Source organism: Dromaius novaehollandiae, chromosome 3 (assembly GCF_036370855.1).
Source record: "Dromaius novaehollandiae isolate bDroNov1 chromosome 3, bDroNov1.hap1, whole genome shotgun sequence".
In the NCBI taxonomy this organism is placed as follows: domain Eukaryota; kingdom Metazoa; phylum Chordata; class Aves; order Casuariiformes; family Dromaiidae; genus Dromaius; species Dromaius novaehollandiae.
In genome coordinates, this window is record NC_088100.1 from 103,538,715 (window position 1) to 103,682,893 (window position 144,179).

Sequence of the window (144,179 nt, forward strand, 5' to 3'; positions counted from 1 at the left end):
TAAGTTAGGAGATATTCTTCAAGCTAGGTCTCTCCAAGTCAACTATAAGCCAAATATTTTGAGTTATTTCCGTTTTTGAAACTCCTTAGTGCAGGGAGACTACTGACTCACTGGAGGATGTTGTGATTGATTATATTGAACATAAGAACAGCCACGGTGGTTCAGATCAATGGTCCGCCGAGCTCTGCTTTCTACTTTCAAAAAGTGGTTGGCAGTAGACGCCCCGAACCTCACCCGAACACTCTCCCTGTCTCTAGCTATTTTCAACTCAGTAGATTTCCTGAGCCTGGTGTGTTTATCCCTTTAGTAATTCCAGATGTCTCCCCCAAGTACTTGAACTCATGAACTTTTTGCATCAGCAACATCCTTTGACAAGAGTCCTGCAGGTCTAGCAATCATTATGTGAAGAACTATTTTATTTATTTTTTTATACCTGATTCCTACCAGCTTCATTGGGCTCTGGTTCTTGTGTTAAGAGACACTGAACAGTCCATCCCCATCTATCCTCTCTAGGCCATTTGTGATTTCATGGATCTCTATCATATCCCCTCATCCCCCTTCTTCCAGGCTGAACAGTCTCAGGCTACTCAGTTATTGCATGTAAAGACTCTATTTCATATGGAATACGTGACTGTTTTAGTATCACCCAACTCAGCTGAGAGATTCTGGTCTGGTTTTTAACAAAAGGGTATCCTCTATATAGAAACCGCCATCCTTCTAGAAATCCTAGAAAGACCATAGGCCAAACAAGCACAGAGGTGGGGCTCCTCAAACACAGGTTGATATAAACTAGCAGGGGAAACTCCTGGGAACAATGTCACTATATCCTGGAATAAATAATGATATTAATAGTATCAGAAGGAAAGTAAAGAAACAATGCTGTGGAAGGAAAAACACAGATTTGTTGCATGGTTAATTCTGGTAGGCTAACGCTGTGGGTAGCTTATAAAGGAGAAATACAATGCACAAGCCAAGGCTACATTGTACCTTATAACTGGGATAACTCATGACTACTTCTTAGCTGAACTTTTGACTTCTCTCACGTTCAGGATCCTTCCTTTGAAGAACACACATAGTTTCTCATGGAAGCTCCCATTTCGGTTGTCCTGGCAATGTCAGCCCTATGCCCAGAACTCCCAGCCTGCCACTGTTCTGCAGGTACGAATTTCCCCCAGACTCACTCCTTTTCACAAATGATTTTTCACAAATGAACACCAGTAAACACTTGAGATTGGGGTGTATTATTAGAATAATTAAAAAGCAAATTATTTATATCTTTTTCAAAAAGTATGAAACTTCTATTTACAAGTGGAGTAACTGAAGATACTGCTTATTCTCCCATCCTCCTCCCACCAAATAACTAAAGTTAGGCAGCATTTAAAGATGGATTTTTTTTCTGAGAAGATGCTTGAGTCGCTATTTAAATTTAAATGAGCTCTATTATATCATCCATCAGGAATTAATCAATAATGGCTTCAATCCCACTGATTTCTGTTTATACCACTAAAACCTCAAAATGATAACATCTTAAGAGATGTAATAAACAAGTACTGCTTCCTAAGCAAATTTATACCAGCTGTGGAAGTAAAAGACAATCAAAAACTAACTCCACTTTTACTAACCACTATCCTAAGGTAAGAACAAAGGAAGAATCCCTGAACTTTGTATGAACTCACCAGCTCCTGCCTGGCATCCTAGGAATTCAAACTGGATAGAACTGGATAGAAGTTGCAGACTTTTCCAGTGGAAAATTCCATTTTCATTGTTCTTTACCTTGGATGTACAGCCAATCAAGAGAGCGTTAGATAGTAACTATACCAACCAAAGAAATGCATATAAGTTGCTCACTTATGCTATTTGGGGAAGCCTCTGCCTGATCTGTGTATCGGACATGCTTCCCCTGCAGCTGCTGGTGCATGTGTGTGTGGGAATAAAGGCTCTCTATAAACTAAATTACGACAAGTAGAGTTTTTCTACGACAGTTCTGGTGCCATGACTCGGATCCTCCAGGAGCTGGTATCATGTGGAAGGACTGCAGGTCGCCCGCACTCAAATCCCAGGCGCCATAAAAGAAGGTAAGAGACCTTTTAAATCTCTATATTGGGAATTTGAGTGAGGATTGCCTGTAGGCTTCCAGACGATCACCAGACAAGCAAGGATTCGTTTTTTTTTAAAGGAGAGCCATCACGTGCGGTGGAGTGGGCAGCGGGTGCAGCATGAAGCTGGGCAGCGGCGGGGCGGCTATGCCCCAGTTCCTCAGCAAGATCTGGGCGCTGGTGGAGGATCACCAAACCAATGAGTTCATCTGCTGGAGCACAGATGGGCAGGGTTTCAGCGTGCTGGATGAAGAGAGTTTTGCTAAGAAGATTCTCCCCAAGCACTTCAAGCACAACAACATGGAGAGCTTCGTGAGACAGCTCAACTCCTATGGCTTTCATAAAGTTATGCAATATAAATCAGGTTCAGCTAAGCAAGAACGATATGGTTCTGGTAAATATCAACATCCCTTTTTCAGAAAAGGCCAGGAAGAGTTGTCAAAGATAAAGAGGAAGGTGCCTTTACCTTGTATAGAAAATGGTAAGATTGATCCAGAGGAGACCCACAAGATGTTAGCAATTATTCATCAGGTGCAAGGAGAACAGGATGTAATAGATTCCACACTTGAATCATTAAAATGGGAAAACGAAGCCCTTTGGAAGAAAGTTCTTGATCTTAAATGGAAGCAAATCCAGCATCAACAACTCTGTGAGGCAAATGTTGCATCATAGTGTTACAACCACCTGCCACAAAAACAGCCTCTTATGATAGATAGCACAGGAGACTACAATCAACAGTCTGCTCAAGAGCTAGTTAACCAGAGCCAGACTATGGAAAATCGGTGTGATAGGACAGGAAGTACAAACAAGCCTGAAGTTAGAGCCAAAGACCTTGAAGGAGATAACTAAGAGTTCAAGCAGATACATCTCAGATGTGGATAAGCATGGCTGAAGACTGCCCAAAACACTTCCGTATCACTGGCACAAGCCTAGACTCCATCAAGAAAGATGCAGGCAGAACTGATGCTGCTTCTAACTTCATCTGGATCAGCGAGGCAGACATTAAGTCAGAACCCTTTGACTCTTCAGTGAGTTTTGTATCTAGGCTTGGATCCTCTTTGGCAGAATGCTCAGGAAAAATATATCCATCCAATACAGACTGGATACTCAAACATTGCAGTAGAAGTTGTGAAAATCGAGGATATTTAGAATCTGAACAAGCAACAGACAACAGTGGATTAGACACAGAAGCAGAAGATTACAGTTCTACCTGCTCAGATTCAAGGCATGTTGAGAAGAGAAGAAAAATTAATCACTTTGCCATCCAAAAAACTGAGCAGCACTTGAATCAGATGCACGATGACAGCATAAAACTAACTGAAAGAGTATTGGCTTTGGAAGAAAAGTCTCTTCGGAAGCTCCCCGAAATTTCATCTACCTTGTCTACTCCAGCCAGTTTCATCATAAACACAGAGAAATCGCAAAGGCAGTCCCAAGTTCAAGGAGGATTAACTGAAAGCTAGGCCTCTTAGGGCCACTTTTAATATAAGGAGATCCTAATATGTGCAGAGTTTGGACTCCTAGGAACAGTCTTTCAGATATTTAAATGGAATAATGCCTTTTTTTTCTTTTTTTTCCTTTTTTCCTTTTTTTTTAAGGTGGCAGGTATGCTTCAAACTTGACTGAAGTGCTGTGCATAGCATCTGATGCTATAAACATTCCATGATGGCGTACCTGTGGTCTTCTGTGCTTGTTCCAGAGGCAGTATACGTGCAAGCTCTGTGTCTCCTTTGTCTTTTGCCTTCATAGTGATCGATATAGACTAATCAATAAAGATAGCTGGATTTGAAATGAAAAGAAAAAAAGAGAGAAGAGAAAAATAAAAGAAACAGAAAGGAAAAAAAAGGAAAAGAAATAAAGTTTAAAAAGTAAAAAAAAAAAAAAAGGTACCCAACAATCTAAATCACTTTCTAGTCCATCAAAAGATATGCTGGCTTAGTATATGTATACTAATTATTTGCCTAACACTTGCGCCTTTTTAGATAAATGAAATTTTTACAGAAGATGACCCTTCTAAACAACTCCATGAGAGGTTCTTTGACATGAAAACTGTGTATTTAAGGGGGGCACTGGAAAAAAATTAGGAACTAGAGTGCCCCAGAAGCAGTGAGGTGCTTTCTTTGATTGGTATGAAAAAGCTACAAAGTTACAAATAGGGTATGAAGATGCAATGAACAGACTGGCTTCAGGACAATTCTGAAACCATGCACAGCCACCCCAAGCTGCTCATGAGCCACACTGCCAATGACTAGTGTAACTTGAATGCAAGGGTGTATGGTGGAGGTTTTGTCCTCCACTCCTTAACTGCTAGTTATTCCCTTTCCTCTCCTGTGTCTGGTTCCAGCAGGAGCCTCCTTGTGTTCCATCATTAAAGACCCCAACCTCCACCAACATGGTGGGCTTGGGCTAGGCATCATGACCAGGAAGATCACTTGTGTGTCTTGTCTCTTCTCCCTTAATTCCCTGGCTTTACTGTTGGGCTGGATACTTACCTCAGTGGTAGAGACCGTGGGCTGATATCCAGGAGGCACAGGTCCCTTCTGACTTTCTTTCTCTCTCTGAATGAGTGGGAATGGGAACAAGATAGTTGAAGGAAATTCCAATACCTCAAAGAGACTCCAGCATAGGATATATGTACTCCAAAACCCTGTGGGTATTTCAATAAATGAAATTTCTGGGCCAGCCCCATGGACCTGCAATCTTATTGAACTATTCCAGTCCCATGCTTGGTCCTGTACAGGGGCAACTTGTTCCACCTTTAAATGTTCTGACTTTCCTGCTTTACCACCTTCTGAGGAAGTAATAAATGCCATTGGCATAAGCGGGCTGCCTGTTTTACATTCTATTTCCAAGCCAACTACTACCTCAATTGGTTCAATTTCTGCACAGCATCCCTTTTACTAAGTCCCTCTACTCCTGTTAATCTTTTCGGTAAAGATCTTTCGTGCAGGCTTGGCTGTATTATCTATTGTTCCCTGGATGGTGTATTCCTGGAGGTTCCTGTATACCAGAAGGGGCAATTCCTTGCCCTATTATGTGATTATGATGATTCAATGGAAATATCACCTTCCTCTGAATGTGAGGATTCAACAAATGATCTATTAAATCGACTTCTGTCTCAGTTATGGTCCACTTGCTCAAACAAGGTGTGACATCAGCACAAGTGGCTGAACTTACTGCTTTAACTCGTGCCTGCATTCTTGCTAACGGACTCTGTACTATAATCTACATGGACTCCAGATATGCCTTTGGAGTTGCTCATGACTTTGGACAACTCTGGAAACAATGAGGAATTTTTTTTGATCTCAACAGGAACTTTTATTCACAACAGACAATATGTAGAGACTCTCTTAGATGCCTTACAGCTCCATCTAGCACCTGCTATTGTAAAATGCCAAACTCGCACCTCTTCCCACAATGATGTTGCTATTGGAAATGCTCTTGCAGATAGCTCTGCAAGAAATGCAGCCCTTTCCAGTCCTCTGGCTGCAAGTTCTATATTTATTTCTTTGTCAAAAGATCAAACCTCCTTCTCATTCTTGCAAGACCTTGCGCAATTACAGGACAATACCCCTCAAATCGAGAAGGACGTTTGGTTGCAACATCACTGTTTTTTACAGGCTGACACTCTTTGGTGCTCCCCGGACAGCCGCCTGATTGTGCCTCGGAGTCTCTTGCCTTACCTTGCTCGCCTGGCCCATTTGGTGACCCACACGAGCAAAGGGGGAATGATAGCTACAATAGAAAGAGATTGGTTTGCACCAAATTTTTCCTCAATTGCACAACAATATTGTAGTACTTGTCCTATTGCCTATGCCTATGTTCTAGGCATTTATACAAATGCCTAAATGCTGTAATCTGGAATATGTTTTAGTAATAATTGACATGTTCTCTTGTTGGGTAGAAGCATATCCCTCTAAGTGAGCTAATGCTACCACGGTAGCAAAAAAGTTGCTGAAAGAGTTTATTCCTTGGTGTGGGCTACCTTTGATAACTGTCAGTGACGGAGGCACACATTTACAGGACTGATTTTTTGTGATGTATGCAAAGCTTTGAACATTGAACAGCAGCTGCAGTGTGCATATCATCCCCAAATGAGTGGAACTGTGGAAAGAAAGAATGTGGACTTAAAAACCTGCATTTCAAAAACTAGTGCAGAGACTAACCTTAAGTGGCCAGAGGCCCTCCACATTGCATTAATGCATATCTGAAACATGGCAAACCGAAAGCACAGACTATCACCATACAAAATTATTATGGCAAGGCCTATGCAGTTGCTACCTACACCTCCAACTGGGCCAAGAGACTTTATATTAGAGGATGACTGAATGCTAGATTATTGCAGAGAACTAATTAAAAGTTTTCGGTTTATATACTCACAGGTATGTGATGCTCTTCCTGAACCTGCAGCTGAGCCGTGTCACCAGCCAGCAAACTGGGTATATGTGAAAGTAGACCAGAGAAAGAACTCTCTTCAGCCCCATTGGAAGGGACCTCACCAGATCCTATTAACTACCAACACTGCCGTACGCTGTGAAGGACTGACCACTTGAGTACACATGTCCCACTGCAAGACTGTGACAGCACCTGTAGAGCCCAGCCCAGCTAACTCCTCTCCCAAGCAAGAATAATCGAATCAAGAACTTTTTTGTTCCAGATGTGACTTTTACCTCCTTAGACTCTCAAACCCCTCAATATAATCTTAGATCTTGAAATAACCCTCGAGTTCTATTCACATTGTTGCAGGCAAGAGTGAGCCACAGAACAGCACACCTATTAACAGAACAAGTGTCTTAAAAGGTGTCTACAGTCCCTGGTATCACACTGTGCAAAATTTAAATGGTGTCCATCATGAAAGGGTGGATACTTTTGGTAAGCGTTACCACCTTCCTGAGCTCTACATCAGCACACTTCGGGTGGTATGACAATATTGCAGTTCAGTGGATGCAAGGGGTGGCCAATTCCATAAACCAATCCCAATGTTGGTTTTGTGCCCATGTACCTTTTGGCACCCCGGGGGAAGTTCCAATTCTCGCATTTCCCGACAATAAAAGTTGGACACAGAGGTTTAATGACACACCTAGGTTATGTAATTGCCAGACAGTCATGGTCCCTAGGGACATGTTCTATCATCATCTAATCCAATGCTCTGTGACAATGCCATTTGGTGTCTAAACCAGAGTTAGTCTGAGAATGCTAATTTCTTTGTAGGGACAATGAATGCATCTGGTTGCCAGTTTTTGTGGCGTATGTCAGATAATGTGTCAATTACTGTGTTATACCCCAATAGTTCCAAAGTAAAGAACAACTCAGTACAGGGAAGCATGACAGTTCTCTAACCCATGTATAAATTCACCGTAGGTAATGGGACCTGGTGGTTAACAGAAGATGGCCGAGTAACTGATCAACCTAAAGCCAGGTGCACACAGAAAACAACAGCTGCCAAATTAGTTCAGCTGGCACTGAAAGCATACAAGTATGATGCTAACAAATATAATTGGACTGTAATGTCTACTGGAGCGCCGGGATTGTTTTGGTCACTGACCAAAGGGCTTTTAAAGCCCTCTCTATTACTTGGTATGGCACTTGTACACTAGGGTACATTGTGCCCAGTGTTCAGGGATTTAAAAGCTTAAATGCCCAGAAAATACATAATCATTATCCCCTACATCAGAAGCGAACCATTAATAACACTTTAACTGAAAGAGCAACTGGATTCCATCAAATTGCTTGATGGTTCATACCCTGGCTAGGTGTGGAACAACTTGAAAAGGCCAGAATTAATATTTCAGCTACAATAGAACAGATAGATAATTAAATCATCTCAGACGTTTTGCAGGCACTACATCAGGAAATTAAGTCTTTAACTGGAGTGGTGAGGCAGAAGTGCATTATCCTTGACTTTCTCTTAGCTTCCCAAGGAGTAGTTTGTGCCCTGTTAAATGAAAACTCTTGCTTTTATGTGAACCAGGATCAGAGAATTGAAACTGCCTTTGCAAAGATCCACACAGGCCTACAAGTACTGCATGTGGTGACAGCAGAACAGCCATTTGACTGGTGGGGATGGCTGCCTAACTTAAGAGGGTGGATAGGTGCATGGTCAAGAGGACTAAGATTATAGGAGTTTTAATCATTATAATTTTGTATGTTTTTATAATGCTCATTTGTGGATGTGCATCATTATGTATCAAGTGCTGTAAAGATACTGCACTCCCCACTGATCAATCCCAACATGAAATGAGGAAAATCTGTAAGCAGATGCTGTAAATGCTGCAAAAGGAACAAGAAGATATCAGTCACCTTACGAATATAAAATATTGAGCAGAGTGAGGCTGTAAAAGCCTCAACGGGGGAAATGTGGAAGTAAAAGACAATCAATAGTAGGAAAACTAACTCCATTTCTTACTAACCACTATCTTAAGGTAAGAACAAAGGAAGAATCCCTGAACTTTGTATGAACTCACCAACTTCTGCCTGGCATCCCAGGAATTCGAACTGGATAGAACTGGATAGAAGTTGCAGAGTTTTCCAGTGCCTTGGATGTACAGCCAACCAAGAAAGCGTTAGATAGTAACTATACCAGCCAAAGAAATGTGTATGTCACGCACTTATGCTATTTGGGGAAGCCTCTGCCTGATCTGTGTATCGGACATGCTTCCCCTGCAGCTGTCAGTGTGTGTGTGAGTGTGTGTGTGTGTGAGAGAATAAAGGTTCTCTATAAACTAAATTACGACAAGTAGAGTTTTTCTGTGACACAGCAATGGTTGTCTAATCATTTTATTACACTGAAGGGTTATGAGAGCTGCATGATGTAACTAAGTGGTCAAGTAACAGTCAATGAATAAGTAAATGATCAAGCAATTGGTCCACCATGCTAGAAAATGTTGTTTCCTTCACTGAAGACCCAGTGTATTCTCAGTCAGCTCTTCATATTTTGGATGGAGCCAACACAAATGCAACTTGACTAGCTGCAAGTTTCCTATAGCTAAGATCAGGGAAGATAACAGTAACAAAGTATCCTTTGAGGTCATTCTGTCCAACTCCTTCATTTCAGATTTAAGCAAAACCCAGATTATTTTTCCTCACTTGTACACTATAATTACTTCGTACAAAAGATCTGTTCCTGAAAAGTCTCTTTCAAGGAAACATTAGCTCCACTATTATTGGTGTAAGAAAACAGTCACTATCTATTGGAGTTTGATATGTCTTTTAGCCTTGGGGCTGGAAAATTTGCTTTGGAGAAATGATGATAATCAAGATCATATTATTTCTTGAGGCGCTCCTTTTGACAATTACTTGCATAAAGTTAGATGTACCAATATCTCGTCACAAGATGTAAAAGACAGGCTCTTCCACTCTCTCAGAAGATTAGTGAGTGGCAGACCACGTTCTAAGAGTGAATGTCTTCTCTCTTCCTTAAGAAAATGTTCGCTGTGCAAATCAGACTAGACCAATCAAACAATTCCGAGAGACAAAAAGGATAAAGAATCTTTCCAGTAATTTGATAGCTGGGAACGTCAAAGTAATCCAAAGAAAACTGAGAGAGAGGCTGTTATACAACTCACATTTGGACCATTTCTGCCCTTTGAAATGTTAGGAAGAGTCATTGTATTCTCCCCCAGAAAATGACCTTTCTCTGGGATAATAGTGTTCAAGGAAGAAGCTGTACGTTCAGGACAGTAAAATACTTCCATTCAGACACACTTCAGGCTCCTGTGACCTAACTTTGCTAGGCTTTTCTGGGATTCATAAAGAAAAGTATTGTCTAATCAACTGTTTTCTGTCAGACCAGTCGTGGAAGGGGAACAGCTGGTCCCCTCATGCCTCTTTCTCTGCCTCTGTATGTCTGCAGGAGCTACTTGTCTCCAGCACACAGGATGGAGTTCCCATTAGAATGAGGTAAGAAGTGAGTGAGGGGAACATCCAAATCAAGAGTAACAGTAATCTTGTAGTCACTAGGAAGAGGACAGAGGTGAAACTCTGGCAGTACCTCCGAACAGTGAAACAGCAAAACTGCTTAGGCGGACTTAAAGGTCGGAATGATGCTTCTGGATCTGCAGAAGTGAATCTGATCTGGAACTCAGAAAACTAATGTAATAATTGATGAACAGCTTTCATTTTCACAGCAGTAATTGGGAGGGTTGTAAAGATTCACGACGCAGTTCAGTCTTCCTCGGAGGAGACACCTGCTTACTGCGAGCTTCAGAGCAAAAGTCTCTTTTCATTTACAAAGTCTAATTAACTATTTTTCTTCATGTCAGAGATCTGTGTGAGATCAGAGATGTTAACAACCTGGTGATAAGAAGCTGATTTTTTAATATCTGCTACTAAAGGAATGAAAATGTAATGATCAGAAGAATTTTAACTGTTCATATAGTATCAGGAGGATCTCCAGTTGTATAGATACCATCACAAACAAGTAACTGAAGGCACCTCATGAACCCGCGACATGAGAGTATCTTGCAGCACAAAGCTGCGTCACTTCGGCGGAGGAAGGCCTGACACCCGAAAGAGCTTCGTCCCACCACAGCGTTTTGCAGACCTGTAGGCAGGCAAGAGCTCATCTACAAAGAGAAATCCAAGTCTGGCTGACACAATCTGGAGAAGGGATGAGACATAAAGCGAGTCAGTAATGATCAGATTTGGCCTTCTGTTAACTTTCCTCTTTAAAAATCTGTGTGGGTTTTTTTTCTGTATTTCAGATCTCCAGATTTAGGACAGCAGATGTTAAAATAGCCGAGGGACGATAACAAACACAGGAACACCCGAGAGGGCGCCGCGGCGGCCGACCGCTGCCGCTGCCACCACCGCCCGCCGCGCCGCCATCTCCGCCCGCCCAACCGCCCCGGCGGCGCCCCGCCCCCCCCCGCCGCGGCCCCGCCCCGCCCCTGCCCCTGCGCCGCGGCGGCGGCTGGGCGGTCCCGGGCGGGGCGGGGGTGTTTCTCGGCGGCGCTTCCGCCTCTGGCCGCGGCCTGACCCGGAGCGGCTCGGCGGCGGCAGCATGCTGAGCCCGCGGGAGCGCGGCGGCGGCTTGGCCCGCTTCTACACGGTGACGGAGCCGCGGCGGCACCCCCGCGGCCACACCGTCTACAAGGTCACGGCGCGGGTGAGTGAGTGAGTTAGCGAGAGGCCGCGTCGCCTCGGCCTCGCCGCGCGGCCCGGGCCGCCGCCGCCGCCGCGGCTGAAGGGCGCGCTGGGCTTCGGCGCGGCGCCGCTGCCTCCCGAGCGGTTGCGGCGCGCAGAGCGGGGCTTCCCCGCCGCGGTGCCGGTGAGGGTCGTCGCGCGTCAGGGCCGAGGAGGTTCCGCCGCCGGGGAAAGGCGGGTGGGAAAACTGTGGAACGGTAGGAAAATGCGAAGGTTTGGTTAAGTGGCTCCTGGGGGTATCCGCTGTCCTGGTACGTGGTGCTGTCACTCCCTGGGATGCACTCTGGAATGGGTTTCCTTGCTCCTTTCCTGTTTCCTGCAGGGCGCAGAAGAATAATTTAAAAATCAAGCAGCCCTTTTGCTGAGTGCTTCCTCCTGTCCTTCTCTCCCAGGTCTCTTCAGGTGGATTGCAGGGAAATAGGTCTGCCTTCCTCCCCGTCCCACGGTGCAGGCAGCTCTAGAGCAAAAATCAGCGAGCAAGATGTGCGTCCCCAGCACGCCCAGGCTGGATGCACAGAGCTGTTTCAGTTCAAGGATATTTAGGAAGCCCCTCTCTTAAGGGCTGCGTGTTGCTCATGTCCTACTGCACTTGGGTAGGAGAGGTCAGGGTGAGCGAGAGTGCTGGGCCTAGCGCGGGAGGAGGGATGGCGAAGCCAATAGCTGGATTTGGGGAGCGAGCTGGCTTGGCACTACTTTTGCTGAAGGCTGCTTCTGTTCCCCCAGGGAAAATTACTGCTTTCTTTGTTCCTCCATTTTCTTATTTAAGCAGGAAAGGAAAGGGGAGTAAGTTGCAGCTTCGTGGAGGTCGGCGCAAGGGGACTGGAATTTTGGTTCACATGTGCGGTCGGGTATATTGAGAACGTCAGGAAGTGTCGCAGCAGGACAGACTTTATTTAAACGGTCTGTGCGTGATCTTACAGCTACTGTAGCTGCAGATGTTCTGCCTGTGGGAGCAACAGATGTTTATGTGCGCCCCTTCCCTCAACTCAAAGAATCCAGCATTCTCCGTGTACGTATATCATGTGTACATGCACACGTGTTGTAGCTCTCAGGTTATTTGAATGTGATCAGTTTGCATGACTTGTGAAAATACAGATCAATTCCCTTTTTATTCTTCTTTGTCAAATGCATGTGTACTAGTCCACCAAACACAAGCATGGGAAAAAAATTTTTTTAAAGTCAAACAAAATGTGGTTTTTGTTGAGAAGAGAAAATATTGCTTTTCCCTCTGACTCTAAATTTAAAAAGCCTTTCTTGGGATAGAGTGAGGGAAAATAGTGCCTCCAGGTTTTTCCTCAGTAGGTCATGATGGGCTAAGTCCATGAAAAGTCAATGTCAGTGTATCAGTGTAATAGGGAGTAATGCTCTTGTATTTAGGAATGAGCCAAGACTTCTGTTTATTTTACTCTACGCTCATGGCGTTGTTCTTATTGGCTTAAGTTAGTTAAAAATGCTCTGTGATATTCTGGTACGTGCAGAATTGTTCAAGAACAAAATGTGTTTAACTTGTGAGGAACGTCACTGTTTCTCCATGTCCGATAAGTTGTAGATCAGTAGTGCTTTTCCAGGTGACATAGTCTAGAACTGGGTAGCGTGCTGACTCTGAGTGATTTACTACAGAACAGGGAGCTGATCAGTCTGGGAGCTAACCAAACTAAACTAAGCTAAACACAGGTCCATTAGTTCCTCAGTGTGTGTTATGTCTAGAGTCTCTAAAGTGCAAAAAAAGCCCCCCCCCCACCCCCCCAGTGTGCCAAAAGATGCTTTGGATCCACAAATGTGCATGTATAAATAACTTTTGTCTTTAGGTCTCTATCCGATGGACTGTTACGTACTAGTTGAAGTCAGGATGACACTGGGAGAGTTAGACACTGCACAAAAGCATTTAAAAATAATTTCACATACATTCCTGTTACCCTCATTTTTTTCCCCCCTCCTATTCCTCCCTCCCGTTGCTGCAGTGATCTGGCACCATGGCTGATTTGACAGCACTACTTGCTGAACTGATGATCAGCAGCTCTGGGGGACTGCCTGGAAAACAGTAAGAGGGAACTTCCCAGTGTATTGGCAAGACCTAGGGTACTCAGTACATGCTAGTGGAGATTTCTGGTTCTTTCCAGTGACATATGAGTGAATCCCTCGTGAAACTAAGTTAACTTAAAAGAACTTTTTATTTCACTATTATGGTAAGTTAATAATCATGACTGAGAAGAACACTTGTTTAGAGTGTCCTAAACATCTGACCCAAAGGCACGGCTACCCATGCAATCTCTTCTGAATGCTAAGATGGGCTGTCATTATTGCAGACTTTTTTTTTCTAAAAGTTTTTGTTTGTGAGACTACTTTAAAAAATCAGTCCCTTTTGTGTTTTTTCAAGTCATGTATTCTCTACTAAATTGCATTCTCCAGTGCGTTCAGTTTCTACAAAATACATTATTTACTTGCAAAATATGAAGTAATTTAAATGCAGAAAAAAATGAATGAATGTTGTCTTATATCCATTTCCAAGGGTTAAAGAACAGAAAGAGGTATCAGCAAGTGATAATGTTAAGAGTATTGTTGAATGAGATCTACAAATACAGGCTACTAGTAAAAGTTTTGATAATTCGGAAGATTACGATTATTAATGATAAAATTTTAATGAATTATGTTGGCTATCTGGAGGGCAGACAAGGAATAGGATAGTCTTGAGTACTTTGTTCAGTGTAAGGCACTAGATCCTTGTAGGATCTCTGTTTTCAGAGTATAACATAGTAGTTATGCATTGCTCAGCTCATATTAGTGGATAGCCAACTGATATATTTTTAAATGGATGAAAGTTGCTTGCATTACAGATTTGCAGAAGAAGCTGATTGCATTGATCCCTATGGGAGGATTTAAAAAGTGCACTGAAGATCTGAGGGATAGTAACACATTTGCCAAGTCTGTGAATTATCATAGTTTGGGTTGAAGGGGAAGACCTCTTTTGAGGCTGACCTTCAGAAAAAGGATATGAAGAACAAAGTAGGTAACACACAAATTATTACATACTGACTTAAAGTTGGCATGGTTGGTAGATATAGAAGGTGATGTAACATTAGAATAAGTGACTGTGAAACAAGGCCTCTGGGTTTTATTCCAGATTCTTACTAACTGGCTGGGTAATTACTCATCTCTCTGGGTCTCCTTCTGCCCATCTGGTAACTTACCTACCTGCCAAAACTGTTGTAAGGCTTTAATTAAAGGTGAACTGCAAAACAGGTAGTGTGTGCCCTTTGGTGTTCTTCTGTGATGTGTAGTCATGCCTGTGATATTTTCTCCCTGCACCCCAGCTCTACGGGTTCCTTATATCAAGTACTTCTAAATCTTAGAAGAGAAGGGTAGAGATACTTTAACAAATTCTGCACGTGAGCTCCCTGCTAGTGAATGAAAGCATGACAACCAAGGTTAAAAATTTGTAAAGTTTCAAGATGTTAGACTGCCTAGAGTGAAGGAAAGTTGAGGAATGTTTTGTCAATGTTGGAAAAAGAGGACTTTAATGTGCAAGGTAAGAGAAATAACTTGGAACTGAGAGGGAAAATGTTTCAGGTTTTTGACAAGCATGACAGAAAAAATAAACCTTCCCTTTTGTGTCGTGTCTCCTTCAAAACGCGTAAAGGACTAGTGACTCGTCTGTGTAGTAAGCTGATATTGGGAAATCTGGGAGGCTCCGGCAAGGATTCTTGGAAAACCAAAGGGAAGAAGAGAGCTAGTTTATCTGGGGAGTGTGGAGAGCACTTAGCAAGAGGAAAGTGTGGGTCCAGTGACTTCCATCTTAGAGCAACAGCTGAGTGATGCTGGCAGTACTGCTGGATGCTAATTTAGTCTGAAGGGCAGAAGTAGTATGGACTCCTTGGACTTGCCTATGTACATCATTTATTCATATTTTGGGGTGTCTCAGTGTGTGAATAGTCTTAGCTTGGATTGAGAATGCCCTGTGTTGGTTTAGCTCACAATAGGCTAATTACTTTTTTTTGGAACAGCTCTGGCTGAGTTATAGTGGAAGATGCACTGCCTTGCACAAGATAATTGCAGTTCTGAATTAAAGATGCCTTAATTTGATTTGCATGTTTGTGTCCATGTGCTCTTACTGCTCTTTGTAAGCCCAATACAGAACTTGATTGCAAAAGCCTTAGAAAACCAATATTTATTTAAAGAAAGAAAGAAAGCCTGACAAAATACAGGTTTCTTTGTGGTGTGTAGCCAAGCCTATTTTTGATAGCAGTTTTCCTCAGGATAATTTAATTCATAATTAATCAGGTAAAGAGTGTTTAAGGAGAAACAAAAAACACAAGGACCGAGTCAGCTGGTGTGAGCTGTGCTGTGATGGCTCTAAGTCAAGTGGAAGTATTGTCTTAGTAAATGCAAAGCCTAATGTTTGCAGCAAGGTTGTGCACAGCTTGTATCAAGCCAAGTAGCCATCGTTAGCTCTGTTTGCTGGGACTAATGTGACCCTAATACGAATTTATAGGAAAAGACTGGAAAGATTGTTGGGGATGTATTCTGTGTAGCTTTGTTTTTTGGGATGCCTTCTGTGCCTTTTTGCCTAGGATTTACGTCTTCACATCCATCACAACTATGTCCACTGCTATAATACCTTGCTATGTTATACTTGGATATTGAACTTCTCTGAAACTGAAAAAAATGTTTGAGTGTAGGTTGAAGAGGAACATACCTTTTTTTTCACCCCAGATTCTTCTTTTCAGTAACAGATCACCATATGCTACTCTCTTAAATTCCAGAATGAAAATCCAAGCACTGATACATTCTTTCTTTTTTGTTTTGCTTTTCAGATTGTTTCAAGAAAAAATCCAGAGGATGTTCAGGAGGTAACAGTTTAAATTTGTGCAAATATATTTGTGTACCCCATTATGGCTTTTGAAGCATCTTTGACGTAATTTAGCAATTTCTGTGTGTGTTTAGTCATTGTAACTGAGCAAACAGTTTTTTGTATGCTTCCATCTGTCTTTTGCTTTCAGTTCAAAAACAGAATAGCTAGGATAACATATTGCAATTCTGCCATCAGTGATGAATCGTGACTTGAAACAAAGTCTTAGGGAGTAAAGTGTCTTTTGATGACAAAACTGCTTTGATAACTTTGCAAGCTTTTTTCTCAAGGCTGGAATTGGCAAATTGATGGTTACTCAACTCCTACTGATAAAATTACAGATCAGTCCACAATCCAAGTCTTAGGTCTCAGCTGTAGGTATTCTTTCCCTCTTTAACCAATACTTCACTGAAAAGCCTACATCATTACCGTCTATTAGTGAACAAGTAAAATGGAGGGGAGTGGGAGTAGTTGAGAGAGATTAGACTATAATTCATATATTATGTCTCTCTCTTTCTGAGGCTCCTTAAGTATCTTCCTGTGACATACTTTGATAAAACTTAATTGCTTGCTTTTTGCCTCTTCTGAGGAAGCTGTGAATGAGGATCGAGTGTACTTCTATGGCTCTTTAATATCTCGAAAGAACATCAAGAGCCATTTTTATTGAGACAAAAAATTACATCACACTTCTTTTGGTTTGCTTCAGAATAAAAAAACCCATATTTTTTGGTTTCTTCTTGACCAATGACTTGACATGTTGATGCTATTATGCTATATACATGCAAAATCTTCCTTCAAAAGCACAACCTTGTGGCTTTTCAGACATTGAGTACTGTATGGATATGTTGAATTTCTAGTGCAGTTTCTTATCACAATTGAGGAGAACCTGGATAGCTGATGAAGGAAGAGCCCATAAATGAATTCAGTGCACCTCTGTGCTGTCTGATGTGGGTTACTGATTAGTGGCTTTGCAGAGGTGAGAATTGGCTAATATTCCTTTGTTGCATCCTTTTTTGAAATCTTGAGAATCAAACAAACATGAGCATTCATGTTCTTTGGTTCTTTTTTAATTTCCAGAAAATTAAAATAGCCTATCACAGTTGGAAAGATGATCGAGGATCTGTTTTTAGAACTGCATTATTGTAGTTTGTAGCTTGATGTTCACCTTTTCCAGGAAGACTCCTGAATTGAACCTATCCATGAACACACTCTGCCATTACCTTAATCTTCATTTGTGGGGGAAAAAAAACACTTTGTAACACCTGTTGATGAGCCATTCATCAGAAAAATATATTGTAAGTGTCTTTCAGCTAGAATATTGCATGAATATATGTTAAATAGTTTTGAAAAAAAATAAGACCCCCTTATCTTTTAGTCATTGCTGTGATCATGACTTTGATCTGTGGATATAGGTTAACCATGCAGGATTTCACATATTCCAGTCAGCAAGGAGACATAAATGTGTCATAAACTTCATGATTGACCGTTTCTCACCCTCCACTGTAGCAAATGAAGTATTTTGCATGTGATAGCATGTTGGGTGTGATGTGCTTCTGTTATGAGCAAACACCTAAAAGTTCACAGTTAAAAGAAGTATATTATAGATGGTAGTTGCTGTAGGAGTGAATTGTAGTCACAAAACCACATATATCAGGAGCTTTTCTGTACAGCTGTACCTAAGGCCGTGTGCTGTGACCTCAACTCTACCTGCCAGTTTTCTGTCACCTCTATTAACTGCCCTTTAGAATATAGTCCTTTAACATGGTATCTCTATCCCTCCTACTGCAGCCGATTGCAATTCAACATACCCTAAAGTGTTACTGTGAGACAGGGAGCAAGATCACCTTGTAAGGGCTTTCTTCTCAAAAGGGTGAAAGTGACTTAATATCAAGTAGTGAATGGAAAAGTTTTAGATACAGAATGGCTAGTGGCTTTCATTTTAATTTCCTTGCTTTTGGGGTGGATGATGACAACATGGTTTGTGAAGCAACTGTACCTCTTCTGCAATAGAGGTTGTCTTGTAAGTAGTTTTTTCTGTACTCATCCATGGAAGAGAAAGGCTTGTTCATTGTGGAACAGAGGAGTCAATGTGTTAATAGAGATCTACTAGTTCTAGCCATGGCAAGCAACCTATTGCATTACAAGTCTAATGTATGTTTTATGATACACTTGCAGCGCTTCCTTGGGCTTCAAAGTACAGTGTGTCCTCCTTCCTCCAAATCTGATTTCTAATGAGTATATTAGAGTGGGAATTTGGCTAACTTTGCTGAGCCATCTGCATGCAAAGGCATGATTTCTGTGAGCTTGTGAGGTTATATGATGACTTTGACTCGTTTGCTTTGCAAGCTCTTTATGGGTATTCTCCTCTTGGCTGTTGGGAAATCACTTGCAGCAGCAGAAATAATACTTATTTAGTGAAACAGTATATCATGCTCCTATTTTTTGACAGCTTTTCACACTATCTTCCAGTACTGACAATACAGTAAGTTGATGGTTTGAAACTTTGCCATCTTAAGCAATTTTATGTTTTGCATGCATATTGCTCAAGAAATGCTATTCATCCACCTTTTGCAAATTGGATTAGGTGGAAGTGCAGCACTGAAAAATCATCAAGTGTTTCTGATGGCAAAATCACTAGTGACCTTTTTGAGACATTCCTGTTTTTGTTTCCTTATCTGTTGAACTCTATCAAGTACTAGTTGCAGCTAAGTCCTTGGATGTGTAAGCACAATAGATGGAGCTGAATCAGGACAGCTAGTTTCAGTTGGCTACATTTATAAAATGGATAGAGTTTTGACAGATTAAAGCTCTGGACATTTTCTGTTAACAGTCTGGTTATCTTATAACTGTGTAGTTCAGTAAACAGGACTTGTATCTACTGGAACTTAGAAGGCCTCTGGCCTTAGTAAAAAGAGAAGGTACCTTAAGGCCAATATATATATATTTTTTTAAAGAAAGCTGAAAACAAAGCTATTAGCAGTGAAGTGCAAATTTGGTTGCTCAGTTCTCTCCCTGGCTTGATTTTTTTCCTGATGAGTTCTCCTTTCTCCTGGAGTGCAAGAATACAAAGAATGGTATGGAAGAGGGATAAGACTGATACCTGGATGGGAGATGACTACTTCTTTCTGAACAGGACAGATGAGGAAAATTTTTATGCCTCAAGTGGTGTAATGAACTAATGATCTCCTTCCGTTCCTCAAGTTGAAGATTTTTGTCTAGATTGCAGAATAAATTTACTCAGTTTTTGGTCAAGGTTATTAGTCCTCAACCATTTTAAACTGGGCTCGCATCTACACATGATTAGCATTTTTCATAAACACATAAATCATAGGCTAAATTGTTGTTCTGTTTTTTTTAATGCACTGTCCATAAGCATCCTTTAATTGTGTTGATTTCTCTTCCATCATTTTCTACTTTGCTGTTTTCTCCCCCTTCCCTCCATACCTGCAGCTGTGCTGAGCACAGCATGTATTTGAGTGTTGGATGGTGAAACGCTTTTATCCTGCTTTTTCTTCCCCTCTCGTTCTGGTTCCCCGTATAGCTCTGGATTGCAGTGTGGCTGATCTCTGAAACAATGCTGCTTTTGCCTTCTGTGTTTCTTTCAGCTTTTATGTGATGTTTTCTATACATTGTAGTCATGTTAGTCAAAATGGGGTTTGTGGACATATTATGAACCTATATTACTGTCTATGGCTGTTACACTTGACAGTTCAGATTATATATTTAAGTGTTAAAAAATATGTGCTGAAGGTAGTCTGATTTGCTTAGAAAAATGTATTTGTGGAGTCTCTTACTGCAGTTTTATTTTAATATGAGCAATGAACCTCATTAATACTTTTTTTTTCTTCACCCTTCTCTGCTTCAGATAGTCGTTTGGAAGAGATACAGTGACTTTAAGAAACTGCACAAAGATCTCTGGCAAATTCATAAAAATCTATGCAGACATACAGAACTATTCCCACCTTTTGCCAAAGCAATAGTATTTGGTAAGCATAGTTTCTTCCTGAATTGCTGATATTCTTTGATAACTCAATACCTATAAGTAAAGTACATCTTGTTTTGCAGCGTGTGGAACTTTTCTGTGTGCTTTTAGTACTCAACCTTTCAGTTTATCATGAATGTCTTACTAGTAGGTGTGCTGGTGTCATAGCTTGATGAAATTATTTATTTTTTTAACAGGACTGGTTATGTTCTTTTGCTGCTTTCATGTTAGAGTTATTAGCACAAGATATTTATTGATGTATATATGTTCTCTATCATCTGTACAGTGCTGCAGTCACAAAAGTAGTTGTACACTAAGGTTTCACCTTGCCCTTGTGGTTGAATAACCCCCCCCCCCCCGCTTTCCTTTTTAATTAAGGATTGTTAAAATAAAAATTCATGCCCTTTGGCTTAGTTGTTCTACTCTTAATCTGCTGACAATCCGTAGTGTGGTATCCCTGGCAATCGAATAGCTATGGAGTAGGTGTTTAGTCAATGGTGGTTCAAGCTGTATCTGCTCTGTGTGCTTCCACATGCTTCAGAACACTCTCCGGTACCTCCTAATAAACTAGAGGCCTAATAGCAAAAGATTGGTAATAATAAAAGTCTGGTTGCCCCAACCATAACATCTGACAGAAGGAAAACACCAGAGATCAATATTATTTTTTTTTTCTACAGTAACAAGGAATTTATTAAGACCATCTGGGAATTTTACCTAGAAAGTGGAGGCATACAGTGCAGTGGAAATATCCATACCATTCCTCTGCCACTTCTTCTGTGTTTTTTATTTCCTTTCTTTGTTTTTCTTTTGGGGAGGGGGAAGGGAGGGGTTTCTTCCCTCCTTCCTTCCCCTCCTAGTCACCTTGCGTGTTCAACTATTAGAAGCCACATAATCCTGAGCTTAAAGTGTAGCAACGCTTTTTGGATCTCATTCCTACTGGCAAAGTTGGATACAGATGCGAGCTGTGATGAATAGGGAGTCATATGCACTGGTAAGAGACATGTACCTCATGGGAAGCTGTTGTTTCTTTTCCTAGCACAGCTGTGCTGAGAGGTGTTGCTAAGTGATGCATAAGGTATTGACCATAATATACATCCCCAGGGTATTTTTGGTAGTCTCTCTGCAGAGTTTGGGCATGAATCTAACCCAGGTCTTGCCTAAAAGCTTTGCTTCATGGAGGACTGTGCACATGCAAGAGGACTGCAAATTTGAACGATCTTCCTTAAAAGTTTGCCTGCAGAAATATAGTGCTCATTGACTTTTGTTTTTTGCGTTGTTGCTTTACTCTCTCCTCTGCTTACTGGTGTATATGACTGTAACAAGTGGACATTACAAAGTCAGGCCTGTTGGTATGGAAAGTGCCAAAATTGAGGTTGTTTAGCCACCCTTTGTCTAGCTGCTTTGTGTGACTGCATTATGATACTGCCTTGGAGTAAGGTACTTCTAAGTGGTATTTCCAGGCAGCCCTTCTTTGCCTTTGGTGACTCCTCCAGAGAAGCTGACTACATGAAACTCCCTGGCAGGCAAGATCTCACCCTGGAAAAAACAAGCTTTTCCCCTTGTTGAAGTTTCATGACCAGATACTGCCTGTTTTTTGCTACTTAATGGTATTATGTTTATTCTTGATGGCTACAGCACTTAGGCACCAGCACCAGATGTTTTAAGGCATATACTAACACAAACAGCATTGAAGTTAGTTTGTAACCCAACTCCAAACTGCCTCGGTCAGCTTTGGGGGGTTTCTGACTTAATCCATTCTTATGTGAAACAACTAAGTGAAAGGCAAAGAAGCTGAGCTGTGGGGTAGATTTCATGGCTCTCGTGGAAAACTGTCTTTCACGTTAGGCCAAATGGTATCCAACTTTTATGTCATTTTATTTTTACTTATTTAGAAAGTTGAAAGTGGAGCAAGTTTCAGTGCTGTATCTGAACTTGTGCACTAATGGTTAAATAGGGAATGTATTATTAGTGTGATCTTGAGATGGTTTTAAATCTGATTTACAGAGTAGTGTGTTCAGTGGACAAGTTATTTGCAAAGCTAACATTTGCAGACCATAATTTAAATTCAGGTGGGAGATACAGTAGGTGTTCATAGGGGAGGGAGGAAATAAAAGAGAAAAACAGGATGGAGGAGTGCCTGACTTCTAATTTTTTAAAAATAATTTTAAATTGACAGAAATGCAAGTCTCCTGCTAGCTGTTTTTACACAAACTCTGTAAGCAAGGGAAGGATTGTGAGTGAAATCCATTCTGAAAGACATGCTTCTTCTATTGTATGGGGTGAACAAAAGTGACTGCAATGTACACTGTAACAGAAGGAAATCTACAGAATTATTCAATGTAGCTATTTACAAAAAGCTCTTTGAAATGAAAACTAAAAACCAAAACAAAGTCCACTGCATTTGAATGAAGAGAAGAGCCACAGAAGAATACAGGAGAGAAGAGGTAATGTAGAAACAAGCTTAAAATGATTAGTGTGTAGATGAAAGGAACAGAAATGTCTGACTCTTTCCTTGAATTTAAAAATTATCTTTCTATTTAAAGCATAAAATTTTACTATTTAGCCTTCCATCTCATTTCTACACTTAACAGCTGCCATATGTTTTATTGCTATTTAAAGCATTTATCTTCAGAAGATATGTCTTAATTTTTGTACTAGAAGACAAAATGTAATCTTAATAGATTATAAAATATTTTGACTTTCTGACATTTATTTTCAGTCTCAGTTAATGCTGAACTTCAAGATCAGTCTCTATTAAAATCTTTTGCTTTCAAGCTGCTTTAATAGAGCATTTCTGCAGTGTCTCTGGTGTGGTGATGTCTGGCTTGTAGCAGTTTTTAACTTAGCTACTTACTAGCATTGCCAGTAGCTGCTGGTAGTTGGTTGATTTTATTTTTAATGTGTTTGCTTTAACGTATACATATCATCTTGTGGTGAGTATACTTTACAAGTGAGCATTGTTGATTGTGACAGTCAGACTTATTATGTGTTTGTACTGAAAGTATTAAACCTGAGCAGAATCTCAAGTGCAGCATTCAGAGTTTTTGGAGGCGGCGTGGAGAACTGGGAAGTGTTTGAAAATGAATGAGTCATGCTACGCTTCTGTATTTGGCACAACCAGACATTTGTCGCATCTGCAGAACTGGACTATTTGTATTGCATGTTTTGCAGTGCAGCTTTTGAAAACGATGATGTGCAAGTTCATGTATTTTTATTCTGTTAATATAGAGCTGCTCACATCAAAGGGTGAAACTTGTTGACGAGGGGGGCAGGGAAGCAATCATTTTGCTTTTCTTGCACTTTGCCTGGCCCTTTTCCTCCCATCTTACAGCGGGGAAAAAAAATAATGCGTGGGAATCAAAAATGGTGATAGCAGATCCAGCTGTTAAAACTTCTCTGATTTGTTATGCAGCTGTAATCTATTTCTGGGGAGTGATTACTCTCATTCCCTAATATGCATCAAAATCACATTTTAATATTTTCAAAGTACTTTTTTATTGGACTATTTAAGTGTTCCATATGTTGGCTATACACTGTATTTTACCAAAATCTCTTTCAGCATTTCTTATGATTCTAACAACTGTACCAATGTACTCTATTATACAAAATAGTCCTCCCCTTTTTGGGTTTGTTTAAATAAACCCCTACAAATATTGATATTTAAGTAATAACTTTTGCTTGCAGTGAGTTAGAAAGATCGTTCAGATTATAAAACTCAGATAAGGATACTGTTTGGACTTGAAAATACCAAATAAAGTAACATTCTTTGAGAATTAACTGTCCTGTATTGTTGGAAGCGTTCTGAAAAATGAACACAAACCTTGCTAGGTGTTTAGTTTTTTAAATCTGCTCCAGAAACGGAACTGTGGATTCCCTTTGCAGGAACTTACGTTTGGTTTCAACGTATGTAAGAAACTATCAGCGGATCATTGCTGGAGGAATAGCTTAATCTTGCTAGTGCATTTCTTGTGTGCTAAGATCATGCTTGACACTTCCCAAAACCCCAGAAAAACACTATTTCAGTAATGACATTTTCATTTGGTCAAGAGATGTAAAGCAGAGCAGAAATAACATTGATTTAGATCTAGAAAGACTTTATGGTAGAAACGTTTGAAGTGTCAGCTGGGGATTTAAACACTTGATTAGCCTTTCCCTTCTCAATCAGATTTTCGAAGTGTTGAGTAGTCCAAGCTTGCCTGAAAATATATACATGGGGGGGGGGGGGGGGAAGCAGGGAGGGGGAGCATGGAAGAAGGTAGGGATGGTTGGATCTAAAACTGCCTGTGAGATATCAGGTAGTCTGTGAACAAACTGGTGTCATACTGTATTTCTCTTTCTCGCCCCTGAGTCCTGTGACTGGTTATCCTAATAGTGTACGATGAGGCTAATGAGCTGGAAAATGTGACAGTGACTAATATTTTAATGGCTCTGTTCAAATTTACATTTTTTTTTTCTTTAAAGCTCAGCTTCCTGAGAAAATTAGGCTTATGTAATGGTGCTGTCAGATTTTCATACCCGTTGGCTAATTTCAGGAAAATTTAAGAGAGGAACGGTGCCTGCAAATGTGATTATGTTCCCGCAGAGTATGCCAAACGGCAGCTGAGTGTGGGGAGAGCCCTGGCTGCGGTGCTGCGACGGGGCAGGCAGGACCCGGCTCTGCCCTGGGCTGTTTGCCGCTGCCTGGCCCGTCGTTGGTGCGGGTGCGCTGGTCAGCCTGCCTGCACTGCTGCCACCCACGCGTGGCAGGTACTGCCGTGGGCCTGGGGGGAGTACTGGGAAGGTGTGGAAGAGGAGGTTTGTGTGTGTGTGTGTGTTTGTTTATATTAAGAGAGTAGAATAGGGAGAGCAAGCTATCTCCGGGAAACCAGGAAAAATACTTGCAGAATTACTTTTTTGCAAAAGCTGTAGGTTTCTGACCCTGTTCAGAGCTTGCCTTTTTGCAACAGATGTATATCAGTGTTTGTGTTATTTTGTAGATTCCTATAACTGGTCTATGTTGCTGTACTTTACTGAGTGAATTTTGTGGGTTTTTTGTTTTTGTTTGTTTTGTTTGTTGGTTTGTTTTTGCTATCTTGTTTTGCTTGGAATGAAACAAAAGTCGTAACACACTCAGTGTTGCTCTGAAGATGTAGGTAGTTTGAACAGTTTAACATGGCCCGATTCCAGTGCTGCCGCTGGCCAGGGTAGTGCTGCCTTAGCCTTTCTCCTGCTGGCTTGTTGTGGCTTTATTTTTGTACCTCTGCTAGCGTTTGTGCAGCTGAATGAGCGTAGTGGACACATCACGGAACTGATCCAGCCGGAAATTAATCCAGCAAACCTCTCTTTTTCCCTTCATGGAAGAAATAACCCCCCAAAGCTTTAGCTTTTGATCTTCCATGTGGGTATGTACGTGCCTTTCTAGCTTATTTTCTTTTTGTTGTAGCAGGTAGGAAGGACGTATTTACTTAAAGAATTTCTGGAAAGAATCCTGCTTTGATGCTTTCTTCTGGGATTATTTTTTTTGTTTGCTCTGAGTGTAAATGAATTTTGCTTCTGTATTCAGTGTATCTTTTGTCTTCTTCAAAGTTAATGTCACAGAGCTGTCACAGGTGGTTCTTATTTTTTCCATCATGCTGCTATAGCAATACTGTTTCTTGAACTTGTCTTCTCAGTTCTTTTTTTCTCTGTATAGCTGTTTCAACTCTCTCTTCTATTCTCTTCCAATTATTACTGTTAACCTCTGCCCTTGTCTTTTGGTAAACTTGTAACTATTTCAACAACAAAGTGATGCTGATATGAAAAGCTAAAAAGTTGTGTGCAATTGTGAAGAATGTAATTTTAAGGTAATAGTCCAAGGGCTCTTTCTCCCGAGGAGTGAATCTCCGAGGTGAACTATGGGATTGTTCTTTAAATACCTTTTTCTAATGGGAACAGCTTGGGTGGTGGGTAGGGAAAAGAAAATGATCATACGTTTTGGTAACTGAACTGCCTCCCAGCTCTAATTACCTCTTGAATCCAGGAGGAGATGAGACCCTGTTTGCATGGAGCTGTTTTGGAGGAGAGCTTCAGTGCCTGCTAGCAGGACTTCAGTGAGGACCTGCTTCCGTTCCCCAGCTCCCCTACAGTTTGTCTCCATAGATGGGACCTTGGAGCAGATTATCCATTTGGGGGCTTTTCGCAGCACTTCCTTTGCTGCCTGCTCATATCGTGCATTGTTCTTGAGAGTATGTGAAGAATGCTCAGCTCCTTACAGGATTTGGGCCGTAATCAAGGCTGACACTGACTGTCATATTGTCAAATTGTGCACGTATCATTTACCGTTAGATAACACTGGACATCCGTTAGTGTCTCTTGGCTAATCAAGAGTGGTGCCTCACATATTCTTACGATGAGAGTGCTAAGGATTCTTGTCGAAGCTGCCAGCTTTCATCATCTGAGTGGACTGCAGAAGACAGGACTCTAGGGACAATTGAGAATAGGAAGTACGAAGATTTGCTGTGTTCTCCTGAAGCGTTGGAGTGACTCTCATAGATTCAGGGCATTGTGTCCAGAAGATGGCTTTTGTTTTGGTTTCTGTTATTGCTATTGCAGAATTAATGTGTAGCTATTTCTAAAATTGTCAATCCATGTGTCTGTTCCAGGGCGATTTGATGAAACTGTGATTGAAGAAAGAAGGCAATGTGCTGAAGATCTCTTGCAGTTTTCTGCTAACATCCCTGCTCTCTATAATAGCAAACAACTCGAAGAGTTTTTTAAGGTTTGTTAGTATTTGCAGAAAAGTATGTACTTCTTACTGATGTGATTAAAGTGTAGTACTGATTCTGCTTTAGTTTATAAACTGTGGAATGCCTGTGGGCTGGTCAGGTGCCACACCTCCATGAGCTGAAAAGTTTTATAGGAAGTTCAGGTGCAGGGATTTAAAAGTTTTGCTTATTGAATGATGAGGAAAACCAGTGATGTTAAATCCAAGTGTTCTGTTGGGAAGTAAGAAAAATACTGTAACTATTTCTGTATTTTATGCAGGTGTTTATCTCTCTCTGAACCAAAGTTAGGAATATTAGTTAGACCATCTTCTTCTGGCCTGTTATTATGGATTCAGATCCATAATAGCAAATTTTGTGTATAACTAGTCAAACATGTGCTGCTTGAACAGTGACATGAGAACCATTCTCCGGAATATAGCTTAGATCAGGAATTTTACTGTACTGCATTTGAGGCAGTTTGTTTTCGATAGTTCTTTCAAGCGTCTTTATTTTCTGTACTCAGTTTATTTAGTCCAACATTTCTGTGAACATGTAAGCATATTTTTATTTGTAAACACCATAGTAACACCCTGAAATCAAATGAATTCTCATCTAGCAGATATTTAGGACATAAGTGTATTTAGGTGCTAAGTATCTTCAAATCGTATATATGCAAAAGCAAAATTACAGTGAAGTATAAAAATCCTCACTCATTTTCATGTTGCATTAATGCAGAGTCCTTTATAATACTCAGGAAAACTTTCCTTCAGATATGGTAGCAACAATAAATAGAAGACTGAGTTAAAATATTTTACATTGCAGTTTAATTGCATTTGTACTTTTAAAATTCTTTGGAAATATTTCTGTGTTTTTGGGGAAAGACCTTTAAACAAACATCCTGCTTTGTTTAACAAAAATATAAATTTTAGCCTTCTTAGTTGACTTTTTGTACTTGTAATGAATAAACTAGAAAGGCTTTTTTTTTTTCTTCTAAATAGGAGTTAAGTGTATCTGCAATGGGAATTAGGCAAATGTCAAATCTTAAGCCCCTTTGTCACCTTGTGTTGTTTCACATTCTTCTGTGGGAAAGCCTTAGGTTTTGGTCACTCAGTTTGCACCAGCTCAGCTAGTTTCGTTCAGCTCTGCTTACTGGTGGCTCTGTTCTTTTACAGATTTTTAGTACAAGTAGCCAGGGGAAGGTAAACTTGGACAGTTAAGTCTTAGAAATAACTGAAGGGTGTGCTATGTGTATCTGTGTATTTATTGACCCAAGAAAGATGGTCTGACTAATGTGAAAACATGCTGGGCTAGTTCAGGACAGATTAGAAATGCCTGTTTGTAACACTGCCTTGGATATGGTGTGGTTTCTAATCGATTTGCATGGAAAGTTGGCACCTCAGATGTCAAGCAAAAATTTTTAAAAACCGTTTTAGGTGGTTTCTCATGCAGTTGTTCCTGTTACTTCACTCTCTCTTGGTTTCCACCAGGCTTGGGAGAGAATAACATTCTTTTATGCTGGCCCTGTACTTACTATCTTCCCTATGTGTCCAGTCTTGGCAGCAACTGACCTCATGATGCTGGGCTGGGTGGGCCGTTTGTCTCCTCTACAAAGGCTTCTCATGAGGGACCTGCTGACCAAGGGAACTCTCCCCACAAAGCTCTAGCAGGCAAGAGCTGCTGCAGCATGTATGGCTCAGTGCTCTTGTTCCTCACCACAAACTGAAAATAGGCTGTTTAGTACCTCCGCAAGTGATGCAACAAAAAATTTGTGGTAACAAAGATGGCCTTCAACAAAGCCCTTTTTTTGCTTTGGTTCTTTAGAGGGAGTGCATAGTGAATTGTATGGCTTAAAATATATGTAGTTAAGTTAGAGGGATTCAGTCAGGTTTTGTTTCACCTCTAGAAATTTGTGAGAAACTATACAAGCAGGTTGCCTACTTGTCAAATAGGTTAGAGTAGCACTAAGATTAAACCCCAGGCTAATTTTGCAGGTTTATACAGTTTAATTAAATGCATTAATTCTAAAACAATGGAGCACTTACTAGTTAGGAAAATTAATTTTGAATATCACTGCTATATAATAAGATTTTGGTAGTGCACAGCAGCTAAATATAAATATAATTTTATTTCATTTCCCTCTTTCTTTTCAGGGTGGGGAGGTGCATGATGGTTCTGAACTGATTGGTCCTGTTGAGCCTCTGTCTGATTCTCTGACTGACAACTTGTCTGACTGCAGCTCTGAAGGTTTGTTTTCTTTTTTATGTAACTTTATAGCTTGATTTGTTGTAAAGCAGCACATAAATGGCTAGTGCCATATTTGTAGGAATGTTAGCATATGGTTTCTCTTTGCTGTGTAGGTGACAGAAATGCCAGAACTAGGATTAGAAAAGAGAAGTCGGGCTCAGCAGAGTTCTGGCTGCCCCACTGGAAGCTTACCTCTAGCAGTAAACTTTCTGGGAGTTTGTCTGGTCCACTTTAGAAATCCTAGTGCTCCATCACTCAAAATGAACTCCTCTTGGTGCCAGTAGGAATTGAACCCTTCAGTTTAAATATACATAATCCTGCCCGCTTCTGAAGGGTTGGGCAAACAGTCTGGTTGGGTTCACTACTGCTCATGCCCTAAATCTCTAACTGTAAATTTTTGCAAATAATTTTAAAACTGTATTAAAGATTGATCAGTGCAAAGATGACTGTCTGAATATGCCTACAGCATGAAAAATAGGTCTAAGATTTGAACTGCCCCATTCATTTTGGAAGGTTCTAATTCAGCTGTAGATACTCTAAGTATTACTGTGGCTTCACTGCTCGGTAAAATCCAGGAGAGGTAATATCGTATTTAAAAAAAAAAATAAATAAATAAAAAAGTCTCCTGTGTTGTGCATATGTTATTGGGTGAGGCTAAAGCCTACTGCAGGGCAGGGCTTAGGGAGATATGTAATTTGATTAATCCTTTTACTATAAGTGCTAGTGTTTTTATTTTCCTGAAAAGAATTCCATGTTCTTGAAAGTCTGAAACAGTCTGTGTTAGAGCCAGCATGGACTATGTTCAATTGAAAAACTGGAAATAGCTCCCTTAGCTTGCTCACACTTTCTGGTTGTGCAAGGACAACCATGGATGCTTCCTTCTTCCTGAGATGGCACTTACCTAACACACTGTAGAGATGTACATGCTGGCTTGGATACCAGAGGTAGCATGATTTTAGTGGCACTTTCCTTGCACTAAGTAGTGGAGCTGAAAGGTAGGGTGTGTCAGCACTGTGCTAGGGCTTCTCAGCTGCCTTTGGTAGCTGAGCTGGCGTGAGTGTCTCTGCATGTCACTGTCTAGCAAGCACCATGCAACCTTTCTGAGAAATTCTTTTTCCAATCCTTAAAAATTTTCCCATGGAGCTGTTTTATGCTGATATATAAATATATGGTATTACACAAATGCTTATAAAGCTTATTTGGGAGGTGTTTAACTATTAAATTTTCTGTGGTCTGTTTCTGGCATAGAACTTGGTTTGGTAAAATTCTGCTCAAATTAATGAGAGTTGCTTATTTTTGCTAATAATGGTGCTTCCACCCCCACCCCCCTTCTCTCCCTGAAGGTTGCAAGTTGGGTGACTTGCCATTGGATTCTCTTAATGTCTGTCTCTTTGCCCTTAGTTATATAATATTTTCTACATGTGCAACCAGTTTTGCATTTTATTTTGCAATAACTTCTGTGATGTTCACAAATTAATGTACCTGCAGTCTTTTGTCCTTCTGTGAAGGAACTAATACAGAGGGTTAATTGCAGAGGGTAGTTATCATAAATAGAGCCTAAAGGAGCACTATTTATATGAAATTTAACGATTCTGGATTTTGATAAAGCACCCATTTTACACTTTGCCTTTATATAAAAATGGTTTCTAAAAATGCTTAACGTAAGTGTTTCTTTTCTTCAGTCACAAGGGCCTCGTTTTTAGAAGGAGAAAACCATTTGCTTTATGTGAGATAACCTTTTGTCTCTTCAACATTCTATAAAGCGGGAAAATTCTTTGATACGCTTTCTCTGAAATGGCTAGAGTGATTTTAGGGGATATTCACAACAACTATGCACTCAGGATTTCCAGATGCTGAATGTGACTCTTGTGGCATTATCCTTTCTAAAACCAATGTTGTTTCCACATGTTCAAAACCACATCTGGGGGGGAACTAGGGAGAGAAAGAAGCAGCTATGTCAAGTCCTCTAGATGGCAGTGGCAGTACTCAGTTCTAAGTTCTTTCCCCTCCTCCTCCCCAGGGAATCCTGCCTGCGTTTAATTTTTCCAAGTCTGATTATTATAGTTAATCGTCACCTAGTTCACAGTGTTAGTTTTTGTGGGCATTCAAGGGCCTCCACATGGGCACTGTTCCTCCAAACTCTCTTGAGAAGTATCAAGACCATTGCTTATCTGATGCTGGAATCTGCTTATAAGGGTCTGTAGCATTTTCTCACTTTTACCTGTTCTTCCCAGAGATTAGCAACAGTTCACTCTGCAGAAGGTATGTGTATCAATGGTAGGTGGTGACCCTACGACACTGTGTAAGGCATTGTGCAACTATTGCTAGATCAGTGAACTGGCTTCAGTCTGCTTTTTTTTTTAAAATGCATTATGTTGTAGGAAGAAATATCACCTTTTCCTCCTAGAAATAAACATACACAGTTAAGACTTTTCCTAACCTTCAGGCTGGTTGGAAGCCCTATGACTATGGTTGTGTGGTGCTAGACCTGGGCTTTAAACGCTGTCCCTTGGCAAAGTTTAATACCTCAGGCTCTGTGCCATGCTAGCTGTGTTCATGCAGCTTCTGGTCAAGTTCGCTGCAGGAACAGAGCAAACATGAGTTTGGACCATAGGGAAGGGAACCTGAGTCTGTCTGAAATCTATTGCAGATGTTTACCTAGTATGGGTGGCCAGCACGCCCTTCCCACAAAACCCCGGCTTTTCCATTTAATTGATCTATCTACATGCTCAATCAGTTCTACTTCAACCTGTATATTCCCTAAGTAGCAATTTTTCTTCCCTGAACAAAATCATCAGGTTCCTCTAAATGTTAGTTCATAAGTTCTGAGTCTTCAGCATCCAAATTCAATGTTCATGCCCCTAAATTGGGGAGATGCACAACAATCTTTAATACACTAATTAGGAGGAGAACAGAAGACTCATTAACTTTCTGTTACAAGGTAGCCTTCCTTCTTACAGGGCTCAGGGCTACACAGGCAGTTATCTTCTCAGTAATTCTTCTCAGCATGGGCATTCTACCTTAAAATCCTCCCCCCAGAACATCAGGAGCATTGTCTTCTGTGCATCTTCTCCCCTTCTCTCAAGTAGGCTTGTGTCACTGAGTATCACTGTCCCTTTCTTTTCATAGAAAGTCAGCAGCTGGTCATCTGTTCTCCTTCTTGTCTCTCTTTCCTCTCGCTCACCTTAAAGAAGCTGTTAGCTTTAGAGAAGTGATGTTTCTATTACACTTGGTGAGAAGATGCGTGCCTTCTTTCTCCTCTTCCATGAGTTGTAGAACTCATCTACCTCTAGAGTTGCAAAATCAAAAAGAAAGTTTGAGTTATGTGCCTTAAGTCAGCTCCTTGCTACTGCCACATACAATTTGAAGATAAGTCAGAATGCTTTACCTGATAACATGGATAACCTCTTGACTCTATTGGTAATACAGAAGAAAACAGGCACCAGGTTTTAGCTCAGAATTTCCTTTCTCTGTATGCAAACAGCTACATGTCTTGACCTTGTTGCCTGTTTGTTTATTGCTTCAGTGGGTACACGTGCCAAGGTGATAAAACGAACTGCTACGTGATATCCAGGTGGCACTGCCAAATTCATGGCTCATTCCATATGTCTCATGCAGGATACTACTCTAGAATGACATATTTGAGACTGAAAGCTGGCATTTTTTCCTTGGTATGTGGGTGTTGGTCCCAGCTTTCCAAGTTCTCCAGTTTTAATTCTCCTTAGTCGTAAACCCTCAGAACAGTGAGAGAGAGGTTTTAAAATGTTACTGCTGTTGAATTTAGGTGATTTGATAGGGTGCTGAGGTTTGAATTAGCCCTCCTAAGCAAGTGTCTGTGTTTTGTTTTTAACCTCTAAAGCAAGAAGAAATGGCAAGTCTAATACCACTGTCACAATTGCAATGGCTTGATATCAAAATTAAGATCTCTGATAGCAAGGCTGAGAGCAGTTTAATGTTATGTATTTTTACCTGTAGTAGGGTCGTGTCCTTTTATTTTGATGGTAAGTGAATAGCTATTCTGTTGTTATGTAAAAGGATGGCAGAAACATTTTTGTCATTCTTGTTCTTTTCAGTTCGGAAGGATTTAAGTGGGCTTGATGATGTGACACTCACCAGCCAATCTGAATGTGGAGGTGAGATCTAAGCATTGTTTCCATTACATTGGTAGCATTTAGATTATTATAAAGTCATAATTATGTGTGAACACTTTTCATGGATGCTAATCCTTACTGAATGAAATGGTGTAGATGTGAAATGTCTTTTCTGCCACTTATGCGCAAATATCCCTGCTAAGTTGCTGTGGCTTAAGGACATACTGAAGGCCAGCTTGCAGTAAGTGTATGTGCTCTCAGTTTATGGAAGATGCAAAATGAAACATGTTAGCTTGTGTCTTTCACTGAAATTTGAGCTAATTCATTTTGCCATGTGTTAGCAATGAAGTAAGACTATACACAGTAGCTGTGAGTCGTGTGAATGTGATGCGTTACCTGTAGTAACTGCTGTGTGAATTCTAGCTCCTAATTTAATATTTTTGTGATGCTATGTCTTACCAACTAGTAAACCAACTGTAACACAGTATGTTGGGATTTCTTCTGACAGTAATTTGACTCCTACTGATTAACTTTTCTAAGTGTACCCACACAGGGAGGATTGGTTTCATAATTTCCTGGAACCCATTAGTGAGTGGACCTTGAAGGTTTAATTTGATAGTTGTTTGTCCTTTCATTTCCAATGTTAGAATGAAGGCCAGGTCTGGGGATTTTGTGGTGAACTTTGAAAACAGTACGTCTTCAGGTTCTCAAAAACCATAGGTTTCTAAGACAGACTTGCATGCAGGGAAATTCAGTGCGAAGTCTCAGGAAGCTGCAAAAAGAAAGTTAAAATCTTTGGACTTAAAGTTCAAATTGGAGCTGGAACATCAGGTGTTGTGATAAAGAATTTTGGAGGCTGCTATGGTGTGTGAGAAATCTAGAGTAATAGATGTTCTTCTGACTTACACTTTCAGGACTCTCCAGTGACAGTGACCTGATCTCTCTGACAGTTGACGTAGACTCTCTTGCTGAATTAGATGATGGAATGGCATCCAACCAAAATTCCCCCACCAGGGCTGTTGGCGTTGGCCTTTCCTCTGAGTCCCCAGCACAAAGCATGGTGGCATCTGAGCAGGAGTGGAGCAAAACTGAAGGCGAGAGAGAGAGCCATGGTTTGTTTAGTGGAAGCTTAAAACCCAAGCCTGGCAAACAAGATTACTTGGAGAAAGCAGGGGAATTGATAAAACTGGCCTTGAAGAAGGAGGAGGAAGAAGACTATGAGACTGCCTTCAGCTTTTATAGAAAGGGGGTTGATCTGCTTCTGGAAGGTGTTCAAGGTATGGATCTTCTCACTGTGTTTGCCTTAGCTTTGGTTATGAGTGTTTGGTTATGGTAGTTCCTTAGTTAATATCTGCTTACTGTGTTGCACAGAAGTTACGATGTGCAGAATGATGTGTGCTTGGCTTTCATGTACGTGATTGCTGCTGTGCATATGTGAGGGAGAGAGAAATCTTTCTCTGTAAAACTGAATGATAATTTAGGGTGTCATCCTCTGAGTGCCAGATATCTCCTCGCTTAAAATTGCAGCATGACCTCAGACATGCAGGTAAGTAGCAGAGCACTCTTTTTTTTTTTTTTCTTTATTTTTTTTCCCTCCCCTCCCCTCTCCCCTTCCCTTTTTATTATCTAGGCATTAATTAATATGTGGCACTTGCAGCACTGTTGAAACATTATTTAATTTACATGGTTAAGTGAGGATTAATTATCCCCATTTTACGCATGGGGAGAGGCAGACTCAGGTTAACTTTCCAATCACAACAGGATTAGAACTATTTTTGGCTCCCAGCCTTTTGCATCTTCCACTGACCTGTTCTCCTTTTTCTAGCTGAAAGACACATACAAACTTACAGCTCCACACTGCTGGAGGAGAGCAGGATTTTAAAAAAACCCAACCAAACAAAAATCCCAACTCTTTAGCATGTCAATGTATGTCTGCAAAGGCTGCTCTTAACTCACCAGATGCAACTCTGTGCAAACTTCTGTGGACTCTCCTTAGTCTTGTCAGAGAACAATTTTTTTCTTCCTCTTTCACCTTCTAGTTCATGAGAACCTAGAGTGATAGATGCATTTATTTGTATTTTGTCCAAGAAGGTCTTAGAAGTATAAAGCATAGGAAAAGGCTTGTTCTTTCCTGTAGTGAATTCAGTGTCTGTGTATTGTACTTCTGTCCTGCACAAATCAAACAAGTAGGATTAGAATGCTGGCTTTATTTAACAGTATATAGCACAGATACGTTATGCTGCTGCAGAGCTGAGCTTCAGTGCTAATATACCAAGGCACATACGAGCAGAAGCCTTTACATGGCAGTAGTCCAGAGACTCTGAATGGTTCTAGGGATGAAAGTTACCTGCTGAGCTGTTTTAACAGGGGCTGGCAAAAAATAATGGATAGGTTACTCATGAGAATTGAGGTGTGGGCCAAACAAATGTGCATAGCCTTTGCTTAAAGTGTCATTTTACTTTCTGTAAAAGTAAATCCACCTCTCTTTTGAAGTCCCAGTGATATCAGTAGGGTTGCTGGTTGGTGCTTGTTGTGGCTTTTTAATAGCATCTTACCTTTCCTTGCCCATGTTATCAACGTGCTTTTTATTCTTGATGTTGAATGTGTTGGCAGTCCTGTTGGAGAGCTGAGCTACTCATTCTTTACTAACATACTTCTTTGTAGGCCTGCATGCCATTTGGTTATGGTCTTCTGACCTCCTATTTTGTCCTAACTTCTTCTGTCTTCTAGCTGTGATGCAAGACTGCTGTGATGCTGTTTCAAACTGGTGGTTGGAGTTTCAGCCTCAAACTTTCTTTATTAAACCGTTGCAAACTGCTAGGGCATGATCACAAATCAAGCTGAGCTGTAGTAACTGTGCATGCATATTTAAACTGTGGCAGAGGTTAAACATGTTGGCTTTGAATCTATGATGGTCCTTATGCTAATATGTTCACCTTGCAGTTGTGAAAGGCTGCACTTGCATACCTGGTAAGTAACTGGCTCAACTGATGCATAGTAACTCATTAAACTAGGGAGAGTTGAGCCCTTCAGTTACAATTGCTAATGTTTTCTGCAAGGACTCTTACTTCTTTGCTGTTGACTAGCTACTCATCCAGCTACCTCACATGAGTAACATCTCATCTTTTTTTCCTCACCCACTGGTATCCATGCTTTTCAGACTAAAAAAATATCAAGGAGTCTCAGAAACGTGTGATAAATACTCTGCCCTGTTTGTTTCCCTGATGCTGCTCAGGCAGTACAATGGAAATTGATAACAAGTTTATGGTAGTGGTACCCATAGAGACGGGGGTTCCTTGGTGGATGAAGAGATGTATGGCCGACACCTGCAAATTCTGTGCAGTCTCTGGCATTTCATCCTTACCAATACAAGGGAGGGAATAACTAGACTGAATTGCTTTTCAGCTGGCATCTTATCCCTTGGGAACATAAATGTACACAGGCTAGTTTCTAGCAGTCAGCTTTCTTTTCTCCTTTCTCTGTGTGGCTGTGGAGATGGAAAAGAAATGGATGGTCATCCTGTGCTGGGCACTCCCCCTAGTTTTGGATAGATCCAGTTCATCTTGTGTCCTGTTCTTTCTAGAGCTTCTGTAAGTTGGCAGGGAGATTCTGATGTCCTCTTTATAATGACAAGGCTGATTCAAGCACCTTCCTAAACCATGAATACCTTCTAGTTATTCATGACTTTTACTCCTTATAGCTGCTTATGTGTCACTATTTTTAATCTAACTACTTTATGAAGTTAATGTTTAACTTTGAAATATGAATATTCAATATACCTTGCAATAAAAACCCTTAACTTAATCACTTTAGCTACTTAAACACACCTAGTTACGTATTTCATATGAATAAAAATATGCCTGTTTCAAAGATAAGGATGGTGTGATTGTTAAAACATGTCTCTGGTCTTATGTGTAATTGACTATTTTCAGCCTATTTTGTATAAATTAGCCTATGTCTGTATAAATATGTACAATGCACACCATGTTTCATTTTCAGATATTACTGTTTTACAATATGTAGCCTTTCTTTAGAATGGAGTGAAAGTGGCTTTTGCATGTAAAATGGCAATACATATTTTTGCCACTTGGTGGCACCAAGAAAACAGAAATTGACACCAAAAAATTGGAATCAGAATATGTAACCAGTGTACCAGGGAAAAAAGGAAGAATCGTCATCAGTCCTCTATTTGAAACTTCTCTCAGAATTACCTCTGGAATATAAAGCCTCTCTAAATTGGTTAAACTTATCTGAGAGATAAGCTTTTCTGCCAGCCTCTCCTCACTTGGTACAAGAAGATCTATTTACTCCTTAAGGTTGGCTTATCAAACGGCATATGAGTAGATTACTGCAACTTTATAGACTTGAGTTGTTTAGTTTGAAGTAGCTGGCTTCCGTAAAGGCAGTCAGAGGATGCTGGAGTCTTACGTTTTTGATAACTTTCTTCTGAGTTGGTGGCAGTAATGCCAGAGGAGGCAAGGTGTTGCATCTGCTCACACCGAAGAAACATCTGTCTTGACTTGGTTTTCATCTCTGTGTATATACTCTCAGGAGTGTGGTGCTGTTAAATACAGTGCGCAAACTGCCCATGTATTTTCTTCTGTTACCTCTTGTGTAGTGTTTTAGTGCTAAATCTTTTAATGTCTTGTTTACAGTCCTGCCAAAAAGTCTGATATGCATGTCGCTTAGGCAATGACGTAAAGGCTGTGTGCGTTCTGAGAGGCTCTTGTATAATTTGAGCTCTGGGCATCTGCTGTATAAACATCTTGGGCCTAATTCTGCTGTGTATATGCACTCCATGTTAAACATGTTTGGCATTGGGAAGGAGAACAAATTTTTGAAATGGGAGTGGAGCCTGTGGACTGCTATTGAACTGTTCCTTACATCTTTTTCCCAGTTTCATTTGTAACAGAGCTCCCTCATATCCAGTGAGAGGGAATAGCTGCACTTGTTTCCTTTTTCCTCTGAATACATGCTGATTCTGCTGCTGCTTTTGCATTTTCTGGGCATTGTTGTGTGCAAGCTTGTGGAGCTTTTGAAAAGCAGGTCTATAGTGGGTTGTAGGGTAGCGAATTAGAAGATGGTTAGGCAATTCTTTAGAAGCTGAAAACTTCTGGAATTCAAATCTTCCAGCTTTTTAAACATACTAGAAGACAAATATATTAATTGATAGAGACTTTGGCTCACAATTATAGCTGTTCCTGTGTTTTATTACCATGTGAGAGCACTCTGAGGTCAGCGTATTTGCTTCAGGCCCAGTGGTGGAAAAAATATACTGATCAATAGCAGGCCACCAGCTCCTAGTCTGAAAGTTAACTGCGTCTTATGCAAAGTTAGTGCGTTCCCTGACTTTGTAGAACATGGTTTATGCTGGGGGAAAAAACAGATCAGGATGCTGAAATTATGGAAGGAGTAACAGTAGGAGTCCTACTTGTGTTTGCTTCTCCTCTTTCGCCGCCTCCAACCATTCTCAAGTTATATTCATTACAGATCTTGGCAATATGAGCTTTGTGATAAACAGATAGCTAACACTTGCTTATTGCTGGTTTTTAGGAACTTTCAGCATGTGATGAAGCAGGAGCCTTTTAGAAGGTGGTCAGGAACCTTTCAGCAATATGGTCAGTCTAACTTGTGTAGAAAAGTACAGGATCTGATCCATAAGGCTAAGAAAGCAAACATGCATTAATTGCTAGTCCATTACATGTGAAGCTCCATGTTACACATTAACATCTGGATGGAGGTCATCCGTTTACTGTGTTGCAGATTTGGACAATTTGTTTTCATATGTGTAGCAGCTGCAGTTGGGTGCAATGAATATTGATTCTTTAAGGACTTGGTTTAGCTAGGCAACATGTACTTTGTTGCATGAAGAATGTGCTGCCTCTTAAGTCAGCTTAGCAGCTGCAAGCTGTATTTTCCAGGTATCTGTGTTTTGCATTCGGTATCTACGACTTCTAGATAAGCTGTTGGTGTCTTTGAAAGCAGACTGCAAATGTCAAATTTCGTGCTGCTTTGTTATTTTAGTGTTTATCCAGCAAACAGAGCTGGAACAAAGATTACAGAAATTACTGAAACCTCAATAAAATGACTTTGGCTTTTAACCCAGAAATGCATATACAATGAAATGCTGGGAATATTTTGGACAACTAGATGATGTTTCCAGACATACCGAAAGCAAACCAACTTGTATCTAATTACTGGGATTATGATGGGCTATGATTTGAACCTGTGATGGAGCCAGGGATGCAAAAAGGAGCATGCTTGACAGAGTGCCAAAAAGACAGTGCTTTATGAAAAGGGGAAGAAGAGCCGTGGCTGTTTCATGAGTGTGTTTCTGGCTTCCACAGTGAAAAGCACCTTTGCTTGTTTGTTGAATGGTGCTTATGAAGCTTATTTCTCTTACAACACAATAGCTATTTTATATTCCTTTCACTTGTTAAATTAGGTCCTCTGAATAGTGTTTATCATTGAGAGTAACAATCTCTTATGCAGTTAAACAGTGTCTTCTGTGAGTCTGTCTGGGCTACCCAGTAGTTATGCCTGATTAAAGCAATGTTTCTGAGAAACAGTAGACCTGATTTCTGAGAGATGTCAGGGTATGTTGGGTATCAGCCAAATTAAAATGAGGAACTTTGTGCTAATATTGTATGTTCAAGATTGCACTGGTGAGCTTAAGAACACTGTGTTTCCATGGGCCAGGGAGACATAGAGGTGACGATATATCAAGATGCATTGGGGTATAAGCTGATGTCTGCAGGGGAACCCTTAAAGTTGCACTGGGCCTCACAGGGAGGGGTTATTGTTTCTTGCTGGACAGAGCGACTGACAGAATTCCGCCATCTGATCCCAGACCTTTATACTCATATGATGCATCACCACTGTCACCTTATCTCTTGTTTTAACTTTGCATTTCCAGAGAGCCTGGGACCACTTGAGACAGACTCCCTGCCCTGGCTCCTCCTAAGGAGCTGAAACTTTCTCTGCATCCTGCTTTGGGGCTCTGAGGATGCTGTAGGACCATTTGGACTGGGCTTTCTACACACAGTGCTACCCCTCTTCTAGTGCCTTGTACAACCGTGATGTCGTAGGTTCTGTTTCAGTAGGTTAGATGTTTGTGGGAGAGCTTGTCTATTGACTAGCAACTGGATTAAGAAAGGATGTTGAAAATATTGTGTTTTGCCTATAAAAGTCATGTAATTGCACTGTGCTCCCAGTGGTGCTGAAACCCATGTTAATGTGGTCCATGAACTGCTTATAACAGATGTGCATTGGCTTCCAAGCCCATTGCAGACTGTAGAGAGCTTCAGAGCAGGCTTGTGCCATAGGATCCATCACATGGAATAGCTGTTGGATTACCCTGAGTAAAGCCATTCCATGTGCTAAATTGCTGGGTTTATAGGCCTCATCATGGTGAAGCAGCAAAATATGGCATCTGCTGATAGAGGTGAAATCTGTTAATGTATAAATACGGCCAGATTCAGGTATGTAAAGAAATATTCAAGGCAAAGTTTTATTTAAACTTCAAGACTTCTTTGCGCAAAGAGGCTGATAAAGGGCTGGGTTTCGGTATCTTCTGCCCAGCTTAGAGCCTTACAATACACGTACAGGTGACCTGTAGCAATGACTGTAAGCCAACGTGTAGGGCATGATACAGAGATGACTCTGAATGCAGTTGCTTAGCATGTGACTGTTAAGGAATGAATAAATATGTGACAAGATGGGCTTTAAAAAAAAAAAAATCTATTCTGTCTCCCATATCATGGGGGTACAACTAGCTGCATGGGCTTGGTTTATCTGATCTTTCCAGGATATATGAGTCTGTCCTTATAGCAGCTTCTTGCTATGTTGCTGCTAAGGAGCTCGTGCAAGGTGCTCTGCAGCCTCTTTGATAGACGTCTCTTCCTGCCCGCATAGCCTTTTATCTCAGCTGTTGTTAGCCAGTACTCGGCTACAGCTAAGTGCATTAATCTCTTTGTGACTGTTGCTATGTAGGGTTTCTACCTCCCATCAGAAGACCTAGTTGGGTTGCTACACTTCTTTCAACATATGGTGTAGACAGAACAGACTGATCTAGTTGACAGTGCAGCTTCTGTCCATAGGTGAGAAAACTGAAGTCTCTGGCTGTAGAATTAAATGACTCAGGTGGGGTAGGTGAATTGAGGTGAATTAGCTGAAATAGAAAAGTTGCATGGATATGTTTAAGGGCATGATGCTACATGCAATTTTTTTTTTAAATGCAGTTTTGGCTAATTTGTCTTTCCTCTTTTCCCATCCGGCTTTCCTCTTTTCCCATCCTCTGTCTGGCTTCAGAGCTGTGTGGAAAGAGTAGTATAGGTTTGATCTCTACAGGGCCTACTGCTGGCTCTTCAGTTTTAGAGGTTCAGGCTGTCAGTGACCCTTTTTCTCTCCTTAGTAGTGGAAAGTTGCTATTTCCCACGGTACCCTGTGAAGGTACATATAAAAGAACATATGAACTGTATTAATATATAGTCTGGTAGTACTCATGTCTATCAGGACAATCTCATAGTTGTTGATTTTTTTTTATTTCTGTTGTTCTTTATTTCTGCAATACTTTATTCTTAAAACAAAAACAAAAAAACAAAACAAAAAAAACCCCCACAACCTAACTGGAGGGGTAGGTGCCTGTGCCTGGGTTTCCTCTGCTCTGAAACAAGTAGCAACAAGGTTGCTAATTCTCAGTCAGACCAGTTCTTTCAGTTAAGGAGGGAGAGTGCAGAGAAGTTTGGCAGTCTTTTCCCCTCTTCTGTGCTGGTGGCCTGTGTAACTACTTTCCTTGCTTGGGCTGTCAGAGCACTCTCCTACTGCTTCTGTGGTGCTTGTGTTGGAGGACATGCTGCTGCTGTCACCACTTTGTTTTCTTATCCATGCTAGAATGCTGCTGCTACTCCTTCTGTCTTGCACCAATCCAAGTTGCAGACTTTTTTCCTTTATTTTTACATGCTTTTACAGGAAAGTGTCTAGGGATATTTCTTCCACTGTGAAATCCTACTTTAGTGAAATGCCTTGCAGTTGAAGACTACAACTTTTAGCAAATGGATGGGAAATGAAGCTTTTCCTCCCTGAAGTGTGGGATGTGTGCTGTGTGACCATCCCTTTTATATTTTTCCAGGTAGTTATGCGTGCACTTGAAAAACTACCACCTTAGGTGTTTCACATGCGAGTTTCTCTATAAACAGATGTTTGTTGATTAATGTTTCTCGAAAGTTATGTTTTTTATGATCTTGAGTCTTAGTGAATCCTGCTTATTGGTCACTTGAGCACACTTCACACAGAAGAATGATCTGGGTAATCTTAACTTTTGCACATATACCAACATTTTTTTTCTCCCCAGAGAGATATTTAGATAGATGTTTACACCACCTAAGATAAACATTGTTTCCTGTAGGATACAGAGTTGTTAACTTCACAGGAATTCAAGATCTGCATGTGTCTAGAGCAACCTGCAATGAAGAAGGCATGCATATAAAAATATAGAAATAACAGTTACAAATATACTGGAAAGTTAGAAGGAGGATTCTTGGGTGTCCACTCACTGTCACACATTTGTTCTTCAGCATGTGTGGTTTCATTTTTAAGTTGCTTTTCTTGGTTGCTAGAGTGCAGTACTGTCCTGAGTCTTCAAAAAGCAAGAAAGAGTAGTTCTGATGAATGTGATGCATCTTAATCATTTCTCACTCTTCAAAAATGTTGTGTTTTTTTTTTTTTTAAAAAAAAAAGAGGAGGAAGAAAAGATCACTTTGAAGTATTTCATCACAGGGGACTTAATCTTGGGGTTATTTCTTAATATTTACAGTCTTTTTTTAACAGTGTAATTTGGCTACCTCCCCAAATGTAAATCATTAATAATATATAGCGTACTAGAGATGACCAGCTAGTGGGCTTATTTCACAATTCCAAACTGCCGCCTGCTGCTGAAAGCTACAGCATCTTTTTCCTGGATCCTGAGGTGTCCATCTACCCCAGCATCTGCCACCTTTCACTTTTGTAATAGGTTGAAAATAAAGCTTACCCACTCTTCTGCGAAAGTTTGTGGGGGCTCATTCCTAAATCAGCAGCTCTTCCCTTTTCTGAAATAAATGTTGGGGTTATAAAACTGCGTCCAAAGTGGTCACAAATTTGTGCGGGATTGAGTCGCATTGTCACTTACAGCGTGCCCGAGCTTTTGTTTGGCTAATATGGACAAAGGAGTCTGCTTCACATGATGTAAGAAGTGTTTGCCCTAAGAAGAACAGAGGTCCCCTTGAACCAATTAGGCAAAAATAACAGCTGGGCTACCGACTAATAAGGAAGGTGCTGCTAAAACCTCTTTTCATTGTGAGAAGAAATAAATCTTTTAAGGCTTACTCCCTTGCATTTTTATAGAGAGCAATTCTTTGAAAAATTCAGCAATCCAGCTGGGTGATATGTGCAGGAAGACTGTGAAGAAGATAAAGAAACTTTTAAAAATAAAAAATGGTATTATAGCTATTAGATTTGGCAATTATAAATGTTTCATTGAAGATTTCAGTATTTAGAGAAAGTTTTACTGTTTAAATTGTTAAGTACATGGAGTTTGGGGTTAGCACAACAGGCAGTCTCCAGCAAGTTCCTTGTAGCCTGTTCTGCCAGAGGACATTCCTTCCTGAAGCACATCTCTTCTGATATGCTCTTAAACAAAGGCAGCCCACATATATTTTTAGTAAGTCTGAGAGGAAAGCAGGAAGACTGGGAATGGGGAGGTTACGGAGGACTGGGAGAAGTAGTGCTAACTTAGTCTTGCCTCTTCTGAGGAAATATCTATGTCCTGGCGAAGCAGCTGGTCAGACGGGGAATGTGCTTGGGTTCTCGTGGCAGGTTGGCGCTTCCTGAGAGAGCCTGTGATGCACTGCGGGGGGCCCTGCGGGTGGTCAGACACAAAGCAGGGAGGGAATAGCTGCTGTAATACCCTGGGTGGGTGGTACATACTGTGATTTACCTGAACACGTGATGCTGTGTATGTTAACGGCAAATGATGGCTAGAGCTATTTTTGTTTGTTGCCATCCAGTAAGTCCACACGACTTTGTTCCACCGTGGATCTGCGGAGGAGTGTTAACTTATCATTAAACTCTTAATAGAGCAAGTTTAAGGGCATTTGTTCCACACATCCGAGACATGTTTTGTCATTACTGTAGATTATTTGGAAACAAGGACAGATTTCTCTGTGGTCCTTATCTCCTAGATTTTGTTGTTGTTGCTTGTGTTTATTGCATGTGGTCACCTTTCATTAGCTTTTTGCTATTAACACCTCAACATAAGTCATTTTCCTTCATGATACAATTACAGAGGATCTGGTATGAATAAATAGCTAACTGAGCTGTTACTTAGCACTTCAACATTGAGTGAGTTAATTTTTGAAAGATACATACTTTCTGAAGAGCCTTATGTGAGTAGGAAACTCTTTGTAATATTGCTGCTTTCCGAGGTGGTACTATTGTATACATACTGTGGAAATACTACTTCTCTCCACTTCTCATTTGAATCAATGGTCCATTGGGAAAGCAAGCAGGCAAGTCAAAGATGAACTCAGTGGCACAATTGTTATGATATTTGTGGCTTTTGTCTATCAAACCCTCAAGATCATTTGAATGTTGTAAGGAACGTCTGTTTTTGTAAAAACGCTGTAGCCGAACCATCCTTAAAAATAAAAATTAAAGAACAAATTTTAAATCGCTGGCCGCTGTCCTAATGTCCTGGCTACTGTTACTTTGGTCAGCGGGTGGCCTGGTCAGCCTTTCAAAGCCAATTTTCATTTTAAGATATTTATATTTCTTTCAAAAAGGCAAAGCCTTTGGAAAATGAGGGAGCAGCCTGCTCGTACTAGTGTAGATGAAGGCTTGTGTGTGCAACAAAGTAGCTGTAGAGTTTTTATATTCTGTTTGCAGTAGTAGTAAACAGAGCATCTAAAATAACCACTTGCACATTGCAACAAACACATCATCATTTGCTTAAAAAGAGTTATAATTACAGTTGACGAAGCATGGACACCATAAAAAATGCATTAGTTTGGCTTGACACATTAATTACCTGTTTTTGCAGATGTTTTTATATATTGTTGTGTGAACAGTTTACAAAATAATTACAGGAAAGTCATATGGAAAATAAACTAAGTGGGTGGTTTCTCGCCTTAATATTTTCATTCATGTGAATCTGTGTGAGGCACAGCTGCTCTGCAGCAAATGCAGAGGGAGAGGGAGCGAGACGAGGAATCTTGAGGGGTTTTTATTCTAAGGTCTCTATCATCAGCATTACTATGCTCTTACATCTTGTTTTAGCAGCATAGTTTTTAAACATGTAAAATGACATTGCTGATTTAATCCCAGTGATCAGGAGGGGGAAAGCTTTGATCCTGATCAGATGAAACATAAATCTTCTAGTATCTAGGAAAATAAATGAAAAATCAATATTATTTTAAGCAGGATGAGCTTTTATGAGCAGTTGTAAAGATTCATCAAAGGCTTTGACACAGTTTAAACATTTCCTGTTTGCTGCTGTTTAAAGAAAAATGCCTTTCAAGTTGTAAATTGTAATTAAAGAGAGATACCTCTTTAGGTTATTGTAGGCTGACCACAAAATGGAAATAAGAACTCAATATGCTCACACAATGTTTAAATCAAATGGCTTTTATTAGAAATAAATTTGTTCATTCTTTTAAAAGTATCTATCTTGGGTAACTTGAAAAACATTATCCCATAACATACAAATGCAATATTGCATTTTTTTATATGGATTATGTCTGCCGCACAGCTTTAATATCTGATAAATATTTTGTGTCTTAAAACTGTGTCTTAATGATTTATTTGGTTTTAAGTGAAGAGTTTTATGATCTAAAATAATATTTAGTATTTACACTAAATTTCTAGTTTAATAGGCTGTTTATCATTCCTCATTGCCCTGTGTTTAAGGATTAAGTAACTTTTTTTTTGGTTAACATTTTTTTTTGAATTCATATCCTGTATTTTTTTTTATAAATTTCTGTGAGATATTATTGCCTACTTAAATAAGAAGTTGTATTAGAATGCATCTTTTTGCATTTTCTTGGCTAACCTAATACAAACAATAAAACCCCCAAATCCTCCTTCCACAAATCCAATTCTCCTGTTCTCACACAAACATGCACCTTGTGTTACTACTGTATTTAGAACCTGAACTGATAATGAGCTTGTCATGAATGGTGCAAAAACCTGTTGAGCAATCTTTTTTTGGTGAATCCACATCCTCTTTTATGGCTGAAGATTTTAATGAGTGAACAGTTTGTAAATGCTTTTTAACAGATTACACGGGAAGGAAAAGTAGAAGGAAAACTGAAATTAATGTCTTGTGAAAATAGGATGTCCCTTTAGAGCTGTCTTTGTCCTATCTTGTTTGCGTTAATTACTCTAAAATTACTGAAGCAATGAAAAAAGGCAGTAAACATCCCCATTAAATCACATAACTAACAGTTAAGCAGTAAGCTTGACTTTTATGGTAGCCTTAGACACTAACCTAGCAGTTTTCTACCAGTTTGCTTGAAGAAAATGATGCCTGAAGAGTTTAATATTGCTGGGCAGATGATTTGTTTTCCCTGAGCAACTACTGCTTTGTGTGGCTAAGAGAATGTGGACTATTACCTGTGGATTGGCACAAGGAAGTTTTATGTTGCAGTAAGATCAAATGTAAAGATGAAAGCAACAGTTAGTTGTATTTTAAGAAACTGCAACACATTTTAATAAAAAACTGTGTGTCTATTCTCCTCAGATAAAGCCAAACTCAAGTTCAAACAGTCGAATTTCATTTTTTTTTTTTTCCTGGATGAGAATATTACTGGCAGTCTGATCTAGGGCAATTTCACCAGAATCCTACTGGAGGTTGATAAAAGAGATGCTGGAGTTGGCAGAAAGGTCTCTTCTCTCTTAGTAATTTCTTTCACTCTAAGAAATTGGAACATATCCATAATATTGTAAGCTGAAAATGCACTGGATTTCTGACTGTACTTGGTCTGGGAAAAGCTGGACAGTCTAAAGTATTTACTGAGAAAGGCTTTATATCCCTATCCAAGGGAGTAAAAATCACTTTTCCCTTCTCCTGCAAGATGGATAGTAAGATTTGCAATAAATTGCTTTCAGCAGAGCTCGGAAGAGATCTTCAGTCTCTTCTACTTATTCTCAATGGAGTCCTTGTGTGGCAGTCCTGTGTGTTTAGGTCATTTGTAGTCATTATTGGGGAAGAGACTTATTTTAACAGAGTCAAAATGACTAGGACTAGACCATGAAAATGTGATATGGAAAAGAGCCTCTGCCTTGATCACTCTGTGTTTCATAGGCTGCTTACTCTCTGAGTCTAAGGATTGCTTACAGCAAGGGCGATGATTCATTCCTTCATGTGCAGGGGAGTCTGCGATAGAGGAACTTTCTGTCTTGTTCCCTGAACTTTCTAGAGAGACCTCATACTTTTGTTGTGGCACAATAATGAAAAACTATGTCAGAAGAAGCAACACTGGGGCCCACCTTCCTCATTCAGGCATACATTTCCCCATCTTAAAAGTGTTTTGGGACAATTGAACAGCCGGACAGCTTGCTCCTTCTCCCTTATTTCAATAGCACATTCAGTCTTCACCCAAATGAGGCCAACTGGAGGATTGGGGTTGCCCCTTGTGCCTTTTCTGTCCCACCAAATTCCTGAGAGGTGCGTGCATGTGCACACACACATGCGTGTGACTAACCACAAGAAGAGCAACATGGACGGAAAGATAGTGCCTTTACAGACAACTGCATAAATATGGACAGCATGAACAGCCCCCACCCTCTTTCTAAGCGCTGCTGCTTAGGGAAAGACCCCCTGCTCATGTCTCTTTGGTAATTGGTTCCCAGACTGCTGCTCTCTCCAGTGTCCAGCTCTCGGATGTTTTCTCCTGCTTGCCTGCTAGCTTGGCTTGAACTCTAGTAGTGTGTAATACACACAGAGAATAAAGAGCACACTCATACAGAAAACAGTGAGGAATAGAGTTTACTAGGAAGATGAGACAGGTTGTGGTGGTCAGGTGCAGGGCTCAGCAGACACGTGTACGGACCAGCAGCTTTCTTACAAAAAATTGGGCCATTTAATTCCCACCCGTCCTTTTCACATGCTTGTTCCACCCTGAGCCACCTTGACCCCTCTCTCCCCACCTTTCCTCTTTCCACTAAACATCTCACGATGTTTTGCGTGTTCCCACAATGCTGAAAGCATCCCACAATAAGTTTTACACTGTCCCTCAGTCCCCCTCAGGCATCCCACAAGAAATTTGCTCTTTCCTATTAGACTCATTCTGGTAACGCACAATAATTTTGTTTTTGTCTTGTCGGTTCCAAAGTTTCTGGTTGAACTTCTTCAAGGTTACACACAGTGGTTCCTGTAATGGCCCATCGATCAATGTCTTATGAGTTCTAGTCTTTGTTACTGTCTCTGTTGTTATCTGCTGTGTGTTAGGATTTGTGTATCTGTGTGTTTAATTTATTACCTCTCCTGTTCCTTGCCTTGTCTTTTATGTTGAATAGCTGTTAGATATCCTTACAGTCACAGAGATGTAGCTACTTGTTTGAGCATAAGTTTGTGAGAAGTGCTGGGTTACACCTCTTGGTTCAGAAACCTATGACAGCCCAGGCTGTATTTCTCCAAGTCTGTGATGGCTCTTGAAGACTGGAAGGGGCTGTTGGTGCCATACAAAATCTCCGCCGTGGCTCTGAATTCTAGGATAGGTGTGTCTCAGTAATGTTCGGCACAGTGTTTTGAATTCTTTACAGTAACAATTGTGGCTCACAATCTTTTTATCTTTGCTTGGCCGTTGACTGACTATGTCTTTTTTCATCACAAATGGAGAATGAACAGCTGTTTTAACCATATGCTGCTCACAATGTGAGTGCCTGAACATAAATTCTAAGATTTAGAGTAAGCATAGAATTTGCACTGTACTACAGTGTTTTCATCTCTTGCAAACGTTTGGATAGATTAAGCATAACATAGAGGATGTTCAGCCATCAGGGAAGTGAAGTCGTTGGTGTGAGCACTTCTTCTCTTTGTATGTCACCCTGGGCCAGGCAGGAAAGGAGCAGCCAGCATCAGAAAGCTGTGAGGGAGAGGTCTTGGTCTCTCTGGTGTTGCCTTTGGCTATTGATAGTATTTCAGACTTTCCTTTATTGGTAGGGAAGTTCATGTTAGAAATATGGGAAAAAACAAGATTATTCATTGTTTTTTTTGTAAGTTCCTTGCTGTATCTTCCGTAATTAATTTTATTTTTGGATACATCAGTAGTTTGTTTCAGTTCTTTCTTTTGTTATCACAGGAACATATACCAGATGGCAGAAAATGAGGTAAGTATTTGTATTTACCTTAGTCTATAACAAGATTTAAATTTTATTTTTCGTATATCTTTCATATATCTTACATATTTCAAAGTTGTATGACTCTATAACATGCATATTTGTAGGTTTGGTTATGATAAACATGAATAATCCAAAGTATATCAAAGAGGTAAAATCAAAGCAGTCACGTGCTGCGATTACTTAGTACCTCTCTCTATATAGAAAAAAAGTAATGTTTTCTTCCTCTTTTGAGGTGAATCAAGTCCAACTCGTCGAGAAGCAGTGAAAAAGAAGACCGCAGAATACCTTATGCGTGCTGAAAAAATTTCCAGTCTCTACCATAAACCCTCTGAAGATGCATCCATTTCTGTGGTAGGTTTTAATTTTTTTCCTGAGCCAGAATTTGATATAATTAAATTGCTCTATCTTTTAGCAGAGTGAATTCAAGCTTGGTGTTTAAAAATAGGTAGAATTCTCTCTTACAGCAGGCCTGAACAGTATTTTGATATTGCACTTCTATTAAGTTGCTAGTTGGTTTCATTTCACAGCATTTCATAGCATTACGAAGAGTGCTTGATTTAATCCAGGCCTGTGTTTTTAGCATGCTTTCCTTCTAGTCTGCAGTTGATGATGTAAGCATTTTAGTAATGCTAAAGAATTGAAAGGTAAAACAAAAAACTCCCACTAGAACTTAACATTTCTTTTGATTTCCCCATGAGAATATTGCTTGGTCCTGCAGCAAGTGGAAGGGCTATTGGTTGCTTTAGCCTTGTTGATAATGGTATATCAGAACTGAGGGAAGCTCACTTGGGGGTGGGGAGAGATGAATTTCTCACTAAATAAATGCTTAATTGAGCAAAGAGTCTTCCTGATCCCTTCAAATATCTATCTTGTTTGCATTTGAGTGATCAGCAGCTTCTTGATTTTTGAGGAGTTTCAGAAGCAATCCCCACTTTCTTAAGCAGCAACATCCTTATCTTTAGTTGTACAAAAGACAAACAAAGCTTGTTCCAAGGCACCCTCAATAAATTTCTACTTTGCCCTTCCTCATCCAGTTCCTTTGGGACTTATCTGTTCTTTGGATTTTTATTGCAGTCTTGCTAAACTGTATGTGGTTGTCAATGACTGCTCTCTTGTAGTAAATATAAAAGTTCCCAACTTCCTGTCTGTCTACATTTGTACCAGCTAAGGACAGAAAGGGCAGAAGATTGTTGCTCCTTATTTTGCACAGATCTAAGAGTGCTTTAAGGAGATCACTCCTGCTAAAATGTGAAGCTTTATAAAATCCAACTAATAAGTAAATTAAAAAAGCAAAATCACTGATTTTAAAGGGTAGCTTTTTCTATGAGGAGAGCCCACAAGCACATTTTTGAGGATGTTCCAAATGAGATGTATTTTGTGAGACTTGGAGTCTTGCTGTTGCTATGAATTGTACTTTGAACAATGCAGTACTTTGGACTGATATGAACTCCTAGTAGGTAGCCTTTCTTTGGGTCAAGCGCCCCTGAAAATGGGGAAGAATCTATATTGAATGAAAACCTTCGTATGTTTGGAAACCACAGAACAAGAAAAAAACCATGAACAACCTATTTTTGCTTTTTTATAAATTTAAAAACTAATTGCGGTTGGGAAAGAGGAAGAAATAGGTTGTGTTTCTGTATGTGAATTTGAGAGGTAAAGTATTTCTTCTCTTAGGCTGTACTGAATATGGCACATGCCTTCTTTGCAGATTGACAGGAAAGCAGATTAATTGGGATGAGACACCCCTCACCCCCCCAGAATGGTGAGAATAGAAGACCATTCTCCTGTATAGAAACCCAAAATTGACAAGTTAGGGCAAATCTTGCCTTGCACAAGCAAAATCTTGCCCTTGGCTTAATTTCCTTTTTATAAAAAAAGCAAGATTTCTGCCACATGGCTTTATTTTTACCAAGTTTGTACATGTATTTTAATTCCTTTTTTTTTTTTTTGCTGGTCTTCGTGACATAGAAACTTGACTTTTATCTTAGAGTTTTGGAATTTGCTGGCATCAGGGACAGATGGCTCTGATGGGTCATAATGGCTGTGATGGGGACCAATTGTCTCTGAGTTGCTACCTGAAAATGAATAGGAAGAGGGGCTTATCAGTCAAAGTTACTGTAAGCATAGCGATAGGAACCACTGAGAATTGATATGCTCTGTGCTTTGGCTTTCAGGAAAGGAAAGTGTCTTAAGGAAAGTGAGGAATGTGACTCTGTCTGCATAGTGGTTGTTGATCAGACCTAAGTTGTTGCACCTTAATTACTGCTTATCCTCTTTATTCTCTAAACTAATTTATCTTGGGGTTTGTGTGAATTATTCCAGCCTGTGCAGACAAAGCTAAGTGCGCATCGAAATGACCTTTATCTGCACAATGTGATTCTTGGAGGATTTTCGCTAGTGGAATCATACAGATACTTTGTGTGATCCTCCAAAAGAAATGAAGTCTGTAGGTTACAAGATTAGTGTGTATGCATCTTTGCACCTTCCCTTTGCATTAGCTTGGGGTTTTTCTCGCTGCCATTTACATGCCTTTGGTCATGTTGGGGCAAGGCTGGTCTGTTACCACTAGCACCTCCTACTACTGTAGGTTGTGCTGACTGATACCATCTTTTGTTCAAATGCTGATGCGTGGCCAGGATATGTAGGTGCATGTGTGTTTAAATAACTGTACAATGCCTTTTTTGTCACTTGGATCTGTAAAGGCGTTTCCCATTACTTCTTCCTTGCTGGAGGTACTGAGAAGAACCACTGCATTAGTAGGCATATGAAGCTTTTACCAGAAGTATGGCCAAGTGTTGTTACACCTGGTAATCTAGTACAGTTGGAACCATACGACTGAACTTGGTTTGCAAGAAAGTGAAGGATAAATACTGTGCCCTGGCAGTGCTAGTGCCTATATTATGAGGGGCAGAGTGTGGTTTTGTTGTGGGGAGCATGGTTCGTTGCAGGGAACTTAATGGGCAGTGAGGGTGCTCAGACCGACTGGACCCTGGAGGACGAAGTCAGACCAGTAAGCAAGAATGGACTCTCAAGGCAGAATGTTCTTGTTCATGACCTGATGTTACAAGGCAGAACTGTTTTGTCACCCATGTCTAGTGTAGATAGCTTTGCTCTTCCTCTTGTGGCCTTCAAGGAACCACCACAGTGACCACCATCAAACTGGACTCACTTTGCCGTCTTAGACATGATATTTTACTTCTTTCTGGTCAGCCACTTTGGAGAAAATCCACTGGGGTAGAGGTAAGCTCAGAAGTGCAGATTCAACTACTGTCCTGCACTCCTCAACCTCTCAGGGGTCCCATTAGCTCTGACTGCCAGCCATGTGCTGAGCCAGGTGAAGCAGTCTCAAAAAACTGTGCCTGATAAACATACCCCAAGCCACCCGTTTGCCACTTGAACACCATGTGACAGTAAAGCAAAGTGGGTGATCGCAGAGACTATGGCAGAGGGAAGCGAGCTGTTCTGTCACGGCCAGAAATGCCAGGCCCTGGCTGCTTGGAAGACCAGAGAACTACTTACATTTCCCTAGAGGCACAGGCCTGGCCTTTCAAAACTGAGAAGCAGAAATTGTCTTTGATGTCATGGAAACCAAACAAAGAACAGTAATAATTTGTTACTTTTCTTGCCTTCAGCAAAAAGCTAACAGTGTAGCCCTCAAGGATAGCATCCTTAGCAACCGCCTTACTGCTGGCAAGTCTGAGGGTGAAGAGAGAAACACAAGAGGATGTGTTTGGAAAACTCTTGGCACTGTTAAAAAAAAGGGTTGTGGGCAGAGGGCTTAAGGATGGAGCGAGGTTTTCTTAAAGGCTGAGAAGCACAGGGAACTGACGCAACTGTGCCTGACCGTGAACTGGGAACTCACTTGACAGGGTCTTGTAAACATCGAGAAAAGCTTTGCCATGACCCATAGGAGTAGGAGATGTGGAGGCAGGTTCTGGAGATTGTAAACAGAGATGCACTCCTTTTGGAAAAACAAGCTGCAGCAAACACTCTCCTGCTCCTTCTCTGGTGTGGCATGGCAGCCTCAAGGGCCTTCTTTACAGCGAACCCTTGAGAACACTGCATAACAGCGGTGGCAGGCCATTTTGCAGTTATTCAAGCTGTATTTTCTCCTGTGACCTTCTATGAATAGCAGCTCTTCGGAGCCACCTCCAAGCCCGAGTGCGAACTTGCTGCAACAGCCTTGGAGGACATGGGATGGACTGACAGAAGGCTGCAGCCTAACATAGCTGTCAGCTGCAAGGCCCAGCACAGATACACATACAGGCTATGGGTGCTTTTTAACTTTGTTGGTATTTTTATAATGTGTATCAGTTTCACTCTTTGAAACTATTTCTGGTTGCACTTATGCTTAATTTATTATATTCAGAATTGCATCATTTTGCACTGTTATAAAAGCTGTTGTCTTTTAAAATGACAATTATTTTCAATTTTCAAAGCAGGTTAGTAGTGAAAGTCACATGCAAGCCTGATGCCCAAGCAGCAAAAGCACAGTCTTCACCCCTTGCAGTTTTCATAAAATATCATACTTCCTAAAATTCTCATTAAGTGTGCATGAAAGTTACATAAAGCTTAAAGAAAATACACTGCTATTGTCCTATGAGATGTGAATTCAACATAAAATAGAAATTCAGTCTCAAGGCTTCCCAGATCACATTCTGCATTCCTACGTGATTCTGATTCCAGCTGTGCATGACCCCAGCTGTGTCCTAGCTTCAGGTTAGGGACAGTGGTGTTCTTGCCTTAGATGAGGTTAATGTGAGAAGCTCTTCCTCTTGCTTGGTTTTTTGGTGGTGTAATTCTTTCTCCCTCTGCTCTTACAACTGCTGGCACCAATGTTAAAGCTGAGGCAAGAGCTATTGCCATATTTCATTATATAGCTTGCAAAACTAGAGCCTTCAGAAGGCAGGTGGTGGCCACAAGCTGCTGCGTCTTTGCAGTGAGCAGTATCACAATCAGCATCATCCTTTTCCATTTGAAATTAGCTCAGGCTGGACAAAAAGGGATGGTGGGAGAGGAACTGTAGGAATTGTTGATGCTGATCCCAAGTCAGATAATTTCCAGCTGCGCATCTCAGAGTGTGGTCTGGGACTACTTCCACAATACATAGGTCCCAGCAGTGGGACAGAAGATCCCTGGGATATCTCAGCAGTATGCTGAGCATGTGGACAGGTTGCTGAAGGCCTTCTACAGGCAGAGGTAGTCTGGTGCTTTCTGTAGAATGTAAAGGTCTTAGTTCTAAAAGCAAATTAAGCCTTTGACTTTTGGTTAACCTCCTTCCTATTTGCTTTTTTGTTCCTCTAGTTTTGGCAAGAGAGAGCTGTTTTGTAGTTATTTTTCTTATCACTGGCTAGATGCTGAGCTTGGATTTTTGCTCTGTTCAGAGAAGTGGATGGCTTCGTATAGTGCTTATTTGCTATAGTTCTGGGAACTGGGTATTTAGAGTTTGCTTCCGGCTTGCTTCACAACAGAATGTGATGCCTCTCCATCACTGGGCTCAACTATTAGACTTTGCAACAGTGAAACCAAAGTACTGTAAAGAGTATAAAATAACCTGAAACTGGTAAAATGGAGACGCTATGGAAGCTGTGGAGATGTGGATGTGTTTGTTAATCGTTTTAAGGTGAGAAGTGACTATGTAGAATGCGTATATGAAAAAGCGGTCTGTGCACACAGTATTACTGACTGTGCCATCAGTGGGAATATTTTAGAGGAGGACTCAAAAATATGTACTGTTTTATTTCAGGCTCTTCAGACATGATGGGTGCAGAAGTCTGATTCTATAGCATTATTAGACAGCAGTTAACTTCTGTAGAGATTTATGAAATTAACTCATGGTTGAAATGTTAAAAGAAAATCTTAACAGCATAATTTTTGAGGAGTTATTTTAATAAGTTATAGCATGCAGATAGAAGTGGAAATCTTTTATAGTGGTCTAGAGGATTTGGGGAAATTCTCTTTCATTAAATATATTCCTTTGAATACTTTTGAAATTTTGTCATGGGTAAACTGTGCACAACTCTTTGTTTCAAAGCAGATATTTTGCTATTGCAGATAAATTGCACACAGTTAAAACAAAACACAACCCAACAAAAGAAGCCCCCATTGACCCTCCAACAGCTCACTAGAATGTGGAACCTAAATTAAATTTGGAGCAATAGCTTCATATATAGGTTTTTTTTTCTTCATGTGAATACCTTTTCTTTTAAGTGCTGTCAGTGTTCTTGCTCTGCATCATTTAATGACAAAACCCAGATGATAAGGCATAAGACCCAGACAGATAAATGAAGATAAATAATAAACTCTTTGAAAGATAGGCCCCGGAAGGTGAACACAAAAGAAAAGCACACTTTTCTCCATGCTTCTTGAACATGTGTTTTTGACCTTTTCTGTTGAACTTTGCTGGCAATGCTAAAATAAATATTGATTTTAGGAAAGAATTTGGAGGAAGAGAAGATGGTGGACTGGCAATATGGAGTGGCACCAGGGGTGGGGAGTGTTTCAGGAAGGTACTCTGGACAGTGAGGACAGCGCAGTAAAGATGTTGGAGGGGGAAGGGGAGTAAATGGAATACTTGGTTTAGGATACTCATTTTTTTCTGAGAATTTCTGTTCATGAGGGAAAATATCTTGTTTTTCCCTGACGCTAAGCATTTCATCCCAAACATAACTGCTTACCAGCAAGTTTTCTTTGTGTGATGTTTGTTAAGTATTGTCTCAGGATGCTGACAAATCAGATAACCAGCTTTTGCCTTTCAGAAATTTAAGAATCAAAGAGTTTCACCTTCATCTTCTTTATCTTAGTGCAATAGAAGTGGGCTTGGGGTGGCCTGGTTATGTTCAAAAAGTTTGGCATTCAGCACCTTTGCAAATGAAGTTACCATATTTGTGAGGAAGAGATTCAGATCTGTGGTTCTGGCAGAAACTGCATGCTGAAATTTTGGAGAAGGATCTAAAGAATTCTCTCAGTTTGCAACTGGAAACTTCTGAAAATGTTTGTTAAAGTGCCAGCATTATATGTGATGCTTAAGAGGCAGATCTTTGTCCCAGAAAACTTCCAGTTGAGATATTGCTCCCTCCTCTGACATGCAAGCTTTGAGTTCATCCTGAGAAATAACAAAACACAGCGTGGACAAAAATTCATGTATATTAACTACTTGGATAGTCAACACCTGTAAATTCTCTTGCTATGGCATTAATTTCTATGTTAATAATATATTGCTGTCTTTTTCTAAGGCAGTTTTGAGAATCATTTGTGTTGTGTACCTTGTTATTAAAAGGATTTCCTAGAGCTCACCAGAGAACAAGACAGCCCTGTTATAATTCTGTATTTTATGTTCTAACTTAAGGTTCTAATTCATTTTTTCCTCTTCAGTGATTTCTGAATTATTTTGTATCCAAAATGCCTATAAGGCTTTGATTGATTATTGGGATGGGGTGAGAATTCAGCAATTGATTGCCAAGTTCCATTAAGCATAGAAAGTGTATAAACTAATTATTTTTTCTTTTTAAAATTTTTTTCAGTGTTATCTTGATTTTATTTACTTGCAAGTTGCTTTTTTTCCTCCACTAAGGACAAACAGAAAACTTCTCCTTTCATCTTCACTCTCTCTGATTTATGATAAATTTAGTTTCCTTCGGCCTGGCATTTGCTTCAGCAGGCAGTCTTCCTTCAAGTACCACCCTGATTGATGTATAATCTTTGATATCTTCCATTAGCCTCCAGGATCACTAAGTTCAAGGCCCTCTTGGAACCTAAGGAGCCCTGCCGAGGAACTGAAGGCCTTCAGAGTCCTTGGGGTGATTGACAAGGTAATTCTTCAGTGTCTCTTCAAGAGTTCAGTCATAAATCGACTGCATGCTGACATTTTGTCTTTGAAGCTGTGGATCTTAAGGATATGAAACAAAAGGGGAAAATGACTCAAATGCATCTGCACTTTAAAATAACAAAAGTAGAAGAAAAAAGGCTTTTATCTAAGCAATTCATGTAAGGTCATGCAAAATATATTTGAGCCAAAGGATAAGGTACATGTTTGGTGGCATTCAATATGATGAGGCCTGTTTTTTGAAAATGAAGTCATGGTTACAGTGCTGGGGTAAGGACAAGCTGATGTGTTTTCAGTTGAATAAAGTGGTGGATATTTGAAAGGTAGAAGGGTAAAAATTCATACTTTTGAACTATCACTTGAAATAGGGGAGGGAGGACTATTTGTTCTCCTTGATTGAAATCTGCAGCCAAGACAGAGATCCAACAGTAAAGGCAAGCTTATTTTTGACTCATGCAAATAATGTCTACCAAAATCCCAGGGTAATATCCCTCTGTAAACAGTAAAGGACCATACGGATTTTTTGCTAGCCTAATTAAGAGACCAGAAGACTTGTTGCATTGGTTTGATAATGCTAATTAGTTATCACCTTACCAAATGCTTTTAAGATGATACGTTGTTCTGCCATGTGGTGCAGTGTCTTATGCAGACTGTAAAGGCTCATTTCCTTTTTGCCATGCCATTCCCCTTGTGTCTTTTGGCAATTCCTCATGTCGTCCCTGGCTTGAGCATAGTCAGTGTCAGGTCAACTGACTCCTGTGGAGCTTGCCTCAGAAAAACTGTAGCTGGTCTCTTAGTTCCGTATTTCTCCCTTTCTTTTTTTTGTTAGGCTGCACCTAGCTGTGGGACTGTTTTTGTTTTTCTTTGCCTGTTTCTTTTTGTAATTATGTGCATAAGTTGATAACTTCTCCTCGGAAGGCTGTATACATTAATTATTATGGTTGTTTTCATAGCACATAAAGATTTCTCAGCTCTGACTTCATATTCATTGTACCTTCTTTCCTGTGTTGGAAGTCGGGAATTTAGCCAGTGTCTCCTCTGTATATTTATCAAAGAGCTAGGATTGAAAGAACACCTATCTGCTGGATTAGTAGCCACTAACTAGATGGCTGCAGTAGGCATGGACTTTGAGAATCGGTCTGAGGATGCGAGGCTGCAGAGCTGTTGCAAATGAACAAAGACAGGCCTGTGCTGGTATATTCTGTTCTTGTATAAAAGTAATGAGCAGTGACTGGAGAAGGTGCTTGATCGGAATGAAGCTTTTGGAGTCCTTGGAGTTATCAGATCTCCTAGATTTCTCTATGTACAGTGCTAGCAAGTGTCCCAGATGCTGGCAGGATGTATCCAGGGCTTTGAAGCAGAGCTGGGAAGAATCAGGATTCTGGTGGTGATAGAAATGCAAGGTCTTTGTGTTGGAGACATGTGTATGAGGAGTGCTTGGAGAGAATAGTCCTGTGCAGACAGCTGGTATGCTCATGTGTAAACAATATCCTAGGGGTCAGAGTTAATGTTTAATTACTGTATGAAAAAGGAGCAATATTCTTTCAGGCATCTTTGTACTCTGCATACCTGCTTCCAGACTCCTTATTATGTGTTTAATCTTACTCTGAGAGTGCTCTCTTTTATCATGTGTTTTTAAGTGTTCACAACGTTGCGAAGCAAATGAAAAGCTGATCTCAATCGGTATGAGCCAGAATGTTCTGAGCATGTTCTATGTGGTTTTATAGTATGTACACAAAATGCGTGTGAATATGAAGCAAAAGGGTGCACATGTATCTGTGTGCCAGAGATGATGCCTCTCCCTTTGTTTTAAAACAGTCTGGCTTCCTTCCTCACCATCACTGCTTTTTGCCTCCTTCTGCACTTGCATACAGCCTAAGGCGCAAATCGTGGAGAAATCCAAATAGACGTGTAGGTTTCTAAAGCAAGGAACCTGCCTGGAGCCAAGTGTATGACGTAGTGTGTTCTTGGAAATGGACTCTGATTTCCAGGGCCAGCGTTACGCTTAGCGTAATGTCAGTCTTTGTTCTTCTTTTGAAGCCACTTGAAGTAGTTCGAATGGGCTTCCTTTTCACAGATAAAATGCTTGTTGCTTCCTGAAACTCTGGCCTTTTCAAACTATTTTATGGTAGGCAAAATTATTAGACATTTAATTTTATCCTGGTTTGTGCAGAGGTGCCACTTTTCCCTCTTGGTCTGCTTTTCCATCTTCCTTGTCACCTGAATAACTTGCTGTGTTGACCCTTTTCTGATTAATCTGAGACAATCAGAGATCTTAGCATTAGAAAATTCCTAAAAATTTTGTGAAAATATGTAGAAGAGAGCCTGTATCAGTGCCTCTCCTCTCACCCTTCTGCTTCTGCTCTCAGGCAAAAAGCTGTGGTATAAAATCAACTATTTTAATAGACCTGAGAGCACCTGCATTTTGTTAGAGGAAACCAGGTTTCTTAAATTTGGCTGCTGCTCTGTTTGCTCACTTCATTGTGCCAAAGGTTAACTAGATGGTGTTTGCAGGTATTTTGTATGTTTATTAAGGGAAGAGTCTATCTGTGAATAGGTTTCTGAAAACAGAGGTTTAATCTAACTAAAAATGTGGCTTTTGTCCTACAAATGCTATGGGCTCTAAGCTGGTGCTGATAGGCGAGCATAGTTCTCGTAAACGTTATCAGAGGTACCACATTGAAAATGGGCTAATACCTAAATATTTTAGCTACGGTTATCACCAACCAGGAATGATCAATTATTTTATCAGTTCATGGGCCTTATAAACTATAAAACTTCTTTTTGGAATACCAAAGATTTTTGCTTTCAGAATTTGTCTAATTAAAAATCAGGGTTGCAGGTTCTACGCTGAGTTTCTGCCCTAGGCAAATCTTTCCTTTGAAGCTACAACTGGCCCCTGAAGAAACCACTTTGTTATGGTGCTGCTGGATACCTTAACAATGCTGTTTCAAACCCAATTTCTTATTCTTTAGAACCCTCTGTTATTTAGATTCATTCAATTTAAACATTCATCTTGAAAGCAGAGTGCATTAAGTAATAACTATGCCTCTGTAACCAAAGACGGCCTTTTATGTCTTTTCTCTCCCCTCCCCTGGTCCCCCATGAAGCCACATTGTGTGTATCGGTGCTGGTGCGCCGGTGAGCAGAGTCCTCCGCAGATGTCGGCACGTCGGAGCTTGTTGTTCAGCGTGCTGTTTGTTAAGCTCTCTTACACCATCTGCAACCGTACGAAATAACACCCTCTCACCAGCGCCTCGCTAAAATTGTTTTGGGGGGTTTCTGAAGAGGATTCTAGAAGTAAATAACTTTTTTATGAAGAACGGGAAGCAATTTTGTTAATCTTTATTACAGATTACTTTTTGTGGCTGTTGTGCTGCCGTGAGATGTCATAACGCTGATGTTAATACATTATGATGAACTGGCCTGAGAACTGTGCATAACACCCAAATCAGTATTATTAATTATTTAAAAAGTGTGATTACTACTTGTCTGCTTGATGAGCAGAAGTGCAAAAAAGCACAAATACAAGGGATCTATGTGGAGTTCACATGTGTAATCTGCAGACCTGTCACCGAATTCAAACAGGTTATGGTTAGTTTTAATGGAGTTTAATCAGAGGGTAGGAGAAATGGGCTTTTTCTAATGAAAGTGTGTGTGCTGTGCATGAATATTTAATACTGCTGGAGCTGTGTCCTGTTAGTGTTTGTCACAAACTTAAATATCAGGCATTTTATTTTGTGGAGAGCTGAAAGAACGTTGTGGTTGTGAAATTGAGTTGACTGGAGCTGATGTTTCCTCTCACCTGGCTCTCGGGTCCATGCTGCTGGGCTTCTTTAGATCATCGTGTGGATTTGAATGAGCAGCTGTATGTACATAAGAGGTGTGGGGAAAAGGTAGCTGTGATAAACAGTGTGACTCGGTTCAGACATTCGTTGTTGTTTCACTAAGATGGTTAGAAAGAGAAACTTGCAGAGCACATGTCAGTTTAGTTCTGAGTAACTAGCCAGTTTTCCTCATCCAAACATAGTATGCTGGAAAATGTGGCAAAAATGGTTTAAAAAGCCAAAATTGAATACTAATAGTAGCTATTAATAGAAATAATGGAACTTTTGGGAGCTGCTTTTATACTTTGATAACCCTTCAGTTTCCTAAGTGACTTCCTAAATCCTACAAGATCAAATCAATGACAGAATCATCAGCAAAAATGATTCCTTGGGTCACTGCTTCCCTTTTCATGCTGCTACAGGATTATTTCGAGGCCACAGTAAGGTCTGAAGTCCCAAATAACAAAGCTTGCTTGACTTTAAAACCAGTGTGTCTCCCAGCCAGGAGGAGTTCTTTCCCTTCGGCCCCACCCTCAAGCACCTCAAGCACCTGCCACCTGCCTTCCTAAATTGTTTCCATTTGTCCATTTATACCACCTTGTATATTGGAGTGTTTTGATTTTATAACCCCTAGCCTCTCTCTTTTTCTTGTTTCTGTCCCCACTAAAATTTCGTTCGACTTCAGTGAATGTTTTGTTCCATCTGACACAAAACGGTCCTAAAGCTGAGTAAAATAGTGCAGATTTTGCCTTTTCCTTTACGAAATAAAAGTAAAATTATTGAATCTTCTGGGACAGGCTGAACTATATGTATATATTCTGGCTTCCAGAAGTAAATTGTTCATTGAGATATTTTCTTTTAAACTAAAATCAGATACATTTGTCTTCCTAAATGTTACTAAGTTGCTTAGAACATAATCGATGCCAGGCAAATACTCCGTATGTGACGCTGACTGGTATTTCATATTGTAAACTGTATTCTCTATTATAACCCACCAGATACACCTCCTAGCTGAATATTTGTCATTTATTGACTGTTTTTTAGTTTGCTCTAAGAACGTGGGCTTTCCTCTCTATCACAGACCAACTAAAAGTATTTAAAACCATGTACTTGAATATATACTGCTTTCTTAGTATTTGCAGTCTTTAAAGCTGCAGGGTTTGTCTTTCAAGTACACTATTACTGCAGGTCATAGAATACACAAACCGTAAGTTCCTTAGAATAATGGTTTGAAAGGAGGACTAATTGCAAACTGAAGATAATTCATATTGCTCAGGTACAAGGATAAGCAATAATCGCATCTTTCATACATATTAGCCAAATGTAATCTCTTTTTATAACGACAGAGGGAGACAAGAGAGAATCAGGATAGTGTAATCTGAAAACTGACAAGAATAAATCTGTGTTAAATAGATCTTTTAATCCTGGTAGCCTTGATAGCCGGCAGAGCTGAGGAGGGCAGGGGGAACTGTACACCTGCTTCTGCCTCCTCACCAGAACTGTGGCCTGAGTGCTGGCAGCCTGCCGTGCACAAGCCCCTGCTAAGGTTTTCTTGAAGTCCCAAGTCCCCATTTTGGAATCAGGTGAGCAACTTGTCTCGTTCCTGGTTGTACATCACTATCCGTAACAGAGGATTTTCAAACCGGTGATATAAATGCAAGGAAAAAATCATACATGATCATCTGATGCCTCTTTGAGTTTGTAGGACTTTCTGTCAGAGAATCTACCCTGTAATAGGAGTGCATTTGATCAGGAATTAAGGGCCAACAGATGACCTACTGGTGACGTTATTACATGATGTGTTTTCAGTGTAGAACAGCAATTTAATGAGAGAACGGAGCTGGTTTTAAAGGAATATCACAACTGTGGCATATCTTCAAAACCCTTCTGGTACTGCAGTAAGAGATTCTATTCCATTTTATCTGATTAAGCATGAGCTATTTTTTAACCTGTGTTAGTCAACTTAAAGCTATATTTTTGTAAGCAAACATGTTTTGATGTATTTGTTTTGATTAGTATTAAGCCTTGCTCAAGTAAATAAAACAGTACAGATATGTTCTGTGCCATGTGCTGAAAGTGTGGAGTCTAGAAAAGCAGCAATATTAAATAGTGGGTGGGGGAAAAAACAGGAAAGAAAGAGGGACTGGGGAAAGCAAATGACTGCAGTGCGTTGGAGGATTGCGTTTATATTAAAGCCATCTGCAAGAGAGCAGTGCATTTAGAGCAGTTCTTAGTTCTTCCAGTAGTGTCCCCCGTGACCTTGGTTGGGTGCTCTGTAGGGTGACTAACGGTTCACCATGTTCTTTTTTCCTGGTGACTTGCCTGTTGCCTGCCCCTGGGTTTGTGTTTCCCCTTATGCTGACTTCTGCAGTATTCCTTCAGTCTCTTATCTCAGGGCTTTGATGCATATGTTCTGAAGGTGGCCACCGTGACTTTGGGTGGCAGCAGATGGTAAACCTTCAGGCTGCCACCGGCTATACTGGTGTTAAGTTGCAAACTTAACGTTTGATGAAGAATCAGTAGTGCATATGAAAGAGCTTTTACTGCAGAAATATCTTTTAATTAAAAAAATTAGCATACTGAAACATTTGCTAATTTCTGTGCATTTAAAGGATCCTAAAATTAACTGTTTTCTTAAAGCTAAACTATGGTTATTTACCAGTCAGGTTTTATTTTATTTTTCTCCAATTAATTGTACCTACTATACTGAATTGAATTTAATTTATTTTCCACTAAGCTGTTGAATACACTATAAATCAAATCTAAGAAGCTAATTTTTTAAAGTAGCTGCTGTCAGCATCAGAATTAACCCTTCACTTAGAAGAAGAGAAAAGAAAAGGAAAAAAAGTAGGAAATCTTATTTTCCACCCTGCAGGGTGATCGCTATCCCCTACTTTGCTGAGACATTGCCATGCAGTGTTGCTGTGTTCACCTGTGATTTGAGATGTGTCTGAGAGCTCAGGTGCTATATAAATTATCCGTGGGATTTCTGTGCTGCTGAAGACACTTACGTACATTATATTTGTGGCAACTGCTGTTTGCCTGTCAGTGTTTTTGGCCACTTTGAGATTGTCATCAACACACAAAAAAAGGGAAACAACGAGTGAGCAACAGCGTTACAAACACCAGCATGGTATGGGGACCTTGACTCTGTTTGTATGTTAGTATTACAAAGAGGATTTTGCCTTGTCTCCTTTTGTGTCACAGTCTAGTTGCCCAGTGCCCGGGAATGTCCTGCTGTGCATTTTTCTCCCTCCCCTCTGAGATGGGATACTGAATGTTACAGCTGACAGCTCATCGTTATGAGGTATTGAATACTGCAAGTTACACAGTAGTCATCATCACAGAAACAGGTTCAACCAGCTTATGCGAGCCAGGAATAGGCTGGTCTAATATAAGCAGCTCTGTGTGATCTGCTCTGGAGGAGGACAGAGTTAAGCAGTAGGGAACATTATGTGGAGTTTTATTTTGTTTGGTTGCGTCATCCTGGTGGAAGTTTGCCACTTTGCATTTTAGAAAGAAACCTTACAAAAAAATTACTGAAGAACATGCCTGCCCTCCCTTTTATAATGAGAGAGACGTGTAAAGGAGTGCAAACAGAAATGACTTGTTGGGATGGTGCTACTTTAAAGGATTTGGCTGTGAGACATGAGATGAGGAGAATAAGTAGGTATTTGGGCCAGTGGCAGAGTTACGTTTGTGCACTTCTGCAGCAGCCTGGTAAAGTATCCAAGAGCTACTCACCTATCTCTGCTCTGTGTGCGTGAAACTAAGTCAAGCAGATATACTTGTGGTGATCTCTTTCCTTGTCTTATCCCTTCCTCAAATGTCAGTTTTCTGATTAGTGATTTATTCATTTGTGTGTTTAATTGGGTGGTTCTGGTTAAACCACCTCTTCTGTAATTTGCATACAAGCTGCCTCTTGTTAAAATGACTTTTGGTGTTAGTGGGCCCATGCAATGTATCTGGTCTGCCTGGGCCAAACGGAGTGTCATGAGGAGTGTTTCTAAAGTTTGTTTTATGATTCTCCCTGGGCTGCTTGGAGCTCTTGTGAAATAAACAGTCTTGCAGAAAGGTAGGTATTGAATCAGTAAAGAATTTCCCATTAAATGAAATGGATCTGTAGATTATCTTCAGAGGTGCATGCTGATTGCACTATTGAGAAAGCAGGAGAAAATTATTGAAAACAGGGGAAAGGTATGATGCTTGTTGGGAAGAAAGAGGAAAAAAGCTGGTTAGGAAAACTGGTTAGTCCATCTAGGTAGTTAACCTCAAAGGCACAGGACTGTTGTGTGTTGTTATTACTGTTACAAAACTGTAGCTGCAACTTTCATTTTGATCTGGTAGTATAACAGATGAAGCTAGCCCTAAAGGGACCAGTTGTCTGCTTTATTCCTGTTAGTGGTAGTCATTCTATATGTCTTCCTATAGGGCGAAGGCTCAGTAGTGTGTTCTGTTACACCATATGCTAGTACAGCGCTGATAAGCAAGTGTAAAAAATGAAAGGGAGGAATACATTAATTGTATTTGTGCAATAAGGTATGCTATCAAAGGTAATTATTTCATGACAGTTTTAGTTATAGCAGTTGTTTTATCATGAAATAAAAGATGGCTTTAGGAGCCTTTTATTGGAAAGACAATTGTATCAAATTAGTACCAAATTAGATTTTTGTCTTTATAAAGGTGAGCAAACCCATGAGCAGTTTTTAAATTGGTGTCTTCTACTCTACAAATGAACAAATCCTGTTTGAGGGTTAAAGAAGCTATTATTCTGTCCTTTATGCTGACAGCTTCATTACTGATTGGCCTACTGTTGGTATTAAAAAAATGTTTGGCTCCTTATGATCTTTGTGCATGCAACTATAATTTTAATACAGACCATGGAACTGTTCATTAAGAAACGACTTTAAATGAGGTTGATGCATGTAAACCTGGAGAGATACAGATGTTAAATGCAGCCATTCCTTTTTGTATACAGCTGTATGGCTAATAATTTCCAAGTGGCTAAAGCTCTTGTTAGCAAGAGTGCTGGTGTGTTAAGAATGGCCCTATAAATAACTTGAAGAACTGAAGTTGAAGGTGCTTCTTTTAAAGACTATTGTTAACTAAACATTATTGCCAAACAGATGGAAAGCATTCACCAGCCTGATGTTTTTACGTCTAATTATATTATCGCCAGTCCTGTACGGCTCAGTTGAAGAGGTGTATCCAGAGGCCAATTTATAATCATTTAGCCAACACCTGTTTGGGAGATATTGACAGTCAAAGGGCACATTTAAAAAAAAAATCACATATGTTCTTGTATTTATTGCCTCAATGTGAACAGTGTCTAGTTACAAACAAACTTGGGAGAAGAAGAAAGAAAGAGACTGTAAACAAATAATCATTTCCTAACCATTTTTATCTGTCTTGTTTTAGCACCTCCTGTAAGGTGGCTTTTAATTTTTTCCTGTCCTTTTGGTTTTCTTTATTGTTTTTTTTTTAATTTTACACCTTTTGATAGCAAAAACAATTTTACTGTTATACTGTATTCAGCTGGTTTCCATTGTTTCTGGAAGCCCCAGGTAAGGGGCCTGAAAAATTGTTTGGGAAGCTCAGTGGCCTAGGGACATTTGTCCTTCCTTATTGTGCCCTTTGAGGTGGAACCTGTGTGTCGTTCCTTTGGCAATAAATCTCAGTAATAGCAACTTCTGTTGATATTTTTTCCCCAGAAGATATAAAATAGCTTTAAAAATTGTTTGCAACTCTAACGAAAAGCAAACATATTAAAATCTTTATACTCAAATGATCATGTTCAATATTGATGTTCAGTATTTTGTTCTGTAGGCATGAGGTGTGTACTATAGGGGTTGAGCTGCTCTGATACCCTCTTTAGGTTCCCTGAACACCACAGGTCCTTGTAAACTTTCTTGGAAAGACTTTGATACTGTCACTGTTTGCAAAAGGTCTTTAAAATTGGACAGAGAGGAAGTCCTTGAGATGGAGCAGTGCTGTCACTTTTTGTATTTTTTTCTTTGTGGAACTTTCTTTGTGCTTAGTAGAGACACAGTACAATTCTCTTCCTCTTCTTGAGGTGCTCAGGAGCATAGCAGGCAGAGAACGAGGGCAGCGGCATGAATGCAGCCATCCCCAAGAGCCCAGCTCGTGGCTGCAGCCGCTGCGCTGGGAAAGCCTGCACAGTGCCGCAGTGAGACCTCCCCACCTGGCTGGGCCACCTGCACGTCTTCCTCACGCCTCGCTGTGGGTGCTGCGCCTGGTGGCTGTCCCCCCATTCCAATTGTGGACAGCAGCTCGGCGTGCCGACCCGGTAGAGTGGGCATGGCTGCATCGATGCCCCACAGAGTGGAGAGATATGGGAGAGTGTAGCTGAGTCGTCCTTCTGCTGTTCCCTGATGCACCGAATACCGTGCTGCCACTGGCACGTTGTTCCTCTGGGATAAGTCTTTTTTTGTTGCTAGCTGTCTTAGTCCTCTAGGCTGAGTCATTACCTGTACCTGTGGAGCTAAAAGTTGGGTAACCAACCCCCATGGCTGGCACTGGCAGCCTGTAGGTGCTTCATTTTGCAGCCCAAATATTTTGGTGTAAATATATTTGACTATTTATACTGGGAGCGTACAGTGTCTGTAGTAAATAAACAGAGGGTGCGTACCCTTGTTCTTGTTGCTGGATGAAGGCTGGCTGTTTATGTGGCTGTCCTGCAGCTGGGACCTGTCATATGCATCTGTGCAGTCGGAGTTTGAAAGCAATCCAGTCCTAATGTGAAGGCAGAGAGCAGGAGAGTTCCAGCTCCCTAAAGATGTAGGTTCTCAAGTGACGTATATATAGGTACATATACATTGTTTGTTTTGTTTTCACCACCTAAATCAACAGAGCTTGCCTAGAGGCAAAACGTTATTTAGTACCCATGTCATCTGTGTGCTGTGTTTAAAGCAAGTGCTTTCAGTAGAGGTAGTGCACTGTGTAACAGAGATGGTCTCTTCAACTGCAGGTGTTCTCCTTTCTGCAGTGCTTCTTTTCTTTACCTTAACTGGTTTAGAGCTGGACTTCCTTGCAGCCATTTCTGTTGCGGCTTATGGATGCTGCAGAACAAAAAGGGCAGCTGATGAATGAGACAGCAGTGACTGTACAGTTGAGTTGGTAAAACATTTTCATGAACTGTGTGTGTATGTGTGTGTGTATGTGGCTGGTTTTCCTGTTAGCTTCCTGGAAAAGAGCTGTTGTAGCCACCCCCCCCCCCCCAAAAAAAAAAAAAAAAAACCTTACTGTAACCCACTGGTAGGCAACGAATTTGATGTAGGAAGCTTGATGGGCAAAAATATGTTACGGGGAAGGTAAGTACAGTGAGTTGAAAAACAAATACAATTACAGTAAAGTAATACAGGAGGATAACGCTATGTGAAGGTTACTTTTCATGCTTCTTTATGCTGTTACTGTTACATTTTTATAATTTAGGTTCTGCTGAATTATAGCTGCAATTATAAAGTACTTTTTAAAATTAAATTAGGATTCATTTTTCTAGTTAGCTGATTGGGAATTAGATGACATTCTGGTACTAGAGAAATATATCTATAGGGATGTCTATCCTCAGCCATATTTCTTTCCTAAAAAATGTGGTTAACAAATGTATTACTAATGTGCTGCAGGGCTTTAATTTTTTTAGTCATGACTTATATCACTTTCTTTGTAAGAATATTCAACATTAGATTGTGTTTTGTTAACTTATGTGAATCTTAAATATTTCACTAAATGTGTTTTGCTTAGGTTTTGCTCGTAATGGACACTAGGACACAGCAGACTTTTATACTGAAGGTGAGTAAAATCTTTTATTGCATCTCTAAACAGTTTGGCTTGCTAATTTACACCGTGCAAAGAATGCCTTGCATCTAATGTACAGAGTTATCTCTTTGTAGTGTGTTGCTATGTTAATACTTATACCCCTATTAAATGTGCTGGAATTCTTCTTTTCTTTTTCTAAGTATTGAGTTGCTTTCCATTCCTTTCTCTGCCTAACTTCCCTATTGTGCTTGTATGCAGGTTTAATCACTTGAGCTGACATGAGTTATTGAGGCCAATATCTTAGCAGGCTTTGGTAAACAGCTGCACTTACAATGTGTTTCTTAAAAGATTTGTAAAGACCTGGTGGCTTAGGGCGTTCACCGGTCACTAAATAATAAAATTTAGTTGAAAATTCTCCTTAGCCCAAGTGATTGCACAGCTCTTCCCCATGCAGTTTGGGCTGGCCTTAGCTGAGGGTTATGATACTGGCCAAAGTGGATTCTGGATGAAATGGACCACCAGTCTTACCCAAAATGGCATTCTTATGTTTTTACATCAGTAGGCTGTCAAATCTGAGGTTAATGCTACTAACTTTTGAATTAACAAATAGTTAATTATCAGGACTAAAATTTTTCAGGTTACCCTTCAGTGTTTCCAGAAGCGCTTAGATCAAGATCCTGATGTTCTCGGTGCTGGGAGTTAGTTTGGTCCGAGTCTTGTGGCCATTGGTTCAGGCTCACGAGAAGTACACTGCTGATGGGAGGAGGGGCTGAAAAACTATGTCGCAGACAAGGAGCTATAATTGATTGCTAGCATTTTGTAACTTTGCTTTAGGTCTGGCTGAAAACTCTGCTTTAACTTTGTACATCCAGCCTTTGAAATCATTTGCCTTACATATATGCAGAGTACAGAAAACCTGTTTGTTCCTCAGAAGGGAATGTTTGTGAATATTGTATGTTAGAACCTCACTTTATCTACTGGCAGATAGGGTAACATTGAATTTCCCATTTAACTGCTTATGTTTATCAATATTGTAATAGGTCACATTATTGACATACATTTTTTTTCTTTCTCTCTCCCCTTCTTTTCTCCCTCTGACATCAATTTTTTCACTCCTGGCAACTTCATCTCTGTGCTACCTCCCAAAAATCATTACCTCTCAAGGAGACTAATCCGTTCCCTTCCTTTTTGTTGTGGTTGTTATTGTCTTTACTGAAGTACACAGAAAATCTAAGGATTACCTGTAAAGCTAAGGTGTTCTTTTGTCTTCAGAACTTGGATTGAATTTTAACAGTGTCTTTTGGTCTCACAAAGAAATAAAATTTAAAAAAAAGGTCACAGGGAAATAACTGAGTGTCATCCTGATGACTTAGTTTGAGAGAGATTCTAATAAAAACATTGACCCATGTAATTGATTTTAATGGCAGCTTTGTGCCATCTTCTGTTCTCTGGAAATGCGCCAGATGCCATCAGCACAGCCTCGGGGGACCGAGGGGCATAGAGCAGCAGATGAGTGGTTTCTCTGAAGCCCAGAGTAACTCGGATAGATTAGTTTGGTTGATAAACACAGAGCACAGCAGGCTCCAAAGGCAACTGAGGGTACAACTGACCTTTTTGTTCTCTGTCAGGGTCTAAGGAAAAGTAGTGAGTACAGCAGGAGCAGAACGACCATCATCCCCTGCTGTGTGCCCAACATGGTGTGTCTGCACAAGTACATCATCTCCGAGGAGTCTGTCTTTCTTGTGTTACAGCATGCAGAAGGTTTGTCTCTGGTTTAAGTATATTGCTGGAAAGAGTTAAAGGTTTAGGTTTTAATCAGTGGTGTACTTCAGTGTCAAACTAATCTTTTATATCTAATTAAAATATCTTTAGTGTGCCTCAGAGTAAAGATGTCATGTAAGACACTCCGCACCCTCCCTCCCCTTTTTCCCTCATTCCATAGTGGATCTGATTCCTGTTTCAAATGGCCTCAAATCCTGATGGGTTACTTAATTGTAGCAATATTGAAGGCTTCCAACTGCTTATTTTCTACAGGAGAGTGAGTGATTTGACTGCAACAAAAATCTTCAGTATTTATGGTCATCTCTGGGAGATGAAGTCTTTGGCTACTTTTGTATACTTTGGCAAGTAAGCCTTTTTAACATTCTATAGTTAAAATGACAAGTATCCCCACAAGAATTTAATAACTCTCTGCTAAAAAGCATGAACATTTGCCTATCACTTAATATTACATAGTTATTCTGATCTGGATTTTTAAGAAAATAGCTAGTGGCATCATATAGGAGTTCAAAGCAGAACCACAGAGTTGTGCCTTCAAACTATTTATGAAATTCCTGTTAAATGTACAGAGAACAGGTGGCAAAAAATAATTACATTTTGATTTTTTTCATCTAACACCTGGATTTAAATATTCCCTAAATGTAATTACCCCTTTTAGTTTAGAATGAGAACAGAATATAAATTTTCGGTTTGCTAATAGATATCTTTTTAGGAAATGTTAATAATTCAGTCAGGATGGTTGATTGGAAAGCACTGAACTATTTATAGAGAAGATAATTTTATTATATTGAGTATTATTTCTTTTGTTTCTAATAAGTTAGGTTTTGGCTTTTGCAGAACAACTTATGTCATGTGAGTGACACGCTTTACAACATGAATGGCTGTTTCTGCTATATGTGAGTTAATTTTGCCATGAGCAGAGGTTCATGAAGAAAGACCTCGTATTACAGTACTGCCTGTTGGTGATCTCGAGGGCTTACAGTGCTGCTCTGTGCAGCGGTACTTTTCTTAAGGTATGCATAATTCAGCCAAATAACTTAGTAACTATCACCTGAACTCTAATCTCCACGTAAGCTGGTATGTTTTGCTTGGAGGAATAATACTAAAAAAAAAAAGAACATGTCAGATACCAGTTGACTTTAAAACTTGAATACTGAGAAGGACTAGAGACAGGATAGAATAATGACCAGAAAAAATGTTTCTGATATTACTTCAGTTTCTAAAGACACTACAATTTTGCTCTTCTCTTCAGGAACAATGTCCTTTCTCAGGAGAGATGGAAAATAGGATGAAGAAGTAATGGAACTTGAGGGAGTAGTGGTCAGATATATAGAGCAAAAATTTTAAGAAAGGCTTAATGTTGTACAAAGCTGATTTATCTGGCATTTAGTAAATTAAAGCTGCTTTTGCTATGGAAGTGAAAGCTATTGTTATAGCAGGTGTTGGTAAGAGCAAAACATTCAGGCCAAGCACATATCACTGGATTTGTAACCATGTCAAAGATGAGTAGGAGAGAATCACTTACTCTTGAGGAAGACACCCCATCCATTCCAAATGTTAAGCTGAGGTTTCTGCTCTTATATGAATGAGCTTTGAGTATGCAATATCTCAGTTTTTCTCATTGTTATCACAACTTGGACACCCTTGGTATAAGTTACAAACTGTGTTGTGTTTCCCGTCATTTTCTGATAAAACAGCAAATAGTTTGGAAATGGATTCACCTCTATTCCTGTTCTTAGTCCATTCAGAAAAATGATGATGTGCCATAAGGATTGCTTATTATCAGGGAATTAAAACAGTTAATTTCCTTAAGAACAGTTCCCCTGCTCTCAAGAGCTAATTGACTGTACTCAGAACAGGCAAAGGAAGAGGAAAAGAAGTGATATATTCTGTTTTAAAGAGGGAGAGCTGAAGTGCAAAGTGATGAGTCATTTGCCTGAGGATGCATATGAGAAGTGTATTGCAGATGTAGGACCTGATCCCTAGTCCCTAACCAGGGCAATAATTTGATGTTGCTTCTAGAACTGCATGGCCTGTGTACCTCACCCTGTCCTGGGAGACTGGGGCTGGAAAGTGATTCAGGAGACGCGCTCAGGTTGTTGTTTTTAACTCTACAGAGAATATGAAAATAGGGGTAAACTTATGCTGTACTAGATGCAGGAACTGGTCTTGCTCATCCCACTGATGCACGTGATCAAGTCAGCCTTTTGATAGTAGAACATATCCTTTAAATTACAAACATAAATAGTATCAGGAATCCTATAGATAAAGCAGTCTTAAAAATATATATACACCTCCAACTAAATATAAGCAAAGAAGGTGGTTTTACTTCATTTTGGGAAAGGATAAAAACTTCTAGGATAATGCTGTTTAGGTGGTAGTCTCTGAAATTTTATTCCGTAACTTTATGAATGTTCTTGTGTCAAAACTCCATGTAGTTCTGTTCCAAAAGAAAAGAATATATTGCCAGTCAAATTTATGTATGTATATTGTTTTGTTGTGATTTTTGTTAAGTATGCCAGTTGTACCACTGGGAAGTTCAAGGGTTTAAAATATTAATTTAAGTGAACAATGGCTTGAATTAGAGCAAGTTCAGATGAGGTTTCAGTGTTATATACAGACATTATGTATTTGCTAAGCAGCTTGCTATTTCTGTTTGCAGTAAATTTTAACTGTATTAAGTCCAGAACTGTTGGGATTCTGAAAGCTTGACCCCAAACTCTTGCTCCAGATGAAGAATTTTTCTTTTAGTAAGTTACAATGTCATTATACGCCCAGAAATCCTGAGTGAAGTCTTTGGTCCTCTCATACATAGGCTTTTCTTGTGGCCACAGTTGGAGGCTTCGGAGGTGTCTTAGAAGCAAGGAAGTCCATAATGTTATCTTGTAGCTTTGTCAGAAAGCACTTGGAAAGTCCTAGTGTGGTAGAGAGCCAATCTGATGTTAATAAGGCTTCACTTCTTCTTGGCATTAATAACTCCAGAAATTTTAGAAACAGATGCTTCAAAAATAGGCTGGGGGCTTCCATGGGACATCAAAGTTTAAGTGGCTGTTAGAAACTGTCAAACCTCCTTAAGCATAAGCAAGCTGGAGTCCCTGTCAATCTGGAGGGCACTCAAGAAAATTCACGCTGAAGAGGCTTGCTGCATGCAGGAACTGATAGAAAACAATGCAGAAGCATTCTGGTTTGCAAAGGCAAGAATTTGTAAACAGGAAAGGCGATAGAGCTAGCTGTAAAGATTTGATGGAGGTCAGAAAGTATAGGAAAGGTGATCTGGTCCTTGGCAAGAGACTTTTCAGGAGGCTGCTTTGAAATAACAGCATTTGCTTGAAGTGCCTCGGGAAGTGGGAAGTTTGCCTAAACTAGCAAACTTTGTAGCAGAGATTCAGCAGCAGCAGTAGAAGCAGTCGTATATATAAGACTCTGGTGTTTGTAACTACTGTCACGTTAGAGATTAGTCTGGACATTAGCTCCCAATTCCTGTGTACGCTGCAACCCCACTGCTGCTGCCATCGGCATGCTGTAAAACATTATTATTGTATCATGGTAGTGCCTGCACGTCTGGTTCTCTCTTAGCTAGGAACTGTACAAGCATAATTGTATGTTGTCATTGTTTATTAACACAATGAGGTTTGCTAGCAGTCGTGTCTTTACTGAAAAGGAGGGCAACGATTCTAAGAGAACTCTAAGGGTGTTTTTTTTTTTTTCAGTAAGGAAGAGTGTTATTTCACTTGAGGCACATGACTTATTGCTGGCATGCCTGGCCCTAAACAAATTCTTATACAGTAATGCAGAGAGTTTGGTGAGGTTTTGGAGACTAATTCTAACAGATGTCTTTCAGTACTCCTGTTTTTACTTCCCCATCTGATCATGGTTGTTTGGAAGTCTAGGTTGTTGGGTCTGATTTTGTTCGGGCTACCCTAAATACAGTGATTACCACATTCTTAACTGCATTCCAGTTCTGCAGGAATCGGGTACATTGTTCTTCAGAACAAACTTACGGGCCAAGCTAGCAAAAGCCAAATCATTTATTTTGGAATATGTCCACTCAGCTAGTCTATCAGGATGAGAAGTTGAAGTGTCTGAGTACTGGATGAGGAAAAATCCAACAGGTCATGAATTCTTCTTGTCAGATAGAACAAAAACATGGTAGGAGACTAAATTTGCTGATCTGTTAGGTTTCCTTTTATCCTAATGATATTTCCTGCATAGTCTTTGTATCTTCTTCTCTTTGATGTTCCTGCTTCAAAGTACTATTAATAACAAAAAACTGCAGAAAGGTTTGAAAGAATATATAAAAATTGTGGAAGTAACAAGATTCCTGGCCAGCTTCATCACTCGGTCACTTTGTGTTGAAATTTCTTCTTGATTGTTTGGACACTAACTATTTAGATTCTGCCTCTGAAGCACAGATATTACCTCCAGACTGTTGGAAATATGGTAAATAAGGGACTTTTAGTAAGTAGCTTTACAATGAATAACTGCAAAGGAATGTAGAATTTTGTGGTTTTGGTGTCCTAATAAACCCAGAAGGAGTAAGCTAGACTGGTTGTAGAGTCAATTTGTGATAAAAGAAAAATTCATAGTAATTTGTTATGTTAATAATGTACTTCTGAAATTGTATTAAATACTAATAAACTTTAGCTTAACATGATAGCTTTTATAGTTATGTAGTATGTTAGACAATATTTGACAATGACCGAAGCTTACTTGTTTGGATTGATTTCTGTAATTTTAGTTTTTATAGATTCCTGATACTATATTAGCATGGCTTGCTAATGGGTTTTCTTGATCTTACACAACACATGGAGAGAGGGGGAAAGATTATTAGTATGTCATTCATAAAGGCATAATTATATACCCAGATACAAATATCACTCTTGTTTGACCCTGGATCGGACATTTTCAAAAAGGAATAAAATTGTTGTTTTTCACTATAGAACACAATTATTGAGTAGCATTTATTTATGTGTTTCCACTTGACCAGGAGGCCAGTCTTGAAATATTTATATGTAAACATATTTGGACATAATCAAATTTTTTTGTATTTAGTTGCATTTCGCTCTAAATTGGAGTTGCAGTAAGTAGTCATTTTCACTGTGATCTCTTAGTCCAAGTGATTATTAATGAGTAACTTCTTTCTTAAAAAGGTAAGATAATAACACGTTTACTAATGGAAAACCAGTCATTGTTGCAGTTCTGTCTGTTTTTACAGGTGGATAGTGTTGAATTCCTGAATACTCTCAGGATAAAACCATCCCTTTTGTCTTTTGTCAAATTTGGAAGATTAGGTTTGCTGAAAGCATTTAAAATCAAAATTTTTCTTGAACATTATAGCCTGAACTACTTTCAGTGAGGTTTCTGTAGGGTTTGAAGAGATGATATCAATGTCTGCTTTCCTCCCTTAATCCTTCTTGGATCTCTTCCTTTCATAAGCTGTGCTGCGAATTCTAGCAGAGGCTGAGGTCCTAAGGAGGCTGTATGAAATCTTGCATGATGCAAAGTGGGGCAAGTAGAAGACAAAGGTTGTCCCAAGAGCAGCTTGGCCTGTTTATATTTGAAAGGGGAGAAGAATTCTTGCACTCCTTACACAGTCCAACCCCTTTCTGCCTTAATATAGGGAGACAAAACATTTACATCAGGGAGACCCTTTCAGAGAGCTTTGTGTTTTCATAAGAACAAATCTGTGAAGCAGTACTGGGGTAATAAATCCCAGCAGTATTACTGGGGTAATAAACCCGCAGCAGTTCTGGGGTAATAAATCCAAGTAATATGAAGACGGAACTATTTTGCATTTGCTTGTGCTAATTCATACGATGTAGGTGAGATGGGAAGATTTTATGTGTTATAGTGAATGAAGCAGGAGGGTGGTTGTCAAATGAGATTTTATTGTTTGGTATGCACAGACCCTGAATAATTCCATGCCTAATTAATAAACTGGGAAAAGTTATTTTGCAAGCACCGTTCACTTAAAATAATTTAACAGAAATTTTAAATAAAATTAATTGTTGTAAAAAGATTATTCCATCAGAATCTTGGGATAAAATTAAACTTCTGTATTGCTTCTTTTGTCATGGAAGAAAGTGTGGAAAAGATGAGAAGGTCTCTCTCACACATACATAAAAAATGTCTGCTCTCTCTCTCTCTCTCTCTCTCTCTTTCTCTCCTTCTTCTTTCTGTTATTTTCTCTCCACACCATTCCATAACAAAAGTGTGGATAAACATAAATTTAGAAAAAGAATTGGTGACTGTGCGATGAATATTTTGCTTTTATTTTAATCAAACTGTTTTAAAAACAGTAATTCTGCAGTTCTGTACAGCAATGCCCTGCTTTTCCTTTTTTTCCTGATGAACAGCTATGTAACATGACATTTTTTAAGGCAAGTGGCTTCATCCTAAGCATCTGTGTGGACCCACCGCCTCTCACAGAGGCAAGATACTGCTTGTCACGCACTTCTGGCAAGGCCAGGACTCTTGGTTCTGCAGGAATGGCAGGAGTCTAGGGCTGCTGCCTGTGCAGGGAGTGACTGATGAGCCATGTCTTGCTACTGTGAAATGGCACATTTGTAGGTATTTTGAATACATATTCGGGTAGGTATATAAAGTTTGTATGTGGTTAATATAGTAGCTCTTGTTCTCTTCTCTGGTAGCATTGCTTCCATTTGCTCCTGTCCATCTACCTGGCATGCTTTCACATCTTCCAGAAAGTAGCAAGTCATTTTGACCTGCTATGTCCATTCGTAGCTTACAGGCAGAAATCATGTGGATTAATAGATCTAGATTGCTATCTTTACCATTGAACTCAAGCTGTTAGAATTCCCTCTTAATATTTTTGATATACTTATTTTCACCACAGCCAGTGAGAATTATTTTTCCCTTCAAAAATAAGTCCTTTCTTAGCCAGGGGGATAGAGAAGAAGATAACTCCACATTATATTATTCAAATTCGTTTTTTAAAGTATCAAGGTTTTTCTGCCTTTGATAAGTTATTTTTGAAATACCTCGAAATATATAAAAACTGTTCCTAGGCAATAAAAAATGCTTTCTTCTTTCGTTGTATTTTTAAAGGAATTTTGCCCGATAGGAAGAATGTTTAAAAACAACTATTAAGGACTATGTTTTGGAAAAACATAATATAAAACTATATTACCCAAATAAGTAAAAAACTTTGCAGATGCCCAGTGGGCTGGATGCTTCTATGAAGTAGATCTTCTATGAAGATTTTATTAGAACTTGTACTTTCCAGAATTTCTGTAAAATCTTTTAAACTGAAATGTCTTGACTTTGCATTTTTCCTAAAGTTATTGAAGGTAGCTTTCTAGATTCTTGAAGCGAAATTCTTTGGCTAGCAAAGGGCAAGCGATCCAGTAACTCCTTGATTTGTTCTGTGTGACTTATGTTTTGTAATCTTTTATAAAAAGCATGCTATAAATGTGCAGTATTTGAAAGCATAAAGAGTCCCATTTTGTATTTTTGACACTTAACAGTTACTTTTGAAGTACTTTTCTGATAGTTTTTGATGCGAAGGAACTGGTTTGCTGATGTAAATTAGATTGTTGATAAATCATTGTGTCATGCAACAAGCCATATAAAACTATTTTAAGACCTGAGAGGGTCTTAAAGGGAGAAATGTGTCCATATTTAACAGACAAAAGTAGTTCTTCAAAGAGAGAATAAAAACCCTTAAAATATCCTACTAATATGAAGTAATTCTGATCACCTTCCCCTTACAGAACTTGCAAATTAATCCTTTTTGGTCTCTCTCCTCTAATGCCACTCATGAGCTTGGAGGTGTGATACAGATGTAGTCAGTACAGGTAGAACTGGTGATGGGTACTAAACCATTTGATCTTCCCTGGTTCCTGCTTTCTTTTGAGACTGTAGATGGAGAGTAGTCACCACCATGCAACTTGAGACAGACTCTGAAATGAGACTTTATTGAAGTTAAAAAAAAAAAAAAAAGCTTAATCTCAGATGCAGCTATTTAAATATTTATGTATTAGTACAAATCTGTTTGAAAAGCAAGTTGGAGTCTCTGTGATTATTTCCAACTGAGACAGCAGATCCAACTTGCTGCATGGGCATAGGGAGATAGTGTGTTCTGACAATGAGGGTATTTTCCTGTATTATAATTAATTTGCTTTCATTTTGAGTTAAATTAAGAGATTTTCCCACCCTCTCTTGCAGGAGGAAAACTATGGTCTTATATAAGTAAGTTCTTAAACAGAAGTCCTGAAGGGAGCTTTGAAATAGCTGAACTCAAAACATCCAGTTCAACTAAAATTCACCTGGAGCAGCCGACACCTAGTCCTAAAGAAATCGGTAGCAGCACTGATTCCAGAGAAAGCTATGGGGAGAGGATGCTGAAGGTGGTCCCGCTGAAGAGCAGCCTAACGCCGAGCTCTCAGGATGACAGCAGCAACCAGGAGGACGGCCAAGAGAGTTCCAAGTGGATGGACTCAGGGTCCAGCTCAGAGGAAGAATGCACTACTAGTTATTTAACATTGTGCAATGAATATGGGCAAGAGAAGATTGATTCTGGCTCTCTAAATGAGGAACCTGACATTAAACTGGAGAACAAAGGTCTAAATACCAAGGAGAGAAGTTGCTTGCAGACGTGCACTGTTATTGGCAGTGATAGCTTCAGCTCTCAGATTGCATCTCAGGAACTAAAGCTTTTCATTGATGATGCTGAGTCAGAAATAGCTAGTCCTACTAGGATATTGGACTCATTAAATAAATCAAAGAACAGCCCCATGGAACTCTTCAGAATAGACAGTAAAGATAGCACCAGTGAACTTCTGGGGCTTGATTTTGGAGAAAAATTATATAACCTAAAAACAGAGCCTTTGAAGCCATTATTTTCTGCCCCAGATCATGACAGAAGCTTTGATGCCCTGGAAAACAAAATGGGTGTGAGAGCTCATGACACCATAAGCAGAGGTTCAAATGACTCTGTGCCAGTGATCTCCTTTAAGGATGCTGCTTTTGATGATGTAAATAGTGTTGAGGAAGGAAGGCCTGATCTCCTAATAAACTTACCTGGTATGTCTGATGAAACAGAGGAGGCAGCAGTGTCAAGGCCAACAAAGTTTACAAAAACTGATATGAACATCTTGGAAGTAAAATTATTAGAAGCGCCTGATGTCTTACAATTAAATAATTCTGCAGAACAATGCAAAGCATTTGATCAAGAGCCAAATCACGTGGCACCAGAACTGGGCAATCCTTCCCATGAAGAAGCAAATGGACAAAGAGGTGTCACTCAGGGAGCTCTTGGGAGCCTCTTTACAGCTGAACCAGAGGTAGGTAGTTCAGAAGATGGGGCTCTGTTTCAAGGGCTTGGAGCCTGCTCCTTAAACATGACAAGCAAAGAAGAAAGTTTATGTGTTTCCGGCTCGCTCTCAGGTGCTAAAGATGTTAGTTTAGATAGAGACATGATAAGAGACGAAGCTGTGTTGCTGTTTTCTGATCAAACTGAAGACTTTGGGAAAGAGGAAACAAACCCGGCTTTGTTACCAGCAGCTGAAAGTGAAAAGACAGTACCAAAGAGTGAAGATGAAATAGCAGTAGCAGGGGAGAAGGAAATACATCACATTTTTCAGGACCTCGACGAAAGATTAGCGATAACCTCCAGGTTTTATATCCCAGAGGATTGCATTCAAAGATGGGCAGCTGAAATGGTTGTAGCCCTTGATGCTTTACATAGAGAAGGAATTGTGTGCCGCGATTTGAACCCAAACAACATCTTATTGAATGATAGAGGTCAGGAACTTTTGCAAATGCATTTCTTTTTATTCACTGTTGCTTCCAATTAACTGAGTAGGCGTTTTATCTTGTAATTAGTATCTTCATTTCCTGTCTAGAGCTTCATTATCAGTGCAGCAAATTCACCCCCAGTAATAGCTTCTAGTACTTAATGATGCCATTATTCTTAATGATACTGTTTTTAGCTACAAAAGGAGTAATTACAGTTCACTTCTGCAGAAAATGGAAGGGAAAAATGTTTTGATTTCTCCTGTCGTTTTGTTTTTAGGACACATTCAGCTAACGTATTTTAGCAGGTGGAGGGAGGTTGAAGATTCCTGTGACAACGATGCCATAGAGAGAATGTACTGTGCCCCAGGTTAGAGCAATCACCTACAATGTTTCACTTGGAAAATAGATGAGCAGCTTTCGTTTTCTCACAGAGCCTCTCTAATGTGGAGCGCAAGTTTACACAATATATGATAGGCTTTACTTTTTTTTTCCCTGAATGTCTTAAAAACTAAGAGAGTTGATAACTGCTTTGTTGCTGAAGTGTGGTGTTTGTTAGAGCACTCGTATAAAGTGTGATTGCATTGAATGTCTTGTTTAAGCAACTTTAAGGAACATTTTGTTTTGTTTTAGATATTTGCTGTGTGTGAGTACATCCTGATAACTGAAAAGAACAAATAAGAGAAAGGGCAGATTGAAAAGATGCCAAAGAGGTTTAAAAATACAAAAAATATATACATGCAGAGAACACGAGGAGAGAACATAGAAGTTGGAAATACACAGTCCTAATAGGCTCAGAGATGCCTGTCACATTTTTGAGGAGCTACAGTGGGCTTTGAAATAGTTTAGAGAGCTCTTTTTGTGGAACTGCTTTCATCAGTCAGGAGAGTGATAAAATCAGTATCTTGAGTTTTTATAGCAGGGATGGCACTTGAAACCAAGCCCTCCCTCTCTTCCTTCTCCCAGTTTATTTTCTGCTATTATAATGGTCAAATGGTAGTGACAGATAAAAATTAGATAGCTAAACCATTTTACTTAACACTTGATATTTTAAAAATTTCATAGCTAGCTTAAAAACCTACTTTTGTAGTCAAAATGACTACTGGGAGGCTATTCAGATATTTCAGTTCATCCCTTTTATTCTGAAGTTTCAAATACCTATGCACTTTTTCTGCTGAGTGCATGGTCTGGTTAGGCTTTGCAACTTGGCATGATGATAGTCCTCAAGCTCAAGCCTGTTCACTAAAGATTAGCTGAAGAATCAGTTATAAGCAATGGAAGAGAAAAATTCTGAACTTAGTTTGGCATGGAGTATTTATTCCGTGATTTAGTCCGATCACAACTGAAATATAGTAGGAAAATGCTCACTGTGAATAAAGATTGTAAGAAGTCAGCAAAAAATTGAATTCCAGCCTCTCAAGCTTAATAGTCAAATAAAATGTTTGCTGTGCAGGTGCAAGACAAATGGGAGATGGCAGGTGTTACAGAGAAACACAAAACAAATGTTTTTTTACCAGTCAAAGTAAAAACCACACCTTCTTTCCATCCTCCCCCAACTTGAATTCAAGAAGAAGAAAATTGGGGAATCCCTGCATTTCAGAATCTCAGCAATTCTTGCGACTTGCGGAAGGGAAATGTGCTTGTTGCCAAGGGGCAGTCCATCCTGTTAGAAAGTGGCATTTTGTTGCCTCCCTAACCCAGCCTTGTATAAAGCTCTCCCCAGCTGAGTAGTAGCAAAGATGGAAGTGTGGCCTTTTCCCACCCTGTCACTGTTAATGAGCTATGAAAGTGAAAGCTTAATTTTTCTGTGCTTTAACAAGCATCCAAAGAAAGGCCTTTGTTGCCCCCTTAAGCCCCAACCAGCCAACTCCTGCAGTAATGAAGTGTTTAGGGAGCAACTGAAATAATATTGAAAAATCCTAAAATACAAGAGTAAAGTTTTCTGCACCATCATTATTTCCACCTCACAGCACAGGTGTGGTATCCATTTAGTTTTTTCTTGGTTAAGGCTTCCTCACCTCTCCTCTCTTCCCTCTCTGTCCTAACTCAAACTGTGGTTTGCTTTGCCTATCTGGACTTTCTCATTTGTGGAATTACTCCTGGATGTAAATATGTGCCTGTAGCTAGCGAGCTACAGGATGAAGATTTGCATGTGCAAATACTAGATATATGCAAGACAGCTGAATCGATGCTACTCCATGAGTCATACCTTTCATGTTTCCTAATCTTATTGCTATTTGTGCAAAGTGTATTCTTATTTTAGTGTAGCTATTCGATGATAATTTTTGCATAGAAGACTAATACTTGCAATAACTTAGCAGTATAAAACATATTTTTGAGCCAGGTGGCATTCTTTTTTGAGTAATGGTTTAATACCTGTAACTTAAATATTTTGTATAGCTGAGGCCAATGTAGCTTTCTTAAAGCTCCTGCTGCTGCTAAATCTTGCTCTAAAGCATTTGATCGTTATTAGAAAACTCGTTTTAATGGGCCTTCTTCGTGGACACTCTAGTGTTATAGGAAAATAGGCCTCATTTGGATGATCATTTTTCCTTTTAAGGAGTGTACCATGCCCCTGAACCCATCTCTCCCCTTTAGAAAGATAACATTGCTCCTCAAGCTGCTTCTTGGGATAACCATTTTGAAATTATACTTATATTTCACTTCAGTACACTAAGAGAAGATGGCAGGTTTGGGGGTTTTATTCTTTTTGTTACTTTTTAAAACTGATTACAAATGTTGCTAATAGCTTTCTGTTTTCCTGCTGGAAGAAAGGCTGCAGTTTTGTGGAGAGGAGCAGAGATGAATCTTCATAAAATTGCATCATCTGATGCGTTTTTTTATAATAGTACAGCACAGTGACTAAATACAATGACTCAAAGTGAGTCTTTTATCTTGTTTGGAGTTTTCCTGGTGTGTCTAGTATTGTGTGCCTTGCTGCCCTCCCTCTCCTTTTCCCTCACTACCTGAAGGATGCATTGAAACTTGGCTTGTAAAATTTTGTCTCCATGTGTCTGGTTTGGTGTCTTCTCAGGATTGTGTATTTTTATCTGAGTTCAGGATAGAATGGGATTTGGACATGGCAAACTTTTATGTAACACACTTTCAAGCTTTGGTTATTTAAATGTACCGGTTAGAAGTATGTAAGAAAGAGAAGATGGTTATCAAAGGTCTGGTATTACAGACTTGGAACAGATGTTGAGTCTTCTTGGGATGCAATTCTATTTTGCATTGATTTTGGGGTGACAAATTTCATAGGCAGAAATAGAGGGTGATCTGAAAGTTTAATAGGTTGCAGGATATATTTGATATATATTTGATATATTTAGGAAATTATATTGCATAGTTATTTGAAAGAAATAAACATGTATTTGGAATGATTTTACCTTTTAAACTGACAAGGTTTCAGGCTTTAATTTTTTTAGAGCACAAGTTCTAAAGTGCTTAGCAGTGAAGTGCCTGAAGGGATATTAAAGTCGCTTTATTGGTTGAAGGAAAACCTGGAACCTGAATTCTGCAAAACTCTTGATCTATCAGAATCTAATTCCTGGAGGGGCTAAGAATAATAGTATTAATGTTGACGTTCTTTATAGTCAGTGCAGGACGGAAGTCCATCTATATGGAGCTTGCTTCCAGGGTGTAGAATTCTGTGTTCAAGGTTTTCAGTACCCAAGGTTATAACTTTTTACTAAAGCAAAGCAAAGTAATATTGGTACAGGAATAGTGATCAGATCCTTTCCCTTGTGAACAGGGAGGAATTTCTCAGCTCTTGTTATCCCAACAAGAGCAGAAAGGAAATGTGGCTACATGTATGCAAAAGATTATACAGTGTATATATAAAGTAATAAAACAAACACAAATATTATAAATGGAGAAGTATCAAAAAGATGGGGGAGGAAATGGTTTAAATAGCTGCATACTACTTTTTGGTGACAATATAATTAATTTGGTCTGATACAGCAATGTCATCTTATATCTTGCATAAAGTAAAAGCAGGGATAAATCTTTTGCAAGAAGTTACATTTCTCCACTCTTGACGGCAGGTGGCATTGTACCATTAATGGATTTTGCTGTTGCACTTACTGGCTCTGATTTGCCTAACTTCACATAAGAGCGAAAGATGGGGTTTATTTGTAATAATTTGCATATCGAGAACTGTACTTAGAGGCTCAGAGTAATGGTGTGTTATAGTACTGTCAAATCTGCTAGTAAAATTGGACAACTCTTTTTACTGCTTGCTAGTTCTACTCAGTAAAAAAGTTCATGCTGAACCAGCTACCGTAACAACAAAGCTATCTGCAGATGCTTAAAAGTAGCGCCTGCGCTACACTTTGATTAATGGCCAAACCAAATCTTTGCTGTTCACCTATGATAAGTCAAATGTTGTTTCTCTAACCCACAAGGGAAGTGATGGATTATAAATCATCCCCTATAAACTGAACACCACTTCAAGTAAAACCGTGGGAGTTTTGGCCAAGAATAACCTATTTACTTTTAAAGAAGAAATTAAACACTTGTTACTGAGATTTCTGCTGTGTTAATATGGTTAAGGTGACTAATGTGAGGTTTAGAGTTTTTTTACTTTCCTCTTCTTTACAATAATTTTGTGTTCTGAATATTTTAAAGTGTGCTAAGCATCTGATGTTTGAATATAAAGTTATTACTAGATCAGAGGAGGATGATTCACTTCTGTTTAAACAGCCCTTTGCTCTCCGTGCCCCCTGAGAACTCTTATCACTTATTTGTCCAAAACCCCCCACAAAAACTAACAAAAAATCCCTCACATTATCCACCTGCCTAGTGGTTGATAATATCAGCAATGTATCTCTTTATCTCTTGGTTAATGTGCCTTGGTATTCTGAAGGGGGGAAAATTCCAGTAACAGATTCAATTTACACAGACAGAAACTTGAGCAAATGCCAACCTAGCAGGGGGGCCATTATTCTGCTCTATAAATAAGTTTAAAAAGAAACAAGCACACACACAAACCTGTGAATCAACATGTTTTGGTCTAATTGAGGGAAAAGCAAGATAGATGAATTTTGAAATGCAAATGATCACCTTCTGTTATTTAAGTATAGGTTTTGCCAACTTTGTGATCTTAAATATAAAGAGTTGTTACCTTTCAAATAGAATAATAATTATATTCCATTGTTGGTAGTCATGAGTTTTAAAATAAAACTGGTAACTTCTTAAAAGAGCCCCTTCATAATATGCTTCATACCTGTGAGAAAGAAAAAATTGTCTACAGTCAAGACTGTCTTCAGCTAGAACAGAGTAAGATAAGGACTTGCTCGTAAAGAAGAATGTTTTAGGTTCTTTTCCTATCTCAGCTGTAAAGCATGGTGTTGTGGAAGTGGCTTTCTATTCTAACATAATGTGTAGATACAATGTGTGAATGAAATGTTTTACTTATACTCTTTAAGTTCCCTTGCCAGCTGGTGGAGATAAGTTCTGCTGTATCCCGTAGTGTTATCAGAGGGCTAGATTCCAGAACTGTGGCATCTTTGGGTTTTCTTTTCTTTTTTCTCCAAACCGTGAGTTTTCACCAGACTGTGTGTACTGCAAACTGGAGGCTTGCTTGTTGAGATCATAAAGCCAAAGGGAGTTTAGCTGCATTGAAAATGTAAGTAGGAAACTGGCCATCAGTAATGCATCGTATCATTCTGATGACTTCGTAAGCTGTGTGGTATAATCAAGCCTTATTTAACAAACTAGCCTTCATTCAAAATAAAGATGCAAAGCTTTTAGATAACCTAAAATATGAAGCATTAAAATAAATAAAATGCTATTAACCTGTATGGTATAATTTTTATTTACTGAATGAGGAAAAAATAGCCTGCCTCTATTTACCAAATAGATATTTGATGCTGGAAACCCTGCGTATTATTTGTGTATGTGTATTTCAGTAGCAGTTTGCAGGCGCTCATTAAATTCTGCTATTCTGTATTATAGCAATTTCATTTGGAGTAGATTGTTTAAGAAGTGAAATAACTGTGGTAGATTAAAGTGCCATTGACCCTGAGAGGTGTCGAGGGGAGGATTGGTCTCATGGTTATAGTGTAAGACGGGACTTTCTAGATTTTATCTCTGACTCTGTCCTAGCTTTCTGAGTGATTTTACTGTCTCAGGATGATCCTAAAGAGGAAGGGAAAGACAGGGCAGACGAATGGGCCTTGAGCAGCAAAGTGGCTAGTTCAATTTGAAAAACACTGGCAATAGGAAATGGGGCTGAAAATTAACATGAAAGCTATATAGCTGGAGTGAATAAGCAGGAAAGGTCTGGAGGTGCAGAAGAAGGACTAACTGTTGTGGAGCTGGGAGGAACAACTGTTACAACAGTTTGGAGGTGCGCAGCTCTCCAAAGACACCAAGGCATCCCAAAGAGAACAGTGACAGCTGACTGCTCCCAAAATAGCAAAATTTCATAAACCTGGAGTAGGTAATTGAAAGCATAGGTTTGGAGAGAGTATCAGGTATTTTCTGAAATAATTTGATATGGTTTGGCACTCAGGCGTGTTCTGAATGTACTCTGTGTTTTAGGTGAAGTACATGTTCATGTATTTTTTCTGGACCCTGTAACTAGAATAAGCAGTGAGATGTATTGAAGTTGTTGATTTGTAAGAATCTGTTTTTGTTTGTTTATTTGACTGGCATAAAAGCTGGAAGAAACTTTAATTCACCTGAAGTGTTTTTTTTAACAACAGATAGGACTAAAACTTGAAGGCTACTATAAAAGATGCCCCTTGAAATTAAATGAAAATAACTGAAGGGTTAAATAGTGTTTACTTTCTTTCGATAACAGCACTAAAAAGTTTCTTCATCTCTTTTGTCACCTGATTATTTTAGAGGAAGTTTTAATTCCATCTTGGGTCACTAAAAGGAAGAAAAAGTAGATCCCTCTATTAATCTTTCTCTATTAGTGACATGAGGAAATTTCTTCCAAAGAGGGACATAGATGCTCGTATATTTTTGAATATCACTTCATATTTTCATACTCCATTTGATCTTAGCAGATATTCATTGGACTTGCCTCACTACTTTATTGTTTAAAGACCATGATACACTTTTTATACCTAACTATAGATGTTTCAGTACTGTGTTTTATAAATTGCTAAAGCATTTCAGGTGAAGCATTATGGGCAGATTGCTTGTGTTATATATTAGTTAGTGACTCTGTCTTATGATATCTTGGCTGACTGAATCTGCGTGGAGTAAATTAGCTTGGACTCATTTTGCTTGGTTCTCTGCAAATGCTTCTTTGTAGATATTAAAATAAGATAAAATAGTAAGCTTTTAAAATTAGATGAGTGTAAGGTAAACAGAATTTCTGAAGCAACTCTAATGGTTTTTCATGCAATATTGTTTGTCTCAATGGCAGCAGAAGGGGAAAACTTTGTGTCTGATGTTTTCAGGATGTTGGACAACTCCATTTCCTCCTTAACGGTTTCAAACACCTGATGGTAATTCAGATGGGTGTCCTTGCTTTCTTATCAGTGCAGAAACAGTACTTGCAGGTATGCTATTTACAGTACTTGAAGGTATGCTATTTCTGCTTGAAACACAGAGTAGGGGGAAGGGACTCCTTGTTTGAAATTCTTATCAAGCCACTAAGAGTCACATGGTTCCTTTCTTAATTTCAGGAGAAACCTCTCAACTCAAAGTCCTTCTTCACTCTAAAATGTTAGGTCAAGCAGTACTTCTGCTGTTAGCCTGTTTTCTTGCGAGCTGATTTCAGGTCTCATTCTTAATTCAGATGTATTTTCTAGATGTTAAAGGTTATCCTACAAGGTTTGATTTTGTTCCAGGTGATTTGCAAGCGGTCTGGCGTAAACTGCACAGCGAATTTCAAGTCGCTTGGACTAGCTCTGAACCTGACTTCTTTTGTTTTAATTTCGATAGTGATTCAGTGCTAGTCAGGAGGCCGTATTATCAGCCCTGGAGAAAATTGTATCTGTGAGAAAATTTTTGAGGGGTTGTAGTAAAATCTTTGAAAGCCTTCAGCATGAAGGGTATATTTCAGGGTAAGATGTTTTAGAATGGATGAGAAAATCAGTCCTGATATTGATAACATCATCAAAGATGTGTGTTCAGAAAAAGCTGAGGTTCTGTTTTTCTACTTTAGGACTGGCATTTATGTTTATAAATATAGGACTTTGTCAGCTACATATCCCATATCAGGAAGTAAGGTACTACTGTGTGTAATGCAAATATTGAGATAAGTATGGAAACCATAAAGAAATAGCCTTTCAGTTGAGACCAGCTGCACTGAAAGAATAGTGCTGGGTAGAGAGGCTGTTTACCTGCACCATCTGTCTCGATCTGAGTCTGATAGCATTTTACAAATCTCCTTCTCTTCAGTTTCGCTCAACTGCTGCTGCTAACAATGTTTCTGTGCAGGAATTTAGCATTGCTATTGCCATGAGCTACTTGGTGCTAGATGTTGAATGGACCTGAATTGGTAAGGGAAAAAGAAGAAAGCCCACTCTTTTAATGAAGTTGCAATGAAGTTGGAAGAACTATTGATCTTTTTCTTCAGCCTATTGTTTTTTCCCCAGTTTAAGAAGATTTTGTATTTGAAAATGATATAACCATTTTTTCTGCAAATTTTGTACTGCAAGTCCTGGAAACACAGCACCATGGACATGCGTATGTAGACTTATGTTTGTACAAATGTGGATAAGGTCCTTGATTTCAAGGTTCATGAAGTAAAGAATTGGCACAAATATCCCCGTGTTATTCACTTAGGCTTGTGGGTCGCTACCATTTATTGTCTAAATTACTTTGCTGATGGATTGAGATGAAAATGTTTTCTTAGTGAAGGCAGATATTGTAGTTCAGATTTATTGCAATATTAAAGCTTTAAAAAAAAGCGTATGCCCTGTGTGGTATATTACATTAGCTAACTACTCTGTATCACTTGAAAGCACTTCATAATCTGCAGTTTCTAAATTTTCCCATGATGTGTAGTCAAGATAAAATTCAGTAATATCGATGTGATATCCTGAACTTATTATGATCAGTGTATTGCATCAGAAGTAAGGTGACCTATTCGAAGTAAGGGAATGTAAACAACATATGTTTATTTGTAGTATTCACAATGTGTTTTTTGAGGAAAACATTTATTTTAATCCCAAATGAGGTAGTTTGGGGACCTAGGGAAAGAATTAGGAAAAGAGACATTGGGTAATTGTAGAAAAGTAGAGCTAACATTTAGTTTCTGTATAAAAGAACATTGAGATGCTTCTCATGGCTGAATTTTCCATTTTCTGTTCCACGTTGGTTTAGATGACTTGTCACACAGGCTCTGCTCATCACTTTATCCCATCTGTCTTTCTTCGGTGGTGGACAAAAGTAATGGAAGAGTTCATTGCTCTTCATGTAAGAGACCTGCAATGACATGGTTTTTGACTTGTCGTAATTTGAAAGTGCTCTTATGGTTAAAAATATAAACTTGGCGTGTGAAGAGGTAAACTCTAGCTTAATTTTTGACTCTTACTCTGTGTTCATTTTCTTCATCAGTGAAGTGAGTGAGGTGATAACGACTTGCTGTAATGAACAGTTTGTGTTTCTGTGAAAGGAGGCAGTGTAGGTTTGATTCTTCAAAGAACTGAATCAGCATATGTGACTGCCAACACAAAAGGAAGTAACTCCAAAGCTCAGAAATGAATTTTTCATAATACTTTTTTTTGTGCTCAAAATGACAAAGCTTTTCACCTTCTAGAATTTGCTTATATTAGGCTGTAAATAAAAAGGCCTATACCCACTGAATGTTAGTTTAGATGTTCTTTCAGTGTCTTTGGGCAGGAATAGATTATCTAATTTTATGGTATTAGTCTAAAAATTAAGACTTGTCAACATAGGGAATTTGATTCAGATTAAGTGGTAGCATATGAATTAAGAATGAAGTAGTCAATACTAATTAACCCTTTGCTTGACTGCCCATATTCTGGAATAATTGTGAAATTAATTTAATAAATAGAAATCTTCAATTATTTGAGAGAAAGCACTCTTAATCCAGAATATCCACAGGATTAAAGTCACACAGGAAAGAACAGTAGAATGCCTCTTCTATGAAGAAGCCTCAAATATTTGTGTTTAGATTTTACTTTCCATTCATATTATCTCATTTTTGAATATATATAATTGGAACATAGAGCCCTAGGAAATCACATTCAGTAGTTCTAGACTGAAAGGGGCATTTCCATGCAACAGATTTCACTGAGAGATGCCTTTAGTCAGTTATATCTTGTGGAAAGGCCTGAGGTTTTGGGGGGTTTTTTAGAGGACAGTTATGTAGAAGGTCTCTCTTTCTGAAAGGAAGTAAGATTAATTTTATTTACAAGAGCAGATTTTGTTTTTTACACAAATTATCTGGACTTGACATAATTTTGGCTTGGTCTAGATGCCTGTCTGGGGTCTTAAAACATTTTTAAAATGAATGCAATTATAGTGATACAGTTCCTTGTGTGGCTGCCATTATATCTTTGTAAAAGTTTCTTAATAATGATAGAAATATTAGTCTGTAAGGAGTGGAATAAATTCTACTAATGTGTGGTACCCTTATAGTGATATATTGGGCATTCAAGTGCCATTAACTGTAATAAACTTTTCGATGTGAGTAATGCCCTAACTGAAGAAACAACGTCTGAGCTATCCTTCTACACTCTTGCAGTCTCAACCTAGTCCTTAAAGGTGCTGAGCATCTTCCAGCTTGTGTTGCAGCTACTCTCACCATTCCCCCATGCTCAGTGTGTGTGTGTGTGTGTGTGTGTGTGTGTGTGTGTGTGTGTGTGTGCGTGTGTGCGTGTGTGCGTGCGCACGCGCGTGCGCGTCTCAGTGGGCGGTCTGGGGCTACCACCTTCCTTTTCCTGACACCAGAGTTTGACTCATCTGTAGTTCTCCTTGGCCATACTCATGCTAAGCTCCATAAAAAGATGAGTAAGAGTTTTCTAACCTGCCACAGTGCATTTCACAGTAACAGCTATGTGACTGTATGCTAATTGCTGTCCTCTGTTGGGAATCTGGTGTGGCTTTTGCCACCAAAGCTATTTTAGTGCAGCTGCTGCATTTTTGACCGTCAAAAATTTCCTCTTCATTGCAGTCTGTTTTACTCCCTGTTTTAGGGCAGACAGCTCATGGTGTGTTTGCATTTAATTTTGTAGTGTAAAGTGTGTCTTGGTGAAGGCCAGGTTTGTTGCATGCGTCATGCTGTTGAACATATGAACGTGTATGGCTGGGGCTTCTGTGTGTCCCACCACTCCTCTGCGCTGTCTCTTGCGCATGGACAGCGGGAAGACAGTGCTGACTGTTTGCTGGATGGTAGGGGAAACAACTTTTTACACCTAGGTAGCTGAGGTGAATCTGGGCTGATCTGTAGCAAACTACAGTCACTAGTTGTGGGTAGGCTATGTTAAGTAGTTTTGGCATCTCTATCTAGTTCCCAGCAGGCATGAGAAAGTACTGTGAAAAGCCTTCCATGGTGATCGCAGCAGAGAGCAAGGGTTAGCCGTGAGATGACTTCTGCCCTCCAGGACAAAATTAAGGCATGCTTATGTACTGACTTATTGTAGACTCCCTTGTACTGATCATACGGATGCCTCAGGCCAGCCTGATCTGTCCAGCTCTTCTGACCAGGGTAAATTCTCTAAATATGTTTTGCTTAACCAGCTGTCACTGCCCGGTTTAAGTCCAGTCTAGCCGAATCCCAACTAATGCCAGCAAGTCTTGAAAAAGCCCATGTGTGCAAGGAAGACTCAAATTATGCATGAAATGTATGGTGGTGTTGTGTTTGAACATTGCAGTCTGTAGGTGGCTAAAGGGCTAGCTAACTTGCAGGCATAATGAAAGCTCTGTGGTATTTAGTATATGTTCAGTCAGCATTAAACTGTCACCTTGTAAATATATGCTAATTTTGAAGGTGTGACTGACCTTTTCAATATTAATCGAAATGTCTTGTATATAGAGGTTGGAGCTATCCTGGAAGAGACAGAAGCCTGTGACTGGTGGAGCCTGGGTGCCATTCTTTTTGAACTCCTCACTGGGAAGGTAGGACTGGGGGCAAGTTAACTGAAGTGTTGGCCAGTAGTTTCTCAGAAGTGGTGTGCCCAGTTGTGCTTTCCTTGCCTGTCTTTTTCAGATGTGCTTTGCAGACCTGAGTGTCTTAGATTTGCTTGGTCCACATGGGAGCAGAGAAATCAAACATGCTTAAGCTTCAGCAGAACAACTTGATAAAGCCCTATGAAATTCAGGGCTGCAAAATAACCAAAAAGCCATGCTGACCTCTTAATTGTGGTGAAATCCAAGTCTTCTAACATTCCTTCTCTATATTTCTGAACTTTTTGCCCTAATAGAAATTCTGTTCCCTGGGACCATGTAGAAGCCATATGTTGCAGTAACACATTAATTCAAGCTTGAGCCAGACTCTCTTGGTGGGTTGTCTGTATTAGAGGTGTCAGGCTGATGTGATGATAAATAATTAGCTCATATTGAAACAGGTAGATGGAAGGAGATGTCACCACCTGTCAGGAATGCTGTTTTCTGTATTGTAAGACAAGGAGTGCTTGGCGCAGTCAATCCAGTGATTAGCTGGCAGTTCTGCTTGAAGAAAGGGAAGTTCACCTAATTCAAGTCTTTTCAAGTTTGAGCAATAGAACAAGAGGTTTAAGGCACAAATGTTCTAAAAACATACTCCCAGGGAAACTTCAGTACCTGTAGACATGTCTTCCAGAATCAATAGCTCATACTAAGAAATACTGAAATTATAGCTGCATATGTTAATTTGCATGTATGCTATGATAATGTAATCCAGCTCTACATTTTGGGAGTTAAGAAAAGTATCTGACTGCTTTGATTTTTGTTTCAGACTCTGGTTGAGTGCCATCCATCAGGAATAAACACACACACTTCTTTGAGTATACCAGACCATGTATCAAAGGAGGCCAGATCACTGATTCAACAGGTAATTTGGTGGAAAATTTGTTTTGTATAGGTAAGCATGCAGTCTGGCCAAATACTTATCCACCTGAGCTGTTCTGGTGAAGTAAATGTAATGACAGAAAACTACTGATAGGGATGTGAATGGGTGTCTTGTCAGCGCTGAAGAATTTTGCCCAACTGGATTGTTGCATCTGGAAACACTGACTTCTGCTGCCAGGTGTCTCTGTAGCAAACTAGTGTTTTACGATTTCTTCAAAAGAGAACAAGTTTGGTCAATGCCGAGTGCTTTGGAAACACCTGCTGGTGCTGTATGGCCATTTTGGGAATTCTACCCTAAATGATCATGGGAATGTTTGTGATGAAATGAATTAAACTCAAAAATATTGAAGCCAATTCAGCAAGATAGCAATAGGTGCTCTGAAACCTGTAACGTACTTCTTGGAAGTTATGGCCTTGCTGTGATTGAAAATCTGCTGCTGTCCTCAGGGAAACTTTCTTATTTCCATTTTTTAGGAAAAGTGCTTTTAGTTGTGAATAATCTGACTTTTGTGATAAGAAGATAACTTGTAGGTTGGAAGAAAGGGCAGGGAGGACTTTAAAATATAGACAATCTTCCAGACTGATGTGCCTTATATTTTCAGTTTTAAGGGGAAGAGCGAAGAGCATTGACTGCTATTTTTAGTTTACTCTCTACTTTAGGTAGTCATGACTGAGAGAATAAACTTGTACATACACAGCATCTTGAATTTCAAGTAATGCAATCTTCCTTCCTATAGTTAATTTTGAACTAACTGAGGAAGTGGAGCCTGGGTCTGACCTACTCCGCTTGAGTAAAATAAGTGATATATGTAAACTGTGTTGTTAGAATGAAGAGTGTCTGGTGAGTGGATACATAAATAATGACATCACTTAGATCTAGATTTGAACAGAGCAGAGTGAAAAAATAGTTATTGAAGAAAACCAAGCAAAGGGATTTTGAAAATTCAGCAAGTCAAAAGATCCAGTGACAGATTGACTTCTGTGCCATTACTGCGAAACAGGGGGTGGAAATGGAACCTGACATTTGGACTGTCTATTTTGATAAGATGCCTGAAATTCACTGAAAGTGAATGCATGCATCTGGGTGTTTGTGGCAAGGGCAGGGAGAGAAGAGACTAAGGAAAAGTCCCATTTTTGTATAATCTGCATTCATACTATTAGATGGTAGCAAATTGTTGCCTTTGCCCATAGGTGTTACATGACTCAAATGGATAAGGCAGAGACAAGCCCCATTTGGTGAAGAGAATTCCTGCCATCTACTTCTGAAACTGAAGACAGATGAAGTCTTCTAGTCCACCTCTCCCTGCCAGTGCAGGGTTGTCCTCCATTGCAGATTAGTGTGTTGTCAATTTTCAAATATGCCAGAGTGGTCCTTTTGCCACTTACATTTTAAAGGATATATTACAAAGCTATATGTGTTCAGAGAACAGTTACATCAATGCCCATTAGGTTAAGCCTTCTAATATAGGCTGATGACTTATCAGGTGGAGGTTCAGCTATATGAGCTAGTAAATCACATTTTTGTTGTGTGACTATCCAAGGAAGCTGCCATTCATTGTTGAGGAAGCCTTGTCAGGAAAAGGAAGAAAGCTCTCTTGGCATGGTTAGCAATTTGTCATTGCGACTTTCCTTCCCCCCCGTGCCAAGGGTAAACAGGTCAAAGCATCACAGAATAACTCTCTGTTCAGCTATACAGAAAACTCTGTCAGACAGCATGGCTTCCAGTGCAGGTGTCTTCATTGTAAACACCTCCTTCATTTAGCTAACTTAGAGTAAAACATGAGTTCTTTGTATTTCTTGTGCACTTAGGAAAGATGAGGTGATTATTTTATGTAGGGTTGGTATTTTGCACCCAAGATTTTTATCAGGTACTTCCAGGCTTTACTACCAACAAAGTATGCAGCATGATTTTCGAATAGATATCTACTGCAATTTGTGATGCGTCTACTTTCTAAGATTGAAGTGCTCCTGGAAGGAAGAACTTCAGAAAACAAATGTCTCTGCTTACTTTCCCCCTGACAGCACTTGTTATATTTCAGGAGAAGGCAGAGAGACAGTGGCTGCATCTGTTTCTGCTGGCTTGAGGAAACTCTCAGAGCAGTACTTTTCACTATCGCTGAGTTACTGTGTGATGTTATGATTGCAGATGCCAAAGCCATCTTGAAATGTGTAAATTCATATGTTTATGAATGTGTGCTTACTTAGATGTTGAGTACATTAAGATATGAATACACATTGTTCTTTCTGACAACTGGGAGAAGAAGTTATCCTATTAGCTGAAAAAACAAAAAAGAAATCAGGTCTTTGTAGTGGGTGTAATAGAATAGAGTATAAACAATTCTCTAAAAATGCAAAATATTTTCATGTGTCTTTATTAGTCTCTTTGGAGTGTTGCCTGTGCATTCCCTTTTATATGGATTGATATCTTTAAACAGATATAAATATTGTGATGTCCTTTTCACATGAATTCAACATGTGAGGTACAACTAAGAAGCAAATGCGGTGCTGAATTTTATGAAATTTCCATTAAGCCATTACACTGTCTTTTTCATTGGGATTTTGATTTTTCAGTTTGAGTCTCTTTGTGGAACTCTTTAAAAACTTTTTTAGGAAATAGGGAACTGGCTATCATATCGTGGTATTTTAGGAGCAACTCGGAAGAATCATGAAACTTATGAAGTGGAAAGTTACAGACCATTGTCCTTGATGTAACCTTAACACAGCAGTATGAGCAAAGGTTAACATGAAGCAAATACGATGTCCAGAGTTCTGCAGATGCAGGCTGTGGCTGCTCTTCTCTTTTTAAAATGAGGTTACACTTAAAATGAAGTCCCAACGTGCAGTGCTTCAGGGTATTGCATGCTGTGATCAGTAGTCTCTGAAGACTGTAATGCTGAGACTCAAGGAAAGGAGAGTCTTCCATTTGTTGGATTTTAGGAATTTCAAGTATGCTTTGCACTCTTGAAAGTAACTCATAGAGCAGGAAAACAGTAGGATGTCCCTTACCTTAGACCTTTCTGGAACTTTTAAGCAGTTGTTCTTGTTCTTACTCACTGAATCATATATTTTTTCTTTTTATATCAAGCTTTTGCAGTTTAATCCTGCGGAGCGTCTTGGTGCTGGTGTTGCTGGTGTTGAAGACATCAAATCTCATCCATTTTTTGCCCTTATAGAATGGGCAGATCTGCTGAGATGAGATGCATGCCCTCTGAACAAACTCAGGTCAAGCGGACAAGTTTCTCTGGCACAGGAGCACCCTGATTTGCTTCCCTAAGCTGTCCCGAATCACTTGGACATGATGAATAAAGGACGCTGGAGTAATCATGCCAAAAGTGAACACTCTTACCAGGAATCACTGATTATACAGGGTGCTAGTTTATTTTTACTGCAACTGGCTGCTGTATGCGTGTGTAAACCTTTTCACCAAAAGATGGTTTGTGATGAAACTGCTGGGTAGCATGTTTAGCACTGCCAGCTTGTCGACTAAGTAGAAACAGGAATACACTCCTGGTGCTTTGTCTGATGACGGAAATGTCTATAGAGTGTGCCAGTTGAAAGTATCTTTTATAGTGTCAATAGACCACTTCCCTATGCTAAGTGCAGCTGTGTTGGGGGGGAAGGAACAAATAATTTATTAATGGTATATGCTGAATAAAATACTAAAATGCTTTATGCGAAACTTGACACAAAAAATAATATATCCATTAAAAATTAAGAAAGCTGTTGCATAATACTGTGGAATGCTTCTTGAAAATGGCATATCATTTCAAACTGTGGAAAGAGCATATAAAAAGCAAACAGTCCTGTCAACTGTTGTACTTTGTTGGCTGGCAGTGTCTCTTTAGAACTCTTGACTCCATTATATTCGATGAGTTATGTGTCGAAGTCACTACAAAAAGGGAAATCTTTTCCTCAACCAGATAAATACTGTTTCAGCAACCTAATAAGGACCAAGAAGACACAATGCTAAATAAATATATGGATTAAAAAAGAAAAAAGCTCTTCTCTCATTATTGCAACCACCGCTTTATCACTTAATGAACTTTACTTCCTCTAAGTGTCCTCTTTCTAACCACTTCTTGTGAAAACAACCTTACTGCTCATACTCTTCTGCTCGAGAAACCTTCTGAATTCTTCTGTTTGTGAATAGTCTTAATAAATGAAAGAAAGTCTTCACCCTCTCTGCTGCACTAGAAGCAGGAAGAAGCCTGGGATTTGCTCATGCCAAATGACTAAGTGACATCTCTGAGCAAACCCTAGCGGGTAAGACTTGGGAGTGAGCCAATTAGCTGACCTGTTTGTTTGTTAGTAGGGTCTGAAGAATGGGAGAAGAATATAAGACGTGCAGAATATTTTTGCTGTACACAGCTGTTGCTGCTACCCAGCCGTGCTTGTATGGGTTCCTGATGTGTGCACAAAAGCTGTATGCTGCCGTTCTTGTACATATTATGGATATATGTTCTTTTCTAAATGTTCCCTTGTCTCTCACTCACTCTTTTTTTTCTTCTCCCCAGCTTTATCCGGAGAACAAAGGGCAAATTCCTTTGGGAAAGTGAGGTGACAGCAATGATTATTAAATTTACAACCCCCCAAAAAGTGTCCCTCCCCCTACTTGTATTTTAGCAGTGTATTTTATGGGCACTCCCAAAAGTGCATCTGCACGGTCTCCATCTGTTAGACACCAGGTCGGTGCATTCAAATAAAGTGGAAAAGGAAAATACTTCACTTAAACAAAGGAAATCTGGAAACTTTTTTTTTCCTTTTTAAATTATTCCACTCCCCTCTTTTTTTTCTTTCTTCCCTTTCTTGTGATCACCAAGCCAGCAGAGGGGCTGTAACAACACTGCAGGTTGTAACCAGGTCACTAGTATCATTGCCTACGGAGTGCTGTCCAAGATTACATCACTCTCAGAAACTGTGTTTCAACCTACCACCCTCTGGCTTCATAACAGGAACTCCCTCAGGTGAGCCACAGGAACAACGTCCTGTGCCGAGCTGGTAGGAAATCTCTAATGCTGAGACCAAGCTGATACAGAGCTTCCTTCCAGCACTGCCCTGGCTGTGACTTTGGAGAGAGCTCATTGCTCAAGGGAAACCTCCCTTCCCTCTGCCACCTGACTCCATCCCTTGGGTTCTCCAGTCGCTAACGCTACCAGATAAATGTTGTTGCCCATGTTGACCCATCCCATTGCATTTGCTTGGCAATAGCTGTAAAAAAAGTTTTCCACGTTACCTTTGAATGCTCTTGTTCACGTTGTGCCCACGTGCTGGTTGCAAGTGAAGGCAGTGTGAAATAGCTGGAATCTGTAAAAACAGAAAGAAAATGCTGTTCTAGCAGAAACCAAATGACCATTCATTCTCAGCAGAAAGCATTTGATTTAGTTAAGGACATAGAAATGTTTCTTTTTCAAGTACAATGTAAGTAGTGAGGAAATCTAGATCACAGAGATTAGAAGGAATTGGGCACCTGGCAATACCACTTGCCCTAAATGAGCCTTTGAGATGCTACTCTATTTTTCATAACGTTACAACTGAATCAAGAAATGTTTTTGCTAAAGCAAGCTGATTACACAAAAAACCCTGCTTCTATCCTTTTTTCCTTTAACACCCATTATGCTGTATTGATGTTTACATGTATTTATTTAATAAAACCTGTCAAGCCTAATTCAGACTTTTCCGAACTTTACATTTAGTTCTTGAAGATAGTGCTTTCTACCCAATCAATGCTTTTTGTCCTTGGCTTTTATGACTTGGAAAATATTCTGGATTTCTTCTCTTTGGTGCCTCCTAAGAAGCCCTGTTTTGCCTACCGCAGGCTGATCCAGTCGCTGCAGTCACTTATGATCCTACATTGTTAAGTAGTGTAAAGTCCGTTCCACTGCCCTTCTGTTACACCTAATGGCTGATAGAAAAAACAAATCGGTGCCATTTTGTTCAGAGGAATAATTGAGAGTCTATGTAAAACAGAATAAAATAAGCCTATAGATTTGCTTATTCTCCTCCTGTGGGTGTTTACCTAAAGCAGCTAACACATTTAGGACATTTCACAGTGGTAATTCATTGTAGCCTGTTGAACCAGTGCATAATGTTTTTGTGTCCTACTAGCAAAAACTCAGACCAAGTATGTGAAGGTTTGTGTTGAGAATTGCGATGAGGCAAGTTAGAGCCCCTACTCAGAGCTACATAAGAAATTGCATCTAATGAAATATAAGGGGACATAATTTTGTTCTCTTTTAATGGCCGTATTCAGGGCTTCTGTGCTTATAGCACAGCTCCTATATCTCCCGTGAAAATCACCTCTCAGACAGCAGTTATTGTCATGCTGACTCTCTCTACACCTCCGGGATGCTGAGTTGGCAGGGTTATCTGCTCTGGAACATCTACGCAGCTCTTTTCTCCATTTCTAAACCTGTTCCTTGGTGCGTCCCTGCAGCGAAGGGCACTGGGATGAAGAAGGCTGGGGAGGTCAGCCTTTTCTAAATGAAGCACTCAGCATAACAATGCATAGGGAAGTGTGAAGTAAACCACTACGGGCTTTTTTGAGTGTGGTGTCATTTGTTTTCTCAAGGACACTGAGTAGGAAGCTGGAGAAACAGAAACTTCCTCTCTGGTGAGATTTATGATAGTGATTTAAGCAATAAAATGGAAAAGTTTATTTGTCGATTTCTTCACGTTTGTGCTTTCTGCATGGACTGTGTTGTGCACTGGATTCTGCTGTTCCCGGGCCTCGGCTCTGCCTTGTGCTCTGAGTGCAGCAGCCTTTACGCTGGGGCCCTGCTTGTGTCAGTGAGCAACTGGAGAGCTGCGTTCAGTCCGTGGCCAAGCACCCTGAAGTCCCCTTGCAGGCGGCAGGATCTGCAGATGAAGAATACCGCTCACAACTGGCCCTCAGCTCTCTATATCTTTTGTGAGCAGCACGTAGCTTTTCAAATCAAAGCCCACAGCTTTTTGGCAGGTCTAAGTTAAATGGACAGGATTTCTTTGTCTTGCTAAGGTGCAGCAGGTTGTTAAACACTGCCACTTCCCTTGCCTCGGCAGGTGGGGACCTAAGGAGTTCCCGTCTTCACTGCCCGCAGCATCCTCCGGATCCTGTCGGAGATGTTACTGGAAAGACTTGGCCTGTGGTCCGACCCACAGGCCATTTCCAGCCCTGAAACCTAACAGCCTTCGGCATGGTGGGTTGGATTTCTCTCCATCACTCTGTGGTGGTGCCTGGCAGTCGTCATTCAGCATATATGTATTGTGAAAGGCATGTCGGGGTGCAGTGGGTGCCACACCAGGCCTAGGGATTTCGCCACCGCATGTGCATTAGGACTTTCAATACGGTCTTATCTTCTGGGCTAGACTGTGGGTGTTGTACTGAGGTGCCGGAGGAGGGCAGGCACCTTGGCAAGCTTCACGGGCTGCCTCTCGTGTGTGGTGGTGCCAGCGTGTGTGAATGTATGTGTGTGCTCGTGGGGAGTGGGAAGTGAGGTGGAGGAGCAGGGACGTGGCCGAACAACACCTGGGATGCTGGAAGCAGCACCAAGGCCTGCAGGGGTGCTGGTCCATGTGCGAGGGGGCGAGGGCAGCTCCCAGGAGAGGAGGATCTGGGTGCAGAGGAGAGGCTTGGGAAGGGAGAGCAGAGCCAACAGGGAGTCTCCTGGGGCAGAGTGGGATGCGGGTAAAACATGCAGGGCAGCTGCTGTTGGCAGCAGTATTTTGTATTGGCACCGCATAGCCATCTCCTGCATCGTGGGGCTGGTGGAGGGCTGGTCGCTGCCTGAGCCATCTGCAGGAGCAGAGCTGGGAGCCTTGGCCCCAAGTTGAGCTGTCCACAAGGAAACTGCAGCTTCCCCAGGGAAAAGGGGGGAAGCAGTTCCACCTCCTGCTCGCGCGGTGCAGCTCCATCCATGCGCCCGCCACTGGGCCGAGGAGGCTAATCATAATGCAGCAGAGAGGGTGCCTGCAATGCCAGGGAGCGGGTGATTGCTGAATGCACTGCCCCAGCAGGACTTTGCTGCCTGTTGGCAGACTAAAGGTGCTCCTTCTCCAGAGGCAGCTCTGTTTCCATCTCGTTGGCCCAGGGAGCTGTCAGAGCGGATTAGAGCTCCTCTGCCGGAGGGCTGCTGTGATGGGTAGCAGGGCTGGTGCACGTGTGCGAGTGCGGGGCAGCAGGAATTAGCTTCCTCTTGAGGAGGCTGCGGGCGGCAGCCCTGATCCTTTGCTGCTGAGATCCTAAGTTTGGCAAGTCCAGGAAAAGTCCTTCTGGGGGCAATAAACTAGACAAGCCAACTGGCAAGAGGTGCAGCTGGATGAAGACGGGGCAGCCAGGGAAAGAGCAGATGTTGTGGTGGTCAGTCCTCCTCCCCAGCAAAGCTTTTCTAACCCAGATCTGCCTCGTAGACCAGGCAGTTTTGCCTCAGCATGACCTCAGCTCAGGAGCCACATGGGATCAAAGAATAAAGTTATGAACAGAGATTTAAAGTGGCCTAACGAAAGGCAGTGCCGTAGCGAGCAGTTCTGCTGGCTGTGCTACCTGACAGCTCTTCCCACGCCACAGAAAGCGCTGCTGAAGCAGCAGCTGGAGGCAGTGAGGGAGGTGTCCCGCGAGCCTTCACAGCTGTGGTGCGAATGCTGGTGGCAACGTGACACAGTTGAGTATCGCCACAGCATCTCCCCCGCTGTTCAACCAGGAGTGCAGCTAGAATGGCGAGGAAACCCTGATTTTCTTCTGCCGCTTACGTGGCTGGTAGGGTCCCTCTTCCCTCTGTGGAAACGTGCTGGCCTGTTTTTCTTCCTCCGCTGAACTCCTCTGTCCCCTGCTCTACCGATTTCTCACATCCTATTCCCTGAGCCGAGTCATTTATCTCTGGGGTTTTTTGTAGATTCTCCTGTTCAGCTGCCTTCATCCATGTCTTGTGTTACGCTTTTCAACTGTGGTTGCAAATTTTCTTGTCCTTTCCATGCCCTTGTTTCTGAAATGTCATCCCCAAACATTGGGACCCAGGAGTGGATTATTATATGCAGCTGTTATCCCCATGTAACGATGAAAACAGAGAGGATTGCTCCCACAAAACGAAAATGCAGGAGTCATAAAAGGGTTAGGAAATTGCTTACCCCAGCAGCACGTGAGTAATGAGAGTTTTATGGCGCCCCGTACAGTGGTGGGACAGCTAGGAAGAAGCTTCACATGAAAAGGGACAATGCTGCACCGTGATTTAGAGCACACTGCTGGCTAGCTGTGCTCCCCCTGCATTCTTGCCTCTGTGCTGTGCTCTGACGTTTGCCAGCTCATAATCCTCCTTTACGAACCAGGCACGGATAAGAGCTGCTTCCACAGAGTGGACCACGAGCCAAGCAGCATATATCCTTTCTCCTTTTTTTTTTTTTTTTTTTTTTTTTTTTTTTAACCTCCCTCCCCATTACTCTGCCTCCTTGGGCTCCTTTCTTTACAGCCTCTCCCCTGCTTTGACCCTGGAGATGTCCCCTGAGAGCTGCCCCCTCTGCTCCTGCCCTGCAGGGCCCAGCTTAATTGCGATCCAGGAAACCCAATGGAGAAGCAAGTCCCCATGGCAGGGGCCTTCGCCGCGGTGGTCCTCGTGGCGGCTAGCTCAGCCCTCGGTCTCTGAGCTGCTTCCCTCTCTCCGTGACACTGAGGAAAGTCCTAAGGTAATCGGCTTTGCGGGGTAAAGTAAGTGCGCAGCATGACGCCCCGGTCCCACTACCACTGCCGGGAGTTTCCCAGCGGCATGGTTGGGGTGGGGAGTTTACCCTGCAGTTGCGGAGAGAAGCCAGTTTCATGAAAAGAGGCACGGAGAATTTATTTGCTTTCCTACTTTAAACATACCTGGGGAGTTTCATCCTCAGTGTTGGAGAAATCAGCTGCCAGAGGCAGCCGTCTGCTTGCCCTGCCACTCCTCGTCGCAAGCGGCCCTCACCCAGGCGCCCAGGCCTGACGGCGGCGGGGTCGCGCAGGCTGCTTTCCCTCCTCCTTCCCAAACTTACTCATTTGCAGAGCGGCTGAAGAGCAGGGTTTCCTCTAAACCTTTCCCAGCAAAATTGTCAGGAGAGATTTTGCCCCCCTCCCCGTCCTCCTCCCGTCTCCTTCAGCCGGGGGGGGCAGGACCTGCCGCCCAGCGCAGGCCGCGGTGCCTCCCCAGCCCCCAGAGGCCGGTGCGCGGCAGCATCTGGCGCCTTGGCTGGCACGCGGACGGGCGCGCTGCTTCGCCGAGGACACAGCGATAATTAAATGTACTGCCCGACATGAGGTATCCGGCAGGACTGGTGTCGGTAGCGCGGCCGACACCGGGCCCGGTTTTGCGTCCCGTTCGGCAGCATCTCGGTTAATGTTACCTTCTCGTGCTGTTAGCGTTTCGGGTGCCTCGAGGCATGGAGCTCCTTGAAAGAGAAATACAAATCACTAAAAATGTAGAGATAAAACCCTCTCCTTAGAGGCCATGTGTTTGGCATGGGAAACACACGATAACAGCTTGCTTTAGAAAGGTGACATTTCCACTGAAGGCTGAATAATAAAAACGCGTTCTAAAAGCCGAGCTTTTCTCTGTCTTCTGATATATTAGACTTTTGTAATGAAGACAGCTTCTGGGACTGGGGAATCTGCCGCTTCCTTGAAATATATGCGTGGGAGCTCTCCCTGGCCCTAATGGGTGTCACATGTGGCTCTGGCTATATTAATGTTGGCCAGCTCTATTAAAGAGAATTGCTGGTAGCCTTTCACGTGCCGTGAATCAAAGCTGTCTTTCCTTAACTTTGCTTCAGTCCAGGCTCACACATATAGGCAGGCTCGCCTAGGGTTAAGTCTCTCTTAATATTAAGATGGATAGAAAAGGCTCTAGCAGAATTTTTTTAGCTTAGTGGTGAAGGACTCGGGAGGGAAGGGGAAGGAGGAGACCGCTAGCCAGCTTAGAGAGGCCTCTGAGGGTCATGCTGAGTCTATGTTATTATGTGGTAGTGAGGAGAAGAGCGTTATTGACAGGCAGCTGTTTGACTTGTGCAGTCGTACGGGCATTGTTGCAGATATGCAGAAATACTGGGACTATGTCGGCAAATTCCTCGTCAGCACGAGATAGTTAAGCCTGACTGTTTAATCATTTGTGAGCTATTACATCTGGAGCTTCAAAAGGAAGATCTGCAATGAGCCACTGTTTTAGAACATGACATATAAGAAATGTGTAAATGCTCAGGGCAGTTTCACTTGACATTTTTGTGGTCTGTCTTTATTCAGGCCCTGTTAGAAATACAGAGCTATGTTTTTTATTATGGTTAATTCTTTCTTTTTTTTGTCAAAAAGGGCATCATTTGTTGTTATTTAAATAAAAAATCTGCACGCCTGGCTCTTCTGCTTTACCATCCAGCTAGCAGATCTCTTGGCAGAACTTAGGCCCTGTCCGAGACAGAGCCCCAGCCCCCGTGCAGCCCTGTAGGCGTCCCGCACCTCGGCCTGCAGCATGTGCGCAGAGGCACGTGAGGCGGTGTGTTTTGGTCCGGCTTTTCTGGCACAGGGATGTGGAACCTGTGCTACTGGTTGCCTCCTGTCTGTAGCTCGGGGGGTGGCTTTTGACCTCCCTGCCGTTTCACAATAATATCCGCCTTAATACCAACATACTATCTTGTCACATTGTTGGCCTCACCTTTGGAAATATAGTATCTAAAATTAAAGATTTGCTTCCGTTTTGGAAATTCTGAATTGACCTTTGTCACTTAAATAGGGAGAGAGTGGCAGAAGTCTGGGCCTGTTCTAGCAAAGTCAATGGGAAAAAAATGGAGATGTCTTTTGAGGCTTTCTGCACAGTCTGTTTGCACTGTACTACCTGTGTGGTCCGTTCAGAGTATTTCTGGTGTGCAGCTAGTTTCTTAAGCAAAAGATATACTGCTGAGGGGTGATCAAAAGTGAATGCCTCATTGAACTGTGAGAGTATTGTCAAACAAAAACTTAAAAGTAAAATGTCAAATGAGTTTTTAGAGACACTGGTCACTCTATGTTTCTGTTGTCAACGAATGAGATGGACTTTCTTTCATGAGTGAATGTAAGGGGGTGCATGCTTGAAGATGTTGGCCAATGACAAGCTGTAGTTGATGGAGCTGAACCAATGTTACTCATTTTTGAGGTTTTTTTATTAGTTTCGTATTAAGTGCAGGGAAAGTTAATGTTATCTGCCATTTTTGTTTTTAAAATACTAATGTCAGTATAGGAGGCCAGCTACAATGAGAATTCACACTTATTTATGTGAAAAATTCTGTGTACCTCTGTAGGGACACTTAGCTTGGTTTAAAGTCATTTATGTATGACTAGGCTGCAGAAATCAATATGCAGAAGACATTAGGCTTCTGTTGGTTTCAGAACATACAGATACTTTTTTGTACTGATTTAACTAAACCGGCATAAACATACAGTCTTATGAGTACAGTACAACTTGCTTATTGACCAGGCCAGATATTAAGCCTCATTAGAAGCTTCGAAAACTGGACAGCTCCTAAGTTATTTCAAAATAAATGATCTCGTACTCTCTCTGAATGCATGCTTCTTGGATTTTTTCAGTTATTGACCAAGTAATTTACTGAATGTTGTTTTTGCAGCATGCTTCATGTGGAGGAAATTTTGACTCTTGAGTTATTTTTTGGTCATTTTCAAAATGGGAATTGGGTCTCACTTGCCTCCTAGCCACCACGGAAGGGACTGTTTGCTGTAGGAATTTTGGCTTTCATTCCATACAGGTATTTTAAAAACATGAACCCTTCTTTTTAGTACATTCCCATAGCTTGTATGTTGAGGTCCAAGAGCTGTACAAGTTTATGTGGCTAATGAAAATATTTCCAGACATAGAATAAATATTAAAAAAACTCGAACACAATTAGGAACTTTGGAAATAATAAGAACTTTCTCAGCTCAGGGCACAAGTGAACAAGCTAGTGCTTATTTTTAGACAGAAGCTTCCCTTCTTTCTTTTCTTTCATCCTTATAATAACAACCCATCCTTACATAAAATTAATAAAATAGCTTAATTACTCAGCCACTTAAATAGTTTTAAAGTGCATGACAACCACAGAGAACAGCAGACAGGTTAGTCTTTTGGAGGGATTCAGGAAAGGTAACATCAGATACCTATCTGAGTTGGCTGCATCTGGAGTCCGCCCTCAGCACAGAGTCAGCAGAGCTTCCAGCAGGTGACTGAGAGCAGTTCAGGTTTCTTCCAGTCTGCACCTTTTGACCCTGCTGTTGGTAAAGCAGCTGTTGCCGTTGCTGTTGCTGTTTTTTTTAAACAGGATTTTGTGCTGCATGCTAGCTCTTTTTCTTAGTGTAAAGCAAGAATGCACAAACTATCCCTGCCTGCGGTGGGAAGGATATGGTCTCCATCCCAAGTTGGTGTGAGGTGGAACTGCTGGAGAAGGACACTGAGCCTCAAGGCTGGGGGCTGAGAGAAAAAAGCCTGTTTTGTGTTCAGAGAAAAACCCAGTATTTTATAATACTGTTGGGGTCTTGTACGACCCATGTACAAACCTGAAGGAAGGAGCAGCCCTAACTTCAGAAAAATGTCAGTTCAAATAGCAGCCTTACGTCAGTGGGCCTGAAAAAAACCAGGGCTGAAGCCACGATGTTCAGTGCTATAGGCCTTGCTGGGCTTGGGCTGTCTGAACCCAGGTGAAAGTGGCATTTCAGTCCGTTCTTCAGGTGCTTGGTATGTACCATATGTTTCCCAGCCCAGCAGTAGGCTCATGGTAATAAGTAAGGTGAAGATCATTTATATCTGTTTTCCCTGCATGTAGTTTCTGTTTGTAGTTTTATTTCTGGAAGAGTAGGAACAAAAGGCAAAAGAAATCCCTCCAGTTGTCTGAAGAGACCTGAAGAACCTTGCACCAGTTTTGCTCACTTGTTTTTCTTGTTCCCGAGCCGCTGCCTGGCCATCTCCACCGCCATTTGGGTTGCAGGCCCTGGCCAGTGAAGAATGAGGGCAGACACACACCATGATGCTGCCGTCAGGACTTTCATCCTCATGGGGACGTTTCTATGATGCTGAACCTGACTTGGTCTGGGCACATCTCAGAGTAACTTGCTAGGTAACAGCTCATCCCTGTCTGCCTTCTCCCGTGGTGGGATTGTGCAGTTCAAATGGACATGCACCAAGAGGCCGGCAGGACCAGCTGGGCTCCTGCCTTCATCCTTCAGGTAGGCGTAGAAAAGCCAAACATGCGGGTGCTCAGGTGTCTCCATGGTGGGAGTCTGAGTGGATGATGCACAGCAGATCTAGCCTGAGTAGAGGGTGACCACGACCATGAGCACCACGGCCCTGCATCTGTAGTGCACCACAGGGAGACCACCAAGATTGCCACCACTTGCTGGTCTGCCGTCAGGAAGTCTGAGAGGTTTTCTAGCAGGGGACAAGCCTGTTCTGCAGTCATCAGTGAACAAGCATTTTCCTTGCATGTGCATGGCCCATTTGTTATTAAGCAAGCTGTATTCCGACTGTGCGTCTGTACGCACAAAGTTTATTTATTACGGCCCTTAATCAGACCCGGGTCAAATATATCTAAGGAAAACATAAATATGTAACAATGGATTTTTTAGTAATTAAAATGGTAACTCCTTCCCTGGAGTCTTGATTAAACAACATTAAATGTCACAATGCTGTGACAAATGTCTATTATCTACAAAAATCAAACCGGGTATAAACTGCTAAAGGAATTTTGCCTCGAGTGGTCAAATTTTACTGCTACACAAAGGGTCAACTTGTGACACTTGGCTTCTGTATTCTGCTCGTAAGCATCCCTGCATATTTGCTTTGCTCTGTCTGTCTTTTTCCTCCTCTGTTCCCCGCTCCATATATCAGTGTCGAGGAGTTCAGACATCACAAGGGCCGGTGGTTTTTTTATTATTATTGTAGTGCCTAATGTGGAATTTAGTATGAGCAACACTCCTTCCTGTCGGTACTTGGAAACTCTTTTGTGTTACGTCCGTCCTTTCTCTGAAGTAATCGCTCAACTATTTCTAGCAATAAAATATTCCTCTCTAGCCCCATCAGATATGTTAGAAAGATTAGTGAAACATCTGAAGGCCCAGTTCAGCTAAGTTAAACAAAACTTCCATGGGCTTCAATGTATGCCTTTTATTTTGCTGCAGATATTGCCTGAGGACATAGTATAGGAAAAAGGCACCCAGATACCGACTGACAGAAGTGAACGATATATATTATAGCAAGGCTACATGTTTAAACGAAATAACTCATACGAGTGGTCTGCCAAGGGAGAGGGGCATGAGAACAGGAATCTGGGGATATCTACTTCCTTCTTCTCCATTTTTTTTATGAGCTTTATGAGCACTACACCAAAGATTTGTCCAAAATTTGTAACAGTACTGAAAATTGGATGCGTCTCTCCTGGCAGCTGAAAAGGTAGTGAAGTCCTTGTATTGCCGCAGCTGAGGAACTGAGAAGTGAAAGCATTTTTAATAGGGCAGTTTACAAACCTTATTTGGTGCCGGTGCCTAAGAAACATTTAGGGGAAGGGAAGGTTTTACAAAAATATTTAAACACATAGCTGACTAAAGATGGGAGAACTCAAGAAAAATATTTTACTTATTTTCCTTTTCTTCCTGCCAGGGAAGGCAACTAGCTGAAAAGGAGCTGAAACTCCTAACAATTATTAAGAAAACTTTAAAGAGAAGAGAACTGATATCTGTACTGCCTTCCAGGTTACTGCTTGCACTACTAGGAAGCATGCAAGCAGATAGATCTTATTTTCTCTTCAGTGATTACTTTGACCTGACTTAGGGAAGCAAGAAGTCTGTCCGTTGGCACTTATGGGTGGAAAAAAATGGGGAAAAAACCCACGGGAGTGCTGCCGCGGCTTGGCCGCCCGGGAAGGAGATGCCTGCAACCAGTGCTGCCTTCTGGTGCATGCGCAAGACGGGGGCTCGGGGCCGGCGCCGTCTGCCACCGTGGTCCTACTCCCCTTGTGCGCTTCCTTCATCCAGACGCAGCCTCCGGTGGCTTCAGTGCTAAAAAAGTTTACTTCAGTTTGAGGGTATTTTGGTGCATGACTATTTTTTTTGTTTTGTTTTTGTTTGACAGCCATGACAGCCTCTCCTCATTATTATGGAAAATATAGGGTTGGTGGTAATTACTATCTGAGTATGAATGGGAGCAGAAGTGGGCATAGCCTGCACTGGCCTTTCTTTGACAAGGTATAACTTTCTTCTGAATTTCTGTGTTAATTAATGCTTATTTAAAAACCACTTTAATTGGCAGTAAACACCTTAACTTTTTGTACTCATTAAAATGCAGCCATTGATGTGTGATGGATTTTTTAAAGCTTAATTAACTTTCTTTCTGTATATATAACCTATAATAACGGCAAATACTGGAAACTGCTGTTTTTCATTTTTGCCCCCCTCATATTGCTATCACTTGAAGAAAGGCTAGAAAAATGTATCCTGACGTGGCCGGGAGCAGGAGGCGCTCTGGGGACAATTATTCAGCCCCGTCTTGAAGCTCCCGTAGAGGCTGGGAAGTGGCGGAGAGCCCCGGCCGGTGCCCTGTGCGTCTGCTCCCACGGCTGCAGCCGGAGCCTGAGCTTCTCGCCCACTCTCCCCTTCTTGTTTCCCCTCGCGAACGTGGAGAGGATGCCTCACTCCCCACCTTCGCTGTGTGTTGTGGCCGCTTTTTTGTATAAAAATGCTGCGTGAAAGTTCTCACCTAAGCTGTCAAGCCAGCTCGTTCCTGAAAGAACAAAGTGTTTTGGGGAAAATTGAAGAGAAAATTGATTTCTTGATTCCTTTGCTGTTTTTTAAAAATATGTCCAGGTGGGTGCATCTGCCTACATGTGTGTAAGTGTAAAATCAGTTGAATCAGAGAACCTGTTACAGTGCTTCTCCCTTTCTTCAATTTTCAGTCCATGTGTAAGCCAAAGAACAGGACTTAGTGCAAAACTTTCTAGTACGCCCAAGTGCGTTATGATTCCACGTTGTGTTTTTTAAGTGTCTCAGCACTTTGGACAGTAAAAGTAGACTCCTAAATCACCTTTGAATGTGGGATGTCGGTCCTTTTTGAAACTGTGATTCTTAGTAAACAATGGAAATTATAAACAAGCATAGCACATTACAGTAATTCTTGTAAAATAGGCAATTTGCTTGATTCAGCTATTACACAGATCATTTCCCAGTTTTCCTTCTGCAGTCTCTGTAATATTCATACTTAAGCTGGATAAACGAGAAGTGTTAAAATGGGGAATCTGGTTTGTGAAGGCACCTGTACTGAGCACATTTTAAATGCATAAAAGAATGATTTCATTTCCAAAAGTGCTGAGCCCCCCCACAACTTCTGCTATCTTCAGGGAAAGAAAACTCGTTTAAGACACCTTGTAAAACAATCCTTGCTTTCCTTTACTCTGTGCACTCTCCCTAACCCAGCCCATAACCTTAATGCTCTTCAGTTCCTTTCTCTTTCTGTGTCTCAAGGAGTGATTAGTCTCACCACCTAAATTCCCTGCTAAAATTATAAGCTGAGATCTTCCCTCCTGCTTTGTAAACTGTTGCAGGAATCTGCCACTCTGTGTTGACGGACATAAATCCTTATAGCTGCAGTTTGCCATTCAGTAAAGTGCCTGCTTTTTGAAAGGTACAGTATGAAATTCAGTGTGTAACCGGGCAACCAGTCTCGTTCCCCAAATTGAGGGTGCTTTCCACATGCTCTCCTGGGTGCCTGCGTCCAGATGAAGGCTTGCTGCGTGCTCTCACTCTGCCGCCTGCATCTGCTCTTTCAAGCAGGCAGAGATCAGGCCTGTGGCCGTGTGCGCTCCAAGCTGTGAAGCTTGCTGAGTTTCTGCTGCCGCGTGGTTTTCCTGTACAGCCTGGGAATAGAATAAACAAGATAGGCATTGATCAAGAACTTGATTTCTCTCATGTGCTCTAGGTAACTCAATTAGGGTGTCAATATTTAAGCCTCTGAAAATATATATTCACATGGCTAAATGTGGATGGCATGCAGTATTTGAACATTAACGCTGACTTTCTTCCTGGGCTGATTTCAAGGCTGTCATTAAAATAAAATGCTGCCTGTTAATTTGACCATGTCAATAAATAAAAATGTCCATAACAAGTGTATGAGGCTAATTAGGATTTTGTGGCTGTGTTGTTCTGGTTGATAGTTGTACTGACGGCTTACTGAGTCTTTATGTTTCAGTGATCTACACCTCATTGATGCATAACATGTAACACCTGTTGATGAGTTAAATGTTTAGTCCTGGCAATTGGCCCTCACATCATTTCTGGGTACAAGAGGTCTGTGTAGCAGACTGCAGCTGCCGTAATTAGACTTTCCTGGTTTAGAAGAGCTTTTCTTAAAAGAAAACTTAAAAGCTTCTGAAATGCTGGAGAAGTTTTCTGAAAGTCTGTGAAACAGGCCAACATTGTTTTCTGCTGGAAGGGGGCAGGTTTACAGCCATGGACTGGTTTATCCTTACCTGTGACCCAGGGCCATGTCCTGGAATAGGACGCTGAAGGCTCAAGGCAGGGCTGCTCTTTCTCTGTACATTCCCACCAAGCACACGCTACTAGAAACACTAGCTTTTCCCCAGTTTGTGGTTCCATATGGAAATATAGAAATTGTGAAATAAAATTGGACTGTTGGTTCAATGCATCTAGTATCTATTCTTATCTGTTGTTCAGTACCAGGCCTGTCTGAGAACCATATCTGTATAATAAAGACTTATGAAATAATTTTATTGTAGGTGGAGTTTCCTGTTAAGTCCAATTAGTTTCATACTTTGCTTTGAAATGCAAAGGATTATACCCATTTTACCTTTGTTTAGTTGAACTGCTCTAACTAGATCTACTTGAATTATGGTTTTCAAAATCCTGTTAATGTCTTAGTTTTAACAGGATTTTGTGACTGTGCATTGCACAAGCCTATTTAACACTGTGCTTAACTAGAAATGTTATCTTTTGCCTGGAGTGCTGGCTCCCTTGCTAAGCTCCACAGAAGTTCGTGTTTGCTGTAGCCTTGTATTTTAGGAGAACCAGCCCAGGCTAAAGGAGGGGGTAGAAGGGGTTCCAGTGAAGTGATGCTAGACAGGGTTTAATGCAATTGGAGCCACCTTGGGGTTTCTGTTTTATGGAAGTTCAGCATCTAGGTGAACAGGTTCTTGCTATCTGCAATGAGAACATTAGAAATATATTCTGTTATCTATAGTTTTAAAATAACCTCTGCGTTAACAGAACAACAGTGTTACCCATCAGAAACAAAAGCAGGTAAGCAGCTCCATCCTTTGGTGTGTGCTCTAAGAATAGTTTGGGGCAAGGGGAATTTAGTTGCCTCATGGTGCATTAGCAGAGCACAGGCATATTACAGGTCTTCAGATAAAAGTGGCTGATCTAAATGTGTGTGAAGAAAAAGGACTATTTGGAGAGATAGCATCCTTCTCTGCCAAAAAGGTAAGGAGTGTGCCCTGGAAATAGTTGGCACTAATTAAACTCAGTAAAAAAAGGAAAAACAATCCCCTAAACCCCCCAGAGAAACTTCAAATTTGAAGAAGACAATTTTTTAAATTAAGACGATTAACAGTTTGGGAGAAGTCGTGTTTGAAAAAGTTGTTTGCTCCCTGGCTTTACTCTCAGTCTCCTTTCCTTGGTACTAGATTCAATAGATGAGCACAATATATAATCTGGGATATAAGGTAGTAGTTTGGTCCCTCCCCTCGATCTTGTCATTCTGAAACATTTCAAAACTGCATTCTTCAGAAAACAGTATGGTATCTTGCAAAAATGAAAATAAAGTTTGTACATAAGACTCCACCAATATTTTCTGTTGTGTACAATGCAAGAAATGCATAAGAGAGCTAAGACTGGTGCAGGGAAGGAGAAACACTTGAATAATCAGTTTCAACAAAAGGTAGGTATTTTCTGGAGGGAGATACAGTTTTTTCTTTGGTTGGTTGGTTGCTTTTTGACAAAAGTTCCATCCTAAAGCAAGGACCACATTTTCAGCTGAAAAACAGTTTGAAGGAGAAAACTTGGGGTTTTAGTTTCCACACGGCTCCTGAACTGGTGCAGAGCACTGTTGTGGCTGAGTTTACTGCTGGCCTGTGCCTGCCCTGGCTCACCCAGCGCATGCCACAGGCACCTGCCTTGTGCCCTGGGTTGGGTTTGCTGGTAGAGACTGCTACCCTGGCAGAGCTGTGTGTCTTCCTCACTCCAGAGGTCTTCCCACCTCTATGTCTATCTGCACAAACTACATAGAGTAAGTTCTTTCCCACACACTGAATCACTTTCAGTCATTTGGTTTTACCTATGATTTACTTGTTGCAAATACGCTAATGACTCTTGACTTCAGAGATACGTTCTCTTGATTGCTGTGGTGGTACCCACAGCTCCAGCTAGCAGCTGGCACGCAAGCCACCAACCCAAACCAAATGACTTGAACCATAAGACCCAAACCATGGGTCTTATGGTTCAAACTCTGAAACTTGCATGTCTTCCTCTGAAAACTGACCTGCAAATATACAGTGAGAATTACTGGACTGAACAGGTCAGAATTGTTCAGGAACCTCACCTGGAAATCTTTGGGAGCTTCTTTTGTTTCAAACTTCAGAGGGCTGTGAGGGAGTTTCTGGAGCTAGAATTCAAGCATTTGAGTTTAAAGATGCAGTTTATGCCATTGTGAAAGAAGAACAGGAAAACACCTTGAAGTTTTCAGTAAAAATGTTCTTTCTTTGATAAACCTGTCTATTGTGTTCTTTTATTTTTTTGCTCAATTTGTAAAGATGCCTTCATTTGTAAAGTATCTTCTCTCTAATTAGACATCCCAAACCCTATCTAGCCACTTGAAAAATTTTTGGATGGATTAATTTTTTGTTGCATAACAGATATTTTCAGATTGAAAATTTCAGGTTGTAGCATATATGAGCTTTCTTTCTCAGTAGAGTATATAATTGTTGCTTGCAACATATCACTTTTTAAAGTGAAAATTTCAAAGAAGGAATGTGATGTCAGTTTAGGGCAACTGTCTTGTATTTCTCACTTCCAGAAAGCAGGGCGCAAAATATGTTTTCATGATCTGTGTCTTGAAGACTTTGTTTTCCTCTAGTACTTTTCTTTCATTCATTCCCTTATAACATAGGCATTGCATTTGGTTTCATTCTTGCCTATCAGGCCGGGATGGAACGCTGCCACACACGTTTGGTACCTCTTCTAACTTATTGGCAGACTGCTAGACTTATCAGTAATCCTGATACACTGGGGTCTGGGTAAGGCCACTGAGAATGTCATACATTTTTTCTCAGAAAACGTTATAGCAAATCAAAACACTTTGCACCTAGTTTAGAAAATTACTAATTTTTCAGAATTTTGCCATAATGAAGTGGTAAAAAGTTTGATTTTTGGAAACTGGAAAATAGTGGTTTTCAGATTTCTTAAACATTCTCCTTAAAAAAATCCTTTGTCCCTATCCTGGGAAGAGATGAGTGAAAAAGTAAAGGAGAGAAAACGAAAAGCAGAAAAAATGGATTTTTTACCTAATAACTTTTACCAAAATGAAAAATTTCTATAAAATTGATTTTGTTTAACAGGCTATTTTGATTTGATTATTGTTTTTATTTTTCAATGGCAAGTTATTTAGTGTTTTCTTTTCTCCTCATTGTGTGGCCCCAGGCCTTATTAAATGTGTTCTATTCAAGCCCTGCTCTGAAGACAGAAATATTAATTTCCACATGGGCTTTTCTATAGAACTCATCACTATGGTAACTGAATGTTTCATAAACATTAATGAACTTATTTTCACAGCACTGCAGTGAGGCATTGGATGGTAGTATTATCCCCATTTCATGACGAAGAACTGAGGCAGAAAGAGATTAAGTACAAAAGTATTCACTAATTTTTAGTTCCCAATCTGAGATGTGTGGTCTGACTTTTCAGAGGCCTTAGCTAACAAGCTGTTCAAAGCACGGCTCCCATTGCCTTCAGTTGCAGCTGTGAGTTCCAGTTTCTTTGTGCTCTCCTTACTTCGATAGAGACCACTTTAATCCACTTCATAGAAGGCCTTTTTAATTTCTTTCCTCCAAGTTGATCAGAAAGAACTGAAACTTATTAGGTACTAGCCACATCGTCTTCCTGTGTATTAACTGACATGACAATTGTTTACATAATTTTATCCAAACACCAATTCCTAGCTTTGGTGTAATACCCCAGATAAGGAATAATCATATCCTACCTGCTGAAAGTTTTAAAAAACATTTGCCCTGGTAGAGTTTATTTTTAATTTTCACTAAAGAGGGTGAAAGCACTGAGAGTCACTTGTTTTGAGGTTAATTTGAAGGCTAGTGATATAGCTACACAAAGTTACATTGGTATCTGGAACCTTGGACCTTCATCCAAGCAGAGCCATTGCCATTCATTTAGAAAATAAATCTGTCCCTCCTTGAGAGTAAAGATATCAAGCAAACTAAATGTTTTTTTTTTTTTTTTTTTGGTACATGGCATTTTTCAAAAATGTGAATGAAAACATCTTGTTTCAGATGCACCTGGACATTGGCAGCGTTCAAATTCATAGTTCTCAACCTGCAGACAAGCCCCTAGATAGGAGAGGCTCCGTTTAAAGGCAGTGGGGCTTTGCGGTGGCTAAAGAGCCAGGCGGCTTGAAAAGCCAGGCCTTAATTAGCATCGGAATATATCACTCGGGTGGCTCCCCTCATTAGACCAAAGTTTGCAGGCTCCTGTCCCGTTCTTTCCTTCTTCCCTACAAGTTGAATGAAATGCAAAGGCTGCACTCAGATCTTCCCCGAGAGATTTACTTCTGGAGCAAACTTTTGCTGATGTTTTCCCAAGCAGTGCTTTTGAAAGCAAGTACTGACCCCATCTTAACCACAGAGGTGCAAACAGGCTGCTGTAATATGGTGTTGTTGAATTTTTCTTCCAGTGCCAAATGAAAGCGAGCTTGCCCTTTTCCTCAAATCTCTCCCCAATCGAGAGATGAGTGAGCCAGTAACTACAATATCCAACAGCTTCACCAAGTTGAGAATGTGATGTCTGTGTAATAACGCTCAATTTTACACACTTCAAATCCATTAGTAGCAATTACCTTACCTGAGATGTTTTGAGTCAGTTTTAGTACAGCATTCTTGCAGTTGGTAGATAATGAGTGTAATAACATATACAGCATTTTCAAGTCTCTGTTTTTAGCTACAATAATGCTATTAGGATTCTATTTAACAAATGTGTGCTTCATACTGAAAGTTAAGACTTTTTTGTTCGTGTTCCCCCCCACCCTCGCCCTCATTATTGTACCTCATGTCTTTTTTTATGCAGTGTTGGCTTTCCTGCAGGCAAGGAACGGTGTTTCGCTCGCTGTACTAGTGCAAAGGCAGCGGGGCCTAGTAACCAGAGTGCAAAACTGGGGCTCAGGAGAGCAGGGTTTAACCATAGCTCTGCTGCAGCCAGCTGGGCATCGCTGAGCAAGCCGCTTTGCTGCTTTCTTCTTTGCCCTGCTCGCCCGTGAAACGGGGTCGCAGCAGCAGCCCCGCCGGCACTCCTCTGCACGGCTAGGGTTTCCCTCTCTCTGCCCACCGAATGGGAAAAATAAGACTGCAGGAAATCCACTTCTGATCTAGGCTACCAGCTGAACCAAATGATGCTGCTAAGCTCACCCCCTAGTTTCCTAAGAAACAAGATTTCCTTGGTTTTGTCTTTCCAAAGAACTCCTTAGCAGAGAATGAGGAAAGGGCTTGGGAGATAAAATTGATGCCTTTGTAGATGTCACTGCATAGGTCTTTCCTTGCAGTGACAATGCAAGAAATCACATCATCAAATTAAAAAATAACTCTGAAATGTTACAGTTTTCTTTTCACATTAAATTGACCTATTTAATGAACCAGGCAAACTCAAGTAGCAACGAGTATTTGGGCTCCTACACAAAATGTTTCGAGAATCCAACTTGTGTTTGTGGGTGATGTGTTTAGAAACAGGCCGGCTAAGGGCTTGGAGAGCGGTCTCTGTTTTAAAAGCCAGTGGCACGTCTTTGGCAGTTGCATACCTTCTCTCTAGCTCTTTTGCACTTAGATGCTCTTTTTAAAAAAGCAGACGGAGTCTTCCGGCACTGAATTGATCTTTCGCACCTTTTAACTGCTCTTGCACACAGGTTGACATGCTGGTGGATAAGTTTTGTAACTGCTGGCTCCTCTGCAAATAAAAGGCACTCCCTCCTCTGGGCTGCCTGGCGCTGAGGTGTCCCCGGCGGGGGGGAAGCACAGAGCAGGGGCGATGGGGAATGAGAGGAGCCTTGGTCCTGCGCCTCTCCCCCTGCATACCTCCTCCAGCCCTTGCACCGATGAGCACACGCTTGCAATACATGGGCTGGGACATGCTGGGTATAGACTGAACGGAGAGTGGCAGAGAGCTATTTTGGTAACTCTCAGCAGAGAAAGCTAAACAGAATTTTACCTCCCCAAGGAGAAGGACAGGTGGTGGAGATGTACCAGCCACATGAAGATAACATGTTCCCTCGGGCTATGGAGTGGGCGAGATGAAGGGGAGCAGAGCCCGTCCCCCCGCACCGTCCCGCCTCCCTCCCCGCGGCCAGGGCAGCCCCTAGCCTCCCTCCCCGCGCAGGCAGCAGCGGGGCCATGTCCGTCTGCTCCGGGTGCCGAGGCGTTCCCACACCACCTCCTGGCCTCCTCTGCTGCAAGAGCAGCGGTCACCTCCATCCGTCTCCAGCCCCGATGCCCGCTTACTCGACAGCGGAGCCGAAAGCTGACCCCGTCTGTAGCCTGCGAACCAAAGGGGAACTAGAGAGGCAGGTATCACCTCTTAGTCACAACATGCCCCGTCTGCTCCGGGGTCAGCACAGGAAAGCGGTGTCCCTGAACAACTTGCATTGCCACAGCCTACCCTGAAATTAGTAACAGCACATCCAAGGTTAGCAAATTCTGATACCCAAGCTACACAGGAGGAGGGTGAACAGAGGACAGTGGCTGTGTACAGTATAAGCTGTTGCCTTAGACAATGCATGACCTCTGAATTAAAAAGACCAGGATTAGCAAAGAGCTTTTTGCATTATTGGGCCCATTTATAAAAAGCTTTAGTCCTAATTGTATGGAGCACAGAGCTTTAACTTGAACACATATTGGTTTTGTAACTTGATCCCCATATAAATCAGACAGTGAGAGTGGAACAATTAGTGCCTTAATCTACTGGAACTACACAGTATCTTTAAATCTGTATTTTGCTGATCATTACTGGTATTACAAGAGTCAATTAATTTATATTTCACACAAAAATGTAATTAAATCCCAAGATAACATGACTGTGAAATGAACGGGGAGGATGAGGAGTGGGGAGGGGAACGGCTGCTCCTTGTGGAGCTGACATCAAACTTTGCGGCATGTCATTAACAGAAATGAAATGTATCCTGTTTAACTTTATGAAGTACAGAAGTCTGGGTTTTTTTGTTTTTTAATTTCATATTGAACATAAGTGAGGTCATGAAAAGAGTTTGCTGCTGTGTACTTTCAACTCAGTCTGCAAGAAAATCATATAATATTTGCTAACCAATTTAAGTACTTGGAAAAGACTGAGGCCTTGATGTTGCAAAGAGCCCAATGCCTTTAGCTGGTCACCTAAGGGAATCCACTTATGACTCTATTACCCAGTAAATTAGCAGAGTGGTTCAGTCAGGTATATTTATCATGAAGAGAACTGAAGATAATTAATACACTGCATTGAATGCAAATTGCACCCACAGCACTTATCTCATTTTCAATTAGCACAAATGTTACAGCACTGCAGGCTTGTTATGGTTTTACCATGGGCTGGGTAATTAATTTCTGTGAGCTACATATCAGACACCTGATAATGCCGTTTATTAATAAATGTCACCCCAGGTATCTGTTAGGAGAGGTAAATAAATTAAATGTTCAGTTGTCTGCCCTGTGCAAATCTATTCTTACACCTCATTGCATCTTTTCACTTGTTTGTTTATCAGCGGGAATGACTACGGAGATTACAATGGCAAACAAAGGGAGAGGACGAACAATAATCCGTACCTGCGAGAGGCAGCCTTTCCGGAGGCAGCCAGCCTCCCGCCGCACGGGCCCCGCGGCGCTGGCACTTCCCTGCCCTGCCCTGGAGAGGCACGGGAGCCGCCACGGCCCGCGGCGGTGATGGCAGCCCGCACAGCGACCTCCCCGCGGGAGAGCAAACAAGAGCCCCCCAAACGGGCCGCTTGCAAAGCACGTGAGAAGCGGCCACCGGTGTATTTTGCTTTCTGTAACTCAGAGCGTTTTGCTGCACCTGCCGCAGCCTATATTTAAAGCCATGACTGCCAACTTCGGTGCAGCTCCGGGTGATATTTGTGCTGATCAGTTCCTGGGGTAATTTCAGATCTGCGACTTTCCTCTCCTCCCCGACTTCTGCTCCTGAAATGAAGGGTGGGGATGCCGAGTGGCCGACCGCAGAAGGAGAATGAATGGCTGCCGCGGTGCCGCTCATCCCCCCACCAGTAGTTTTCCCCATGATTTTACCGTTGCCACGCGCTGTGAGGATGTGGGTGCTGACCAGGAGTTTGCCTCCGCTGCATCATGTGGGATGCGAGGAGTGCCCGGTCCTGGCCAGGGCTCGGGGCACTCCTGGAACAAAATGGTTTTGATTATCGCGGGAACGAAACAGCCATGTATTCTCTGTTCTGGGCCAGCTTTGGAAAAATAGAGAAATGTGAGGTTACGTGATTTCAGGAGAGCTGCAGAGACTGAAGCGCACTGGGATCCTTACACAGGAATAGACTAACATCAGAAAACCCCAGGCCCTTAAAACCCTGTTTGTTTTTCTTTTGATTGGATAGATGACACCCGGCAGATTTCAGGACCTACCCCTGCTTTTAAAAGTTGCAGCATCAGTCTCATCACTTTCAAGATAAAAGGTTCTTTTTTTTTCTCATTGATTTTGAAATTTGAGTAAGCAGTACTAACAAGAATAGCTGAAATGCTCCAACTAATCTGAACTTGAAAAAAAAAAAAAAACCCAAACAGTTCGCCAAGCTCTAGAAAGGCTGTTAGGGCTGGAAAACAGGAGTAGCTGAACCAAACCTGTTGTGCCTGCTAGCTTCTCTGCCAGCTTCTTTGGCTGCCTGTTCAGCTAACTTGCTTTCCAGGGCCTTTACACGAGTTTCTTCCTGCAAGGAACATCTGGTTCTCCTGCTATTCGTACACGGGGATCTGTACCGCAGGGGATGGTGGTGGTGATTTTGGTAATCTGTAGCCCCAAGAAAGTGGTAGTTACTTTGAGGAAGCTTAACTTGCCTGTCTTGGACAATGCAGGCCTGATTAAGTTAATGCAACCTCCACTATATGGATGCAGTTCTGCTGAGAGAAAGATGCTTTATATTAGGAATTTCTTATTACAAGTATAGAATCAAGGCAGATGCAGCTGTACTGTATAAATACCTCTATTCCAACGTACATTAGGGAGTTGTACCAGTATCAATATCCTGAAAAAAGAAATACCTCTAACTGACCACTATATTTTGGTAGAAATTTGAGTATAGAGCAAGCTTCAATCTTCTCTGAGGATAAATAGTATTTAAAGCAAAAAATAGGTGCAACACTTAATTCTATATAGACACATTTAGTAATAGCCACATTAAAAGCAACCCATCAATTAGCTATGGGGAAGGAAGTCTCTAACAAGTGACTCTTGCTGCAATAATTTAATCAGTGTGAATTTCAGCAAACACTGCTCTTAAGCAAAATGCTTTCATCCTTCATGCAGATGTCCGTTATATTTCCTAGTTTTTATATGGTAAATAATTTCCATATACTTCTTGGTAGTGTGACCTACCATCTTACCATCATCTGCTGCGATCTTTTCAGAGTGCAGGACTCAAAGAAAGCTTACTATTTGAAGATGGGATTTACAATAATGCTTCTTTAAAAATACTGTAGCACTTGAAAAATCAATTAAAAAATGTCTTGTTTGGATTGAGGTTCATATTCTGAGAAGAACATATGATTTTAAAGGCCAGATGACCTGCCAGCATACTTAAAAATGTGATTACTGTGCTGAAAACAATGAATAAACTTGTAGTTTAAGCAATCGTAATTATATTCCTGCTGAGGAGCTGGCAAGGATAGAATTCATGCAAATTCCTTATTTGAACAGGAACAATATATACAATAGCAATAGAGAGTGTGAATTCACTTCAGTATCTGGCTGAGCCAGGTCTGGTTTCCTTCTGGTCAGATGGAGGTTAACTCTGAGAAACGGCAGGCCTGACGGAGGCCCCTGCCATGAGTGCATGCCCTGCATGTCGGCTCCCCCAGTAGCCCCTTTGCTCTTGAGGGCCAGCTTTCTGGTGGGGTCATGCAGCAAAATGAGGAGGTTTTTGCAAGGAGAGAGGCCTCCCCTTGGTTTGGGAAGGTCACTGGTGAGCTGGTGGGAGTGAGCTGAATGTACAGCCCTAGAGGGGCTCATCGCAGTGACAGCCAGCTCCCCCCACTGTGTGATGAGCCTTGTGCCTGTGCATCTGCCATGCACTGCTCACCTCTCCCATCCCTCTGCAAAGGACAAGTGGATGTAACGAAGTGTCTTGTTTTTGTGTTTTTCTTGTTATTTTTTATGTAAGCTGGAAAAACATGCCTTATGATGGAGAGGAAGTTTGATGAAGGCTTGAGTTCCCTGAAGATGTTCAGTCTACAGGCTGAAGATGGCCCTGGACAGATGCGTGTAATTCTTTTTGCAGAGAGCTCACAGGGCTAGTGAATTTGTCAAATGTTTCCTTCGCTGCAGCTTTACACAACATGTGAGCTGTGAGGCGGATGCTAAGGACGAAGACCATGAGCTCGATTAGGAATTCCATGGGAAGCTGGTGCCAGGCCCAATGCCAGGTTTGGTATGCCTTTGTCACTGAAGAGATGCATTGCAGCAGTAAATGAAGTTTTCTAAGCATGAATGCCGCGTGCTTGCATATTTCAAATGACTATAGTCCAGCTGAGAAGTGACACAGCCATGAATAACTGAGACAAGGTCATCACCTGCCAGGAAGGGAGAGAGTCTCCTAGCCAATGGAAGAGAACAGAAGTGTTACTTGCAGAGGCTGCTGCGAGAAAATTTAGCATCGGTAGCAAATCCAAGAGCACTCTTAAATTATGAAAGGAACAGACCAATTGTGGAAATGCACCCTCGTGGCAGACATACTGCACTCAAGTGACAAGCTCTTAAAGATGCTTCCCTGTCTCCCATCTGTCTTACCTCTGTTTGGCTTGGATTTAACCAGCTGCTTTTCTTCCACTGCCACATTGACGATAGCAGTGTGTTTATGTACACTCAAATTGTAGGTATATCCATATTTCATCTGCCTGCTTCTGGCAATTCAGTCCATGTCATGTCACCTAGTAGCTCTGTGTGGATACAGAGAAGAGCTACAAAGAATACAGATCGGAAGTCCACAAGAGAGAGGAGTGTGGTGCTGGAGATAATGGGTTTTCACTAGTCACAGGGTCTCTCCCAGCAGGAAGGACTCAAAATAATTTTAGTACATTAGCCTGGACCTCTGCCACCCTTCAGGCAAGACAGCAATATCTCATGGTTAATGCTGAAGTCGAAGAGGATGAGGATCGATGTCTGCCCTCTCCCTGTTGACAGGAGGGGCTCATCCATCAATGCCACTAGAATAGTTCCAGTTGCATATCCTGGCTTGAATCCAGACTGTGCCAGTTCTAAAGGATTCGCTTGTATCAGATTTAGTCCAAGCCAGACTTTGGCTAGCAACTGTAGGAACTTTCTTGGGAGCAGGGAAAGCTGGTGGAGTGCAAGTTAGGGAGAACTCCTGTGTGCAGGGTGGATTCCTTCAAGGCTGGGCGATGGCCAATTCCTGACAAGGTGGCAATTCTGGGTGTGGGACATGGTGTCTGCCAGCTCTCCTCTTTCAAGACTTCAGCTTTCTGGGTCACCTGGGCTCTGGAGCAAGCTCAGATTGGTGGCAGCTTGAAGTGGTCAGGCAGCACTGCAAGGTTAAACCCAGGACAAGTGGATACTGAAATGAGGAGATTTCTTCGGACCAGCCACCGCAGCCAGAAGCCCTGCTCTGCCAACATGTCAGTAAATGCTTCTTCCTCCATTCAGCTGTGCGAGAGCACTTCCTCGGGTTTTAAAATGAAGATAAGTTTGCTCAGATATAACTGAAGGTCCTTGGTCTTTCAGGGGAGGGGGAGGAGGGAGTGGGAAACATTTACAGAGGATTCAAAATAACAGTTTTGTCTTTGAATCCCTTCATGATGCTGGGTTGAATTCTATGTGTGAGGAAGTACCAGGTCCCTCCTGTTAACTAAGTCATAGAAATGGGTTACGGGAGAGGACGCCTGCCCTCAGGAGACGGAGCAGCTTTGCTGAGGGAGATTGGGCCTTACTGGAGAAAGAGGCTGCGAGCCTTCGTGAGCTCTGCTCCTGGGTGGCCTCCCACATCCTCTTCTGAAGGTGTTACTGTGGAGCTGGAGGACCTCTGACAGTCCCTGCTGGTTTTGCACTTTTTTGGCACTTCCCGATGCAACAGTCGTGATGGTGGTGCTGGGCAGCAGCCCCGGCTCCGCAGACAACTCAGTGGTGCTGGTAACCGCGTGGCTGCGTGCAGAGGTGCAGATGCGAGGCTGGCGCCCCATCGGCAGTGCGACCTGCAGCGGGCTGCTGGTGTGTCCTGCTATGTCCACGTGCGAGATTTCTTTTGGCTTCTGTTACTTCTGGACGACGATACAGTAATGAAAGTCTAGGGCGACAGGTATTATTTTTCACTAGGTTGGGACCATACACTCTTGGCACTTAAAAATAAGGAAAATAAGCATGAATAGCCTTAATATGCAACAACTTCTTTCCTTGCTGCCTAGTAGTTTTATGTCAAAGCCTTTAAGCCTTTCTGTTCCAGTAGTTTTTCTATGGTTAAACATTTATAATCTTACTCACAAATATGGATTTACATTTACCTGTGTTTCAAGATGATTATTGGGTACCAGGCAACTGATTACACTCGCAGCCAATCATATGCCATTAACAGTGAGAAATGGCAGGCATTGTTGTTTCAAGACTCATTTGGTTTGGCAAGGGTACAATAGTAAAAAATAAATGCTAAATCAATTGCTTGAATATACAGCTTTTTTCACCCTCAGGCATCTTCATCACTACAGTTTTAATTAATAACTGTACACTGACCAGCATTGGTCCTGTTGCCAATACAGAAGTTTTAATAGACTGTTCACTACTTTTCTCAAAGAGATAGATGTAGAAAATGCAAGGGAAAAAAAAAAAAAGCTTACATAACTTTAAAGTTTAGTTGGTCAAGGTTGATTATCTTCACATTTGATGCACTTTCTGAAAAATTATCTGCAAAGTTCTGTGCACTATTTGGTTTTCCAAATTATAAGTGATTATGCTTATTTTTATTTAACAGAGCAAAAGTCCCAGGGAAGTATTGTTTGCCTTACTACAAACAGATCCGAATTCATAATAAGCACGTAATGGAGGCAAACAGATATTAGTAGGCAGAGACGCAGGCAAAATGTTTAATCTGAGACTGAATTTTTGGTTAAAAGATGCAGTTTTCTGTCAAATAAAGTGAATCACGAATTTGTACTGCTTTTAGTGAATTGTTTCAATGTAGGGAAGAAGAAAGGAAAAAAAAGCCAAAAAAGCCTCATGTTTCATTCCAACATTTTTAAACATTCCAGCATGTTCTACAATGAAATACTTTTATTTTTTCAACTCAAAATATTGTTTAAAGTTCAAAAATATTTCTTTTTTATTTAAACAATTAAAGTGAAATAGATAAAATCTGAATTGAAGTATGCTGTTTTGGACTGAATAAAATGTTTCAATGCAACTGAACCTTATTTTGCCAAATTTTTTCTTAAAGCTTTTCTTTTTTTAAAAAAAAAACATAAACCCTTCTTAAATTTTGTTTTATGTCAAAGCAATGAATGATTAGATATTATTTTTTTTGTTTGACCACTTAAACTCACTCGAATGATTCTTGCAGGGAGAAGTGTCAGTTTAAAGTTTCCCAATATTCCAATTGTTGGAATAGTGTAGGAAAATTAGTGAGATGGGGAGGATTTCACTTTCTCTTGGGCCAGGACTTTGTAGTTTAATCTTGCTACTGTGAAAGTCAATGGAAACATTCGTCGGTAGGATCTAGCCCATTGTAACTAATCCTGCAAACCAGAAGGTCTGCGTATCCAGGGACTTTACCAGTCTTATTGCTAATGAATCTATGGCATAAGAAAATTACCTTACCACTGTAATTCATGCACTTCTTTGCTATCATTAACATCGTTATGGTCCTAGCAATTCTGCTCAGTACAGTAAATACCATGCTTCACCACTTATTTGTTATCTAAGGACTTTTTTTTTTGGTAATCTTTGCTCTAACAAGGAAGCAAAGGTTGCTGTGAGAGAAGAAGAGGATGGGGGTGGGGAGGATTTTAATCAGCAAGTGATCTGAGAATAAAGAAAGGTTACCTGTTTGTTTGTCAACAGGATGAAGTAAATAAGAGTTAAAAAAAATCTGAGACAGCAGTCAAAGGCAATCAAATATGTATTTAATTAAAGCAAACATAAAAATTAAAGTTACATGTTGAATCAATAAACAGCACTTTTTTCTACATGCATTTTGAACAAGACAGATCAGAATCTTGCATGATGAAGACATAATGTGTCATAATAATTAGGAACACAGACAAAAGAACAGCTAATCAACATGCAAATTTATGCAGTTCTGGCGATTCAGATGAGGCAGATTTCTACCTCTTTTTTTGCTTGATTCATCTTCATTGCTAATCATCTGAAGGCTGCCAAATGTTCACTGACACTAATGTATTATAGGTCAAGAGAGGCAGGTCTTCACCTATTACCCCCACAAACAATATGCTTTCCTTCCCTGTTTCCTCTTCAGGATTTTCAGCAATTACTGCCAGATGCAATCAGACTCCTTGAATAGGAGCAACTGGGGCTTGTTTGTGGCTTGGATTCATTAGAATCAGGAGGATGAAGAAAGGAATAAATTACTTAATTGCACAAAAAAGTTGCAGCCAAAGTGATGGTGAGAGAAGCTGATTGTGTAGTTGCGTATTAGGCCACTCTTGGAATGGAGGATCTTAGAATAGCTGGTAGTTTGGCCTTCCTGATTCAGACAGATTTGGGTGTCCTCCAAAACAGATGGCTCCACACACCATCTATTCTTCTCTTTGTCAGGTTTTACCATTTATTTGATCTTGTTCATCTATGATGCTGGTTGTATTAGATGTAACACAAATATGCATTCAGATCATATCCATTTAGTCTTGCATCCCAACTTTTATTCTTTTAGCCTTGTTTGATGAGATGATCAAGTTGAACAAAGCCCTTGTTGTCCTATTCCTGCACAACATCCACACATAAAACACCAAAAACCGTGACTAAAGCCTTGCACAGACACATAATCCTCCTGTGTCACAGGTTTTGAAGGTTTATTTTCTCCCTGTTTTACCGAGCAGCCCCCAGCTCACACAAACGATCAGATAATCAGACACAACAAATAGTTAATTTTTATTTGATCCCATAGAAACAAACATTTGCATATGCCCGAGCGAAGCTGCCCGCCTCCCATCCTTATGCTGAGACCCCTGTTCAGATATTCTCTTCAGGTTCCAGGCCATGTGTTGTGCTTGTGGGTGGTCTTAAGATCTTAAAGAAAAGCTTTGCTCTGTGAAGTCATGCAGCACTGTATGTAATTAAGTGGGTTTTTTTTTTTTTTTTTCATAGTCTCTCTATCTTTGCTAATTCTGTTGTTTGCAAATGATCAACACTTCATGGAAGAACTACCTTTCAGGTAAAATTAACTGGCTAAAAACGAGGTGTGCGGTTAGAGGCTCGCTTCTGGTGTGCCCCACTGAGCACAAGGTTACTCTGCTGCACAGCTCACCGACACAGGCTGAAATGGTTGCACGTACTTTGTGGTTGCTGTGTGCCCGTATTTATAGGGGAGCCTTGGCAGCTGTGACAGGTCTTTTGGCGGCGGGAGACGGGGCATTCCTTGTTTTCCTGGTCATTGCAGGCATCTGTGCTCAGAGATGGGCAGGTCTTTATGTAATACAAAGTGGTCCTGGATTACAATGAGTTTCTAGGGTCTGTATTAACTTCTGTTTTGGCCCAACATCCGTGGTGGAGACGTGCCGGCGACCACCTTGCGCTGAGGTCTGGGTCCAGCAGCCGTTCCCCTGCTCCCTGTGGCGGTGGCTGCCTCAGGAGAGGCCTTTCGCGTGCCAATGCAGGTCTGTGAGGATGGTGCGGCCCTTGGGTTTGCTTCCGGCACCGCAGTGGAGGGAAATTTGGGCAAAACGTCTGATGGAGAATGGCTTATTTGCTGCTGAGTAACTGTTGCTGGGTTTGTGGCAGGCACGGCTGCGGTAAGGCCCCTAAAGACCTCAGCAGCTCCCCTGGGGAAGGGGGCTGCCTTGGGGGCAGCAGGCCCTGCTGGGGGCTGCCTCTCCCCCCACCCTGCGCCTGCCCGCGGCCTCCCGTGGGGCAGCCTGGCACGGGGGGCAGCCCTTGATGTCTGCCCACGCCCATATGCTGGGGAGCCAAGTGCCCCCGGGCTGGCCAGGCTGGGCGGCCAGTGTCCCTGTCCCCATGCCGGCACCCCTGAGCTCCCTCTCAGCCACGGGGCGGCCAGGCCGGGGCGGCGCCATCACACCGTGCTCCGGGCCCTGCTTCACCGATAAATGTGCCTTTCCTGTCATCGCGCACCGGGAAGGCGTCTTGCCCTACCTCTTGGAGGCTGAATTTTACCACCGTGTCACTAGGGGGAGATTTTTGGAGGCACAAATATGTTTAAGCGCTTGCCTCTCCTTTGAAAGGCAACAGGAGTTTCGCCCCTAAATGACCGCTGTGTCTGAGGGAAACATTCACTACGAAGTGGGGAGAGCCCACATGTCTGCTGCACACGATAAAGAAAGCCGATGGGTGAGGCTGCACTGAAGTGGTGTGTTTTTCTTCTTTATTTATTTTTTTTAAAATTGACCTCGAACCCTTCATTTCTCACAGGCCAGGGTTTGGTTCGCTACAAAGCCTTGCGATACCTCATCTCCTCAGTCAAAATTCTCCTAGACGGTTTTGTGATAAGAAGACTGAGAAAATCCGCACAAGGAACTTCTCTTTGTACAGACAATACCTGGCTGCTTTTCAGCCCGGCTCTATACAGATTCAAGAGTAGATGGTGTCTTACAAAGGCTCCCTCTATGCGAGGGTCCCCTCAGAAAGGCAGGCAGGAGCTGTGCTTTGACAGGCTTTAAAGTCCACATAATCTCTCGCAGAATGGCCTTTGCGTTCACAGCTCCTCATGTTGCATCGCGTCCTGATTTCTGCACATGTATTTGTCATTTGGAAATGTTGCTTGAGCAGCTTGGGCGAACTGCGCTCGGGCCGAGGGCTGTTTGCAAACTAGTCACTTTGGGTATTTACCCTTTTTTATTTTGGTGTAAAACTCGCTACCCCAACCCACAGAATATTGTTTATAGCATCTGACTGGGCGACTGCACTGTTCTGAACGGTAACATAAGGGAAGGTGAATGATGCAAATGAATACTTTTGCCTGCCTGGAAATACGGCTTTTGCCCAAAGCTTTGCACTGGCACAGCTTTGGGCAAATAAAATGCTATTTGTGCAAACATTGGTGAAAAGGCTGTGAAGACAGTTGAAGCAAAAAAATCCTCTGCAATGTGCACATTTGCAAATGATGCTTTAAATAGTTTTAACCACCTACCCTGGGCACCTGTAAGCCGTAAGCATCTGCATTTGCTTTTAGCAGTTAAATGCTAGTGTTTCCGATCCTAGTAAAGCACAGACTTCAAAAGTGGAGCTAACCTTTCTGGGCGAAGCCAGGTGTATAGGCAGACCACCACACTTTGTGTGTGTGCAAAATGGAAGTTACAAAGGTTGCTGTCCTTTTGTGTCAGGAGTGGCATGCGTCACCTTGCTGGTCTCTGAAGACTCTTGAGGAACTTCTGCTGATTGGTGAACTCATTTGTCCTGACAGTCTATTACCTCCTTTGTTTTGACATATTTTCACTCTCCGCTTAATGTTTCCTGTTTTCATGAATCTTCCTCTTCTGCTGCATTTTCCTGTGTGTGTTTTTTGTCTCCCAGATGTTGTATGGCTGACTATTTCAGTAACTCTTTGTGTACTACAAAATTGAAAAAAATGGAAGTGGAAAAAACCCGCGTTGGAGTGACAATGTATTTTCCATGGACATGTCACATGTTGGCTGTAACATGTTTAACTGATGTGTTAAACATCTATCTAAAATATTGCAGAACCAAGTGCTCAGTTAAGGTACCCATTCAGTATGTGAGTTGGTATCTGCTATTTCAAAAAGCAAGAGGCTGTTTTAAAATAGCAATGATTTGCTAGCAATGATGGATTTGATATTTTTTCAGTGTTTGAACCTGTTTGAGCACAGATTTGTTCAGTACAAGCAGTTTAGGACTATGGACTTCTATGGAAAAACACTATATATGGCCAAAATATATGGCCAAAATATATGGACTTTGTGCAGGATTTTTGAAGATGCATCCAGTAGCTCTCATTCAGACTTCCTGACGTTTTGCACTTCAGAAAGTCAGACTATTTATTTGGGTGCCTAACTGCAGGTTTCTACACTTAAAAATGTTGGCCTGCATTGTAAAGCTCAGTTATGCCAGCTCTTTGCTTACCAAAGTAACTTTATCTATATTCATGCAGAGTTATCAGGGTTAGGTTATTTTATATGGTATAGTTTATACATCATATGCTCTTGTACTAGTATGTAGTGATTTCAACAGGAGGTGAAATGGGATGTTCTCCTCAGTTTGGCATGCCTCTATTCCCTATTTGACAACTGGCTGTTGAAAACCTTGCAAATGCAATGATAAATACAAATAAACCTGTGTCCTAAGTTCCAAAGATTTTGTTCTTTTACCTCTGAGATTTGGTTGCCATGCAAAGCTATCAAGCAAAATTTCACATTGGAAATGGATAACTAATGTAAAAAATGGGCTGATAAAACCATTGGTCCTTGAAATTTTAAGCACATACAAATAATATAAGTAGTTCAGATAATATTTATACTTTTTTTCCCCTTGGTTATATTCAGTTCCTTGGGATGGACTGTTTAGCACTCTCCATAGTCAGATTGCCTCCAGCTGGAATATATCAGAACTTATTCTTTTCCTGTTGCTTTTTTTCCCTCTCCTTTCCCATTTCTGCTTTCAAATGGCCCCATCCCCTTTCTGTCCCTCACCTTTCTTCTATCCAGCCAACCTTTACTTCCCAAAATTCTTTTAACATAATGCCCCTTTCATTCAACTATCCCATATTATCCTTTTTTACTCTAGGACAGTTTTTTTTTCCTGCTTCTTCCATTCTTTAACTTCTATTTCTGTTTTCCCTTTGTCTGTCTCTCTTCTGCAAGCCATGCTCCCATCTTAGACTGCTGCAGTTTTGAGGCCATAGAGTATAGGAACTGGCCATCTTTGCTGTAAGAGCAGCTTCACCTGTATAGAGTGGTTATGATCCTACAGGATGCAAGATAATGTTGGTCTTTATTAAGGGCAGCTGCAAGTTCTGATTCTATTGGTTTAGTCCCTCGATACTCAAACTGATACTCAAAATACCAGCTAATATTTTCTAGCCTGGTACTTATTAACTCATCCAAATTAACCTGTGAGTCTACAGGAAAAGAGTAAACAATGCTGGGCACTCATTTTCAGTTGGATGAGGCTGGGATTAGTTTTGCCACCTTTAAAAACAAAAACCCAAAACATCAGGACCCAGGTATCCATCTTGCATATGGAGCATCTTCTAGATCAGTGTAGGTGTGTTTGGAAGCTGTGATGCGCTGAAGGAACATCAGGTAGCCCATGCAGATATGGGAGTAAAAACTCACCTTTTTCCTTAGAAACTGGCCTGATATCAGTCTATTTGGAACAGATAGTAACTGTCTTTATTATAGCTCTGTCAGTAATATTTACATCAGTTCTCCATGTGAATGTTTGCTAAGTAAATGTCCCTGAAACATGTTTCTTCTCCCACTTCACGTGCCTTATGGATGTGTCTCAATAGCTAAAATCATTGTAGAATCCACAAATAAGCTTGGCAAGATTTTCTCCAGATCCTGATTGTTAGGGTAGCCATTTAACCAGTATATAAATCCTTGGAGAATGGATGCTGTGCATGCCCAACTATTCCAAAAATGCCAGGATGTGAAAAACATACTGCCTTTGAGCAAATTGACCACACATAAATAAGGAGTTCAGAGCTGCTGGAAGGCACTGTTAGGCTTATCATGCCTGTATGCTCAACGGCCTCTGCGGAGAGGGTCCAGTGTAGGGGGAGTCTGACCTATGAAATCAGCAGGACCAAATTCCTTGCTGGCATCTGGCAAGTCCATAGAAAACTGGCCAGGCCTGGTTGCAGTCTAACGAGTCTTGTCTGAGATCTTACTTTTTGGTGAATTCAGATTTATTTCTGTTTTCTAAGAAAAACTCTGCTGAGTTTTCCTTAGCTCTATTTCTTTCCAGTGTACCTCTTCCTGTTTAGAGAAACTGCTTCTGGCCTAATTTCTGTCACCTCAGTAGCCCATTTGTAATGCGGAAGAGTTCACTGGAAGGTGAAGATGGGCATAAAGGACCCCTGAGAAAACCTCTGTCATGAGACAGGATCCCAGAATTTCTTCCTGGTCTCCTTCTCCTCAGTTCACCACCAGAGTAGCCGAGCAGCCCAGGGTGCTGGGAATCAGAGGCATTTTGGCTACAAGGGCAGCTCAGTTCTTTGGAGCTGTAATCTTCCCTTCATGTGCTTTGGTGATTGATGGTGGAAGAGAGTCCTTTCCCCATGGAGCTGCGAGCAGGGAGCTGCCTACATGCTAGAGTAAGAGCTCCCAAGCTGTGATACATGGGTTACTCGTGGCATGCAAAGCACTTCAGAGAGGTACACAGAATGGCAAATATAGAGGTCAGTGATGGTATCCAGTAAAAAGGTTTTCAGAGGTTTTGATTTAAAGCCACAGCCCATCCAATTTTGGAGGACTAATCTCCCTGAATGACAGTGTTCTTAAATCCCTTGCTACTCTTGATATTTTGAAAATGCTATCTGACACTGCCAAGTGATTGGGGTGCTATCATGCACCTACCTGATTCCTTTGCCAGATGGGCTTATTGGCAGATGAGTTAGGTAGTCCAGGAGTTTGGACCTTTGATGGCAGTAAAATTTTCTTCTCTTTAAATCTATACCATGTTTTCTATGCCCTCTTAAAAGACAATGGTACCTGGGATTTCTTTCAGATCCAGATGGAAAGCTTTTGTTAACAGGAGTGGTAATGAGGCTTAGTAAGATTTTTTTTTTTTGTTAAGAAAAGATCATCTGGTGCTTGCTTTTGGAGCTGGTTGCTCATGAAGGTTTCTAATTCAGGGTCTTAATTTTTGTAAAGCGTGAATTACAAGAAGTCAGAAGAATGATGCGAAGAGCATTTAATAATGCACATTCACAAAGAAGTGGTGTAACTACATTAATTAGGCAAGTCTTGCGTAAAGATGCAATGTAATTATATATTTGAGACAGTTAATTAGCAAGCTACTTGGAAATTTCAGTGAATATTAAGGTAATTATACATAAATACTATAACCATTAAGACTGCACCCATAATGAAAGCAATAACTAATTACATAAATAACAGCATACTTATGTTTTTACATTACCAATACCTAACAATACTTCCTCTCTTTCCCCTCTCTCTTTGCCATGCAAATGACAAAACTTCCATTTTTAATTCAGATATTCTTGCAAATTGTCAGGGAAACAATGACCTTCCCTCTTGTTCCCTTTCCCTGGAGAAGGCTGGACAACTGGAGTTATGCACACCTAGCGGGAAGATAGTCAAACATACTGCAGATGGCTGCATGCTACATGTTGCGTTTTTGGTGGCTGCCCTTTGGTCTTGTGCAAGCCCAGGTCTGACAAGCTTTATAAAGAAATTGTACAGCTGTAAGGACAATGATTTACACTGTTTAATCGGCTTTGAGTGAAACAATGCAGAGGGTTAGGTGAATGGCTCTCATAGGAACTAGGCCCTGCATTTCATAGCGTTGGGCCTATGGGCAAGTGCCTGATCCTTACTAAAACATTTTTTTCCATTTAATTCTGTCAAGGTGTGGGGCCTCTGTCTGCTATCACCTTCATGTTCTCCTAAATCTACCAGCTTCCAATGACAAGTGAGGATGGAAACATTTAATCTATGTGATCTATGTCACCTTCCTTTCCTCAGGCTACCTTAACAAGACTGAAATTCAGGCTCCCTAAACCCACATGAAGAGCTTCTAAGCTAAGAGCTTCCCCTAAGGAGCAGCCCTACTGACTCAGCTGAAATAGAGAATTGTTGCATCCAGATAAACTTACTGTATCAATGATAGTTTCTACCAACTCCCGTCTAAAGTTCTACAAGTGTCTTAAAAGCTCTAATGAGTGAGGTCTCAAAACGAGTCTGTGATTTTGTGAGCTATCAGCATAGAGACTTTACAGGTGGAGAAACTGAGGCACAAAGACCTTCAGTGACTTGTCCAATGTCATAAAGAATGTCCAGAGACTCTCTGTAGGTCTCTCAGCTGTGTTTTAGTCACAAAATAATCCTTCCTTCTGCAACAGGGACATGGCACATGGTTTGGGGTCTAGCAATGTTACTCTTTCCTCTCCTGGTTAATCTTCTCTGAGTAATTAAATTGACCTGGTGAGACAGTGGAGTTCACAAAGGATAGTTATTTTCAGCAGTTTGTCCATATTATTATTTTTCATTTAGACATCATAACTAGCTATCTGAAATGGCCCACAGCAGCATGGGCTCTGTGCATGTCTTTAATATGGAAGCCACTGTCCTGCAGAATAAGGTCGTAATTAAAGCTGATCTGGAACCTGGGAATTCTGCAGACTTGCATGTCCTGCTATGCTAAAGAAACAATGAAGGCAATTGTTTCCACACTACGTCCTGTTTCCATTAAGGTATTTACACTAAGGGGTAAATGCTGAGGCAAAGCTAAGGACAATTTAGGACAACACAGCAAATTTTTCTATAATCTCATTGCAAACCGCAGGGCAAGTAACTCGGTGCAGCTGATCCATATTTTCCCAACTCAACAGCAGTGACCAGCGAAACTTCTTGCCATGAACTTCAAAAGATGTCAAAGACTGATGGGCATATTGAATCATTTTGACTCTAGATAGAATAATTTTAAGATGGCTTGTCCTCTGCATATCTATAAATGATCTTCCTCTTATGAGTTTGCACTGTGGCTCACCTTTCAAGGCAGATGAGCTCGTACATCTATTTCGCATTGATGGAATTCCACTAATTTGGTAAAGTCTTGATTTCCAGAGGAGTGAGATTGTGGGGAAGTGACCTTTGTTTTTGTTGTAATGCATGGACACTGAGCTTCTCATAGATCTGTTGGGAGAAAGATTAGTTAGTGAATATTGTGATAGCGGGTAGTTACCACAGATAAATTGTGTCAGATTACTGTGGTATCTTTCTTTGAATTTGTGACCAAGGGAAATGTGGTTGCTCTAATTCATCCTGACTTCTGTAAAAGATTTGATGCAGGGCCACAGGAAGGAAAATTACATGGGCTGGAGAACATGGAGATTAACGCAAGAAATGTAAAAGGGCTGCACAGAGCAGAACTGAAAGAAGAAATGTCAAAGGGGGAGAACAGTAACTAGCATAGTTTATTAATGATCAGTCTTGTGAACTATCTTAACATTTTTATTTTGGTCATAGAAGAAAAAGTAAGTGTGCAAATATGAGGTTAGTGAGTGACAGAAAGCTGAGGGGCCTTGACAATTCAGAGGACTGACCTTGACAACAGGAGAAATGGAATACAGATAAAATTAAGTGCTAATAAACCACAAGGTCATACAGATGTTTTTTTGCTTTGAGCTGGAGGCTCATCAGCTGGAAGTAACAGAGAAGTGTTTTGCTGAAACTCACAATGACTGACAACTGCTGGAGCTCTGCAACAGCAGAAAAGGGAAATATTCCCTGAGATGTTCCCCTGGATGTTGCATCAAGGGAAGCATATCCAGGAAACACGTGGGATTCCTGACTACTTTTGTACAAGGCACTGGGGAAATCTCCTTCAGAATACCAGGCAGTTCTGGCCACCCCTGCCCAGAAGAGATGAACTCAGGGTTGAAAACATCCAGGAAAAGTGCTATTAAACTGAGACAGGGAATGAGGAATGAGGGACTGGGCCTTTTTTTAGTCTAGCAAAACTAAAATTGAACAGGGGCATATTGGTCCCTGTAAATGTATTATCAGGATAAACTGTGAGAGAGAACAACTGATTAAATTAGGAATCTACTGAATACCATACAAACAACTGAAAGAAGCCACCTCTGAATAAGTGTTCTCTTGAAACTGGATGAATTTTTTTAACAACATGAAGTTTTGGAGCACCTTTCCAGTAGGAGTCATAGGGGCAAGAAAACTACCTGGTTTCAAGAAGAAACTTGAGAAATTTATCAATGAGATTGTGATGTTGTGGTATCAATGAGATATGATGTGTCAGGCACAGCAGGGGATGACCTGGGAGGACTCTTCAAGTCCTATTTTCTATGTAAAACTATTCAATAGAGCCCCTTTTTTCCAGAGCATTTTTCTGTAAAAAGACTTCAATAGCAAGCTAGGAAAAATGGCTTTTGCTTTGGATTCTTTGTTTGCCGTTATCTATAGAGGAGACAGATCCGATCAAAGTGCCAATGAATCTTGTGGTAGGTTGGATGCAGATCTCTATTATCTGTATGACAATGCTGTTCAGAGGTCTTGCTCATTACTGGGGCCCAGCTACTTTCCACGACCTGACTTTTATGATCCCAGTTCATCTCTCAGCTAAATCCATCTGGAGCTGTGTTTCCCTGATAGCCCCTTTAATATTTCATAGGTTTCTTACAGTTCTTGTATTCTCCTTGTAAATCTTTTGAGGTCCTTTGCAGAAAGCCAAACAATCTTCTGTCTTTCACGGTGCTATCGGTTGTCCAAAGCCACGCAGTAGATCACTAATCCTCTGAGATAAGAACAATGGCAAATCGCCCTCTACTATCCTGAAAAGATCTGACAATTCAATCTAGTTGTAGCAACTGAAAGAACTGTTAATAATGGAGGGTGACTGACAGAATTCATAGGTGTGGAAGGAGGTTTACCAGAAACATGGTATTCATGCATACTGCTCGTTGATTGACAGCCCTGACAGGTTAGAGGTTACCCATGGAATACAGCCTCGCTGGCCTAGGATGAAATGTTCCTTCTGACCCTTCCATAAGCTCGAGATATACAGTGCTGGCTAACATATCATTAACTTGCAACAACATGATGATGGGATTAAGACCCAGAGGGCTTTATCTCTACCTTATTAATGGCAATTAAAAGCTGCGCGACAGTTTTAAAACTTGTTGATGTAAAGAAAGTTAGTACCCTGTCTTATAGCAGCACAGTAAATAATTGTCTGGTTGCTTTGCTCTTCGTAATCTGTCCATGCAGCTATATATTATCATTATTTTGTTGCAAATACAGCTTTTCGATTTATCAACAAAAGAGCAGGTCACGCTCTATGTAAATAATAATGAAGGACACTTCCAGGTTGGATTTTTTCCCATTTAGACTGCTGAGAGTGAAAGAAGCAGAGGATTTTCAAAACTAATGAAAATATCGGTTAGAGGTATTTCTCGAAGGCCTAATTATCCACAAAACTTTTGAACCCAATTTTACTTACTGCAGACTTCTCCCAGCTAATTCATATGGTAGGTATTAAGAACTCTCTCCACTCCTCTTTATTTGGAAGTTGATAGTTATTCCCTCTTGGGATTTAGCTTCTCTGGCCAAGCCATTTGGTGGAGTTATGCTGGTTTCAGGGCAAGAAGTTTTGTGCCTCTTGTCCATCTACATAGCCAAGGAACTGTGACAAGTGACAGAGCAACTGGGAGAGTGCTGCAAGCTAGGACTAGCTGTCCTAGGTTGCTGCTGCTGTTAAAATCTCAGTCTGCTTTGGGAAGAAGTAATCAAACTCAGATGTGCACACTGTTGGAAAAGCCGCCTCTCCCTCAAACACTGAGTGGCTGTACTTGCAATCCTACTTATCTTGATTATTCAACTACTTTGTTTTTGGCGTCTTGCTTTCCTTTCGGTGAATGTTTCTGAACTGACTCCCGTTTTGCTGTCCAGATGTGTCTTTGGTGCTGCTGCGCAAGAAGTCTCTGGCAGTTCATGGTGTTCGGGGAGCTCGTACCCTGCGAACCCTTTTTGGTGCTGAGGGGTGCTGGGTCAGGCTTTCTGTCAGTGCTCCCGAGAGCTGCTGGGAGGCCGCTCTCCACTCTGGAGTGACAGAGCGGAGCAAACATCGTCCATGCAACCCCCAAAGAGACTTGCCCCACTTTGCTCCCCAGAGAGCAAGGGCAAAGGCGCTGGGCCTACCGACTTTCTGTATGAGGTGAGAACTGCTGGGTTACAGACGCTGGAGAGCCTTTACTTGGTAAGATTTGGGCCTGCTTTGATGATTTTTGACGAGGAAAAAGTATTAGCTTTCCCCGTTTGCTGCCACTTCAGGGGTCCCCGCGGCGGTGCCAGCCTGCAGCGGCCTGTGCCGCGCGGTGCTGCCCTGGCCGTGCTGAGCCAGCTTCAGGACGCCTGCTGGGGGCCCTTTTCCCCAGCTCCCAGGAAGCTGTGGGACTGGGAGCCGGTGCCTGTCGTTTTATCTTCTCGCCACTTCAAGGCAGAGACTGAGACTGCCTTGTATTTTATACAGCCCCAAGCACAATGTCAGCATTAAACATTAATTAATAATAGTGGCTTATATGGTTAATCACTTAATTATAAATTATGTGTGCTGGTTATGCCTGCCATCACATATTACTTTGTAGCTACATAGATATACATACAGTGTATCTGGGCTTTTGTAAATCAGCTTGTAGTTGTTCAATGATACAAAGGCTATGCCAGCACATAAATCCGATGTAAACTGCTAATCATTTTTAAATGAAGACAAAGCAATCTGAGTTTTAAATCCATAATGCAAGAGAATTACAGTGCATGTGCCTGAAATTTAGGAAAAGAACTTGCTCTGCAGACGTTTCAATTGTAAGCAAAATTCTGACGTTATGCGCATTACATGGTATTTTACTGAAATCGCACTCAGTGGCAGATTTGCATAAATGAATGTATTGTATTTTTTATAACTGTGAAAGCTTTAATTACCTAAACTCTAATTAAGCTTGCATTTTTCAGAAAACACAAGATATTAGCTTATTTTGTAGTTGGCTCAACTTTAATGTTTTCACACATTTGTAACTCATACGCAACAATATACTATAAAAATGCAGGGAAAACACAGAAATGAAGGCATCCCTGGATTTTCTGGAGCTGATTGGTTGTTTCTCTTTTTGGAGTGCTTAAGCCTCAATGCACTGAAATTTTCCTGAGTGCTGTCTGGGGGCCAAAATCACACCTGATGTAAATTTTCCACAGACAAATTTGATAGCATTGCATTAAGGATGTATCTAAATGAGTGTATATTAATAGTTTCTAGGAATAAAGGTGTTGTGTGAAAGAGAATTATTGATGGTATGTGATACTTTAAGTATGAATCTAAATGAGTATATTTTAGTACTTTCTACTAATGAAGGTGGTGTGTGAAAGGGAATTATTGATGGTATTGTTTTTTAGTGGATTTTTTTTTTTTTTTTTTTTTTTTTTTTTTTGCTATTTTTGGAACTCCTATATAGTTCTACAGAGAGTTTCTGTGGACAGTGTGATAGTGGCACAGACTGGGTATTTTGCCAGGTGGGTTTCCAACAAAGATTTAGGCTCATAACATAGATTTTGAATGACCCTCACAATAAGACTCTCACTTGGCTCCTGGTGCATCAGTATGATGCCTTCCATGAAGTGGGAGAAATAAAATGGATAAAAAAACCTAGAAGTCATCAACGCTTCCCCTTTTCACAGACCTATGAAGGAGAAAGTGCTAATACATCCTGTGTTAGTTCTGTTGAATTTTCTCATTTGCTTTCATATCAACACGCCTGTATGTTTGTGTTGGGTTGTCCAGATTTTGCCCTTTCCTCTAGTGTAAACCTGGCCACAATTATCTGTGCCTTTGTCACTGCATAACCAGACTGCTGCAATATGCTCTAACAAGAGCTACTTTTAAAGGCAATTCAGAAGCCGGTGCTGGAGCAGAGCATCCTGCCCGGCATTCACAGAGGGCACACTGCTGAAAGCGAGCTGCACCTGGGCTCCACACTTGCTATTAATTCAGGTGTCCGTGCTACTGATGTGCTGGCTGTTGTGGGTTGTGTTCCTGATGCTCAGGAGTTCTGCTCTTTCAAGGCAAAGGGAAGTGAGGATGCTGAGCCTCTTGAAGGACTAGGTCTGGAGAAACTGTATAAATCTCCCAGTTTTGTTTGAGGTGCTGCTCACAGTGTTTCTGTCAGGTGGAGCCAAGCAGCACTGCAGCCCTGGCATTTCTTAAATTAAAAAGAAAGACCTTCAAATATTTTACTGTTTCTTCTTATTAAGGGATTCTACTATATTTTGTCAGAAGTGGTAAAAAAAGGCAAAGAAGCATCATATATATTTCTGTATGTTCTCTTCCTTACTAATCATAATCCTTGCAGGAGAAAGATTAGAGGAGTTCTCACAACAAAGTTTTTAAAAACAGTGATGTAAACAATTAATATCTGTAGGTTAAATTTCTTGTTTTCCTCTCTAACCTCTTGGGGCTTTTTTCTCCCCTCATAATGCTGACTGTGCTTTTCTTTTAATTAAACATAGTGCTCTGATAGGCATGCTCTTTTGCAGTGCCTGGTGGGAATGCATTAGAGTTTATGGTATGTGGCTATATCTGTGCTACAACAAATTTGTGCCAACAAGAGTGATGGACGGCACATTTTTTAAAAAGCCTTTCTGCTTTTCTTACACATTACAATATTGTCCTCAACATTTTACTTTGCACTCATGCAGATACCTGAGGTTGCAAGACATCACTCAAACTTTTGTAGCAGTGTGGACCTGTGAGTGGATGCAATGAATATTTATTTCTTACACCTGCTTCTTAGGCCTCTCACTAACTTTTGCGTATCATGGTTGTCAATTACTCTTGTCTTTCAGTAGTTTTCCTTGTATGCAAAATCCCTGGAAAAATTAGTTACATAATGAGAAAGAATTAAATGAACCATTGACAGCCTAGGCTGTCAAATGCAGAAAATATGCACATATTTAGAGAAGAAAAAGTTAGTCACTTGCCACTTTCATTAGCTGACTTATTATTTACAACCATATATACAAGAAAAAGGAATAAGCTCAAGGAAGGAAAGACTGAGCCTGTAGTTAAGTCTTAACCATGGCTGAGTATATTTTCTGTAGTAGTTTTGGCAAGTTGTTTTGGTCCTGGTCCACAGAGGCCTTTAGATACCACAACACTGAGTGCCACAACTCTGAGTGAGTGTCACTGCACCTAACTTCAGTGCCCTACTGCCCACAGTGAAATTAACAGCCTGGAGTTGGTTATGAAATTTATGATTTGCTATTTGATTAGATATGAAAGTTATGATTTATTATGAAATGTATATGGACTTTGGAAGCTGGCTGGCAAGAGACCTTTGTAAGATGTCCCTCCAGGCATCAGCTCTTCACTCAGTGCTACTTGCCACCTCTCTCTACTTGGCATTCGCAGCCTTGAATTCTCTCCTGAATTTTGGTGTCTGTCTTTTCTCTCAAGACCCAACCAGAAAGGAGGCAGCAGTACTTTTATCTGATATTTTATTGGTTAGCACATTGATTCAGAAGGTGTGACTTCACTTTCCTTTTCTCTTACCTTAATTCCTGTATCGCTTGTCTTACAGGATTGGATCCTATACACCAAGCTATTAGCTAGTCTTGGGATAAAGGGAGAGGACACTCTTCATGCCTCTTCTTGAAGTAATTTTTGTCATAACTGGGCCAGAAAAAGGATATAAGAATATTCAGGACTCTATAGCAGAGTGGTTAGCACACTCATTTGGGAAGGGGAGGTTGTGTGGCAAAGACTGTTTAAATCTGTGGAGCAGGCAATGGAACCCAAGTGCTGATTTTATTACTAGGCATGTCTTCCTCTTCTAGCCATGCTCTATAGGAAAAGGAGAGCAATGACAGTTTTGTATGGAGCACCTTCCAGTAGACATATTCGAAAGGTACCTATTAGACCAAGCGTCCTTCTGAGATAGATGGAGGTATGTGGATGCCTGCTGGGGCATAAATATTTGATCGCCTTCAAGTGACTCAAGACAGCATTTTCTAGGCATGCACAGAAGCAGAACTGTAGAAACTGGGGAAAATGTAATGCAATTAACTGACATGCCAAAAGACTCCTGGGTGTTCTGAGGATTATATCTTTTCCACACAGGCTGGATATAACTGCTAAAGCCTTGCTGTGGATCTGGTCCAGAACCTCTTTGTGCGGGAGCTTTCCCACCAGGAAAATGCAGATAGTGTCCTTGCCTACCCAATGAGTTCAGATGTTATGCCCCATTGTAAGATAAATAGCTAGCATAGAAAGGACAAAGAAGAGTCAAAAGTGCCCCTTGCAGTCTGCAAGCTCCTCTAAGAGGCAGGTAAATACCATCCCAACTTGATGTGGGAGGCTTTGAGATGCAGAGAGGTAAAAGGCCAACATTTCCAAATTGCAGATAATTTGTGAGGAGACAAATCTGAAATTTTCCAAACTCATTTCTGAGCGGTACTGAGAAGCCAACAGGAGCTACTGATTCTTAGGCTTTCTGAGACCAGACAATGGGAGCTGCACCCTAGTCCCCTAAAAATGCAAGCATCTGAGAAGAGTATGAGAAAAATTTTGGTTGGAGTACCGTAAGTCACACAGCAAGCTTGTGCCAAAGCCAGGGCCCAGCATCCTTTCTCCAAGTTCTTGTAACAGTAAGAACAACCTCCTCAGCAATTGCCTTACAAAAGGTTTGAACATCAGGTTATCCAGAGACATGAGCAGATAGTAGAGCAGTGATGTACAAATGAAAGTCCTACACTTTGACCTCCAACCACATGAAGCCCCATTACAATAAATATCCAACAACACATCCCTTTCCACACCACATGGATGCTGCCTGAGGTACAAAGGTACTAAAATGACTGTGCCATGTAATAAAACATGGTGGGAGAAATTATGAAGTATAAAGTGAGGTTATTGCCTTCACTGCTAATTAAAGTTTACTGTATCTTCTTGCAGCTTTGTTTAATGGGCTCCAACATATCATGGGGTGTTTCTTTAAAGAATTAAAAGAAAGCTCTTCTAAGGTCACTCACTTGACCTCAATTCATTGTGTTGTGAATGCGGTATTGTAGTAGCACATATTGTGTGGGGTACAACACCATGTGCTGCTCAAGACTCCCGTGGTAGCTAAGCACAAAGGGCCGCGTTAACGATGGTGTGTCAGCCTTAGCTTTGAATTTCCTTGCTTGAGTGCTGGTTTTCATTACTGACATATAATATATGGTGTTAACCATTTCATTGCTGAACTGTGCACCAGGGACACACCACTGCTTGTGCTTGGAAGTGGCCATTTCTGAAGTGCCACTGAGCTGAGGTGCAATTATTTTATCACTTAATGGCACCAGTTAGGGTAAGCATTGTCATTTAGCACACAATGATCTCAGCACCACAGTGTGATATGACTATTAGAGTGAGCATCATAGTCTGTTACTTATGCCATATAGGGAATAAAAAGCTTTCAGGGATTTTCTGCCCCAAATTCTGGGGTTTTCACTTTGTTCCTTTGTGCCTTCATTTCCTCCTCAGAAAAATTCTGAAAAGCTTCTTCAGTGTTATTAGTACTTTCTATAATGCATTTCCTTCCATAGAAATTCTCTTTGTAGTAACTGATGTGGCACTGTCCTCAGGGCATTTTGAACAGCTAAATCCTTTCATTTCAGTTCTCTCTTGTAACCTTTTCCCCATTGTGCTGCCTGGGTCCATGTTTACATCCCGTGCCTCATGCTGCAGCTGCTGTGGACCCCCTTGTTTGGTGGAACTCTGCTACTTTGGTAGCTTGGCTCTTCATCTGGCTTGGGTTGCTCCCTCCTCAGTACATGTTGCACTCATGAGAGAGGTGATCCAAAGCCCACTGGAGTAAATGTAAAAATTGCTATTGATTAAATTGTGTCACGTCTGCACTCCTTGGCTCTACCAGCTTCTTCAGTTGTCCACACATCCATCAGTCTCCCTCATTTCCAAATGTTTTAAATGACAGCTTTAGAGGTATGAAAGCATTTGGGGCAATGGGCTAAAGACAGAAGAGGGTAAAATCTATAAACATTGTAGTGCTGTAGCTGTATTACTCCCATTAATCGCTACTGAGCATATAACTGAAAAGCCTGCCTTGGTCAGGCAAGGAAAGCCTATATTTCACAAAATTAGATGTACAGGTAGCCCCTGTCCCACGGTATAGTTCATCAAGAGGATTATTTGCTTCCGCATGCAAACTGAAAACTGACTTTGTTTTGCTAGATGATTTGGTTTGCTTTGCTGTTTCCATTTCCATTTCTCTTGCTGGTGAACGGGGGCAGTAATAACATCAATTACCTTAAAGTATTGCTGAAACAGGCGGACTAGGGATGACTGGACATGCAGTAAGAGCTTGCTCTCAGGGGATGTCAGACTGAAGGAGGGTAGAGGAG

The 144,179-nt window shown here is 40.9% G+C and overlaps 2 protein-coding genes across 6 annotated transcripts; both read left to right on the forward strand.

The window, feature by feature from the left end:
- Window positions 1-1,837: 1,837 nt before the first annotated feature.
- Window positions 1,838-8,891, forward strand: LOC112989455 (heat shock factor protein 2-like). 2 transcript variants are annotated; one of them, XR_010388565.1, is made up of 2 exons: window positions 1,838-2,075; window positions 6,479-8,891. XR_010388565.1 is itself a non-coding variant. In XM_026110623.2 (2 exons), exons 1-2 carry the CDS (start codon window positions 1,993-1,995, stop codon window positions 2,766-2,768), a joined length of 675 nt encoding a protein of 224 aa, XP_025966408.2. In that variant the 5' UTR covers window positions 1,838-1,992; the 3' UTR covers window positions 2,769-3,937. The 2 variants fall into 2 exon arrangements, 1 of the variants encoding a protein (XP_025966408.2); XM_026110623.2 differs by lacking the exon at window positions 6,479-8,891 and adding an exon at window positions 2,177-3,937.
- A 2,111-nt stretch (window positions 8,892-11,002) lies between these two features.
- On the forward strand, window positions 11,003-99,108 carry RPS6KC1 (ribosomal protein S6 kinase C1). Of its 4 annotated transcripts, none has more exons than XM_026110616.2 (17): window positions 11,073-11,202; window positions 12,161-12,249; window positions 16,052-16,087; window positions 19,952-20,072; window positions 26,689-26,804; window positions 28,941-29,034; window positions 33,108-33,167; window positions 34,040-34,402; window positions 49,735-49,853; window positions 57,221-57,313; window positions 68,916-68,963; window positions 70,559-70,691; window positions 78,897-80,474; window positions 80,746-80,835; window positions 92,431-92,513; window positions 93,331-93,426; window positions 96,529-99,108. In XM_026110616.2, the coding sequence occupies exons 8-17, from the start codon at window positions 34,111-34,113 to the stop codon at window positions 96,637-96,639; spliced, it is 2,643 nt and encodes an 880-aa protein (XP_025966401.1). In that variant the 5' UTR covers window positions 11,073-11,202; window positions 12,161-12,249; window positions 16,052-16,087; window positions 19,952-20,072; window positions 26,689-26,804; window positions 28,941-29,034; window positions 33,108-33,167; window positions 34,040-34,110; the 3' UTR covers window positions 96,640-99,108. The 4 variants fall into 4 exon arrangements, with proteins under 4 accessions (XP_025966397.1, XP_025966399.1, XP_025966401.1 ...); XM_064509676.1 differs by lacking the exon at window positions 11,073-11,202 and adding an exon at window positions 17,261-17,381 and having other exon boundaries at window positions 12,233-12,249; XM_026110612.2 differs by lacking the exon at window positions 12,161-12,249 and having other exon boundaries at window positions 11,003-11,202.
- The last annotated feature ends 45,071 nt before the right edge of the window (window positions 99,109-144,179 follow it).

What these genes read in the sequence shown, in the direction of transcription:
- RPS6KC1 (XM_026110612.2), top strand. Translation starts at nt 11,098, where the DNA reads ATGCTGAGCCCGCGGGAGCGCGGCGGCGGCTTGGCCCGCTTCTACACG. An exon ending in AACTCGAAGAGTTTTTTAAG is followed by an intron (nt 26,805 to 28,940) that starts GTTTGTTAGTAT and finishes CTTTCTTTTCAG; the next exon opens with GGTGGGGAGGTGCATGATGG. An exon ending in TGTGTTACAGCATGCAGAAG is followed by an intron (nt 70,692 to 78,896) that starts GTTTGTCTCTGG and finishes CCTCTCTTGCAG; the next exon opens with GAGGAAAACTATGGTCTTAT.
- LOC112989455 (XM_026110623.2), top strand. Translation starts at nt 1,993, where the DNA reads ATGACTCGGATCCTCCAGGAGCTGGTATCATGTGGAAGGACTGCAGGT. An exon ending in CCCAGGCGCCATAAAAGAAG is followed by an intron (nt 2,076 to 2,176) that starts GTAAGAGACCTT and finishes TTTTTTTTAAAG; the next exon opens with GAGAGCCATCACGTGCGGTG.